We start from the raw sequence: 111377 nt of genomic DNA on the forward strand, positions 1-111377 counted from the left end.
TGTGAAGTGTGGTTGCTGTCTGTAGAGTGACAGTAAAAGTTGTGCTCGTATTTTGCTCCTCCAGCCCCATTCCCTCGGCTTATGAGGGAAAACAAGGCTTGTCTGGCTGTCAGGATTGCAAACTCGGGCTGACATCTGAAAACTGAGCTGTGCTTTCCTAGCATCATCATCCACCCCCAGCCCTGGAATTTGTACTTCACTCCTAACTTTGTTGATGCTGAAGGCAAAATTATCCACCATCATGACAATGACACCCGTTGTTGTCAAGGAAATGCCTTCAGCACAAGGCACTATTCTCAGCTTTCTCAAAAGTTATCCTTTGTATTCTCATCTTTCATGCTTTTCCTCAGCCCAGGGATGATTTTCTTCCCTTGTGAAAATGTAGCTAAATACTGACCAGCTATTAGTGAGATATTTTGGCTCTCTGGATGAGGCAGTTTCACTAGATAAAGCTTTTTTTTTTTTTTTTTTTTAGCTACTGGACAGTTTATAAATAACTTCTTTTAAACACTCTCAGAATCCTACTCATCTAGTCTTTTGCAGTGATATTGATTCCACTGGTTTTATAGAAAGTTGCCTTTCTGAATCTCTGGAAATCCATATGGGGCCACACAAAGTGTGGGACAGTTCTTGAATTTTATTAATTGTTAAATTTGGGGAGTTTTTTCTACAGAAAATCTTTCAAGGAGCCAAATCCTGAGAATTTTTCTTGCCCATCAGGAGTAATGGGAGGTAAGTCTCAGGAAAAGGCCATTGGAACATTGTTTCATAAAGGGAAGAGAAGATGATTGATTTCCACTCTTGCTTTGAGCAACAGTAAACAGGTCATTCTGTGAGCAGTAGAAATGGTAAAATAATGTTCCTATAGATTTTTACATTTTCACATTACTAGATATTTTCAGTCTTCTGACCCTGCTTCTGTCCTCAAATCCTCCATCCTCTCCATGGCCCAAACACCTCCCACTCCTGTGCTGTGGTCCTTCCTACAGCCCTCTGTTCCATCCTGGAAGCATCTCTCTTTCCCTCTTCCTGGTCCTCCCCAACAAAGCTGCTGTACCCTGCATCTGCATCCATATCTGCTCAGTTCTGAATAGACAAGAGGCAGAATTGCCTGGAAATAAGTGTATCCTGACTGGAGTCATCAGGCAGCTCAAGCTGTCTCTCTGCTGCACTGTCATTTTTCCCTAAAACCACACGAGCACAAGTCTTCTCCTATGATGAATGTGGTTTGTATTTGCTAGTTGGTAAAAAAATTGGTTTAGGGGAGGTGTTAGGGGCAGTTTGATTAGATTGATCATTTTCTTCCTGAGAAAAGGTCCAAAAGCCACTAATGAGTTTTCTTTGTGTCCTAAACCTACAAAGATGGTGAATGGTCCAGCAGGGAAGCCATGTGAGAAACAGCTGAGGTCACTTGGCTTATTCAGCCTGGAGGAGACTGAGGGGAGGCCTCATCACAGTCTGCAGCTTCCTCACCAGAAGGACAGGGCAGGCACTGATCTCTGCCCTCTGGTGCCCAGTGACAGGACCTGAAGGAACAGCGCGAGGCTGAGTCAGGGTTAAGTGGCATATTAGGAAAAGGTGTCTCATCTTCTGGGTTGGGCACTGAACAGGCTCCCCAGGGCAGTGGTCACAGCGACAGCCTGACAGAGCTCAAGAAGCCTTTGGATATTGCTCTCAGAGACCTGGTGTGACTCTTGGGGCTGTCCTGTGCAAGGACCAGGAGCTGGACTTTGATGATCCTCCTGACTCCCTTCCAAGTCAGGATATTCTATAATTCTATGAAACTGGACCTGAAAAGTTTCCCTCATTCCAGAAATCAGTTTATGTTAGGAACATAATTCCCACGAATCCCTTCACTTTCCACAGCAAAAAAAAAAAAAAAAAAAAAAAGAGTCACAGACTTCCATTATCAGCTCATGTAGGACTTGTAATTACTCATGTTGATTACAAGACATGGACGAGGCACATTAAACTTAAAAATAAGTAGAAATTTCCCCCTCATTTTTTTTCTCTCTATTAAGTTTAGAGTAAGTTTGAGTAATATAACCTCAATTCTCATCAGCTGGATGCTGACATCCTCACTGAGACACACTCCCACTAACCTAAGTGTGCACCTGAAGAGGAATTAGGGAGAAGCTGGCTGTGAAAGCTTAGTTCTATTTTAATACCTGGGAAGTATTATAATGACATGACTATGTAGGCAGATCAGATAAATATTGACTTGTGGTTGACAAAGAGATCTTTTAAAATACCCACTGAGTGCTGGCCCCAGACATGCACTTTCATTCCTGCTTTCCACTGTGTCCCTGGATGAGATCCTATCCACTGGCATCAGTGGCAAGGCTCCCAGCTGCACCAGCAGGTAATTTTACTCTTCAAATTACCATGTTATGCATTTTTGTACATGCTGACATATAGGTGGACAAAATAAGAATGAAATAGTTTTGAAGACTCTTTCTGCAACACAATGCAAATAACCATGAAAGGACTATGATCTGAATGCATCCAGCTTTGCTGAAGTCAGTCTACGTAGAAGGAATTAAGCAATATAAATGCAATTTTTAATTAAAATTCCATGCCTGTGGATTTTTCACATATCCAAGTAACAGGAAAAAGAAGATAAATGTTTCCCAGATACTGATGAGTGCACCTAGTAAATTTTACAGCTGTTAAAAAACAAACCCAAGGGTAAACAATAAATAATATCCCCAAGTAAGAGAGTACAAACACATAACCTGCACAGGCTGCCTCCCTCCTCAGTCCCTGTGAGCTTGTTCTGCTGACAGCGGAGCCCTGTCATCATGGCCAGGGCTGAGTGTGTGCACACCCCAGCAGTGGGGAAAGCACCTGATGTGTGATGTCACCTGGAGGTTGGGCAAACCTCCACTGATAGAAGATTGGGTTTGAAGAAGATAAAAGAAAATGAATCACACAAAGAATTAGATGAGATCCATGAAGTCTGCCCTGGCTTGTGGATGAGGTTGATGAAGACCTGTCCCTGGCATTCCTCACAGAGGCCATGTGGCCCATGGCTGTGGGCTGGCCTGGCCCCAGCTCAGGTTGAGTGATGAGATGACTTTGCCATCTCGAGAGCAGTGGCACTCATGGGGCCTGGTGAGCATCTCCTACAGGCAGCCCAAACAGTGGCACAGGGACACACTGACTTGCTAAAAAGTGAAGGAATGTGGCTTTGGTTTCCAAGTGCTCTGGGAAAAAAAAAAAGCCATGATTCAATCTTGCATAATTTGGGGTATTTGAGAATGAAAAAAAAGCAACACACTTTAAACGAGTCTGTGTTGAGCAAATTATGATTGTGCAATCCTTGTACAAAATATATTTCTGGGAATAGAAATGGGCTGTTCTAAAAAGAAAAAAAAATGCATTGATGGAACTAAGGTTCTGAGTGTTTCAAAAGTAGGAATCAGCAGGGATCACCTGTGGCAAGCTTTGCAGCCCCAGAACTTGAGGGGCATCTTCCAAGTGATAGCTCCTTTTCTTCTGTAGGAAACTCCATAGTTGTATCTAAGGGAGAAGATATTTAGAGATGTATCCTTACAGGTGTATGTGTACACGTATACAATGTAGATGTGCCAAGAAAAAGAAAGGAAAAGAAATAAAAGCTGGTTCGAAAACCAGACAAAATGAAACCAAGGACAGCTCAGGGTGTATTTTTCACCCATGAGATGAATTGATGGAAGATGAGCCCATGTAGCCTGGTATCCAAGCCTAAGTGTTTTTCCCAAAAGATCTTGGTGTGATTCAGAGCATTCTATCTTTACATTAAGAAGATAGCGGGAAAAATACCATGGCAGGAAAAACACCAAAGAAAAGGAACACGCTAAATGTGATGTCCTCGCTGGGGGGGACGGCGGGGTTGGGAGCCGGGAAGGGAAAGCGCTAGGGCCGGCCGGCAAGGGGCGCTCCGGGGCGGGGCAGAGCACCTGTGCGGGAGGGACGGGGCATCACACCTGTGCGGGAGGGACGGGGCATCACACCTGTGCGGGAGGGACGGGACATCACACCTGTGCGGGAGGGACGGGACATCACACCTGTGCGGGAGGGACGGGACATCACACCTGTGCGGGACATCTCACCTGTGCGGGAGGGGCGGGGCGGGGCATCGCACCTGTGCGGGCGGGGCGGGACGGGGCGGGGCGGGCGCACCTGCCCGCGGCCCCGCGGCCGGCGGGGCGCGCTGGGGCCGAGCTGCGCGGAGGCTGGCGGCAGCATGGCCCGCCTGCTGGGCACCCTGCGCAGCTCCCAGCCCGTGGCGCGCTTCCAGCGCTCCTGCGGGCTCTTCCCCGCCGGCGAGGAGGGCGGCGGCGGCGGCGACCCCGCGGAGGGGCCCCGGGAGCGCGGCGCCTGCAATGGAGCGGCCGGCGCCGGCCGCGCTCCCCACGGCGGGGTGCGGAGCAGCCACGGCCCGCAGGTGAGTGCGGCGGGGGGGCCCGGCTGTGACTCAGCAGAGCCGCCCCCGGCACTGCGCGCAGGAACGCCCCGGGAGGGTCCCCCCGCATCCCTCCGCCTGCCCGGGCCGGGAGGAGGGAAAGAGGGTTCGGGCTGAGAGCGGGGAGCGCTGCGCGCTGCCGCAGCCCGGCTGCATCCCGGCCCCGCCGGGGAGGCGTCTTGGGCTTCTCCGCGCTCTCCCATCGCTAACGCCCCCGGGATGGGGCGGTCGGTGCGAGCGGGAGTTGCCTGCAGAAGGGCCTGGGGGACACCGCAGCCTCGGCCTGGGATGCGGTGGGAAGGAGCGGCTCTGTTCCCCGCGGGTCTCTCCGTGCGGGGCGCACCTGCCGCGGTGCTGCGGCGTGCCCGACCCCTGCCCTCCGCATGGCGTGTGACTGTGCCCGCAGCCGGGCCCCGCTGCCCGCTCTGGGCTCCGAGAGGCTCAGCCCTGCTGACTGCAGCCCAGGGGCCCATGCAGACGGGCTCGGCTCTCCGCGCTTCCCGCTGGCCAGGCAGGTCGCGGCGTTTCCCGGCACGGTCTGTAATTCCCCCGTGTATTAGAAGGGAACAGGGAAGGAAGGGTATGATGCAACCCATGTGTACAGGTCGGGCGACCTGCTTTTTCTCGTAGTGTAATGACTTGAATTCATTAGCAGATCGCTTTGTGGTGCCTTTTGGAAAGCAGGTGCGATAATGGGCTTCCAAACGATGGGCTTCCAAACTCTACCTGCAACATCAACGTGGACCAGCCATGAATGTCACAACTCTACCACTCCTTTCATGCTATTTTACTCTTCTCTCTTCCACATCCAGTGCTCAGATTCCCATTTCAAGCATCTAAAATTCTTCCTTAGCTGCTGCTTCTTGACTCTTTCTCAATTAAATATAGTTCTGTCTGTTCACTTCTGAACTACAGTAAGCTCTATTTTGGGTAAACTATGCAGATAATTCACTAAAAGATTTATTGTCACTGCTTTCTTTTGAACAGTGACGTAGTTCACGTAGCAGTGTTGATACTAAAATTCTGTCCAAGTTAACGCTCCGTGAATGTAGCTGCTCACCTTGAGCAATCATTTTGTGTTTCATGAAGTAAGGCACAATTAACTTTATGTGAAGGGTGAATGTGTTTTAGGTAAGACTCCATGAAACTTGGAGATAGAAGCAGAAGGGTTTGTTTCCACAGAATTATGACACTCACTTCTGAAACATGAAGGTTGGGCTCAAACACCCCCAAAATTGAGATGGGAGTAATAGATTGAACAGTGAAGTGTTAGATTTATAAAGACAGCCTCTCTCTGTTCCTTTTAATGGAAACTGGAAATTAAAAGTCCATTTTTACAAGGACGGTCTTCTGCAACCTGACAAGAAACGTGAAAACTGTATTTGGATTTCTCTTAGGCTAAGGCTCTCAGACCCCCTGCTTTGCTGCTACATGACCTGGGGTTACCCTGATGTATGTGCAAATAAGCAGGTTTAGGAGTCTCATTTACATAGCAAATTCTTTGGCCATGAATTCTCTACGGATAGTGGCACTTTCTTGCTGCTAGCTGCAGGTGTTTGCAGAAAAGTGCTGAAGTGCTGTGCCTGCATCTCCTCCCTGGAGCCTTGTGTGGCTCTGTGCTCATCCATCCCTCCCTGGGAGTTTCAAAGCTCTTGTCGTCAGGACAGTTGATTTCTAAAAGGTAGTATGTTTCACACTGCTTTTTCTTTACTGTCACAACTGTCTTAAAGGCTCTCAGGTTCTCCTGTGTAAATTCTTGGACAACCACTAGATTATACCTGTAAAAACAGAGCGCATTGCGTGCAGCGAGGAAGATGTGAATGGCTTACTAGATAGTGGGACTGCCACAGCTACATGTCTCCAGGACATCCCCCTTTCTTCAGTGCCAGCTCTCCGGCCCTTACATCTGACGTGGGCTGGATCCTGTGACAGGGCGGCCCAGCTGGAGAGACTCTGGGGAGAGGGAGCTGAGGGCAGGTAGCTGCAGGCATTTTGGGAAGGGATGGACACGCCTGATAGGGGAAGATGCCATACTGCATGGAGAGGAGAGAGGATGTCTCAAATGGGTAAAAAGACAGAACAGCTCTTCCCCTGGAAGAAGGAGGCTTTTAATTATTGGATATATTTGTGTCAGGAGTGCTGCTTGCAATTCAACATCATCTTCATTTACCCATAAGCTGGAGTTTAAATGTGTGTTTAAAACAAAGCCACAAGGCCTGACTACAGTGGCCAGCAGCAGCATGAGTGGCTGTGTGTCTAAATCTTTGTAAATCAATCCTGCCTGCCCCACAGGAGTTGCCATGAGGTGAGACAAGGAATGAAATGCTTAGACATGACTGCTGTGGGTGCATGTGTTTCTTAAATATTGAATTAGTTACCTAGCCCATGTTCTTGATGTTCCTTGGTTAGCAGATCATTTAGAATCACTTTTTAGTACCGCAAATGGAAACTCTGGTGCCTGTGGATGATGCAGAATGGTGCTAGTCCAACACACTAACTGGGTTTAGATCCTGGCTTGGACTACACACTGAATACGTGGGCTTTTAGTGGAGAAACTGGGTTTATTACTAGAGAAGACAAGAGAACGCCTTGTAATTATCCTGTCTCTGGCTAATACTAATTTCTTTTCTGTACTGCTTTCTATTATTAGTTTGTTTCACAAGGAATTTATTTCTGGAACAGCTAAAAGGTATCTTTTCCTGAGGCTTTGTAGGAAACCCTCAAGCCATGTTCTTAAAAACACCAACTTACTACCTGAAGTTGGTGTTCTGTGAGGGGCCAAAAAAAGGCTACATCTGTTTAAAAAGTGGAGCTTTGTTTATCTCTAATCTGGTGGACTTTTGCTCCTGAAATTGATAGCCTGAATGAAAGAGTACAAAGGAGAAAAACAACCTTCTAGTCAAAGTTCTTTGTAGAGATTTGTTTGTCTTTCTCCCCTCTTCCTTTCCCAGATGCTTTATCATCTCGAGATCTGTCTTCCTGCCTTTGAGAGAGTACAGTTCATGTTTACACTGTAGTTATTCCTTAACTGTCAGAACTGCTCCCAACTGGCACAATGTTTACAAACTGCCTGATGATGTTTAGTGATTGTATGGTTCTTGCTCATGCCGTAGGTGAGGAGGATAATAACCAGAGTAACAGCCAGGTGATGGTAACAGAAACAGAGAAGGTAGGTACAAACTGCACGTGCATCTCAGATGTATTACAGACCCCAAAAATGTGGTCAATTACTTGAAAGATATAGGTGAAAATACTGGTTTTGATTTGATGGGATGGCTGGTCACTTGAAGCATGCTTGCTCTAGAGCCCTGAGTCAAGGTCTCTCTTCTGTGGTGGTCCCTTGCAATAGATTTTTGAGTCAGCCTCAGAGTCTTGCTTTTTCTTTTAAAATTGCTTTGCAGGCTTACTTTGTTTCATGTTGTTTCTCTTTCCCTGCAGCAGTAAGTTGGCGGTAGCTGAGGTAGGTTCAGCAGGAGAGGCTAGCCCGCGAAAAAGCCCACAAGCGCTGCGAGAAGAGGCAGCAAGGCATTTCTGCCTCAAGTGCTAACACTTTGTCCCCCTAGAGAATACAGCTGAACTTTTGGAAGCTCCTCAGTCTGGAGCTGCAGCTGGGGAAACGTGAGATCCAGTGTCTTGTTTCAATGGGCTGAGCACAGGGCTCACATTCCCCAGCACTGCTCCCGTGCTCTGGTGCTCCGTGTTTGGATCTCCCCACCTGCTGTGGCTGCCCTGGGAGCTTGACCATCCTGCACGTGTCCAGGTCTTGGTTTGAGGTTTAAGCAGCCAGGAAGGGATAGTGTTAATCTAGATGAATGAGATGGTTTCATCGGAGGGTTTTGGCCAGCCCTGAGTGACAGTCCTTTGGAAGATGACAGCAGAGTCACATCCAAGATTCAGGTAGCGTGTGGCAGCCCTGTGAGGATCTGTTAGCACTGGGTTTGCCTCTCCTCAGGGAGCAGCCTTGCATCCCCTCTGCAGAACAGGCTGCAGAGACAGGTGTGTGCTGTTTGTTACCATCTCATCTTCAGGATCTTTCTGCAGAAACACCTGGAGCTAAGAGAATTTTGTGAAGCTTTGCTGATTGCAATAGATACCCTGTGTGGTGCCTGCTGCTGGGAGCGGGTGCAGGCACAGGGGCACATGAGGGGCTGTGCTGGCAGCCTGGGTCCTTACACCGATGATGATGATGATGATGATGATGATGTGCTTCATGACTCAGTGCTTCCTGGCTCGAAGCCTGACTCATCTTTTTGGAGGCCACTGGACCTCATAATGAGGAGCTGTCAGGATCCTAGGATTAATTCCAGTGCTTGGAGGTGAGCCACTTACTGCTTTATAATTCTGCTGAGTGTCTTGGGCCATTAGCTCAGATATCAACCAGAATAATAAAAGTTAATCTGCTGTCATTTTTCTTGTTTGGGTCTCTGGAGAACAGGAGTAGATTTAACAGACAAGAAGCCAGAGAAAATGTGTTCTGGAAAACTCCTTTGGACAGCCAGTTCTTTCAATTTATCTTGTTTTTATGCTCTGCAGGGAATGTGTATGGGTCATCTGGGCAGTGGAAGGTGACTAATGACTGCTATGGCAAGTAAATCTGAGGTCTAGAGGGTACAGGTAGTGTTGTCTAAACCAGGAAATTTTTATTTAAAATGTATGTTCATTTTCCTGCATTAAAGGGTTTCTTATCAGTCCAGTTTGGATTAGCACCTGCAACTTACTTTCCCGAGGTAAACTTCTATTGGTCTAGATGTAGAGGACTGTGAATGCTTTAATATGGAGCTAAATTGCTGATTTATTTATTTAATTACTAAATATTGGAATATTTATTACTAGATATAAAAAAATAAGAAATACGTTTAATCCTTCGGTTTGAAGACAGCTGGCAGTTGCAAACCACTGTTAATGGGGTTCCCTGAGCCTGTGGGTTCTGGCACACAGGAAGTGGTCACTATCACCCTAGGCCAGGTCATTTTTATCCCCTCTGCAGCTTGTTCCACTGGATGAAATTATAACTGCTTACTTAAGTCAACCAGTTTGAGGTGTATTCCATTTAGTGTTCCCCACTGCCATTTCTCTTTGCAAAGTGAGAGTGTTGGCCTACTTAATTTTACGGGAGGAGTCAATGTCAGACACCTCAGCTGTGCCACAAGAGAAAAGCCTGGATGTTTGCAGTGGGAAAGGGCCCAGAGGCATTAGCAGTGAGGAACATGTTCCCTGACAAATACACAGCCCACCCACCAGGATCTGTGGCATGAAGCAAAGAGCAGAGCAAGCAAAAGACTGAAAGCAAGCTTTAGGGAGAAGGGAGTCCTTACAGAAGGACAGCTGACACCCATGTCACCTGCAGGTGTGAGGTGCCAGGGTGAATTTGAACTGGCATGGACTGAAGTATTAAAGCTTGCAGGCACCTGCCAAAAAGTGCCACCAGGGCTGTGCCAAGCACTGCTGGCTGAGGCAGTGCCAAGGGGGCTGTAGCCACAGAGGGGCTCATTCAGTGGAGTAGGAGATCCAGGCCTTGGAGCAGCACTCGGCAACATCAGGTTACATGTTGGTCTCCTTGAGTGTTTCTCCATCGGAAACAGAGCTGACATCGGCATGGCCTGCACTAATTGCAACTAATAATGAGGCAGCAAGTGAATTAAGAAGATCTTATCTGCAGCTCTCCTCCCAGGGGTGGGCTGGCTGCTGAGGTGTCCTCCCATGTGCCTCGCCACAGCCACAGTTTGAACACATCCCTCCCTCCTTAGATCTGTGCCTTTTGGGAGCACATGGACAAGGCACATGGCACAATGGCACAATTTAGCACATGGCACCTGTGTATTTGTGATGGTACTTAACCCAAAGCTCTACCTCAGGAAACTGCTCTTTGACTTGAATCCTGGAACTGTCTGCTGGCAAAGAAGTCACTTCACCCTGTGCTGGTGCCTGATTGTAAGAGATTAAAGCAAATAGTTCAGTTGTCTGAAAACAGTATGGTGTTACTCTGTGTTCCAGAAGCCCTGCTGCTCTGAGCCTCTCAGAACAGACCTCTGCCATGGAACTAATCTTTGTGCAAAATTAGCTTACTGGATTCATGATGCTGCTGTGTAGAAATAAGTGATTAAACTATGGTGTCAAAGTTCCAGGCTATAGTTAATTTCTAAAATAAAATCTTAACGTGAGAACAAGCTTTTTGCTCTGAAAAGAAATGTAGCAGTGAAGTACTGGTTCTCCGTGGTCGTTGGCCATTCCTGCAAGCCTCTGTTGGGTTGGATTAGGTTAGATTAAGTTAAGCTTCTCTTGAGGATCTCCTCAAACCTGGTGTGCTGGAGCAAAAGTGTGTGAGAGTCTTCCCATTCCTCCTCCTCAGTATCTCTGCAGAACACCTTGGGTATCCAGCAGCCACGCAGGCCCTAGTAACCCTGACTCATTTGGTTTTGGCAGCAAGTCAAAACTAAGAGATGGTGGTGCTTGAAGGGAGATGGGTGGGGGTGTGGGCAGGGTGACCATCTAATGCTGAGCTGCTGGAAAACTGCTGTCTTGTGGCGCATCCTTCTACCCATAAACAGCTTTAGTAATACTGTACCTTAGGAAATATGAAGTACAGTAAGTGTCAGAGGAATCTGATATCTGTTTTGAAGCTGGAATCCCCATCTTCCTGAGCTGCCTATAATTTCCTTTCTCTGTTTCTTAACTTGCCTTTTCCTCCCTCTGTCCACAGACACTGATGCTACCTAATCCTTAAAATACCTTCCTCAGACATTTCCAGGTGCAGGCTCAGTGTTGCACCCCACAAAATTGCAGTCTAATTCTCGTAAATTAAAATGCAATTAAATAAACCTGTTCTTCCACTGTAAAATGGGGAGGAAGGAAGCCTTTTCCTTCTGCCCTTCCCTCACCTGCCTCTCTTGCCCTCTTGTTGTCGTATTGCACAAATTGGCCAGTTCTTCCTGGAATGTGGGAGGATGCTGAAGTGCATGAGAGGCTTACCCACCACATCTGTCAGGGCAGCTGAAACAGCCATGTCCAACCTGCCCAACCTTTGCCTGGCAAGGCAGGGTTCAGGGAATGAAGGAGGTGAGCTCATCAAGGAGGAGAAGTGCACAGCCCTATTTATGCTGGTGTTGTGCAGCTTTCTTGGCAGAAAAATGCTGCCAACACACATCAGTGATTCATAACAAAAGTGTCAGAACTGGGCTTCTGGGGAGTTACTCCAGCAGCTGGAATGACCATGAGAGGAACAGTTTTCTGTATAGAGCAGGCAAGGAAATAAATGCACAGGTGTTACCTTCCATATTGGAAAGGTGCTTTCAGGTGTGTGCTCAAAACCCTGAAAATCATGGTGGAAGGTAGACCTATTGGAGTTCCTCAAAATTAAACTGCAAGAAAAGGGGTGAAACATAACTGATCCCATGACATCACTGTGTGGAGGAAGGTCAGACCATCTTGCCTTTTTAATAGCAACAAGCAAAAGCTTCAAAGTATATGAGCTGGTAGTTTTGAGGTGTGACTAGATGATCTTTAAAGGTCCCCTTCCAGCCCAAACTATTCTATGATTCTCTGAATTGTGGATGTCAGCTCTCCGGGCGTCTGCTAAGAAGGGAATATAGGAAGTGAAATGGCCTGAGAGTTTGAGTGCCACAATGGACATCTTTTGATGGAAAGTGATGAGAGTCTTCAGAACAGGTTCCGTGACCATGTGGAAATCACTAGATGGAAACGTAGGTGTGAGAGGCATGATGCCTGTGAGAAGGATTCAGAAGAAGGTGCAGTTAAGCTGGAGGATGAGAACAGAAGTCAAATAGTCTTGTCAAGCTGAAGGTATGGTTGAAAATTGACTTCAATAGGTGCAGATACTTATTGAAGAAGCAGGTGTAGCCTCAACTGTAGAATGGAACTATATATGTGGTAGACATTTCATGGAGAAAAAAAAGTTGTTTGAAATCACAGGTTTGACGTGGTTCAATGGTGACAAACCTCTGAAAGCTGCCCACAAAATGAATGACATAGTGCAGGACTGTTCCTTCACCATTGCTGAAGTGTCCCATCTGATCTTTGGGCTCTGTAATTCAAGAGAGGCATGTTAGAGCTGTGTCTGGAAAATGCTCAGTACCCCCTGTAAGAATTACTGGGTGATTAGGGAGTGGAAGAGAGGACAGTTATGTCATTTTTGAATGCTTATTGCAACCTTCTCCTGTGTCAGCCTTCACAGGAAGGAAACAATTTGTTCCTTGTCTGCAGTAGATAAGAAAATAGCCATAGGTTTCAATGTCAGCAAGAAAGTTTCAGGCTAAGTGGCAGGAGAGCAAAGCACTTGGAGATTGCCTGGAGCAAGCAGTGGAGTTTCCACCTTTGGTTTGGTAAGGACAGGTTAGACAGACTTCCACCAGGGTGGTGGGAGTGTAAGCCATCCATCCTTGGTGGACAAGCTGGACCAGCCTTGGTTTAGGCTGTCTGTCAGGAAATGTGAGGCTGTCCTTTCCAGTGACTGCAGGCTTGGTCTTTCACAAGTAATCTCAGCCTCCTCCCCTTTCTATCTGAAAGAGACTTACTTTGGTTTCTTTAAGACAGCTTTTTTTTAAGAAAGACAACATAATCAATTTTTCCTTCCTTGATTCTTCCTATTAATTGCCTAAAAAATGCTCTGTCAACTCTAGTCTTCTGTTATTCCACTTTATATTTAAATGGCTTGGCCGATTCTGTTACTTCTGTGTGTGTCCCTCCAGCACAAGGAAGGAGGCTAATCATGTTACTTCTAGAGCAAGGTACAGAAATAAAACCTGTAATTCAGTCTATTTCCCAACTACTAACCAGAGTGGAAGGGAAAGAATACAAAGATTAAAAAATGAAATATTCACACATAAACTGAAGTGTCTTAACTGTGTTCTGGACCCATTCCAGCTTCAGTGTGCTGGGTGTGTGTTGATGTGCAGATATGTGTATCTCTCAGCTGACCATCCTTTACAGGCTGAAGGGGAGACTTTGGCTGAACACATACTGATGTAAGATGTGGTGACTGGATGAGCATTGTGCCCAGGCTGACAGCACTGGTGGGAGACCTTTCCCATTGTCTGTCTGGGTGGTCTCAGCCTTTGGTCTGGCAAAGCACATCCCCTTTCAGCCTGACTGCTTCCAGCCATCCCTGCTTCTGTTGGCTGTGCAGCTTTTCTATTGTACCTTGCTGAGACTTTTATCTAATGGCCTTTTGGAATGAGCTAAAAAAATGCTGAAATACTACCAGGATTCTGCCTGATTTTTAGGCTCCCCACTGGCTCTTTACCTGAGACCACTCAGAGTGCCGTGACTCTGGCTAGAAGCTTGAGCATTGTTAGGTCTCATGCAAGGGTTGTCTTGTCTCTGCATCAGCTGATGGTTCCAGGCCACATCCCTGCTCATTAGGCCAGCAGTGCCTGCTGCTGTCTCTGCCTGCACAACATCTGGGAGCTGGATGTGTCCTCTGTGTGCTGGTCAACAAGGACCTGGTGCCAACAGCAGAACCGGACAAAATTTTATGACATTTAAGGAAGATTTTCTTGTGACTTCTGTTTGTCTCTATCTCCACGCTTCTGAGGTTTTGGATGGCTCTAGGTTTCCCCCCAACAACGCTCTGTAAACCTGGACAGCTATTGAAAACTGGCTGCCTCGTGTTCTACAGAGGCTAAAAAAATTATTACTTGTTTTAAATCACTTAAACAGAGCGGGAAGCTGCATACATGTATGAGCTTGGTCAGGTGTATTTTTGATGCCTTGGGGCTCCCTGTGTGTAGTTTGTGGGCTCCACGTGCTGTTGTCCTGCCCCTGCTGTCTCCTGACAGCTCTGCAATTCCTTCCATGGCTCTGTATTGCTCCTGCACCCTACCATGGGTGCTGTGCACACAGCGAGGGGCTCATGGCCACACCAGGATCTCCCTCTGGGCACAGCCCCTGCTCCCTGGCCACCCCATTCCTTCCTCTGGGAGCAACGGGTTGCAGTGTTGGTGCTCCCAGGTCAGGTGAATGCATAGGTGCTGGGGAGTTAATGGCTGTCTTTGGCTGCTTGTTGGATCTTCAGGAAACTCAGTGTGTTTGATGTGCAGCTGTGCAGCCGGATAGAAGAAGCCTTTGATAAACATGGGGTTTGCTTTTTCTTATTTTTCCAAATCTAATTACCAGTCTCTAATCTTTTTGTTGTTGTTGTGACTTGATAAGCTCCTTTTTTAACTTGGTACAGTTAAGAAACCTAAAGTGATGTAAAACTGCTTATGGAGAGTACCCCAGTACAGAAGGCTTTCCCCCACTGGTTTTACTGTAAACTGTACAGCCCTGTGGGGGTGAATTGTCTGATTTATATTGTCTTGGTGTACAGCAACATCTAGACTGGAATTTTTTTTTTTCTTTTGTGCCTGATTTTTCATGGCTTCTCTAAATTTAGAGCCCTTTTTTATTTTACTGCATTAAAAAACCTTAAAGTAAAAAGTATGTAATGTGTTAATTAGGGACTTTGGGAGGGAAACTCCTAATCTTTTGCAAGGCAATGCTGTTGGAAGGGGAGCAAAGGGACTTTAAGAACTTCAATTAAACATGTACATCTTCTGAAAGATCCAAAGTAATTGAGAGCTGAGAACAGAGTGTTGGTTAATGGGATCTCTGGGTCAGACTCTGAGCCTTAGAAGTCTGATGCTGCACAGCTTGTCTCTAGAGACAGGGCAGGAAAAGCTGGGGCCTGTTTTGCTCTCTGACAAGAGATCTTCCAGAGGAATTGCAAGGAGTAGTATCTTTGCACAACTACTTTTTTTTTTTTTCTTTTTCCGCCTAAAAATACATTTTTAATCTATTATGTTAGCGGCTCAGCTGCTGTTCCTTTGCTTCAGCTTTGAAGGCTAAATACTACATATATACATCCTTTCTAAAATGACGGATTCCTCCTATGCTGTGTCATTGTGTGCTATTGTAACCCCAGAGCCACCAGGGTGTTGGTTTGCCCTGCAGGAACATTTTGGGGATGCTCCCATGCTCCAGGGAGGTTGGGTGGGTGCTGTGGCAGCACCTGGCATGGGTCACCCACCCCTGTGCAGAGACTGCAAGTGTGGGATGACCTGCAATAGCCATTTTCTGTTCATTTATGGAGACTCATACATCCATTAGAGTTTCTTGTAGTCTGAGCACTTGAGGTTTTTCAAAATAGATATTCTACAGTTGATGGGAAGGGTCATTTTTGTGAAATTACCTGTCTTCTGTGTCTTTGCATGTTGAGGCTTATTACATCATTGCTTCTGAAATGCTCTAAAAATTCTGACTTTATCTACAGCCTTAATTGCTGCCCATTAAAACCTCTCTGATCCAGACTGAATAGCAATGGAGATGGATGGAAGGGCTGATTTGCTGAAAGGGCTTCAGGCATTGTGGAAGGCATCAGGTCACTGCAGTGCATTAAGAATAACCAAGTCTAAAGATAGGAGTTATTTAAAATTAGAGATTGAATAAATTTCTGGGAATGTTAGAAGATGTTAACACAAATAATGGATTTTTCTGCACTGGGGCTAGAATGAGAATAAAAAGGGAAAACACTTCACAAAGCACTGCACTCTTTGCTTTCTGCAGAAATAGCGGGTGTAGGTAGTAAATGTGAGCTAACTGCAGTCTGAAGGTGCATGGAGGAGGCTTGCTGTACTTACAGTGCCTTGGGGTCACAATAAGTGCAAACATCACTTTACTGCCATGCACTACCAAGCATCAAGAGGAGTGATTCTGTGGCACTCTGTGTGCCTGACATGTGGCTGCTAGCATCATGTCACAGACAGGCTCTGTTTGTCCCCTGCCACACATTGGCTCTGCACTACTGCTGGTGTAGAGTAAAAAAAATAAAGGTGACAAAACCCCAACCAAATGTGTGTGTGTGATTTCTGATAGAAAAGGAATGGGAGAAAAAACAAAAGAAAAAAGGGTTTTAAGAATCATGTGGAAGGACTTGGACTTGTGTTCAGCCTGGGAATATTTTTTAACTCCTCATTTCTTTTAGAACCTGACAAACCATACTTTTCCCCACAAAACACTTACTGGAATTAGAGAGTTTTATCCCTCATCCCATGAGGCTGCAAGTATAAAAGCATTACCTTAGGGAGGTGTCTGATCCTCTCTGAGCTAAAGCACACAAGAACATAATTCCCAATACCTTGGAGATTAATGCTTAAGTGAGGAGTCGGTGGTGCCAGTAGAGGGCTTTCTGTGGGGCCGTGTTAAGTGTCACCAGATGCAGTTTCAGGAGCTCAGACAGAAGCATTGGAGTTGCTAATTGCACTGGGGGTGTTTTCTAAGTGGCAGATGAGACAGTCAGACTGATTGCTCTGTCATGCAGCCAGCCACAGCACAGAGCTGTTGTCCTAGAGGGATGCCAGTAACTCATCTGTGACCGATAGACGGGGGACCACTCCACTGACTCTGGCATTTCAAAAAATGTTGACTCATCTTTTCTGTTTATCGGTGCAAAAACCAATTCAAGTTGTGGGGTTTTTTATAACAGTTGAATGGATGCAAGTTCTTTCCATCTTGCTTTTGTCATCTCCGTGCAGTTTGCCTCATCTCTGCATTAAAAGCAGATGAAGAGACTGAAACTTCTAATGGTTTTTGCAATGAGTCACAGTGCATGTCAAGACTCCTTAGACAATTTTTGTTTTCTCACTAGCACGCAGGATGAGAGTTTCTCTTTAGTAAACTAGTTACACAGCCGGCTCCAAGCATAACAGTTTTTCTTAACTGGAGAGTTTTGCCAAACTTAGACACACTTAGTGATGATCCCTTCTCAGTTCTCATCTTTAGGAAGTTCTTTCATCTTGTATTTACATAATCTCTCTCTCTCTCTCTCTCTCTCTCTCTCTCTCTCTCTCTCTCTCTCTCTCTCTCTCTCTCATTATTTCCTGAAGTGACAGGTGTACCTACAAAATGTGATTCACCTGCCCATTGCTCCTGCAAACAGAGTGAGACTTCTTAGTGGTGTCCTAGTCTCAAGTGGCAGCAGCAGCAGCAACAAACCTTTTCTAGACACATTGAACAAGTGGCCAAAGTCATGGCCTAAACAATGTGTGCTGTTGTGTGGCTTCCCAGCTCTGGGGGGGCTGCGTGTCACCTTTTGGAACAGGGAAAACAAGCATGTTAGGTAGGGCCCATCTAATGGAATCATCTGGCTGCCAAATCCAGGGACTGAATGAAATTTCATGCTAAATAAAATGAATAAAAAAGTGCTAAAATCACTGTTTGCAATGTATCTACTGGTAATGCTTAAAAAGACAACCACATGGTTGTTACTTAGAAATGGAGTGCAAATCTGATGGTGACAGGTGCAGCTCTTTTCTCTGCCCACTCAGAGCCTTGTGTTCCCCTGGATCTGTGGGTGCAGCTGTGATTACTGAGCCCAGTCCCACGTAGGAGCTGAATTTTCCAGCTGTGGCACCTCTGTGTGGGGTGATCCCAAGAGAACCTGCGACCAGGAGCTTGGGGCTGGAGGCACATGGAGATCTCAGTGTTGAGGGCTGCTGTCAGTGGCACCTGGCAGCAAATTTCAGGGACTACAAATTTTAAATGAAGTAGTTCAGCAATTGCAGTTTAAGTTTTTCAGCTGAAAATGCATTTCCAGTGAAAGGAGTGGTGGCTCTCTCTACTGATGTAGAAATTTCAAACTTAGCTCGTCAATACCTTTAATAGAATACACCTGATTACCCTGGAGGAAAGGCTGGTCCCATCTCCTGAAAGTCTTTGTCCATGTGACTGCTACCTTAGTCTGAATAGATTTCTGCTCTGCAGGAAACGTAGCTGTGCTATCACTACAATCTTAATTCTAGTATAAAAATTGAACTTCATTTCTTGACACTTTTTATAACAAACTGTTTGGTTTAAGGACTGGGAACTGTAGGACTTATAATATTTTAAGTGTTTGTTTTATTTTCTACTTCACTAAAATGATAAAATTCTCTCATTTTCAGGGTTGCACACAGAAGTATATTGTGAAGAACTACTTCTACTACTACTTGTTCAAGTTTTCAGCTGCTTTGGGTGAAGAGATTTTTTATATCACTTTCCTTCCATTTACCTACTGGAATATAGATCACTCTGTGTCTAGAAGAATGATAATTGTTTGGTCTGTAAGTATTTCTGGGATTAATTTAAACTTTATTTCTGTATCCATAGTAAATGAATATTTAAGAACAAGAACAACCCTTCAAAGAAACAAAATCCCTTCAAACAAAAGAAGCACCAACACTACTCATGTGTAGCTTGTGTTTAGGAAGTAAAGGCATTGCAATACTGAGAGAGGAGGCGAGAGGCATCATCTGACTCAGGGTTTCTTCATCTCTGCCACATCTCGGACTGACTTTTTTTCAGCACAATCACTGACTGAGCTGCTTTTGATACAGTTTGCACAGAGCAGTTGGGAAAACACTTCCTTCCCAACCCATCATAGTATTTCAGGGATGATTTTCCATCACTTTAGGAAATCTTTCTCTTATTCTCATTTCTTCTGTGCAATTTCATGTAGTTCTGGCTTGGTTGAAATTACTATAAACCTGATAATAAGGGGAATATGCAAGCTGCAGAGGAATAAGCAGGGTGTTTCTGCAGTCACATGAGGGGGAAAGATCAGATTGTCTGTTGAAGGCTAAGACTTGAAAGCATTGATTTTTATTAATATGAGAGTATTCAGAAATTAAGTGACTTCAGCATTGTTTCAGTGTGTGTTTGGGGTATCCAGAATAATGTATTTCCATTGTAGCTCTGAAAAAACAGGAGATAACCAGGCACTTTAGGTCAGGAATGGCTGTTTTGTCTCTGCCATTGCTCATCTTGGTATTGATCAGATATTTCTGCCCAAATAAAACCATTTTAGAACAGAGAAGGGAGGTAGGGAGCACCTCTGCCAGGTGGTAGAGCCTGGAGGTTTAGTTATCAGTCTACACTGATTTAAGAAACTGAAGCTTGGTAAAAACTTTAATATGATATCCAAGTTTATTTCTGTACAATGAAGCTTCTCCGTGATCTAGTCAATTCTGGTTTATAATATTTTGTCTTTTGACCAAATAATACAATAAGAAATAATAAAACCAACTTGAATTGGGTCATACACTTGAAATACACCTGGTCTTGGACAGAAGACATCAGTTGCTCTGTGCCAGTAACCTTAGTCAATACATTTTATAAAGAGAACATGAAAAATAACTTGCAGATGAAACTTAGAAGTAGGTGGACACAGTATAACTAGAGCTGGGTTTTGGCCAGGAGTACACCTACAGCTTCTGGAAATGTGCCACAGAAGATGAAAATTGGTAGTCATTGCCTTCTGGGTTTGCATACTGCTCAAAAAACCGAGCCTTTGGAGTTCTTTACATGCATTTCTGTAGACTTGCCTTGCGTTTGCCTTGAAAGGAAATCATCTGAGTATTGGCCAGATCTCGTCTGACTTAATTAGAATGTTCAAGCATCTGATATTATGATAATTAATATTATTTTTCACTTACTGAGTTGTGGAGTTGCACTTTATACTGAAAAGGGGGAACTTTTAAATACATGAGCTTGTAACAATCTTAATTTTTAAAACGTTAATTATATGTAATTGTGAAATGGCTAAAAATGTCTGGGCAGGCCATGTTGTGGCAATGTGTGTGTTAATGCTGTGGCATGCTCAGCTGGGAGGGTCTCTTGCTGGTGAGCAGGGACTGGCACTCCTGGTGCTGGTGTTGGTCTGTCTAACAGAGTCACAAAAGCACAGAATGGCTTGGGTGGAAGGGACCTTAAAAACCCCCCACTTACATGCCCCCTGCTGTGGGCAGGGACAGCTTCCACCAGACCAGGTTGCTCCAAGCCCTGTCCAGCCTGACCACATGCCATGGTCAAGATGTGACATTTGGCTTATCTGCCTTGGAAACACCAAGGTGTTAGTGGGACAGAGCTGTGCTTTTAACTACATTGGAGAGTTTTGGTGATGGAGTTTTTCAGAAATGCTTCTGAATGTGTGATGATGATGTGTGGCTGAGAAGAGCTGTGTTAGATGACGGTAAAAATCCAGGCAGCCTGATAGTCTCTGCCAACAGCTGTGAGTGGAGGGCTGGGAAGAGCATGAAGGGATAATTGCAGGACCCAGGCACATTCTGCAGAAGGCTCTTATCCATCTGGGCGAGGGAACTGGTACCAAAGGGAGAGCCCTAAGGGAAAGGCAGGAAGAGTTCCCCTTTAAAGAGGGTGCTCAGGATGAGGAGAGGTTGTTAGTGAAGCTCTTCAGCACGGAGAGAGTGGACCAGCAATGACTTTTTCAAGAGCCTGGGGCAAAACACAGGGATATGTTGGGAACAGGGTTGGCAGGGATGTTGGTGACACAGAGGGTGACACCACTGGCCACGAGGAGTGGCTCTGGAGAAGTAGAAGTGGTGCTGAGGGTGGTACTTCTTGTGCTGTTTCCCACTTAAACCTGAAAGTTTCTGCTGCAAGTTGGAAATGACAATGTTGGTGTCCCAGGATGAATCAGGTGAGTTTCTTCCCTTAAAAATTAAAGCAGCATTAATGCTGTTTACAAAGACTTCCTGCCATCTTATCTGTAATAGTTTATGCGGAGCCAGTCACCCCCATTTGAGAAAGATAATTTCAAATTGGAGCAGGGCCAGGCATGATTAAAGAACAGACTATTTTCTGAGCAGAGACTGAAAGCTTAGATAAATCCCTAGCAAAATGAAGTTGGAGAGAGAATGGGGCTGGCTGCAAAAACCATGGGAAGGAAGGAGCTTCTTAAAATAAAACTACAGTCACAAGAAGAAACATGCATAAGGCAGTCATAAATAATTTCAGTTGAAGCCAAAGGTTGTGAAATAGCTCTAGAAGGGTGAAGGGCAGAAAGAAAAATTATAGAGAGTTTATTTCAGCAGCAGTAGAGGAGTGGACTTGGAACCCTGGAATGTCTTTCCCAGACCTGGGTCCCCAGAGCCAGCTGCTTGTCCTTTTCTGTTCAGGTGGATGGCTGTGGGAAATGCTGACTGGTTTTGCATCCAGATGCTTTGGCAGCTTAAAGCAGCCCATTGTGCTTCCATGGGGCCTTGCCTCTGAGGATTCAGAGTATGTATGCAGGCTTTACCTTTACCTTTGTGCACAGATGGAGAAAATAACTGTATGAAACCTCTGAGCAGGGTGCTGAGTCAGTAATGAAGGTACCCTGGTGTCTTTGCTTCTCTTCTCCAGCAACTTGAAGTAAACACTCTTGAAATTGCACAGGCAAGGCTTTGATGCCTGTGACTCTTGCAATCTCAGCCAGGAAGTGCAGAGATGAAAAATAGCTTCACACAGTCCCCAAAAGTACTTTAAATTTACTGCACATCTCAGCTCGAGAGGTGAGAGCTCACTTTGTTTCTGTTTGTTTGGTTTTTGCCTTTTGCACTGCTTCAGGTTCGAAATCTTTATTTTGGTGCAGAATTTCAAAGGCAGAGACCTGGAAAAAAGTATTTACTGTTTCAGTTTGCTATTCAGTTTCAGTTTGCTGTGTCTGAAAAATCTCTTCTGTTTTTTTTGGTGGTTTTTTGGGGTTGGTTTTTTTTTTTTTGGTTGATTTTTTTTGGTTGTTTTTTTTTTTTTTTATTTTCCTCAGGCCACACCTCTTTATAGGCTATAAACTTTAATTTATGCAATGTACATAAGAGCTGACCAGCGCAAACTTTGTTGGGGCAGGTGTGGAAGCTTTTGGCATGTGGCAGTGATAAGCTGCTGACTCAGGGGTAGGTGGCACCTCTGAAGGAAGGCAGAGTTTGGTTGTCTGGTGATGCCAGGCTGTGTGTGCCCTTCGGGGCTCCCTGAGCAGCACTGGGTGGGGACATCTTCAGCAAGCCTGGGTGTGAATCCATAGCAGTTTAGTTTTCCATCTTGCTTTTCAGAGGAACAGTTTTCTAAAGGCTGTCAGCACTTAGTTGCTCAGCAATGATGAGCTATGAACCCCCTCTCAGGGTAACCAAGAGTTTCCTCATGAGCAAGAGTTTACCTGCAGTTGTGATGCCACTGATATTGCTGTGCGGTGATTAAAAACACACTTGGAAGCAAACTTTGGGCTTAACAATTCTTATGTGCTTGTTAGTTTTAGTGCCTTTGCAACACTTCAGCGAAACAAGCCTGGAACTGCTGACAAACACAGTCACTTGAAAGCCAAGCTCTTTAAAGCACCAAATGTTGCACTGCACAAGAACATGTAAAACTGTATTCAGGCACATAAGTAACTACATGTCAGAATACAAAAATAAATGGTGTGTGCAAGTTGATAAAGTGTTGATTGAAAGGGAATTTTGAAAGAGCTGGTAGCTGTACTCCACCCTTGAAGAAAAAGTGCCAGTAAGGCTTTCACAACTGAGACAGGCTGTGAATCATGTAAGGTGAAGTTTAAATTGGAAACCTTTTGTATTTCAATAGAACTTCCAGGTGTAAGAGTCTGCCAGTTTTAGATGACAAACCAGATCAATGAGACAGGACTTTTCCCTGCTACCTGGAGGTTGGACCCAAATTTCCTTCTCTATGCCCATCATAAGATAATCAACTACCTTATAGATTTTGTCTAAAGGCTTCTTTTAAAGATGGTGTGAATGTGTTAGGGTGTTGGCTGGTTGGGCTTCTGGAGGCTCGAGTTTCTACTAATCTTGTTGCGGTTTTGTGTTTCTGAAGCCTGAATTGAGATAAAGTCCTCCTTCCTTTTACATGTATACACACACACACACACACACACACACACACACACACATAAACTTTTTTAGGAAGCTGCCCATGCTGTGTCTTCCCTGTCCCCCTGCCTCCTGCTGCCCTTTGTTGTGATGTGAATGCTGTGTTGCATGTGGTGGGCTGGAGACCTGCTCGTTGGATTTGCTGCTGCCATGGTGGCTGGGACAGCACAAGGGTTTGAGCATCCCAGCAGCTGAATGTGACCTTGAATGTCACACTGACCCTGGCCAAACCCTTGGTAAGCCTGAAAAGTTCCTGTGCAGCCAGAACAAGGTTGATGTATCTTCTGAGGAACAATACCCATGCTGGAAATGGCAGGTCCTGGAGCTCTAGGAGAGCCAGCTACCCCCTCCCACAAGATGTGTGTGCCCCAGGAGGATCCCATCCCTGCTGCTGGTGTTGGCACATGGGGAGCAGCCCGGTGCTTGAGGAGGGCATGGGGAGCAGGACACAATCTGAGGGTGGCTCAGGGCCCCAGGCTGGCAGTGTCTGGGGCTCCTCTGCTCTGCAGGGCTTCCTCCACCTGGGCTGCTGCCAGGGCAAGAGGCCAAGAGTGCTGCTCAGTGACTTTCAAGGTGTGCTTTTCTGAAGCCAAGCCTTAGCTCTTGGCATTGACTTGGGGGCAGGAGGAGTACCTCCACAAGAACATGCTCTTCCCTGCCCTGTTCCTCTTTCACTCTGAACCAAGTGATGTTCCAGGGACACAGTCACAGCTGGTATCTGCTGCAGTGTTTATCTGGTCACTTACCTGGGGGATGCTGAGAACAGATCAGTGCAGGCTGGGTGCTTGGTTTAATTTCCGTATGGTAAATCAAAGTCACACCTGCCTCAGCAACCACATACAGTCTTCACTTCTGCTTGACTAATCTGCAAATGTTTATTAATAGTGCATCCTTCTTTTTTTTTCTTCAATGTGTTTGGTTACTCCTATCAGTGCACAGTGCTTGTGAAGGAAACACAAAGTAACATCATTTTCAAACTGTGAATTTCTTTTCTGGGAAGATGACATATACTACTGCAGGCCAGAGTTTCTAGAGCCAGGTTATAGAGTTTCTATTTTCGAGCTAAACCAGCAGATTCGATGTCAGGCTGCCACACTGAGTCTCAGGGAAGAAGCTGCCAATGCTATTTGATCGTGTGTCTTCTCTAGAATTTTGTCTTGTCCTTTTAATAGATCAATAATGAAGATTAGGACAGCTGCAAAATCAGAAGTTGAAAACAAATATGATCTGGTTCTCCTTTGTTAGCTGAAATATTACAGAATACCAAAAGAATTGCTCCTCCTGACCTTCATAGGGCAGTGGGAGGGTCAGGTGTGTCTATCCTGTGCAGAGGTGGTAGCAAGGCAGGGATGAAGGAGGATGTCCTCACACAGCACACCTGCAGCACTGAGCATGTTTCCTCAGTCCTTCCAGGCTCAGGGTCTGGGCAGCTGCCACAGGAATGTTCCACAAGGGAAACTGCACTCTGTGGCTGTGTTGCCATGCCTCTGCGCAGGGAACTGGCTTAGTTGTGTCTGTCTGCTCCGCGTGGTGGTAAATCTGCTCCCAGAGCTCTTGCTTCCTGTCATGGGAGTGATGCATGTGAGGAGTGAGGGGAAACCACTGCAAATGTCATTCAACACCTGCAGGTGAAAAAAGCCTCCTCTTAGATGCTTGACTTACACACCAGAGGTATGGGAATGTCAGGGAAACAGGTCACTTCATGGCATACAGATGCTCAGAAGGAGAGGAGCAGCCTCTCACCCCAGAGGGACCTCCTGCAGATGTTGGAACAAATGAATTGGTATCCACACCTGTGTGGATGCTAATGCCTCAAATTTGGTTCTGTAGTTGTTCACTAAAGCAAGATCTGTTAAAATACAAAGACAGATTTGTTCTTGTTTATCCTAATGCAAAGGCTCAGGTGAAGAAGTATTTTTGGAGATAGACCATATATATGACTCAGAGCAAATTTAGAGGAAGCTCTCAGAAAAAGATTACAGAGGCTGTCTTGCTGCTATAGCAACTGCCAATTGCCTTTGTGTAGTAAATTGTAATGCTGTTCACCCAAAGTGGCAATAAAGCCTTGCCTTTCCTTCACCTGGAGCCCTGAATTACTGTAAAGGGTCCTTCCTGTCTATTGCCCTCAGCACAGGCCAGCCAAGCTGTAGTGGTGGCACCAGAGTTTGAGGAAAGTCTTGCGTTTAAGTTGCTTACAATTTTTTGGTTGTTTTATTTGTTTGTTTTGGTTTTGGTTGTTTGTTTGTTTTTGTTTTTTGTTTTCTTGTTGCTTACATTTGTGCCAAGGATTTAACCTGGAAGAGTTCATTTTCATTGCATTGGGAAAACATGGATGTGCATGAGACAAGGGCAGGGGTGGGCACTGCTGGATGGGTCCCACTAGTGCTGCTCCTGCCCTGTTCTGTGCCACAGGGAGGGCACCCCACTGCCCAGGGCAGGCAGGTCTGGCAGGAGCACTCTTTGCTTTACCGTGCTGTGAGCAAAGAGCCTGGGCAGTGCCCTGCCCCTGCAGCTCCAGCTGCTGTGTGCAGTTCATGGGGTGCAGGTGACACTGAGGTGACACAGGTGACGCAGCACCTGTGCAGGGTGGCCTTTAGCAATGTGCACCTGCTGTCATTGTCTCAGGAAGCCTGCCAGTTCAGCTGCTGGGGGGTGTTCTACCCCACCCACAACTGCTGTTTCTGCCACATAATCCAGGACAGTATGTGTAAAGCCATGTGCACGGTACTCAGATAAGATAAAGGCAAAGGCATGGTCCTTCAGAGATCAGTCTGAGCATATTCTGGAGTCCTCTGCATGTTTGATGAAGGTCATCTCACCTCTCCTTACCGTCTATGCCATGTGTTTCTAAGAAGTAGAAGGGTCAGAATTTAATCTGGGATGCCAGGAAGGGGATGGTGTGAGGATGCCTGGTATTTCCACTTAACCATCCCACCTCCAGCATTCAGTCTGTTTTTCACCATCACAGGAGTCCTAGCATAGCCTTCATTTTTGAGATGACTCATTTCCTTTTCTGCAATGTTCTTACGTTCTAGTGCTAATAATACTTCCACAAGTGGAAGTCATTATTATAGAGGACTGCTGATAAACTGGCTCATCCTACCTTGCCTCTCAGATGTTATCACAAATGGCAGCCTCAATGTTTTATGTTCTACCCGAGAGAGTAATTTTTCTTTCAACCCTGGAATTTAATTAACTTCCAAACATGTGCCCGCATCCATTTGGAAACTGATGGCATTAACTAAATAAGCCCACACAGCAGGTTTTTAAAAGATGTTTGTTCCTTGAGCCTTTGTTTACTGTGAATAGTCTGGGGCAGGGTATTCACTGTCTTCCCTGTAGGAGCAGCCAGGTGTGTCCCACCTGCTGCTGATAATAAGGCAAAAACGTGATTCACGTGATGAGGGATAAAGGCTGCAAAGGCACTAGCAGGCACTTTTCCAGGCCCTGGTGCTGGCTGTAAGTCTAGCACTCTCTGGCCTGTGCTTTACTGTAGAGAGAAGGATGAAGGAATGTAACTGGATTTACCTGGTCCTGACTTGTGAATCCTGAATCCTGCCATCTTTCTTTTAAGGTGAAACCATTTTTTAAATGGCTGGTGGGAGAGGGAGGAATGCAATGTGCCTGGTGACAAATGTGGCAGTGGGTGATTGTGTTGCTGTTCCAGCATATGGCCAACACCAGTAGCAAGGGAAGGATGTTATTTTCAGCCCCCTCCTTTGGTGGTGGAAGCATGAGAAGCAGAAGAGCAAGCTGTCTCACACAGCAACTGAGCTTTCATAGTAGACACCAGTTAACCTGACTTTTGTATTAAAAAAAAAAGGTTTGCTTGACTTTGTTTTAAACAGCCTCCTCTTCCTATGTGTGGCCACATTTTCTAAAGGGAGGAGGGCTAGAACAGAAAGCAAATACACCCTACAGGGACAGTCTGGTTAACTTTTTTCAGATGTCCTCACTGTGGATGCTGAGAGCCTGCTGCCTTTGGGAAGAGGGTGCTGAGGAGCCAAGGATGCCCTGGGCATGGCTGGATGGGCAGCACCTCCCAGGGATACTGTACAGCATTGCCCCTTGCCTCTGCTTCCCTTGCTGACCTGAGGATGTGACATTTCCCCTAAAAGCACTGTGTTGCTGTGCTCGGGAGCAAATAAATGCAGCCCTTGCTTAAACTTCTGATGCCCCAAGCAGGGAATAAAAGCCTTTTACTGGGGAGTTAGGCAGGAGAACTGATACCTCCTGTCACTTGTCCAGTTTTGCCCCTGCTGCCTCTGCGAGGACGTCGAGGCTGTCATTTAATAACCACAGGGGTGGTGCATCCCAGCAGGGCTCCTGCAGCACCGGCTGCCGTGGGTGGAGTGGGAGCTGCTGGGAGAGGGGAGCTGGTGCTGGACACGGCTGGGCAAGGCACTGATTCACAGGTGGGGGTGGAAAAATTTCTCTTCTGGCTGTTTTCTTTAGAGGAGAGGGGTTGTAAGGGAGAGGAAAGAAACTTAAACTTCCCTGGCACGGGGTGGGAGCCAGCTGCCTGTCTCACACTGTCCTGTATTGCTGAATCTCATCAGCCAACCCTCCTTTTGGTCCCACTTCTGCTCAGGTTACCACACAGTGCAGCAAAACCGCCACTTCCTTCTCTGGCTGAGCTAATGGAAACCCCTTTAATAATTCAGGATAAATTCTCCACTTGGAGGGGTGGATTCTGCTGGAAAAAGCACAGAAATACAGGTGGTTCTTGGGTGGGCTGCATGGAGATTGCCTGTGCTGACTGACAGCCCTGTGGCCTTTCCTGTCCCCAGATAGTGATGTACATAGGCCAGGTCTCCAAGGACATCCTGAAGTGGCCTCGGCCCCTGTCACCACCTGTCGTGAAGCTGGAGATGAGGACGAATGCAGAGTATGGGATGCCATCCACCCACGCCATGGCAGCTACAGCCATCTCCTTCTCCTTTTTCATTGCAACCATGAACCTGTACAAGGTAAGGGTACAAAAAGAAAACAGAAGAAGAAGAAGAAAATACATTTAAAAAGCCAGTGTCTGCTTCCAGCAAGCCACATAAGCTTGCAAATCCAAAGATGTTGCTACTTCCAGAGGAGTTCTGTATTTATTTTCACAGATGTGTATTCTTCCCTGTGCTTACCTGTAGCTGGTCAATAATAGACACAAAAAGAAATTTAGTGGAAATATCCTTTTTTTTTGCATGAATTCCTCTCAGAGCTGCTGGCAGGCTGCACTGCCCTAGTGTGGTTTGGTGGGTTCACTGTGTTTTTGCATGTGGGGTGATCATAGAAGGAAGGTGCCTGGCTGCCAGCATTTTGTGCTCACCCCATACCCACCAAGTCAGTGCTGCACATCGCAACATGCTGGCTCCCAGGGAAAACAAAGGAACTCTGTGTCACATTGTGTATAAAAGGAAAAGCATCCTTGGAAATCCCCTGGCTCTAACCTGTTAGACTAACAGCACACAACATGATTGGAAAGCCTGCTTGTCAGAGCAACTTCACTGCACTGGAGCTGTGGGCTGCTTGGGGAAGTCTCATCATTTTTCCTCATCATCTTCCTAAAAGGTTTATTTCCTGGAAACTCATTTCTCCATGATGATTATTTTCATTCCATTTAATGAATCCAAGCCTGTGTTTCCTGTACTCTAGCAATAATAACTTCCTGGCTGCATTGTATTTAAGAATGTTTCTCAGCCCTCTCAGGGGATAAACCCATGTAACCAAGAGGGCTCCTGCTCCCGGTGTGGTAACTGGCCAGACCAGCTTGACTGTGGGATGGGGAGCCATAAGAGGGAATATTTGTCAGACCTGCCAATAAGACCTGGTCAGCATCACCTCCTCCTCAATCCACAAGTGACCAGTAGGACACGCAGCTCTTCACAGGCTCTCTTGTGCTTCTTGGAAACTGCCATGAAACAATAAAGCTGCTGTCAAATAATTAAATGGTTTAATTGCCTCTATTAGGACGGAAAAAATCTCCCAGTACATTATGCTGCTATCTTCTCAAGATGCCCTAATCATCAGTTACTGATCTGGACTAGCTCCCAGGCTGCCTGCTGAGGGAGGAGTCAAGTGGGTGTAAATGCTCCAAAGGCTTAGAGAAATGAGGAAAAATAGTGTTTTATGAACTGGGAGTGACATCTGCAGCTGGGTTTGAGCTCTGTATTCAGGGGGCTGGAGTATGCCAGGGGAAAGGGTCAGAAGAGAGCTGTTATGCTTAGAATTTCCACAGAAGCATTTTTGTGCTGACCTGCGGCCACCCTGGTCAGTTGTCAGCCTCTGGCAGAAGATGGAGACTTTGTGTCAAACTGTATGAATTAATTGCATTTATTTATATTTTGAGTTGGTTTATTTTTTAGAGGAAAATCTCCCTTAAGGATTGAAAGAAGCCCAGCAGCCCACTCAGTTTCAGGGTTTGAATGACTGGATTAAGGGCTAATATGTTAAGTTTATTCTTTACCAAATGTGGGTTTTCAATTTTTAAATGTTGATTTATTTAAATACTTTCCATGTTTTTAGGCTATTCAGAGAGGGTATTAAGCAAAAAACAGCTTCATAAGAAGATAATTAAACCTGCAAGTGTCACGGGGAGGAGTGGTCCTTACTGCTCTAATAGCTGGATTGTGGTTTCAGCCCAGACATTGATTCTCCCCACTCAGCCCACTGCTCGAGGACTATTGATCACACTTCTGGTCAGACTCGGCAGCTGTCACAATCCCCTTGGCCGAGCTGAGACTGCAGTGCTACCTCAGGCATGGCTTGTACAACATGCTGTGCCTTTTTCCTTAGGCTCTTTAACACTAACATGGTTTCTGCAGTTAGATATTGTAGGGAACAATTCTGCAAATACCATCTCTTTCCCAGAGCTCTCCACAGCGAGACCAGATCTCCCAGAAGTAGGCAGCACAGGTAAAGAAATGACCTTCTAGCAGGGTTGTGTGTCGATGGAGGAGGGACCTTGCCTCAGGTCACAGTAATCTCTTGGGGGAAGAACAGCTCTTCCCAGCACAAGATCCTTATGTCAGTCCAGCTGCTTGGTTTAATGGGTGTATTTAATTTTTTTTTTCTCCTTTTCACAGTATCCATCCGAGCTTGGCCTGGCGGCAGCGTTTGTGTTTTCGACGCTGGTGTGTCTGAGCAGGCTCTACACAGGGATGCACACAGTGCTGGTAAGGATGTGCCTCCAGCTCTGCTTTCCTGCAGCAGGTCCCATCTCCCACTCTTCCAGGGGTGTACGACCTGCCTTGGCCGTGCCACCACGGGACTGGATGAGTTGCGCCGCGGAATGTGGGGCCGTGCGTTCAGAGGAGCTGTGAGGAAACCCTGGGGCCATTGCTGTTTGAGTCCTCAGGCAGCGACTTATGGCACGGGGAGGGGAGGCCGCGGGGCTGGGAGCCGGGGGAGCTCAGGGTGGCATCTCAATTGGGGTTCCCCCTCTGGAAATTTTAATTGCCAGGAATGCGCTTGGGCAACTGACGCGGCTCCTTGGCGGAGCGCTTTGTTGCAATAGTCTCAGTGTTTTCGGCGAGGAGGACCCGGGGCTGGTTCGGCCGGGGAGTGCCGGGCAGGAATTGCAGCTCCGTGAGTCACCACGGGAAGCGTGGCATGGCAGCTGCCCTTGAGGGCCCGGCCGACAGCAGCGTACAGGCACAGGGCACTCTAGAACGACAGCTTTCCTGTTTTCAGCTGGAAGGAAGTAAATTCTTGAGGGCCTGAGATGCGCAAATGTTATGTCTGAAAATAATGATGAAATATTTGTGACTTTATACGACAGACTTGCTGGGCACAGTCGCTTAGAGACGTCAGTGCTGCTTTAGGAACAAATTTCAGCGTGCCTGTGATGGTTGGTTCTCTCCTGACAAGAGGAAACTTTATTGATCTGTTAGGTATGGTGGTCAGAGGGGTGGTCCAGCTTCCCAAATACGGCTGAGAACTTCTGGCTATTTCCTCACTGGAGTTTGATATGCGTTGTTGGTTGCATATGCATAAGTAATTGAATCTTTTTTACCGAGTAATAATTACGTTTGCAATGAGACCTGATGACTGTAAGAAAAGGAGCCCTCATGAGATTAAGGTTAGCTATAAAATATAGCTTGAACTTCCCTTTCAGGCCCAGTGGATCAAAACAATATCTTCCATCGAAGCTGCAGGCACCCTTTCTCGGCTACTGACCTTAAGTCAATCAGTAAAAATTCTTTGCATACTTCCCTTGCTGACCCATCATAATGAAAGACCCCTCTAAATTTAGATGGATTTTCGGGTAAAGAAGAAAAAGCCCTTTGTGCTTTTGACATGATAGAAAAGGGCTGTAAAATAAAGTTTTTTAAAAAGCTGCTTAGCTGAAGTGTGAGCAATGCTGCCTTTCAAAAGGGCAAATGTACTTGGCTGGGGTCTTTATCCTGTGTGTGCCGTGGTGGGGATGGAGCTGGGGAAAGGCCCAGCTCCATCATGCAACCCGTGCCTCTGCAGCAGCTTGTCACCCACAATGACTGGCTCTGCTGTCCCACCTGCAGGGATGGTTCTTTGGGGAAGAAGTGCAGTTCAGAGCTGTTTCTGACCCCGGGTGGGACAGCTCCTGCCCTGAGCTGTGATGTTACAGGGCTGAGGCACATCAGCTGGAAGAGCCTCTGGGTTTTTAACTGAGGCCTTAATAGAAGGGATGTAATAATGTATTAAGTGGTCATTGCATTTTAGTAAAGCAAAGGAATGGGTAACAAATATCCATGGACTTGGTGTAAGTGAATTTTTCCTGTTTGAGGAACCAAACAGGTTTGATTTTTTCCTGTTTGAGGAGGAGTGACAAGGGCAATTGCATTGTGTTTTCCTGCAGCTCCAGCGCAGGATCTCCCTTCTGAGAGAATTGCATCTTCTTGCAGAGCTGTAGAATCAGCTCTACAAATCTCTTTGTATTTCAGCACTGCTGGCCTTGCTTTTGAATGAGGAGTAGCATCAGAAAGCACAGTGATGTCATTAGAAGAGACATTACCAATAAAGACCTCCTGGAGAGGCACTCAGCTGGTATGGGAGCTATCTGCACCCTTCCAGCTGTACCAGAATGAATACTGTGCTCAGGGAAAAGGGAACAAACACCCATGGCCTGGGCTGTTAGCAGGAGAGCATCACCCAGTCAAGGGAATGGGGTGGCAGCAATGCACTGGCACTGCTGACAGGTAATTTAGTTACAACCACCCATCTCCACCACCTCAACATCAGAGTGTCCTGTGTGTGTGGAAAAACAGGAGAAATGCAGGGTCCTTTCTTGTGGATCTTAAATGATGGAGTCTGAGGACCTGGTAAAGAGGGGATCTGGAGTTACCTGGAAAAGGCAAAGTAAAAAAAAATAAAAAATAAAAAAATTGGACACATTTTGAAGACATGAATCTGTAAGTTTTTAGGGGTTATTTTTGAGAAGCAAAAAGCAATTGGAGATTATATGACTGGTAATTGTATTTGTTTGCCTTTTTCCTCCAGAGAGTTGTATTTTAGAAAATATTACTTTGGTTTCCATCTTAAAACACTGGCCCAATATTTGGTCCCTGCCTCAATGCAGCAAACAAGTTTTCCTGTCTCACATCTGCTGAAGCCATTCATTCCCTCCAGAGCCACAGCTGATGTGGTGAGAACTTCTCTGGCACTGCAACTGCCCTGAGTTACAGGCAATAATGTCCTGTGCTGACCAGCATGGTCACTTTTGATAACCAAAAAACCCTGAATGGTTTTTCCTCCCTGAGATAAGCCCATTTAGTGTTGGTGCATTTATTTCTGATTACACCTCCCATGGTGGGAGGTGTTCTGAAGCTCCCACCCTTTGCTGGGCCGTATTTCAGGTTTTTTTCATACTACCATTAATCCTGAAATTATCTTAAATATTTTAAAACTGATAAACACTCAACATATTCTCAGTACTTTACACATTGTGTAGTACAGTCCTTAGGAGTGGAGTTCAGGAGCGTGAGTAGTGTCTCACAATAAACGGAAATGTAAGGGAACTCAGGCAGTAAGTGACCGTGTACCTGACAGAATAGGAGAAGTGTTCTTTTTGCTTGATTGGCGATATCAGGGAAGCAGATCTTTGGCGCTGTGTGGGAGCAGGGCTGAGCTGCATGGCAGTGGAGGGGCATTACAGGAGGTAGCTGGAGCCTGGGGAGGACTTGTCTGTGCCCAGGGAGCTGGAGCATCCCAGCAAGGCAACCGGAGGTTTTAGATTTTGCAGGTAGTACTGCACCTTGAGCAAAATCCGTGCCTGCCCTTATTTAAAAATTCCTTTATAATTGCGGGCTTGGCGAGAGACTAATCTGTTTACACAGGCAGACAGACAAGAATGTGCTTCCTGGGCGTGCTAAGAGCGGCTCCACCCCCGGGGAAAACTCCGGTCCTGCTCCGGGGCCACAGCAGGGAGAGCCCGCAAAGCAGTTGTTCTCGCAGAAATCGGAGCCGTCCCTCCTCTTGCCATCTTCTCCTTGGTTTCACAGGCAAGGGGGGAATCATTAATTCTGCGCTGCTAAATGTAAGTGGTGGTCTGGATCTTGCCCACCTCCTCTGGGTGTTCAAAAAATCAAACCTGCCCATGCACACCAGGACTGAAGGGAGCCACCACAGATAGCCACGGCATGTCCTGAGCTCTCCAGCAGCTTCCAGGGAGGAGTTGCCAAAATGAGAAGCCCAGATATTTGTGGATAGGGGAGAGCAGAATAAATCATTGGCCTCTTATAAATACATACATACATATATATATACATACATACATATATATATATACTTATGAATTGTATACATGTACTACTGTACTGATACATTATAAACCGCACAAAATTAACAAGTATAGGGTAATGATGAAATAAGCACTACTTTTTAGAAATGCACGTTTTATTTTATTTATGAGCAGTGCAAAAAGTATGTTCTCCCCTCCCCCAGCCCCATGGGTTGCTTTGTGCCCCCAGTTTGGAGACCACAGGTACAATGCCACTGGTCAGGGGCAGAGCTGATTGTCTGGGTCCTGCTTGAAACTTCCAAGAGCCACATTACTGTACTGGGGCTGAATGGGAGGATAACAAAATGCAGAAAACTTTAATCAGGTTTGTAAATAGGGACTGTTTGCAACCAAATTGGAAACTGCTAGAGTCAGCTGGGTAAATCTGAGCAAAACTTTTGTGAGGAAATGTTCATGTTTGGTTACATTTCTTTAATTGGAATAGAAAAGCATGTGAACAGCTTTTCAGTTTTGCTCCTTGATCACCTGTAGAGGGGTATTGAGGACTTTTTCTTCTAACATTAGGTGGACAATATCTGTGTGAGAAATGGATGTACAGAGTGGGGATGGGATTTCTGAGCATCCTCCAGCTCTTCTGTGTTGAGGTAGTTGCTTAGTGTTGGGCCAAAACATGCTTTGTGTGTAAAGGTATCATCTAAGAATTGACATCAAAACATGAATTACTGTGAATTAAAGGTATGTAATAGCATGGTATTTTACATACTGGACATCTGTGACCAAATTTCTGTGTTTCCATGGCAAGCCTCATGTTTTGGATAAGGGAATAAATGGAAATTTGTATTAGGAATATGCAGAATGGCTGTAGGAGTTGTTTAAAACCAAATGTGCTGTGAATCTAATGGAAGTTGTAAACAGCTGAAATTCAGCCATAAGGAGTAATGCATTTACCAGAATGTCATTAAATATTTCTGTTGTGAAAAAGTCCCCTCATTCCTGCCTAACTCCAAGTGAAGCTCACATAAATAATTTTCAGACTGTGACCAAGCATGGCAGTAGTCAGCTGTCATGACTCGTGAAAAAGATACAATCTTAGGACATTTCTGTCTGTGACTAATTTTAGCTCTTGCAGAGCATTTTGTGGCTGTGGTAACACTGCAGCCTCTATGTGACACTGGAGGGGCAGCACAGGGAAACTTGTTTTATTGCTTTTTACCTGGCTGCTCTCATACAGATGGCTTTTGTTAGGAGCTGCTTCCTTTCTCAGCTTTGTGGCTGACAACAATCAAATTCTGAAAACACCTTATTTGCATCTGTTAATAAATTAGGGTTTAACTATATGCTTGCTTCAGGCACTGTACTGAAAGCCAGATTTCAGGGACTTGGGCAACAAATTTCTCCTTGCTGTATCCCTGCCCGCAGGTGCCTCCCTCCCACTGCTGGCGGAAACCATGGCACACAGCCACTACGTCCCACAGCTCTGCATTTTCCATCCCTGGAGCTTGTGTTTCTGGGATGGGAGCCTGTCTGACAAAGGACAGCATCTCCCCCTTTATGCAAAGCAAACAAGGGATGATCACACTGATGTGATGAAATTGCTTGTGGGATTATGGGAGGGAAAGGCTTGTGTGAAGGCAGCTCACTGCAATGTCGTCCCTGACATGGAGTTGTGCATGTGCCTTTTCCAAGGTCATAGGTGGAGAATGCCCTCAAAACATGAGAGCAGGTGAGAAGGAGAATGTGTGTCCACAGACACATGCATATGCATAAGCTAAGGTTGGGTTCGTAGGTTGTCATGTTTTGTTTAGCACAGGCTTCAGGTTGTCCCTGCACGTGGATAATGGCATCACTGGATTCAGGGTATTCCTCCAATGCTGGGCTCCACCAATATAGATGCTGGTCTTTTATCATCACCCAAGTACCTGGTTTACCTTCCAGGTCTCACAAAGCCTTTTAAATGTGATTTCTTTACAGGATGTGATCGGAGGTGCACTGATTTCAGCTGTGTTGCTTGTGCTCTTGTATCCTGCGTGGGACACAATAGATCACTTGCTGTTAACCAGCCCCTTCTGCCCACTGTTTTCCATAGTTGTGCCTCTTGTCTTGTGTTACAACTACCCCAAACTAGACTATTACAGCCCTACCAGGGGAGACACCACTACGATCTTAGGAGCAGCTGCTGGAGCATCTGTGGGATTTTGGTTAAACAACCAGTACGCTGCTTCAGCCTACACCGGCGAAAGCATTCAGCCTGGATTTCCTCTGACCGCCAGCACAATGGTGTTTGTGCTGGCCAGGTTCTTCGTGGGGATCTTGGTTGTCCTGCTGACACGCTGGTTCATGAAGAGTGTGGTCCTCGGCGTGCTGGGCTATCGGTACAAGTTCCCCATCCGTGACCTGGAAGCTCGGAGACGCCTGGAAGTTGAGGTGCCCTATAAGTTTGTGACCTACTCCTCCGTTGGCTTCACGGCCACCGTGATTGTGCCGCTGCTGCACGAGCTGCTGGGACTGCTGTAGCACAGCTCCTCCTCACCGAGCCACCACAGCTTCAGAGACCTGGTAATCTAGGCTGGTGACTTGACCAAAAAATGTTTTGTGCCTTTCTGCACTGGTGTGATGGGTCTGGCCCTGGCTGCAGGCCAGGTGCTCACCAAAGCTGCTCTACCACTCCCCTCTCTCCAGGGAGAGAAAATATAACCAGAGGATCATGGCTCGAGACAGGGGCAGGGAGAGATCACTCAGCAGTTTTACTGTCACAGGCAAAACAGACTCGACTTGGGGAAATAATTTATTTTATTATAAACTAATCAGAGTAGGATAATAAGAAATAAAACCAAACATTACAACCACCTTCCACCTACCCCTCCCTTCTTTCTAGGCTCAACTTCTCTCCTGAAGTCTCTACCTCCTCCTATCCACCATCACAGGGGAATGGGAATGGAGGTTACAGTCAGTTCATCACATGCTGCTGCTCCTTCCTCCTCAGGGGTAGGACCCCTCATACTCCTCCCCTGCTCCAGCATGAGGTCCCTCCCACAGAAGACAGCTCATCAGAAATTTCCCCAATGTGAATTTTTCCATGGGCTGCACTTCTTCATCTGGCATGGGTCCCCTGAGGGATCAAAAGTCATCCCAGGAGCCTGTTTCAGTGTGGTCTTCAAACCCTTCTTAGGGCATCACGCTGCTCCAGAGTGGGGTCCTCCATTCATTGCAGGTGGATCTCTCCTCCCCTTGGACCTCCATGGGCTGCAGGGGCACAGCTGCCTCACCATGGGCTGCACAATGGGCTGCAGGGGAGTCTCTGCTCTGGCACCAGAGCACCTCTTCCTCTTCCTTCTGTGATCATGATGTCTGCAGAGTTGTTTCTCTCCCATATCTTCACTCCTCTCTCTGCCTGCAGTTGTGCAGGTTTTTCCTCCCTTCTCAATTCTGTTATCCCAGAGGTGCTGCTACTGTCACTGATGGGCTCAGCCTTGACCAGCAGTGGATCTGTCTGGAGGCCAGCTGGCATTGGTCGTATTGGACACAGGGGGAGCTTCTGGCACCTTCTGAGAGAAGTCACCCTTATAAGCCACCCCCCACCACTACCATGCCCTTGCCACACAAACACAAAGCAACTGGCCTGAAATATCTGACTTGGAGGAGTCATGGGAATGGCTGTGCACAGATAACTTTGAGTTAGATATCACTGACCCCACTGTGTCCCAGAATTAGACACCCCTCGCCCAGGCAACTAAATATGACAAGCACACAGCCAAAATCCCTGCCAGAGCAGTAGCAATGGCTGTTTTGGTGTGGGGTTGGGGTTGCTGGGGAGCAGAGCTGTGCCTCTGGCTGTGGGGCTGTTCCTGAAGAAGTAGAGCAAGCCAAGGCAGGGCTCACGTTTGGGGCATCAGGGAAAAAGTGGCTGGCAGGGTGGGGGGAGAGGTGACCAGGCAAGAACGAAGTGCCATCATGGGGCAGAGCTCATAGTGTCTTCTGATGGCACTGCCAGACCAGGCTAGTTCTGTGTGGATGGTTTTTACTCATTATTACAGTCTAAAAAAAAAAACAAATCCAAAATTTAAAAGAGAAGGAAAAGCTAACACAAAATGTTTAATGTGATTTGCAACAAATTTACCTTGGATATTAATAAGAAAGCCTCCACCAAAAGATCCTTTGCTTGAAAACAACTGAGCAGAGTTATTGTCACAGCACTGAGGCTTGAGTTCAAACTGTTTAACTCTGAATTAGTTCCTCTGGCTAGGGGAAAGGAAAAAGTCCTTCCTGTCATGTAGGGGTGACAAGTAGAGTTCATAAACTGCATTGTGGAAGAGTAGTGACTCTGGTGACTACAGTGTGTGACAATGATAAGATGCCATCATTTTCTGCTGCTGCACAACATCACAGTTGGTCTTCCATGCATCCTGCAACACTGTGTGTTCACTTGTAGAATAGCAGGGAGGCGTGTCCATAGGAAGGCCATCCCCGTAACTCAGGCTGCTTATTTAAAACAATGTATTTCAGCTGTTGGACCAATGAGCTGTTGAGAAATACAGCACTGAACATGGTCTGCTTGGCTAGGAAAATGTACTGTGCTACTGCTGCAGAGCTTCAAGCCTGGCCCCTGTGCCTTGCCTGGCACAATGTACAGTGAGGGCCAGGCTTCTAACTGTGTCCACTTGTCTTCCTGGCTGTGAGAAAAATGAACCTGAAGAATGTAAAGGAGGTGCTTTGCCATCCATTGGCTGCCTGGAAAAAACATAATCAATTCCAAAACTGTAGCTGGGAGTTCTGTCTGAGGAGTGCAAGGCATGAACATCAAAGAGCTGTGCCACTCTAAACTCAGGTTGCCAATCTCCAGAAGAAAAGCAGGCAGAAATTTCAACCATTTTTAGATTTTCTCAGGCTGTGGATATACTGTTTTATATCAGGTTGTGTGGACTTTACACGTGCATGCAAAGAGCTCCAGCGAGCCTTTCAGCAGGGCACATGGCCACTCACACCTGCCCCTGGGTGAGTGCTGGCCCACGGGCCACCACAGCCATGGGCTTCCATCCTCAGCCCCTCTCCCTCCCATACAACACAGCAGCACTGCCATCAGGTTTAAAATACCTTTAAACCCCTTGTGTTAAGAGTGCTGCATGACACACTGGTGCAGTGCACAACTGGAGCCCTGCAGAGGGGCCACACCACAAAATTGGGAAAAACCTTGGCAGCAAGATGAGCATCTGAGCTGGGGATTGGAATTACTCCCAAGAAAGGCACAGTTTGACAGGGACACTCATGAAGCTTTATGTGTAAAATTTCTGTTCTGATTCACAGCTATTTTATGCTATGAAGATTTTATAAATTATATATAAATGCTGCACAGGTATTTTTATAGTATTCACCTGCATGTAATTCATGCAATAAAGGCAAACTTTATTTGGTTCAAATTTTAAAATAAACCTATTTTGCAGAGTTTGGTGTCTGTCTGTTTATTTTGCAGCCTCTATTGATACTTGTAAATGACTGATGTAAAGGCAATGAGTCCCAGCTAAAAGAGCTTCTGAAGTGCAAGCACCCACCTCTCTTCCCAAGCTGTCCTGCTCCTTGTTTCCTGCTCAGTCTAGCTCCATGCTTTGGCTCCTCCAGAAGGATCCTGCTTTTTAAAAAACATTTTAAAAAGAAATTACTGGTCTACTAATGACTATTTGTTACAACATTTGCAAATGTAAATGAGTGAGTTGCATGTAATTAGTGCTGGGAGACTTTTGGGCACTGGAATCTCCTTCATCTGCAATATCTACTTCTAATAGATGAAACAGTTAACTGGAAGCCAGTTTAACAGTCCATGAACTGCAGAATATTTTGCATTAGTTGAGTAGCCTGACAAGGATTTGTGGTCAAAGAGTGTGTTTGAAACCAGATGGGGCCTCATCCTCCTCTCAGCACCACATCCTCCCTGGAAGTGGTGTCTCTCCAAGTGCCCACGGCTGATCAGGATAAGCCCAATTGTTGCAGCATCCCTGGGCCAGCTGGGTTAGGCAGGGCTTTCAGCTGGGCTCTGTGCTGAGGCTGTGCTCCTGGGATGCTCAGGGGACCAGAGCCACTCCTGCAGGGCCAGGCTTGGAGAGGCAAGTCTTCTGACAAGGTGAGACACATCACCTTTTCTGTATTTCACTAACCTGAAGCACCAGCTTCTCCTTGCAAATCCATGTCTTTGCAGTCTGGAAATGCTCCCCACCTCTTCATCCCTGCAGTGCAGATGCCTCTGCATTTCCAGGGCAGTGGTAGAGAATGAGGTTTTGTGGTGGGTTTGCTGGCCATGTCCTTTACTTTGTAAGACAAAGGCACCAGCTGAATCCTCTCGAGTAGGCACACTTGTGTTTTAGAGTAAAACACTGCTTTTGATGTGAATGGAGTGGGAGGTAACTTCCAGAGTATCACAGCCTGGGTTGTGTTCTCAGTACTGTCTGTGCTGGTCCAGCGCTACAGCTCCATCCTGTGCCTGCCTACAGCTGGAGGGGTGATGCGAGACAATCCAAGTTGCCTCTGTTATGCTGTCAAGAGGGATGTAGCAGGCACCTCACCCATAGCTCAGTCCACTCTGTTCTGCCTGGAGGCTGCCTTCTCCTCACCTGCTTACTTGGCAAATCACTTTCTGGGCACATGGTGCTGACGCAGGCTTCCTCCTGTCTGGGGCAGCTCTGTGTGCTGGTGCCCCAGTGCAGAACCAGCTACTCTGTCAGAAGTCAGGTGGATATTGCACCTTTTGGCAGGGATTAAGAACCAAAGCAGCAAGCACTGAATTCCCCTGCTTTAATTTTCCAGCAGTAACTTTGTCATGACCCCCATCTCCTAATCCATCCAAGTTCCTGTGCAGAATCACAAGCAAGCTCATGACTTGCTTTTCTGGATGTAGTTGATGTAATTCAGGGAACAGAAGAAAACAGTCTCAGTTTCAGTTTTGCCCATGCTCAACTGTGCTACAAGGAGAAGTTAGAAAACACAGGCACCTCTCTGAACAGGGTGGAAGTGCAGCCGGGCAGTGGGTGGGGTGGGACAGTCCCATTTGCTGAGCCATGAGGAGAGCGAGCCCCTCACTTTCTGCCTGCTCCTGTCAGAGCTTCCCTGCACTCTCACTGTCTTCCTGCCTACCCACTGTCCCACGGCCACCCTGCTGTCACCTGCTGCCACCCCGCCCTGGCACAGGCAGGGTTTCAAGGTCGCTGGGCGGTCAGAGGTGTCGCGTGTGCCCGGCCATGATCCCCCGGCAGCCTCCTGGCAGCGATTGAGCCCAGCCTGTTCCATGCTCACCTGCCAAGCCTAGGCTGATTTAAATTTCAAGGGAGCACAGTGCCAGCCTGGAGATGGAAACAGTCCCGGGCGTCACCTTTACATAAACACCCTTGTGCAATAGCAAGGCAATGCCTGCAGGCAGCGGGGCCTGTGCTGGGAGCTGCAGCCAGCCTGTCTCAGGTTCTGCTCTTTGGAAAATCACCACCAAAGCACAGCAAGGACAAACCCAGAGCTCAGAGCTCGTGTCCAGCAGAATGGAACCCAGCAATCGCCCAGACAGCACACTAAACCAGCTCTGAGCTCTCTGTCACCAGCTCTTCAGCCTTTTCTGCTTCTGTTCAGATCTCCAGCAATGACCCTGTACCCACAGGGAACAGAAGCAGGCCAAAAGTAATCCATAATTGAGGAGCAGTAGTTAAAAATCCCACTTACAGGTCTTGCTTAAAAAGAAAACCCAAGTTCAAAATATGTTAGAAAACTGCTCAGAAGTCCCCACCAAAGGTTTCCTTTGCCAGAGCCCAAGGCTACCGCAGAGGGTAAAAGCAAATTTCAGTGTTCACAGTGGCTGGCTCCAGCACGAAGCTGTGTAATAACTACCTCGAGTACTGCACCCAGCTATGAACAGGCTGTAAATACCAGATAATTGCTTTGGAGCTATGAAAGACAAAGCCTCGCAATAAATACACCAGACTTATATGAAGTGTCCCACTCATCGGGAATCACAGTTAATCCTGAGCACAGCACTACAGCAGAGCTTGAATTTCATTGCAAGGCTGTTGGCACCACAGTGAACTGGAAGGGTCAGGGACTCTGAAGAGGCTTTTTAACCTTTCTCTCGATTCTCATCCCCTACTTTTAGCAAGTAATGGTACTTACCTGGGACAAAGCTTTTGAAGCAGTTAGCTGCCAATGCATGAGCAAAACGGTATGAAAAAGAAGTGATCCCTAAAAGCCTCATAACACATGCCACTGCAGCTCAAGCCCTTAGTCCCAGCTTAATCTAGTCTTTACACTCAAAGGACAGCTAAATTCACAGGAGAATTGGGACACCCAAAGAGTCAGAAAATCTCGCGTAGAGAAATATATTTAGTGCACGCAAATATGTCTCCACTCTGCTGCAATGCAAATCTGCCTTATTGTCGTCCTAATCCCCGTGCATGACACACCAATAAACAAGGGGGGGGTTAATACTTTCCATCTGCGTTACAGATTGCTTCCCACACTGCGAGCCTGCCTGCTTACAGTTGTGTAGGCATCGTGGAGAGAGAGATCCTGCAAACGCCAAGCTGCCTGTTCCCCTGGGAGCTTTAAAATGTGAGCTGCAGTTTTCTCACTCTCCGTGGGCACTGGAGTCAGTCGTGCAATGTATGGCAAGAGCTATATTCTCATTTCACGTCTGTCATGCAGAGATAATTAAAATCCACACTTCCATCTGAGGGGAACCGTAGGGTTTCCAGATGGGTAACTGTAGTGCATATTTCATACTGGATTATCACTTGCACCTAAAAGCCTTGCCTGTTGCCTTCCCACCTGTTGAGATTATTGATGGGGCTGCCATTGAAAAGCCCTCGTGGGCCCAGTGATAGGGGTCTGTGCAGCTTGTAAAACCACAAGCTTACCTCACCACTGTACATCTCTCTGCTCAGTGGGGCAGTCATTGTGACACCCTTCTCCAGCAACTCCCAGATGTCCACTCTTGGACAGGCCCCTGCCGGCTCTCACAGCAGAAAGGAGCCACATCGGCCAAACACAAAATACTGGCTGTTGTCAGCCTGCAGCATTAGCAATGGTTATAATATTGCAAAGGAGGCACAGCCAGCTTCACAAGCCTGCCAGTCAAGAGCTGCTTCAGTGTACTGAGCTGACCACCCACTTGGTGACATTCCTGCAGATAGGAAGGATTGGGCATCACTATGCTGCATGGAGCTTCTCAGTTTCAGAGAGCAGAGGCACAATGCAGCAAGCTGTGACACAACTGCTGCCAGAAAGCCACATAGAAGGAAAAGTCTGACCCATGAGAGGTTCTCATGTACTGGCAGGGGTAGAACTGCCAGGAAAGTAACCCTGCCCAAAAGCTGCGTGGTCCTGGTGCACAGCTGGGGTCCAGAAAGCCCTGGTGGGGTTGGGAGTGCAGCAGGCCCACGCTCACTCCTGCAGACAAACATGCCAGCTTCAGGCAGACAAAGCCTTTGATAGTTTTCTGCTACTCATGCAAAACACCACTGGCATATGCTCTTAAATGCACTTCCCCATTTGGTTTGGAGCTTCAAAACCGCCAGGCTGACATCAACAATGAAAAAAATTTAATTCCACCCCCTCCCCTTTCTGAATTTAGAATGATAAAGGACCAAGAGTTACGTCTGGAGCAGAGAAGCAGATATTACACACATCTTGCTTACAAAATAGCTCTGGTTTTCATGAAACAAGTTTATTTTCCTCCCCCAGCCATTGATGAGCACATGACAACCGTATAGAATAAAAGCTCAACTCCTTAGTTCTGCTCACATTCACTCAACATTTGCTCTAATCAATTATCTTATTTCATGCAGTAAGAAAAGAATGAGATTCCTGTTATGCAGCCATAATCAGTTACAGTATGAAGCTGTGTCTGTGGAACATTTCTGATTTTGAAAACTAATCATGTGCTCTGCCATTACATTTCTCTTGTAAAACACTGGGCTTTGACCCAACTTGTTTCTTCCCCCCGCCTTTTGAAAACATCGAGGGCACAGCCTAGTCCGAGAGCCCGCATTCCTCCCCTGCAGAAGCCAGCCAGATTGCAAAGAACACATTTACTCAGGGAGACAGGATCTGTTTCTCTGGTTTATTGGAACATAAAAGCATAAGCGCATGTCCCCTGGGAGGCAGACAAAAGAGGAGAGGGTGCTGCATGTGACAGTGGGCAGCTGCCGGAGGATAAAAGTCACGTCTTCACACGAAGGGCTCAATATTGATCTCTAGGACAGAGCAAGGCATGGTGAGCTCAAACTTGGTGATAACATCAGGGTGTACCACTCCAAGTTTCCCAACGCTTTGACCTTTGGCAAAGACCTCAGCACAGCGACCAGGAAAGAAAGCAGTGCCTGTAAAGAAAGTGAGAGAAAAATCAATATTTCTTTGGGCCAGAGGAGTCAATAGGCATTTAACATGCAGAACAAAGCTCTCAGTATTAAACGGTTCTCTGTGCTGAGATGCTCAGAAGGGGCTCTCACATTCTTGCATTAAGAGCTGTCATGATTGATAGAGAACAAGAAAATACTGAGTTAAAAATAAAATGTAAAGCCCAAAGCGTGGGCATTTTTCACACACCAATTGTTTTGACTAAGTTCCTCCTGCAATAGAAATTAGCACTGTTGAGTCAGAGGGCTACTGAAATGAAGAACTTTTGCAGCCTTTAGGCTATTTAACATCTAAATGTCTCCCACCTTAGTCTGTTTAAAGAAATAAAGCTTGCTGTCATCTAAAGGGTAAGTAGGCATGTCACTCTTGATTGCCTGTCACATAATTAAAAACAACCTGCATTCTTCATCTGGAGAAGAACTTTTTAAGCAGTTTCCTATACGCCATAAAACTGTGAAACAATGAACACTCAAAGAAAGCCAAAGATCATCTTCCTCTTACCTCAAACCAAGTCCCAACTTTTCAATGATACAAGGAAGCTTTTTCCTAAAAAAGTTGTTAAATTTGCCATGAAGAACTTGGAACAGCTGTGCAGACTTTTTCATGGAAAGACTTTCCTACCAGGAAACTTCGCAGTGTGTGGTGGCTCTACCAGCACTATGTTCAAACTTGTCTATTGCAACTAAACTTGCATTTTTTGGCCTCTGTCCTGAGCTGAGTGACATTTTTATCTGATAGCCCTTCTAAAGACCAACCCAAACCAGACCAGCCACTTGCTCCTTCTGAAAGCATCTCTTTCCAAAGGAGTGTGTGGAAGCAAGTCACAGAGTGTGGGACATCCCATGAGCAGGGCTGCAGGCAATGCTGTGACATCAAAGAGGAAAAGGGGAGAGGATGAAACAATGCCACTGAATCCTACAGATTCTGAATCCTCAGAAAACTCCTACACCCTGTTTTTAATGCTGCTGCCTTCAGTATCCTCTGCAAAAGGATCACAGGAACTTCCCAATAGCAACTTACTCTCTGGTTGCACCAAATGCTGCTTAAGGCTCAGGATCAGCCCAGGACATTTCACTGTGTGCACAAGGAGCTACTTAAAAAGGCAATAATGTCCAAATGAACCTCAAACCTCAGGAACATTTTCATGATACTCTGATCACTAGTGGTCGAGCCCAGAGATATTAGCTCCCCAGTGGAAATAATTCATTTAAGAAGTGTCTCCTGTGAGGCTTGTAGTTGTAACTTGCAGCTACAAGAACAGCAATTAGGCCTTTTTCTAGCCTGAGTTGCTGCAAGTGCAAATTAACTTCAGTGTCCACTTCAATTTTGGCTACCTTGTGAAATCTGACCACAGTAGTAAATGACCACAGTAACATTGCTTGAAGGCTGCTTTAAAAATATTCAGAAGCAGAATCTTTTAAATTATCCAGTTCCAGTCTTAGCTACAAGCACAAACCAACTACTTACACTGGATGTACAACAGTGAAATTACCTCACCCTGGATGCTACTGGCACATGACTCCAGTCAAAGAGACACTTGCCACTGCCAAGCTGCACTATTCAAAACAAGATGAAACAAATTTAGAAAAGGGTCAAATGTCACACATACAGATCACTCTGCAGACTGTGGGTGAAAACATAACCTAAAAATAAAGTTGCCTTTTACTTAGTGGTAAAGGCTTTCCTATTTGTAAATAAAGCTGGTATTGTACCAGAGATGGGAGCAGCACAAAGAGACTTTCTTTTAGACACTTGACTGTAAGCTTGAACTGGTATAAGAGCAAGAACCAAGCAGAAGTTCATAATGTTGGCATGGTACCCCACTATAAGTCCATAGGAAAAAGAGAGCTTTGATAACAGGGTCAGTTAAAAAGTTGTGAGTCTGACTTGTCTGTTCTTCTGAGCTTCCTTCTGTGTAGTCTTGGGAAAGTTATTTTATCTTTTTGCACATGTAGACCCAGCTATGTCATGAGACTTAACTGTTTTTAAACTTGTTGTAGATATCTGATGGGGTCTAAAATAATACTTTACTCAGTCAATCTAACAAGGCCAGTTTCCCAGCTCTGTGCCACTTCCCATTGTGTGAAACAATGCTGTTTTCATACACAACAAATGCTCTGCTATCCACCACCAGTTGTTGGTCTCCTAGTCCCAGTGGGTTCTGAATATGCTGCTCCAGGCTATGGGTCAGACAGTGAACAGATTTTTCCATCTCATGCAGCAACTGATGCTGGACCATGATGTTAATTTTCTTCACATTTCCTTGCAGCCAAGAGGGAAATATATAATTAATACCAAGGGGGAACATTTAGGTGCTCAAAGTGCAGGAAACAAGACCTTCCAACAACGTCTCAGTTTCTAGTTCAGCTGACCCTGAAATGCTGGCTGCTTCACAGGGCAGTCCCCAGTGTGCCCATGCTCTGCAGACATGGCAGTTGCAGGGCACAATTCTGTGGCTGGAAAAGATCAGACAATAAGCAAATAAAAATGAAAGAACCTGTTAAGAACCTCAGAGCCCCCATCTGTCCACCCAACACATGGCTCCTGCACCAAAGAAACATGAGCTGAGAAACAGGTTTACAGAGAGTTTATGAACTCTGGTTAATAATGGAACTATTATTATGGTAATTGGCTGCACTACAGAATGCTTGAAAGTATATTCCTGCCTGCCAAAAGGGCCTCCAGACTGCATCCCACAGGGGGGATCTAAAGCCTTCCTCATCTTAGGGACTCTTCCTTTGACCACACAGGTGGTAAGGGAAGGAGATTGGCTCATGCATTGGACTGGATGATATTGCTCCATGTGCCTCTGCCATGGAACCAGAATTTGGAGCAAATGTAAATTCCAGCTTAAAAAAATTCAGACAGGGAATTAAGAAGGGAAAAAAAACGACCTTGGAAGAAACATGAAAAACCTGAGCAGAAAGGGGGGAAAGAGAAACAAGCATTTGCAGCTGGGGGAGAGCTTTGACTGAGGGACCAAACACAAGCACAAAAAGAGACCTGAGCTAGAGGAACCTGCTGTGCTGGGGCAGGACATGGGCTGCAGGAGGACCTGAGAAACCCACGGAGCAGGGCAGCAAACCAGGAGGGTCGTCAAAATAGCCAGGAAAAAAGGTAAGGACTCTTTTCATCCTAATTTGTGTGTTTCTGGTATTTTCAAGTACATAGCAATGGTGGATAGGGTTTCTAGCTTGTGTTATGGACTGGGCAGTGTTAAATGACTTCAACTCTTGAAGGGAAGTAAAAGCTTCAGAATGAGGGTCAAGGCTGTATGAAAGACTTGTGCTGAAGCTACTTGCACACATGGGAAATCAGCAAAAAGCACACACGCTGTTACCCTGTTTGTGTAAGTCACGCCAGAAGCTGAAGTCCAGCGCTCTTAAGCTTTACTAAAGCATTGATACCAAAAAAAAGTCTTTCCAGAATGACTAGCAGCTGGGACCTGCAGCTTTTGAGCAGGGGCTCACCATAGTCTGTCCTGCCTGTCTGTGCAGCATCATCCAAGAATAGCATGGCTGTGAAGAGCATGGTCTTCCAAAGAAACTGTCCCTAATCAGAGAGGCACAAAAGCACACCTGGAGGCCCTACTCTGAGCAGGTGTGTTAGGAAGGGATTGTGTTTGCTGCTGGTGCAATTATCCTGAAAGGCTGCTCTTGTAGGTCTAACTGGTTGGTTGTACCATCAATGACACATTGGGAGTCAAAATTAATTTAAAAACTGTAGTTTACTGTACTTTCTGTTTTAAGGATAACAGATTTATCTATCCCTTTTGACATAGTAAATCCTTTCTGCACTGCACACCTATAAACTCCATAAACTTCACCTTGAAATCTAGTCAGAGATTGTATTGTCCTTGCTGATAGAGACCCAGACAATGCCAGAGGAAGCCCGAAGGTCTGGCGGTGGAAATCCACCTCTTAATATGTCAGGTGTGTAAGTGGTAGTTAGGAGAAGGGGTGGGGTGAAATCGGATACGCGTTCCTAAAGCAGGGATGCCAAAGCCAGCCCTGCCTTATGCTGACACACTACACGCAAGGGAGAGACAAAAGCTGCTTCTCGTGGCTGCAAGTAAGAATTTAATTTCTAATGTTCAGTGATGTAGAAGTAATACCTCTAATTAAGGCTTCTGTAGCATGTCCTCAAAATCCGTAATTGCCTTTCTGTATTCAGGCAACAGGGCCACTTTGATTGCTTTGGGGTAATTCTTTGGCCAATAATCCAACAGAGCATGTAGTCTTTAGCACATTTTCTGGCTAATTGACCCTCAAAGAGCTCTGAGTTCCCTGCACTCTTTGTTGTCAAACACCTTGCACAGTTTCTTTTCTCCACCTTACTCTCTTTTCCTTTCAAAAAGAAATAGATTAAAGTTGTATTATAGGCCAGCAGTTGCACTAAGCCCTCAAACCCACTTGTTTGTTCCTGTAATTTGAAGGAACACTGGAAGCTGAGGCTTAAGAAGGTAACGGAGCAGAGCTTATCTGACCCCGGTAGCCTTTCATCTTAATTCTCCTGCCTTTAGTAACTCCAGCTGCCCTTTCACTACCTCATCCCCACTCACCTGGGGAAGTATTTTGCCTGTGCTACACTGGATGGAATTTTGTTTTGTGAGGTTAGATGTTGCTTTTAGGATCAAGTTCTTCACGCTTTTGACCGATTCCTTCTTTTGGAAGAAAATGCACATCAAATGGAGAGTCAGGAGGCACTATCAGCCCAGGCAGTGTGTTAAAAGGCAGCCCCCTCTTTCTACCCATATACACAGCACAGAAAGGCTCCCAGAACCTTCTACAAACCAACAGCAACCTCAAAATAAGATCTTGTCATGGAAGGATTTGCCTTCAGCTAATTCCTAAAATCACAGACATCTCAATTCTTGCATGATTTTTGGAACGTACTGAGAGACCAGTTGTTCTCATAATTTGCACATTGTCAGCAGTTCTTCTCCCTTATATTCTCAAGCCCATAAAAAACATACTTTGGGATCAGTGGGATATTTGTCAACTTGAGTCTTTAGATTTGTAAATCCTGACTAAAGCTGTGCCAGAACAACTGCCATTTCCCCAGATCACACCTAACTGTAGTGTCAGGACATTCAAATTAGTACAATTAAATTTAAGGCATGTGCCTTAATTACCCCTCTCTAGAAAATAATCAACACTTGACAAAAATCACAGAATCAGTGTCTCTGTGATGTGAATGAATATGTCCTTGTTTAAAGGGCATCTTTCATTCTGATCTCTTCCTCTGTTTTTCCAAAAGCCTCCTCATACAGGGCATAGCAGAAGAGGGTAAAATGACAATCAATTATTTACCTGGACCGCTACATTGGATATCCAAAAATAGAGTTGAGTATTAGAGTCCTTGTGCACAATAAGGCTGGGAACATGGAGAATCATCCACGGATTTGCAGTGGTCAGTCAGTAAATCATCTTCTCCTATTACAACTAAGTCAATGGCTGAGTTTCTATAAATTTGTATTTCAGGGAGGGTGTGAGGAAAACTAACTCTTCTATCTCATAAGAACTCTCATATACAACCCTATAAGCTGGATTTGTTTTTCATTCTTGCTGTTAAAGCAGGAGCTTTAACAGAGGTTGTTTGGTGTTGCTGGATGTCAGAAAATGGTTCAAGAATGCAGTAGGTTTGAGGCAACTCTTTATTCACCTGTGTTATCCTCAGGATTACAGCAGCCTCAGACACTTAAAATTATCTGGGTAAAAGTACTGTTTTCCTGCCTTTCCTAATGGAAGGTAATACTTGGGTTGATGCTGAGGCTAAGGAATGCAGATATTTTGGATCACTGATCTGGATTATAGCATTTCTCTTAGTGCTGGGGGTCTTCTTATTAAATACTGCATGCAGATAAAGAAAAATTAAGTAGGAAGCCTAGAAAGAAATCTATCAAATTCCATGTATTTCTCTAGAAATCAGTATTTGTGTATAAAGCTCAAAAATTTGCCTTTGTGGGGCAGTTGTGAGAAACAGCAACTCTCCACTGGAGTTTAGTTGCTTTGCAGAGTTACCATTACACAGCTAATCCTTACTATTAGGCTGGTTTATCTGATTTATCCAGATTTATCTGAAATGTTATACTTTGTCTTAAAAGTCACAAACCTAAGCTGATATTATGTCACAGCTATTTGGTCTATAAAACTAAGGAATTCCTAATCCCAAATAAAGCTCACTCTTTTTTTAAAGAAGTCTTGCTATTTCACTTGAGTTAGAGAACACAAAGCTTTGAATATCAAAAAAAACTTCATTTATTTGTGTTCCATGGGTGTTTTTATCACTCTTTGGATATCTAAAGGAATGATTCATCCTTGCAAACAACAGAATCTGTCAGAAACTAGGGAACAATAAACCATATGCTTTCTGGCAGGGGGTGTAACATACTCTGTGTGCGCACAGGGAGGGAGCAGGTTTAGCTTGTTAGGCTCTGCTTTCATACAGGACTAGAGAATAACAAGAACCAGCACTAAGCCAGGCTGCAAGTCTACTTTAGTGTGTCACATTTGGTTTGCATGTTGTTTAATCATTCATGTCCTAGACCAAGCTGCCCTCCTGTCCCAGGGACTTGACTGAGGTAACCAGGAGCCATCTGATGTTCTGCTTTCACAGCTCCCCCATTTCATGCCTTTCAGTGAACCACTGGACAAACTGGCATGGAATAATCCATCATTAAACAATGAGTCTCAGCAGTCACTGGGACTGTTTATCACTTAGTTTTAGCAACCAAGGCTTATGTTGCAAAGTGCTTATGTTGCCCCAGTGGCTCCAGCAGGAACAGAAATGCCTGAGCTGAGTGTGAGCTCAGCATTACCTGTGTATCTGCTCCTTTCTAACGCATGCACCACAAGCAAAGATAAAGTCAGTTCCTCCACCATGAGCAACAGATATATTTGGAGCCTGCATTCACACTGATCTAAACATCTGAGCCAATACCTTGCAGATTCATGTTTAAAATGTTATTGCAGAAATAAAAAGAGAAAAAAAAAAGTAAGATTAAATTTGAAGCACCACCCCCTGCCTTCATATCAAAGTTGAAAAATCACACTGGCCTGGAGAACTGCTAAACTATAAAATATAAAATTGATATGCTCACATTTGGAGGCATTAATATCAACATGGCAGTGAAAATGAAAGGAGATGCATGTTCAGTTTGCCTCTAGCCACAGCAGGCTGAGCAGATGAGAATGGAGTTGAAGGATGGAGCTGTGGGGATGGGAAAATGTAGCATTTCTTCAGAGAAACCAGAACTGCCCCTGCCTCTCAGTGCTTAGATCATTGCCCCTGCACCCTGAGAAAGGAGCTGTGCTATTGCTGCTATTTCTGCTACTGCCTTGGATTAATCATTTATAAAGAAGGCTTTGCAATATTGGAAATATAGTGGATGCTTAAGAAATAATTTTCTATTTAAAAATGTAAAAAGTTAGAAATTACCTAGATCTATAATTATACAATGCAAAGCTGTGCCAGATATTTAAAATTCTTGATGGAAGGAAGATTTTTATCTGTTAAAACTTGTTATGATTTGTGATTGAAAAAAATAGTTGCCTTTAGGGGGCAAAACCAAAGGACTTAAACTCCGAGGAGGTCTCTCCAGTAAAGGAACAGCAGGAGAGTTGTCAGGGAGAAGACATTGACATCCTGAGCGCAAGGAACACAAATGCCAGTGATTTAGATGGTTCTGGTTGGCAAAAACTGATAGCAAATGAAATCCTTTAACTGTCAGGAGAAATGCTACGACTCCTTGGAGCATGCCAAACCTGTCAGAATAAAAAGCAATGGGAAGAAAAATATTGTAATCTTTAATAGTTAATCCAAAAAGAGGCACCAGAAGACAGTTTGACACTAGAAGATAGCTTGTGTCTCTTTTCAAATTGACTTGACACCTTTCCTCACAGTGTTTTTGCAGTTGCCATAGACTTTTATTTCCCCCTCCCACTACAGGACACATACTTCTAAATGAGTGAATTAAAAGGAGTTTCTCTTCTAAAATAATCTTCTGGATTTGAGAAACTAATACTTTCTTTGTTCTCTAATTGAATTTCTTTTATTTCATATGTGGGGGAAAAAAAGTATGTCAAACATAATTTGGTGATGAAAGTTTAAAAGACAAAGAAGTCTAAGCCTGTCAAACCTTTTATTATCCTATGCTGGGCTAAAATAATGTACTTTAACTCACACACCTTTTTGGGGTTAAGGGTTGATACTTGAAGGATGTTGAGAAGGAACATTAAAGAAGTTTCAGAGAAGAGGTGAAATGACCAAAGGAATGGAAAAAGCCCTTCTCAAACTCACTTCTGAGAGCCTCTTTTTCATACTAAAAATCCACAGTATAACACAAAGCTAATCAAATGAGACCTATTTCTAAAATCAGACTCTGGGTTTTGCCACAAATCCTGTGCTGCTTGGCCTACCTGCATCACATCTAACAGCAAGACACCTCTGAGGGGTCCAGTGGCAGAGTTGAGCTGCCAAACTTTGATAAACCAGGTTTATCTGGACATACTCCAAATACTGCAGACTCCCATTTTGCTACATCAATAATATAGGCAACTCTCCTGTTTCATTTCTTTCCTGGGTACCTTCTTGGGTATTAATGCAGTTAAAATCAAATTTGAGGCACTAACACCAGAGTGGGAAGATACCTGATAGAACAGAAATAAGCTTGGCCCAAATTTATAGGGATTTAGTTCCTATAAATCTGAAGACCTGTATTACAGAAAGGAGAGACCAGAGATAATAGACAATTAAAGGGATATGAAGCAAGCAGCCACACTCACTTTATTAGTTAATTTAATGCAGTTTTGAGTTGTTAAAACTGTCTTTCGTCATGTAACTGAGGTTCCTTGATGCTGCAGAAAAATCAGTTCAAGAGAAAAGGATGAGGAATTAATTAGATCTCAAAGTAGTGGACAACACTGTAAAAGCAACAAGAGCTACTGACAAACATTGAAGTTTGCAAGAGATTTATAATTAAGCCATTTTAATGATCGGTGCTGGCACTTCTGAAACCTCTTGGAGAATTAGGGTAATACATTTAAAAGTACTGAAATTAGTCAGGTTTTAAAAAACCCACCTGTTCTTACCTCTCACTATTAATTCATTAAGCTGTGTGGGAGGAAGAGAGGGGACTAAACACAGAAACAGGAGTAGAATATCTTCAAGAACAATTTATTTGATAAATGAGTACTAGCAGTTTCACAATAAAAAAGAGGAACGTTTTTGGCCAAAACCCTATCCATATTTAGTGCTGAAGTGACTGTGGTCAAAAACCAGAAAGTTCCTTAGAGACAAAAAGGAGAGAAATTATTTACACCTCAGAAAATGTGATTAATAACAGTGGCTGAAATTCATCAAGGAACTGAAAAAATTAGGAAAGATTAATTACTGGCTGCTGTAAAGACAACCTTTAAAAAAGACTTAATGTTGGAAACAAATTGTAGGTAGAGTACTTTCACTTACTAACAAGACTGGTGAAAGAGACAGAGGTGCACTAAGTTTTTAATAAATATTTCTTTTCATCTGGGGTGGGGGGAGGTATTGTTGAGGAGAGTAAGGTGTTGTCCAGTCCACTGAGAAAATGAAGAAGATGTCTGGTTCCATCTACCAGAATTAGGATGTTTCTAAAACACCAGGAGTCTCAGGCATCAGAACTGTGGTGCAATTCTCAGAGCAAATATCCTGCCTGCTCCTGTTAACTTGGAGTTACAATACTGGGAATTCAGCAGTACTAGACAAATGTTAATGTGGTGCCAGCATTCCAAGGTGGATGATCTCAGTTGAATCTCGGTGATAAAAAAAATTGTGGGGAATTGGCAAAAGTGAAATTAACAGGAGTGGAATACAGTGAATTACCAGCTGATGTGTTTTATTAAGAATGGATGTTTTCAAACAAATGTGATTATCTACCAAACTTGTAATTCGAAAGACTATGCAATGGCACCTATAAGAATGCCAGTTAAGTGGACTAAGAATTGTCTGATACCTCCCAATGTCAGAAATGATATCTGGAGGCCTGGTAAAATTGGCACATTTCCTTTAGTTATCTATGAGTAAATAGACTATTATTGACATTTGTGACCAATGCAGTGGCTGCCAAGACAGGCAGCTGAAAGGCCAGGATTGCCATTAAGAGCAATCAAGCTACAATTTCTTAAAATAAGGCAGGTATTAATAATGCCAAGCTCAATATCAGCAGTAAACATCTGCATATAGTTCAGTCTCCCAATTTATGCTGATCACTAGAGAGAGATGCTGCAGTTCAACTCCACACCTCTAACTTGGAATTAGTCCCAGATTTCCCTCCTCTTGTCTTGTGAATTGAGGTTCACGGTCTAAATCTTCTTTTAAAGTTGTTTATTGTGTGATTATTACTATAAAAGCCAATGTTTATTGATATTCTTAGTTATGGAGATAACTATTACACCTCTAATTTCACAGCTGTACCTTACTAAATGGGAAGCTATTACTATGATTTACTGTGGAATTAAAATTTTCTACACTTTACCACACCTTTCATTTAATTAAATAAGGGCAGTAAAAAGAAGGGAGTGCGACTTCTTCTGGTTTTGTTTTGGTTTTTTGTTTGTTTTGGTTTGGGTTTTTTGGTTTGTTTTTTTTTTTTTTTTGCAAGATCACTGTCAGTTACTGAATGAAACAAGAGTTACTATGCATTTATTATGTACACATTCACATTAAACACAAACAGGCTGACTTCCCAGCTTTGCTAAGCTGACCATTACCTTAAAAGAATGAATGGCATGAACATTTAGTTAAAAAAGATTAAATTAACACATTCAAGAGTTAGCTGAAATCCCCGAGAATCAATACTGCAGAAAAAGGAAGCTCATGTCACAAGCTGATTCTTTTTAGGGGTTGCTTGTTTTCATGAGATTACTATTTTAATTTTGTCATGGAGGACAGTGGGGCAGACAGGGGAGCATTAGCCATGCATAGATTCTCTGTAACCTTTTCTGTGAACCTGTCGAGTTGTTTCCTTTTGATAAAACAGGGATATTACCTTCCCTTTTCAAACAGTTTGTGCTCAGTTAAATTCCATGTGCAGAGTATGGCAACTCCTGAAAGGTGATGCAAAACCAGGGGTTTCTTCCTTAAATAAGGGACTCTTAAATGTTACATTAGGAGTGAAGATAATTACACCTTCCACTTCACACCACTCCTTTGAAGACTGTGATATATAATCCACTGTCAGGATTTCCTAAGCCCTTCTTTATTCTTTTCACCCTAAGTAAGGCTTTACTAGGGACCCAAACCCCATGATTAACATCACCTCCTGTGGTTGTTGTCATGATTTCTGGAAGAAAATTGTCATCCCAGATTGTCATGCAAAAGCACAAGATCACTAAAATATTGCAGAAAACATACCCATTCCTGATTGAAACTTGAAATTATAAATATCTTCCAATATAATAATAATAATGCCTCTAGTTTTCAGTTCAAGGGAACTGAAACCAATGAAAGCAAACTAAAAATTAAATAATTTTATGAAATTACATGAAAACATTTAATTAAATTTGTTGTCTCTTTCCACCTCTATTTTTAGATTTTAAAAATTATTTGTTCACATTCTAATCATACATGTCCATACTGATATTTACATTTTATTAATGATATGGAATGGTTAAGTCTCAAAAATTTTATGCTTTTTTTTATTATGGAGCACGAAGAAGTTTGAGGGTTGATCACATCTTTTCCATCTATATTTGATTATGGATGCCTGTGCCATAAAACAAAAAGAAAAACCAGAATGCTTTTCTAGGCCAGGATTCACTGTCAAAAAGTAAATTCTGTGCATTTTAAAGCAGTGGGGAGCATTTCAGACTTCTGTCTGTAAAATTTTACTTTTGTATGTTCAGTGGTAATGAGAAAACAAAAAGGTTCCATTAGTAACTTTTAAGAAAGTGGAAAGCATTGAGTGTCAAATGTATGTTGAAATCCTCAAATTCAGTCACTCAAAAGCCTCCCTTCCTTAAGGCTGCTCTAAACAGCTCTTCTCCATTTATTACCTAGCTCAGATTACACCAAAGCACAGTGCAAAGGCCAGGGGAACATCACAATTTCACCCATATTTTCTAACATCTGTACTTTTTTCCCAGGTGTTGCTAGAGGGGCAAAACTACTCTGACCTTAAGGTCAAATCACAGGGCACTTAGGTGTTGGCAGAACAGCAGGAGCTCAAATAACCATCATTTGCACATATGGACCAAGCAGGACGACAGCACAGGCATTTCATTTGCCAGGGGGAAGCTGGAAAAGTGTCTGGAATAGGTGCCCAACACATCTCTATCTATTCTCTGCTGCTCATTTAAAGCTAGATTTTATTCCCTGTATTGTTTTTCAATCATCAGTGGAACTATTTTAATCAGTTACACAAGGAGTAAAACCAAAACTAGTAAAACTGGCCTAAACCCTACCTTTACACTGTGTTGCTTACTGGTCTCACTCAAGCTTTGTTTAAGATTATGGACAGAGACAGTACCTCTAAATCTCTGTAAATCACAGCCCCAAGATAAACCCATTTCTCGCTGTACAAATCTGTAATTTGGCACAGGCAATAAAACAGCTTCGTGTAGATGTCTCTAAAAATCTGTGCCATGTGTAATGTCCTGATTTCAAACCTCTGAAGTAACTGGCACTGTTCTTATGAATTATTTCAGTATCCTCAGGTCTCTTTAAGATGTTACAGGGTATCTTTGTTTCACTGAGCAGTTACCTTACGCCATCATCTGCTGCCATCTCTCTCACACGCTTAATTGACAAATTGTGAAGCAACTTAAAAAAACCCCAAAATAACAAACAAATAGCAAACCAACCACTAAAAAAACAAACAAACAAACAAAAAAACCCCCCAAAAAACCAAAACAAAACAAAATTCGCCAAGTTACTCTGACTTCCAACCATCTCTGCAGAGAAGGTTTCAAGCTAAGTTGGTGCAGTGACACTGCATGTGCTATGGCACCAGAGTATCAGCCATCTGCATTGATAGCAAGGTTAAATTCCAATGTCAAGACAACTGCAAGGAATCCCTGTGCCATCCCAGGAGAGTTTCTGAATCACTGGTGAAACAGAAAGTAGATTTTTTTTTTTCTATAACCAAAAGCCACAAACTGCCTGTAATATATTGCACATGACAAGGCATAATCCACCCTCTGCACTAAATGTGTCGTGGAGTAATGTCATGGGAATGCAGGGATTTTGAGTGAGCATTGTAAATCTCACAGCATCAGGAATACTGAGCAGCACTAATATCTAGAAATAACTTCTTCCCTGTGTTAGGATTATTTTTCAGGCCTTTTTCTAGTTTCTTGAAATCATCTGTCATGTTACAACACAAAATATAAACCATTTGCAAATATTTTCCAGTACGAAAGTAAATTCTTGATATGTCTATTCAAAAACCAGCTACAGAAGAGTTTTGAGGAGGAATAAAACATTTCAGTTTGACTTCAATGGCAGCTGAGTACCCAACTCCCAGAGGCTCTTCCTAACTCCCCGCTACCACACCCCCATTCCAAACAAGAGGCTTTGCTATTACATGTTCTCTGCTTGATAGAATTAGAACCAAAAGTATAACTGTATTAAACATTCTTCTGGTCAACCTGGGAATCCTATTAACAATATTCTAACAAACCCATTGAGAGTCTGCCTAAATAATACTGAGCAAAATAGCACTTTCTCAAAACAAGCAGGGAAAAAAAGCATCAGTATGTCTGACACAAGTGTGCACTGAAGTGCCACGAGACTACTCAGCTCAAATGTTCTGTTGGGCATGTTGGCAGCACCCTGCACAACAGGGAGACACCTAACAGATTTTCATTAAAGTTCTATGAACTGGAGAGTTAGGTCAGGCTGCCAGGGACCCTGTGTCACTGCCACTGTTCCAGGAAGTGCAGAATGGTGGCACTTCTTCAAGCTGAGTCAGTTTGAGTCACTGTCTCACATCTCTGAACATCACTGCATGACATGTAGGTACAATCATAGCTGCCATCCCTGTGGCCGTGCTTTTCTATCCTGTATTTTCTACACTGTTATTTTAGGCAGCAGAATAGATGAGTTGCTGGTGCTGCTCTCTTCCATCAACCTGTACTCTTGCAATGAAGGAATCAGGTCAGCCTACTTGCTTTCTCTCTTACATGCACAGGCACATACACAGAGGAGATTCTGCACTTAAGGATGTTATTTTTAATTCATGTGCAGCTCAGCCTGTATGGAGAAGGAAGAGGGCTGTTATACAACTATCTAAGCAGCAGGGTCAGCCTCAAAGACAGCAGCTCTTTGAATGAAAGATATATAAAGCATATATCTTCACATGAATGTATAAATAAAAGGTACCTATAAAAAAAGGCTACAGATAAAGCTAGAAACCAAAAGATAAGGTGTAAGAAGTTGTCTTTTCCAGGCCCTGTTAGCCAAGGAGAACACAGTGGGTGTCTGGCATACTCATCAGCTCAGTGAATTCCTATGTACCCTTGCCATCAGCAGATTAAATCATCATGAACAGTCCATGAAGCTTAGGGCATATGCTATAAGTTCCATTAAAAAGCTGCGAACTCACAAACTACATTAAGCTACTCAGGACAGCTCACAGAAAGAGAGAAATCCCATTTTACAATCAGTGAATGCAGACAATGCCTTTTCATTATCATTCCATCATGCTGCAGTATGACACATATAACAATATTAGTCCTTAGTCTCTACTGCTGAGAACAACCAAAAATTCTCACATTGTAGGGGAACATTTAAGCTCCAGAACAACCTCTGCTGTACACTGTAGCTCTTTCTTCCTTACCTTCAGCTGCCTTGATGGTGTAGCCATTCTCTTCATTAGGTGGTACTTCCAGGACCTGCATGACCCTGTCCAGCAAACCATGGATGATCTCAAAGCCTGGGCTTTTGTTGTAATAAATTGCACATAGATGTCTGTAGTTTCTTGCCCCTACATCTGCAGAGGAAAGAAGCAATTATGTTACCTGGGAAATTTTATCACACTTCTAACTAACCTTGCCTTTTGCATCACTTTTCTTCTGCTGCCCCGTGAGGCACTTGTGGCTGAAAGGAGAAATAAATACGTAAAATGGCTTCTCTGACAGACCTGTCATGTAGCCTGAAGAAATAAGGGAATTGCTTTAACCCACTGGGCTCTCACAGTCAGAAATGTACAGAAAGATTTAAAGTATCCTATGCCTTGAGCAGGAGAGAGGGTTGTTAGATACAAGTATCTTTTATGCAGTGACAGGTACCAAGCATAAAGCTAAGCGTTAAAGAAATTTAAAATAGGCAAGCCAAAATGCAAATACCCAGTGGGCACGGAGAAGATTGTGATGCTGGTGGGAAAGCTAAATATTTATAGAACTCGGCTGTAGAACAACTACCAACAAAAAACAACCAGCCCCAACCTGAAATGAGTGTAATAATGTTAGCATGGTGATCTGTGAAAAGATCTTAATTCACAGAGGTTCCCAAATCACAACAGATGCTTTCTGGGATCATCTTGGCCATCCCTGCAACCGAGTGATTATGAAAAATGTGCTACACTGCACAAACCCAAGACAGTGACATAAGTATCTCCCACTCTGGACAATTCCTTAAGTCAACCCCCTGCCTTATGCCTTCTGACATTATTGATTTCAGCAAAATATGTTTCCCTTTTTTTAAAATTTTCAGAATGAGTATGTAATACCATGTTGTTGTATTTGTACCTTGGGGCTACCCCACCACAGTGCACACTGTCTAAGACTAGTGTGGCTTTTGAGGCTTTACTCAACGTGAGTTTCAGCATTTTGATCAAGACAACAGGAACCAAGCTCAAAGAAATAAGAAAAGGAATGGGTTTTTCAGGCAGCATAGGGTTAAGCAGTAAAACTTCTTCACCACAGGATTTTGTGGATGCCAGGAGTTTGCACAGCTCTGAGGAGGCAGATGGAGTCCATAGCTGATAAATCCACTGCTTCTTATTACAAAGAACCACATTTATTCTGGGAAGTCCCTGAGCTACTCCTGGCCATAAAGCAGGGGAGCCCTCTGGCAATATCATCCACTTTTACCCCAGAAGCTCTCCTGCTTCTGCCCTGACAAGCACTTTTAGCTGGAGTAACAGTCAGAACATTAATATCTCCCACATGAGAAATTATTGCTCCAACTAAACATTTAGCGATAAAAAAAATCTGTCAGGAACTAAACAGGAAAGCATTAATCAAGTGACCAGAAATACACAGTTTAAAACAGTAAAACACAGGAGCAGAGCCTACACACAAGATGAAAGCTCAGACTTCTTGAGACAAAAGTCATTCAAAACTTCTAGGGCAGCTACTTGGTACCACAGCTGCAAGTTCTCTCATCAGTCACTGAAAGCTGAACTTACTGTGGCAGTGAGTCTGCAATTTGTCACTCAACATTTTTTTCCTGTCATTATAATAATGTGTTAAATAATGCTAGAGAATCCAATCCTGAAGTTAAAATGGCAACAGAGGAAAGTAAAGGCTACAGGGAAAATGTCAATAAATGCAGCATCTGTTTTTGGGTCTGAGCACTCTGGCTGCTCTGTGTATCACATGTGTCTCTGCTTCCCAGCTCTACTAAGATACCAACAAGTAGGGCAGTCATAGATGGTCAACAATTTATTTTCATGTTATACTGAGCAACAGGATAGAAAAAAATGATCTTCCCTAAGACAGCATGCTATTTGGGCTAGAGGTTCAGTAGAATGGTTTCTTTTTTTTTTTTTTTTTTTTAATCAGTCATTATGGTAGCAGATTTTGTGACAACTATCTGAATTTTAATTTCATTGTGATTAAGATAGTCAGTGGTGCCTTCAAACCAGAGCTCTGAACTAAAGCATCATAAATAAATACATACAATGTTTTTTATACCTCATGTTTTCAATTTTAGGAATCTTTGGTAAAGGAAAGGTTGGTTTTTTTTGGTTTTTTTTTTTTTTTTTTCCCAAGTGTTATAAAACTTACTCCTTTACAGAGTTCTATCACAACAGAGGAAGTTCATTCACTACAAGCGATAGGAAGGAAAAAAGATATTGGGAATTGTAGGCAAAAGCTGGCAGATGTTAGAAATGCTTCAGTTCTTTATAAGTCACTTAGGAGCTCTCATGTCATGCCATGAAACATTTCTATTTTTCAAGTGAGCTTGCCAAGTATGTCAATCCAAATTATACATAAATATATATATGTGTGTGTATTTCTGAGACTTCAAAGCACTTCCTGGGGATGCTGCTGAAAAACAATCCAAAGGATGGGCAGCTGTTGAGGGATATGTGAGCCGAAAGAGTGCAGAGGAAGATAAAGCAACCTTGTACACTGTTCCCCTCCAAATTAGAGCTGCTTCAGGAAAATTACCTGGTGATCTGAAAAGGGACACCTGCTCATGCAAACATGTCTTTTAGCCTCCCAAACTATTTTCTGCAGATAACCAACAGTTTCAGACAGTTGGAAATATGCTTGGAAAGGTGGCAGCAGCTGTATTCACAGATGATGTAAATTGTGCTGAATGTGTACTACCATAAGCTTGCCAGATTCTCCAAGATCACTAGTCAGAGGTGGTTTTCTAATGGATTAATTTCTTTTGTTGTGGTGAGAGAAAGGGTATTCTCTCTTAGGCCTGGTGGTAAAGGTGCTGATTTATACTCTAAACTAGTGTAATTACCCAACAGAAGTGATTACCTAGTGCCCCAAACTACCCTCACAAATGCTATGCAACGTATGCAAAATCAGCACCTTTCCTTCTGCCCTGAGAAAAAACATTTTTGCTCAGGTTTGGTTCCATTTAGTTATATTAAATCTGCCACACATTTTGCTAATTTAATACATCAAAACTTTCTGTCAGATGAGTCTGAAGAGAAACATGTTCAGTTCACCTTGGTAAGCACAAGTTCTGTGTCAGAAGGTACTTTATTAAAACCCAGCGTGTTTAAAAGAGCTAGGTTCATTCACACATGGATGACTGCAAGATACCATTTCAAATACAGTTAATGTCAGTACTCTTTTGACCCATACTTTTGAAATTATTAATTGGAAATTCTGCATGCCAAAATCATGAAATAATAAAATTAAATTAAGTCAGTCTGATGACATAAGCCTTGTGCAGGAAATCTCATTCCATATGTGAGAGGACAACCCCACATTTTTCAATGTTTGGAGTTGCCTTTCTCCATTCCCCCCCCCTCCAAATTGTTTATTAGGCAAGTTTAATTTTGGAAGTCAATCTGAGGAAGACAGTAGTGTTTCTAAACACAATATTAAAACCCATTTCAGATACTGTTCACAGTCTGTAAGGGCTCAGTTCATGACAGGGCTGCACAAGAGCATACAGCACGAAGCTGCTGCCTCAGAAGTCTTTGTCTGTTGCAATGATTCCCATCAAAATTAAGCACACCACAAAATCATTCTTTATAAAACTGTTAAGCAGCCATCCACATAAATGAAAGCTTTCAAGAGCTGCACTTGACAAACACGAAATAAACGTATCAATTTAACTCACAAGTTTTATAATGCCAGAGTAAATGTGCTCCTTAGTCCAAGATAAACAGCCCCACTCTTGGTTCTGAAGAATGCTGAAGCTATTCTGCCATCTGTCCCACGTTTTGTGCATTCTAGCTAACTGCAGGCCCAACAAGGAATGAGCTGCACCACCAAAGTGTCTGTATTTAATAAAAAAGAGCCTACATGGTTTGCTAAAACTGCTTGTTTTGCTTGGCAAGGCTCTTTTTTCCTTCAAAAGAAAAAAAGGTAATCTACCAATTAAATTCATCACCAAAGCAATTTACTTGCCATTTTGTTTAGGCCTTATATAAACCTTTGTTTTGCAGATCCCAGATACTTTAAACACAACCACTAAAATTTGAAACCAGATAATGAAACAACAGAGCCATTGCTACCACTGAATTTCAAGTAATGTCAGCCTTTTTACTGAGGCAAAACTCCATTCAGCTCCTCCCAAAAGCTGCAGCTTGGGAACTCTTTTCTCTCAACATACCGTAGAGAAAGACACGAATCAGTAAAATTGAGGCAAATTTTTAACATTCAAAAATCTGTTTTTACAAGTCATTTTATTGTGATCTATTTTTCCAGATAAGGATAATTTGAAATTTTGATCATATACAGTGAAATCAGCAAAAAGAGGCCCCAAAACACAGGAAGGATTTCACTGAAGCTTTTGGAAAGTGAACAAGCTGCTTTGCCTGTTTTGTGTGCAACAACTAAGGCTACAAAACAATTCCAAGGCAGCCACGTTTTCTTAGCATAGCTGGATGAAGTGGGAAGGATAATATTTTTATTAATGAGAGGACATTTTATACTGTGGAGCTTTTTATTTATGGATACGGTTTTTTACACAGACTTGCTCCATTCTCTACCCTGTATCTCTGCTACCAATCTCATTCTTCATATCAGTTATCAGCTTCCCAGAAAATAATTTGGGAGAACAAATACAAGCAATCCCGTTTGAAGACAACAGAAAAGGGATTCATGTAGAGACACACTGACCCCAAAATCTTCCTCTGAATAACTGCTCTCTGGGATAGAATCTGCCTTTAAATACAACCTGCTCTTCCCAGGCTTGAGACACTCTGCTGTCCAGCGGGCACAGCCTTGTACATCACTGGGACTGCAGTGCTCTAAACAGGCTCTAGAGCAGGAACAGCAGCATGCTTTTGGTATTTCTGCTTTCCAGGGTTTGTGCCACTTGCAAACACTACCGGCAGGTAGTTTCTCTCATGAGGTACATCCCTGATAATGTCAATTACATTCCTGATAAGAATACAAAGGAGCACTAGATTAAGAGCAAGAAAATTAGGCACATCAATGCAAGCAATTTAGAGCAGATTATTTTTTGGTGCAAAATTGTATTTTTTTTTGCTTGCAGTCTTTAAGTATCTGCAGCAGATTTTAAGGAATATTCAGGTGCCTAAAAATAGTTGCAATGTATCTCCGTGCACTTTTGAGAGAGCACCTAAAAAGTTTTCTAAAAAATGAACAATGTTTCCAGCCACTCCAAAATCCAGCCTGTAAACCAAGCTCTTAAATTCTGTGCACATTAAATGTGCACATCTTAAATCTGTGCACATTAATACAAAACCCCACTGTAGTATGGAATGACTATTATTATGGAAATGCCTACTTTAAAGGAAATACAGATATACCTACTAATACCATTTCGTATGTGAATGTATTTCCATTATCAAAGATTCTGAGGAACCTTCTCCTCTTACCTGTATTAGGATCTTTTACTACAATGTCAGAAATCTCAAAGAGTTTGAGAGGCAAGGGCATCTTTCTGTTGGAAGCAATAGTTTTCAGCAGCCCAGGAAGGAGGGTTGTACGTGCCACCTGCAGGACAAACAGAGATGCTGCAAGTCAAATCCCTTCCAAAATATCTTGTTTTGTTTTGTTTTGTTTTGTCCATTTGTAACAAGAATTTAAAAGCAGTCAAGTATAAATACTGCACTTATCTCTTATGTTTAAGCAACTTTGATTTAGAATTACTAAACCTTGAAATGTACATTCTCTCCATGTTCTATACACTGCATTTTCTCAAAGAGTTTATATGTGAACTTAAGAACTGGTACTATTTCACAGGTGGCTGAGTTGCAGCGCAGGGTAGAATAATAATATAGGAAGTGAAAAATTCCCATAAATTTACTATCACTTATACAAAAGGCAAATTCTAAGTGCAGTTTTGGAAATATCAAGTGTTATCTAATATGTTATCTTTATACTGCAGGAAAATGCTATGTAATATTCAGTCATGGACACCTGAAATCTATAGAAAATGTGTTCAAAAAACCAAGAGATAATCACACCTGTGAATGTACCTGTAAGAACAGTAACATTTCCTGTGTTCTCCATTCAGAGACTTCCTTTGAATTGCACCTTATTTTATTTGTAAAACTAGAAGAGTCTGATTCAGTGAAGCTAATGTAAGAGGGGTGGCAATGACCGTCTGCTCCTTGACTGGAGCTTAAAAGTCACCATGTACTCAGCCACAGTTACTCCTCATGGAGTAACCATGCTTGGTCATGCAGCATTTCTGTCTGTTTGTCCTCCTTTTCTTAACCAAGGAGGAGTTCCAGCTGCACACTCAGTGTAAGATGGACCCTGGCATCATCCTGCCCTTCCTTTGCTGGCAGAGGACAAGGGATGGGGAGAGTCATCTTCAGAATCTCATCCCAGCTGCCATCTAAAGCTGAAAGTTTATAGTGCATCACAAAGGGCAATCTTTCTCAGTTTTCAGGGAGGCCTACAGATTTTAAAAGATTGAAGTTATTTTTGCTACAAGGAATTTTCCATCCAATAATAACCCTGCTTAGCAGCACTGCTACTGCAAAGGCCTACAGTCTTGAAAGAACAGGAGTCTGAAATTGTATCTGGCTAGAGGGGCTGTCATGTTTTCTCTTTTTGTTCACACTTTATTGTTTGTTGGGAGCACATTCTATGTTGCTCACTGTAATCACTATGCTAAATGACAGAAATGAACAGGTGGTAATGGTCTAAACAGGTTCCAACAGTGTCTTGCATGACTGCTTATTTGTGGTACCAAATAAAAGGTGTGCAAAATTTCTGTTCTTGAATCTCAGAGCAGCAGAAGACTCATCAATATTAGAGATAAGATCTAGTAAGGTATTTCAGAAACTCAGAGAAATCAGATGTACTGAAGGTCTTAAGGAAAAAATAAACTACAAGTCACAAAATATTAATACCTAACAGACTCCTAAAACTTTTCAAAACCTTTCTAAAGTGAGTTTACCTTTGTATTTCTTAGGCTAGAAAGAAAAAAAATGGGGCCTCTAAATTTACATTCTTTGTAAACTAAAGCATCTTAAAAAAACCAGGAACACTCTCAAAAAGAAGTATAAAACCTATAGGTACACTTTGGTATTTTCAGAATTGTTGAGAATACCATACTTGAGCTCTCAGTTTCTGCTCTAGTCAAGATCAAATGATCTAAAAAGGAGTACTAAAATACTTCAAGAGCATCACAGAATTTAAAAAAAAAAAAAAAAAAAGCACAAACAAAACCCAAAACAAGAATAATGATGATCAGTATTTAAAAAAACACCAACCCAAATGTTTCCTATCCAAAGCTCAGGAAGTTTAGAGATTGCCAAGTCTAATAGTTCCTTCTATGTTGAATAGGTTTTCTAGATGAGGGAGCTGATCAACCATCTGGGATCTTCTGCAATAAGACTGCTCAGTTTTGCCACATTCTGCCACACAGAGCATGGTACTTTGCTTTCTTGAAAAGCTGATAGTATTTCACACCGGAAGAGAGATTTCTCAGTGGACTAACAGAAGATGACACATTCAGCACATAAATATATGCAAGCTCTTTAATGCAGGAAATGTAGCTTATAGTTTATCAATTTTTTTTCCTGTAGGTTCCTTTCTCTCCTTTTTAAATGGAGAATCCATGACAATATTGCTTTCCAAGTGTAAATGATCTCACCTGAAATTCTGTCGTTTTGGGGTTAGCTATGCGCACGGCGTTTGTTGCAGAGATATCCATGCCAAGTTTATCTGCAATATCTTCCTGAGAACACTGAAAATGAGACAAAAACCTATCAAGGTCAAGTACTTAAAATAGACAGTAAGCCAGTGATGAAATCTGGTATCAAGAATGAACAATGGAATTGTAGCACTGCCCCATAATATATCCTCTCACACATAACACTCATAATACAAATTAAGCCCTAGTCTTTAGACTAAGTAGGCAAACTGGTTGACTTAAAAATGTTAATTACTAAATAAAATAAGGCAGTGTTTAAAAAAAAAAAAAAAAGGCAAGCGTTTATTTAGGCTTCTGCCATGGATTGTTGTCATTTATTTTAAAAACAGGCTCAGATTCTGCACCCTGACTTGCAGTGGGTGAAGTATTTTATTCTGAAAATAGCACTTGCAGAAGGACTGGTATCTATTCTTTTACACAAAGTACAACAATCCCCTGAGGGGCACTTACACAAAGTACAGTACTGTCTATGAAAAACAGTTCATATGGCCAAGCCTTCAATTTTTAGAGCTGCATAAGATTCTTGTAATTTATTCAATTTTTGGGGTTGAAAAAGTATTTTTCAATATTTTTAAATCCTGTATTCTACAGGTGTATTTTTAAGCTGGTCAGTAAAACAATATGCATTCGCTTTATCAGGCTCAGCCAATGTCTGTGCACATACTGCAATAAATGCTGCTTTTAAGATCCACACTTCAGATTTCCAAAATTTATAGCTTTATTAGAGTAATCAAGAAACCAGTAGCAGACTAGGCATGTAATTGAGGATTTGCTTGTGTACTGCAGTCTCCCAGAAATGTTCCCTTTGCACTGGCAGCACTCACAAAGTGTGTTGATAGACCAACTGTGAGAAAAATGAGCAGATGATACCATCTGAAAAAGTGGATTATCGAATAATCATTAAAAAAATCCCAAATAACACAAGGAATGCTGAACGTAGGAGGAGAAAACTGTGGTAAACAGTTTTCAGATGTGTATCTAAACTACAGCATGTTACTGTGATTTAAATAAATGCATTCTGGCTAAACTGGAGCTCCTCACAGAAGGCAACATTATTGTGCACAAGTGTAATTTGGGGCTCTAACCAAGAAAGAGATTGAGTGCACAAATTCATAAGCACTGTTTGTCATATAACACTGGGGTACAGAATGTTGTAGCATAAATTATATCAAAGTTATCAAAGTCATAAGCCTCACACTGGTGTTTGAATAAAGTGTTGGGGACACAGCAGACTGTGAATTTCATCCTGCCACAGCAGAAATACAAATATGAAATGTGATACCATGACACACTGCATGACCTTCAAAAGTTCTGCTGTTGCAGTTCATAAAGGTTCTCAGTAGTAGCAATGTAGTGTAGTAATGTAGTAATGTAATATATTACATGTTCCAGATATATTACCTATTCAGTGCTGAAAAAAACCGAACCATGTGTTCAAAGAACCAAGCAAGAGTGCAGCACTCAAAAATGAATAGTGAATTAGGAAATATTAGTTTTGGATAACAATATTAATAATAAAGAAAAACTTTAAATAAAGACATAAATAAGAATTAAGAAAAACTTTAAAAGCTTGACTATATTTACTGTTTCCTCAACATCGTAGTAACCACAGGTCTGAATACCTCTGCCAGATATTAGCACTGCAGGAGGCAATACTACTTACTGTTCTGGTTACTTAAATGAGTTAATACCAAGTATTAAAACTGGAATATATTTTTCAAAATGAGACCAAATTTTGCTTTTGAAGCTCCATGAAATCTGAAGGTGTTAAAATTTTATTCAGTCCATTCAAATTACCAAATCTGGTTGCAATACCTGAACTTTTCAACTACCAGAAGTGTTTTAGGAGCCTGAAATGCTGCATCTTAAAATATTTGAGTAAATTAGTAAAAAACAATCTGTGAGCAGCAGATCACACTCTCTCTTAAGAGGTTGGGTACTTTCAAGGATTTATACCTCTGGCCATCTAGTAAGTTTTATGTTCAGGAAGAAGTTGAGAAACTCCACAGACATTTTAACAGAGTATGTGATGGTACCTCCCCATATGCTAAAATGTGCACAAGTTGGATATTTAGGCAAAGGCTTTGAGCAGATCTTGCAACAAAAAGGATTTTTTAAAATGTACAATATATTTTCAAAACGTGCCTATGCCAGCCGCCATCTATGGACAGTTACCATATACTTTTGGAGGGCATGGGAGTGTATTTAACTTTTTTGTTTTTAATAGTAGGTCAGGTTCTCTGATCCAGTTCACAACTAAAGGGTATGAGCAAGTGGCCATGACAAAGATGTTGTTTCCTACTGTACATTCTATTTTAGCACAACAATCCTGCTGTATAATTTCCACAGTACAAATTATGGCATCAGTTAATACCAGAGTGGCACTTGCTGCTGCAGAGTCCTAATTCTTGGTCAAAGACTACTAGCATGGCTGTACCAAGTAATACCTAAAACCAGGTGTATTTTATATTTTTTAAAATATAAAATATTCTATATTTTTATCTGTATTTGTTATCTATATACCATATATCTATTTTTTATCTATATTCAAAACACTACCTGTGGTGAAATTTACAAAGGATGTCTCCTTAGTGTCTGTGTATTGTAACTTTTTTATGGGTATTTCTAAAATAAGCTCTTTGCAGACCAAATTGTCTAGTACAAGGAATGGTAGGCAAGTGACAATACTAAAGAAAAATATAGAAACAGGTAAGTCTCAATACACTGTAGGAATACCCACCAGAAAGTACTAAATTTTCATGTTGGTTTTCCAGATTATTGAATTATGATGAATTTTATATCTGGTGACCAAAGTCTTGAGAGAGATTTGCTGTCTTACAATTTCATCCTATCAAGTTAAACTAAAACCAGTCCTTCAGCAGCTATTTCCCTCTCCATACTTAGAACTACATACCACATTAACAGTGACTCATTTAATTTCTCTGACCTACAAACTCACCAAATATTATCCTGTGATTCCAAAGCTCTAGTAAACAATCAGCTGCCAAAACAGTACTGGCTAATACTGGTACATTTATACAACAACATATTCTCAGACCACCCTCTGCAGCTTTGATTGCATTACTATTTGAACATGCAATTAAGAAAAATATGAAATCAGTGTAATATACCAGGGCAAAAGTGAGTGCTTCAGTGAATCCAGCAGCTGCCATGTCCAGTCTCAGAAGTTCTGCGAGCTTATTGAGGGGGAGCTAAAATGAAACAAAACAGTTTTCAGCTTCCCTCTAAAAGCATTTTGCTATTCTTTCCCAAGGTGATTCTGCCTGTTACACGGTGGTGAATTCACTAGGGAGGGACTACGCTTGTGTGCTTAAAATTTTTGAAAGCATTAGCCAGCTGCCTTTAGGCTTGCCTAAGGAAATGAATCTCCCAATTAGAGATTTAATACAGGCTCCCTACTTAAACCCTGCCTTTTTTCAAGTACCAGCAACCACTCGTCTTAGACTTATTCAAATCAGTGGGGCATCTGTTTTGTATCCTATCCATGGTAAATACTTCTCAAGGCAAAGCATGTCAAAATATTTAATTCCTAGGTTCTGTTTTCCCCAAAGCCCTTCTGGCATGCAGCAGTCATTTACTGACAACAGAGCATTCATTTGAAGGGGCAATCTTACTTGATTAGCTATGGTGTACGTTTTCGGAATCACCATCTGAATGTTGTTATAACCATAAGCTATTGCTGCATCTTCTACGATATCACAGGCATGGATAATGTCTGCTCTGGTGGGAGGGATTTCAACCTCTATGTGGTTCCCATTCCCTGTGACGTGTGACTTCAAACACATCCTAGTCAGCAGCTTTGCCAGGCTTGATGGAGTTTCACTGAAACAAAACAAGAGAGTGGTAATTCATGGATTTTGCACTATATTGACTCGCTTTGTAAAGTAATCACTGCTTTTCTGCATTGCCTCATATCCTGAAGAATCTGCAAGTGCTTTATAGACTGTACACAGACCTAGCATACAAACAGAACCAGCTCAGATTCTCACTCATGAGATGGTCATTTTCCTTTACTTCATAACAGTTGTGTGAAGCCATAAAGAATCATTCACTTTCCCTGAAAGCAGGGGACTCTGTTACAGAGTCAATCTAATTACCCAAGATAACCCCTGAATTTTTGATAAATTTAAAAAAAAAAAATCACGTAGTCAAAACATTTTTAAAACAATGCAGTAATCCGTGTCTACTATGTTTTCATTTGCAGTAACACACCTGATTCCAACTTTCTTATTAATGTATTCAGGTTTCACCTTCTCTGTTCGATAAGCCAGCTCCTAAAAAGAATGACAAAGATTTTAAGCATACACAGTGCCTGCCATTTCTACCTAAGAGGATTCAATCTCAGTAATCTAGCTCCTAATTGCCATTCTAAGATGACACCCACAGAAGACAAATGGGGAATATTAGGCTATATTTAGCATTCTAAAGTTAACAGGATTGTTGAAAATATACTCCAGTATGTGATGCAAAAGCTGTTCTTGATTAAGCTGGCAGGGTGAACGCAGCATGAAATCCCCGTTATTGAAACTTCCGATAATTTCTGATAAATGCAACTAACAGGGTCCCTGAAAGTTTCTGGTGAGCAGTTCATCCTAAGTCAAAGCCCTAAAGCACAGAATGGTCATGCATGAGATCTCATGGTCTTGTACAGATCAAATGACTTTTAGGAGGAAAAGGAAGGAAAATTTTCTATTTCATTATTGGCACACAAATACCTACCAGTATTTTACTTAGCAAGTGTGCAGCATATTTAAGACAGTTATTTTGAATGCATTTATGTATTTCGTGTGTTTCTAAACTTCTTGATATACAAATCCTTAAAAACCATAGCATCTGAAACTTGGGGATTTTTTTTCTCTGTTTTATCTAGGGAAGCTGCTTTGGTTACTGCAGAGATTTTTATTTTGTTGGATATCTTTTCAGGATTCTTCATCTTCCTTCTGGTGATTAAAAATGACATTGTGAAAAGAAAAAGCTAAAATGACTCTAGAAAACTTCTCAGCAAAAATAAGTTTCTTTCCCACTAAACAGTTTGTACTCCCTTGGTAAATCTGATTTTATGAACTCAACCAGATCTGTCTTCAGTTACTTTCAGGAAACAGGAGGAATTGCTTTCTTTATACTTATTAAGAGAATAAAAATGTAAGACTCCATTACTGCAAAGAGGTCTGTCTGGGGCTCTGAACTGAGCTTGTAGTCAACATTCTGCCTTTTAGACCTTTACACAGTTGGTGTCTGTAAAGTGAAAAACTGAAAAATGCAGCGTTACAAGGTTATTTTAACTGAAGGGCATTAAAGCTTCCAGATCTGATAAGTACATTATGCTGAGGCTGATTTCACTTGTCCATAGGCTTAAGGCTGAAGGACCTCTTTCTGCATTCATTTCTCCTGATTGGAATATGTAGGTTTTAGAAGTTTTAGACACAGATTATGACCTTTGATTGCAATCTTTACTTGTTCCTGAAAAAGTTCCTATCACAGGCACTCTAAACCATAATAGTGTATTTTTAACCTCATCATAATTCAGTGGAGCTTCAGAATGACTTTCCTAGACAAGGAGAAGCTGGAGTTGGAGTTATTTTTCGTGGGGTTAGAGGAGGTTCTGACTCACTAATACAGAGAAAGTGCCAAGCTGCGTTTTTCACACTACACACCTCAGAAGCAGCACATGCTGCTGCAGGAAAAGAAAACAATGTCCCTCTCAGCAGACTTTGTGTAAGTAAAGCCCTCTCTCCTAAGGACAGAAATATCCCAATGCTGTGCTCACCGGATAGATGTGGGTCTTCCCATTGGGACAAACCACTTCCACTGCTTCAACACTGAGAGAGACAGAAAAATGTAAGTAAAACTGTTAAAACACACGGCCCAGATATAATGTCCCTCTGCCTGGGGATTTATACTCACGTGAATGGTTTCTCACAATATTCACTGAACATCGTGACTATAATATCAAGAACAATTTTTGCCTACAAAACAAACATAATAATCACATTGAAATCTGTCATCTACTTGTGCTGAAGCAGAAAAAAATACCTTAACAAAAACCAGGGAAAATATCTCATACCTTCTTCATTCTATTCTAATTTCCTAGCAGTCTAGAATACTAGATTGAATTTTAAAAAACATTTTCCTTCTGATGCAGACACTTGTGCAAAAGCGTCAAAGTCTTTGGTTTTCAAGGTTCTGAAGCCTTTGTCTGTCTTTTCTAAACTCTGTTCTTTAGAAACACAGGATTTTTAAGACCATTTGGAGCTGGGTCTTTCTAACCTTCTGTCTAATTAGTCATTTTACTGAAGTCCAAGTGAGAATGGAGAGGCTGACTGCATTGTTTAGCAATACGTTTTCAAATAACCTCATTTGCAAATCTTTTTTGTTTTACAGTTAATATTTTAAGAGATCAGTATAATGGAATATAATAATGAGATTCAAATTAATTTATCAATCCACAAAGCATTTTTTTTGATGCCTGACAGTGTTAATTTCCTTCATGTAAACAGAACAACACTATTTATTTTTAATATCAAGACAAGCAATAGCAAGAAGCAGTTATTTATTAGTTTGCTTAGAAGCCACTCCCCAACATGCAAATTTATTTGTGTTGTTAATATACTGTTTTGTAGTAGGGTAAGTTAAAAGCTGTTTTGGTCTTAAGCATCAAGTTACACACTTTAGGGAAACTATCAATGAATGCACAACCTATTCAAGAACAGGCAATTGTAACTCCTCAGCTTTCATGCTTCAGCTTTGAGTTACAGAATTTGCATATGGAAATACTTGAATTTAGCAATTATTTGCACGGCATCCCTGCTTGATAAAGATAACTAAGTAGAAAAATTCTTGTCTTTCTTCCCTCAGCCCAAATTTTCAGTCGGAGACAAAATGAATCTTTACAAAGAGTATTCTGCCAAAACAGGAAGTCTTAGTAAATTTTACTCTTTTCTAAGCTTTTCAGATTTAGAAAAAGTGCTCAAAAAGAACAAACAGTCTCTAATTTACTTGAATTATTTTCTCATACAAGCTGAACACTTAGTGTCAACATAAAGATACAGTAAAATCAAAATTCAGTGAAAACACAATGTTATTTATAGGGCAAGCCTGAAACTGTTTCCAGGGAATTCCCCAGTCCTACAACTTTTGCATTGGAAGGCTGACTCCATATAGTAAATGCCTTGTTGTTGTAGGTCTTTGTATTGGAGTTCTATTATCCAAAGGGAAAACAATTATATTAAAGCATATCAAAAGCAGGAAAGATTAATTTACCTTTGTAATATCTGTGCCTGTACATTCAATAAACACATTTCTGGTATTTAGGCTTATTTTTGTATGATCTCCTAAAACATGTGAAAACAAAAACATGTTAAGAAATATTAATTTTATTGCAATAGCACTGACTCATTTTGTGTCAGAAAGATTATTGTCATCTTCCACAGCTTAAAAAAGCCACTATCTACTGCATCAACATTCACAGCTCTTGGCAGAATAGCAACTCTTTTTATTTTTGAATTTATGAATCAAATAAAAGGAAAAAGGCAGATCAGACACACTGATTGGGTTATGCTTTTCACTGCAAGACACAGGGATCTGTAGGTATCCTGCCACTCAGCTGGAAAAGCCAGCTAACAGAACAGTGGCCATCTGCTGTTAGCAAAGGGCTCTGCACTGACACAGCATCCCATCTTCCCTGGCTTTAGTCTCCCATTCACATCACATGTGTGATACATGCCACTTCCTTGGGCAGGAACTAATGAAATGTTTTTTAAAAATAGAATAAAACTACCAATAGTCATTCTGTGGTCTCCTGACACTGTCTGCTGATACCCTGTGGGTTGCTCTACAGTCGTGATTTAGGTCCTAGCATGGGTCCCTTCTAGGTGTGAATTTGCTTTGTCTATACTGGGAGTTATGATGTGTGCACTGAAGCACATCCCTGTTGAACTCAAAAATTTTCTTGCCTGGAAGAAGCACTTGAAGTGTCTCCTTTGAAAACTGTATGTGAAGGCCCCCAGTAGCTGGTTCCCTACAAAAGTGGGGTCTGTTAGTAAGCCACAAGCAACCTGGAGCAGCCCTGCAGAGATCTCATTCTGCCTGTTAGGTACAGATGGGCAGTGCACACCTGCAGTGAACTCCATAGGTGGGAACCATGCAGGAATGGGCACACACAGTCCTAGAACCGTGTGGGATCATGCCAAATCCAGCCTCTTTGTCCTTCCTGCCTTTCCTTGCACCATTCATTAATGCAGATGCACCCCATCAGAGCCAAAGAAAGCACTTGGATATACATGGGCATTCCTGCTTTGTTTGACCCTGACTTAGCTTCTCTGTTTTCATTTCCTATCTGAGAAATTAGGTCACAGCCAGACTGGAGGTTAGGTGCACCAGAGATCTTAGGACTGAGGGACCCTGTACTCCCTTACAGCTGTGCTGTATCTCTCTGCAGATGGAATGTACTCAGCACCTCTGGACTTGCTTCAAAGCAAATAAAAGCCTTCACTTCAGTGCTTCTAGATAATCCAAACAACCAATACTGATGTTTACACTGCATTATCTGTTTAGAAAGCACCTCTGACCTGGGAGCCTCTCTTAGATACTGTTCTCTAAAGCAGAGGCAGGTGCTAAGTTTAGCTCAACCTTTTTAATTGATAAAATATAAACAATATGCAGTGCTTATACATGGAACACCTCCAAGCTGGAATGAGTCTAACACAGAAGAATCAAGCACAGTGGTTGACACCATCCTCAGTTTAGAACAGTTACTGTTAGCAGTCCCTGCCAGAGAGTTTGAGCTGCCTTTAAAGAAGATTTGGGTTAGCTGGATAACGTCTATTAGGAAGCATACATCCAAAGAGATTATCACTGCCAATTTATTGGTCAGGGAAATTTACTGATTCCTGACCTATATTTCAGTATATAGGTATACTGAATTATCTTTCTTTAAGTAGTAATTCTTGCCATGCCATTAAATGGCTTCAGTAAACCTGCTTCTCAAAAATCACCCGTGGTTTCTTTTGCATTCAGAGGAAACCCATGTTCAGAAACAGTTCAAAAAAAGTCTAGAACAATTTATTCTTTTTAAGCAATTAAAGTCTCCTGAAATCACTTAGTGTGATAGCAGTAGGAACTATAAAGACTAGTTCCCATTGCTGGGAAGTTCCCTGCTGTGACCTCAGAAAACAGTACAAAGTTGCAGTTACCAGTTACTGTTACCAGTTTACAAAATAATTTCTTGAGGGCTTCTTTTAGCTAAACAAAATGCTTTCCTAACAAAAGTTTCTGTCACAAGGAACTTCATAGAGCTGGAGAAGATCATGAGAAGCTCAATGCAGAGTTTGCTGTAGGACTTTTACACCCTTCTGATGAAGATGAGAAAAAGGAACACTAGCAGCCTAGGGAGGGAGGGAAAAGTCTGACTACCTTTAAACTGAAAGGAGGAAAGAAGACTTTATGAAACTGCAAGTGAAACAATTTTAAGAAAACATAACAATCCCTATGACACATCAGTGTTTCTGTCAGACACTAATTCACACAAAAACCAGCAGTAACAGTACAAAGCAGTCACAAATAATCTTACCATTGATGATTGGTGGCATGGACAGAACAACCCCATTGCTGTCATAAATGACAGGGTAACGTGGCTTGTTTTCAATCAGGTGCAAATAGTGCCGAAGGTGGCTGTCAGTCTGCAGAAACAAAGCACAGCCTGAGCTTCACTTCAGCTCACAGGTAAAATTCCAGAGCACCACAATCCTGTGGTGAGTAATTAAGGGGAAATTTGAAGGTGGGAAGGATTGGGTTAGTGTTAGGTACTCTACTAGCAAAGGGTGTTTACTCCCAGCAGCAGGAAGAGTTTGAAATGAGAGAACTGGATTTTTGGTTTTCTTCAGAAGGGCTGAAGATTATTTAAGGATTCTCTCAAACATGTGCAGGCCATGCTGTCCAAATGATACCCTTGTTTACCACAGCAGACAAACACTGCCAAATATCCTTAGTCTATAGGAACTCTTCTTAGAAGTGATAAAAAATTAGCACTGCAATACTTTTAGTTATGAATTGCTGGATACTCAGACATTTATACCTAAATTTGATTCAGAATTTACATTTTTTCTAATGACATAAGTATGTGCTGTACCAAAAACCTAATTTCCTTTTAGTCTCTTTGTTTCTGAGCTCTCTTACTCTTCAGTCAGAGATACTTGAGGAATTGTCTCTATGGCCAGTATGTGTGTTCCAGCAGGCTGTACACTGTAATGACAGTGATAAATAGCATTGTTTTCAAATGCTGACACTGGAACTGACCCACATCAACATTGTAAAATCAGACTTGACAGGCTCTCTTCTGAGCATTTGCCTGGTTTTATCAGGATGCTGAGCCAGGAGCAGTGCCAGATTTAACTTGAGCCTTTTACACAGCTATTCTTGCCTAATATGCAGTTGAGTAAATAATCCAACATCTTCCCCAAGTAAACTGGCCAAATGAAAGTAACATTAAAAAATCTGGTAATATATACCTGAAATTTTTCCTACCCTTGTACACCAAATATTTATAAGCAAATAAATACACAAGCCTTTTACAGTATTATGAAGAGCATCATGAAAAGCAATCTTTATGTTGATAAATCAGAAGTTTTCTACCAAACCCATTCTGAGGGTTGCTCTTAACCCCAAAATACCTTTGTATTGAAGGTATTGAAAGATACATTGAAAAATACTAATGCATCTTTCACAGACAATAAAAACAAAAAATGACCATGCATTGCTCATGATAAGCAAAATATGGAATGATCACTGGCTGTTAAGCTACAGAAGATAACTGTGTTTTATTTGGAAGAACAACTTTTAATAACAAGGATATGAGAGATATTTAGCCTTGGAAATTTATCTTCCACATCTAGTGTAACGAGTGTGAAAAATTCCACTTACCCTATACAGATCCATAATTTGTGGGGCTGTGTACTCCTGGGATTGATTCAAGGGCTTAAATTTAATTTCAGAAGGTGCTTTGGCTGTAAAAGTAAATGGACCCGTGATGGTGTCCAAATCATGGGTACCTATTGCTACTAATGCTCTTTTCCTAGAAATAAAGAAGGCAAAATATTGTTTTTATTAGTAATATTTGTAGTTTCTTAGGATATGATGATGCTCTATACTTAAATGCGTTCACAAAGCTTACTGAAAAAGCAGAAGGATAATTTTGAGAAGCCTAGAAATTATTTGATGAATAATATTTTAATAAATATTACTATAAATAACACAACTGTCAAGGCAAATCCAATGGGAATGTTGCTAAACACTTCTCTCTCAACTGCTGAATGAACTGTAACAGCTATTTATGTTGAACAGTATTGGCAGCAGACAAGGACAGGCAAGGAAATGAGAAGGATCAGGAGAGCTCCTACAGAAGATTTTCACTGGCATAACCGTAACGCCCCTCTGCAACAGGGATGTGCAGCCTTAACACGTGATAAAATCATACACACAGACACTAGACACTAGTTTAAACTGAAGCACTAACCTGCAAATATTTTGGTGCAGTTTCTCCTGGAGGTCGATGAAGCTGTCATAGCGCTCCTTGGTAAACGTGATGTTTCGGAGGACGGCAGCTACGGCGTGAGGCCGGATCTGGACAGTCTGCAATTTCCAACAGCACCATGCAGATTGCAAGTGAGCATCTGAAACTCTGATTTCAGCTGCATCTGAAACTTTGATCTGATCTGCTACTAGGTTCACCCAAAACAATCTGTCTATTGTTCCTCCCCCTCCTCATTCCTAAGAATAGATCACAAGGAATAGAGATATTTAAATTTCTTTAGCTCTTGTTTTGCAAATGAGATTTCCAGTCTCACTGCTCTTACAAAATGGTACTGATATGGATCTTGCTGCTTCAGCAACTCTCAATACATATAAAAAAGGTGCAGTAAACACTTTTACCTGTTCAGTGATAATCAGCCTCTGACCTTCACCCTCAGCTGGTATTATCTTTTCGAACCTAGGGATATTTATCCTGAAACAAAACCAGAAGTAAGTCTGTAGCTGAAATGCAGGAAACTCTACAAATGTAGCAGCAATTATAAGTAGCAAACTTTCCTGGTAACATTTCTTGGCATGTAATTAGCGAACTGTGCAGAACTTGGTTTTTATGGGATGGTAAACAGACTACTGAACTAGAAAGGAAGAACTCAGCAAGATAAAGTTGTTGCAGAAAAGGGAAATAAATTATTTGTTTTGGTATTTATTACAAAGGATCACAAGGAAGTTTCTCTGCAGGGGTTCTTTAAAGAGGGTAAGTCTCAAATGGAACAGCAATTGAAAACTTTCTAAAACAGAGAGAAAACCCAGTAACATTCTAGTCCAGTCTTTTTAAATTATGCAATACATCCTTTCCAGAGGAACACCTGATGAATCTGATCTACACACATAATCATACTCAAAATCGAAGCAAGTCGGAAGTTCTGTTTACTATTTTTATTTGTTGAAATATGGGACCAGAAATGGACCCATATTTCAACAAACAACACAGAAATCTCACAGAAATCTGCCTTACCTTTCCTTAAAGACCTGCAGTCCTCGGACCAACCCCTCCAGGCAAAGCAGATCATAGCGATTGGCAGGAACATCGATTTTATAGAGAACGACATCAGACGCACCCTTTGCCTTATCTTCACCTTTTTCTTTACTTATAATGTCCTTCTCAGATGTCTGAAATTAAGCAAAAACGCAGTTTTAACCTGATATATCTTAACATTGACAGCAGTGATATGATAGGAGAAACTGTATTAATTAGAAGTTTAACACTGTAATCTGCATTTATACAGCAAATGGACACACCAAATACAAGAAACGACATAAAACCTCAAATTCAGAAAACCTCCAGAAAGTACTGCAGTATGCCATCTTGGAGTCTCTTGCTTCCAAAGCAGTAACTTTTGTAAGTCTGAGGGGTTTTTTCCAGATTCAAAACATTCAAAAATACAGTCCGTTACAACACTGTACCAGGGGATATGCTGGAAACAAAAGCAATGCTGTCAATACGCTACATCTACTCAAAAAGCAACAAATAAAAACATTACTTACAATTTCATCCAGCTCCAAACCAAACTCAAAGCAAAGCTCATCAAATTCTTCATCCGCTGTGAAGGAAGAGGGTAAATTTTGGTTAATAAGCAGACCTCAGACCTAATTTTTGTGTGTGAGTTTGGAATATTTTCAAACAAGATAACAAATGCTATTTTGGAAAAAAAAAAGGTGAAAGTAATTTCAATAATTTTCCTTATATTTGCATCTGAGTAGCAGCTTCTTTAATACATATTTGACTTATTGACATGATATTCTGACAGTCAATAGGGAGGGCTTCTGATCTTTGGAGCTCAGCTCCTCGGCCAAGTCTGTCAGAGCCACTCTGGCCTGAACAGACAATGAAGGGAATAACAGGGCAGCTTCTGCCAAGTGCTCCTATTCTGACCAGTCAGGTTGTTCTACAGAGGTTGCATCAACTGCGTTGTAACACGTGAGTTACACAGCCCTGATCTGACAGTGCAGATCTGCACCGGGCTGTCTGAGGAGCCTCAGCTCCCGTCTGGTCTAAACCACCGCGGGTCCTGAATGCTCCTTCAGCCGAGCCGTTCTTAAATCTGCTTCCTGGGCCAGGAAGGACTGAATAGACCCACGCCATGCACTGCTCGCTTTGCCTGCTCCCCCCTCTTCTCTTCTCCTTCTTCGTTTAACCAGATCCTAAAACAGACAGGGAAACTCCAACGAGACACCGCCGTGTGGAGACGCGTGGTTGCAATTTCCCGAGAGATCTGTGCTAAAGCAGTGTGTGTCGGGGCAATGGGCTGGAGGGGCCAGGGATAACACCCGGCTGTGCCTCCCGTGCCGTGCGCTGGCAGGAGCAGGCGGCCGGGGAGCCAGCGGCGCTCTGAAGCCTGGGCTTCCCCGGGAGTCCCAGTGCAGCCCCGGGACAAGGGACACGGAGGGCGCAGAGGGCGCGGCCGGCGGCACCGTGCGCGCTCAGTCAGGCTTCGCCCCGGCCGGGGCGGGCAGCGGCGCAGGGGCCGCGGCCATGGCAGCCCGGCGGGCGCGGTGCGGACACGTCCCGCAGCACGGCGGGGACGGCGGGCACTCACTGTAACTCCTGCCCAGCGCCCGGAACAGCAGCTCCCGCTTCACGCTGACGGTCGGCATGGCGGCCCGGGCCCGCGCTGCGCCTGCGCCGCGCTCCCGCCAGGCCCCGCCGCGCTGCCCGCCGCGCTGCCCGCGGCCCGCCCTCAGACCCCGGCCCGCGCCCGTCGCCCTCCGCGCTCCCCGGGCCGTGACAGCGCGCCCGGGCGGCCGCGGGGCTGCTCCGATCCCGTCCTGCGCCTGCGGAGGGGGCGGGCGGCGCGCCGAGCCCCGGCAGCGCGGCGGGCAGCTACGGCGGTGACATCAGCCCGCGCTGGGAGCCCGCGCTGGGCGGGACGGCCGGCCCGTGTGGGACCGCTGGTCCCGGCGGTGCCGCTCGCCCTGTCCCCGCGTGGGGACCGCAAATCCCAGCCCGTCCATGTCCCAGCGGGGGATGGTGAATGCCGGCGCTGCCGCCGTCCCCGTGGAGGAGGGGGGGGTCAGCTGGGGCAACGCTGTGCAAGTTTCGGGGGGTGGCTTCTTTTTCACTCCTAAGTTTTATTTTGACGATCCCTGTCACGAACACCCCGGGCGAAGCGCCGCGGGCGGGAGGAGGCTGTGCGCGTGCTAGTTTAATTAAAAACGAAACGCTTTGACGCCAAACACTGCGGGAACTCTTAAGTTCTGGGTCAGCTCCATAAGCTCTTTAATGGTAAGAGCCTTAAGCACGGCCTGGAGTGGCGGATCTCTGGCCGCTCCGAGGGGAAAAGCCCGCCCGGGCAGCGCCGGTGCTGGCTGTGCGGACGCCCCTGGATCCGCGGGCGCGGGGCTCGCTCCGACACGGCCGCGGTGCCTCCGCCCGGTGCCGCTCATGCGGAGCCTGAGCAGGCGCGGCGCTCCGGGCGAGGGGAGCCGCGCCGGCCGCCGGTGGGAGGAGGGGGTGTAGCAGCCGCCGCCCCCGCAGCCGCGCCCGGGCTCTGCCCGCTCCTGCTCCGGGATCAGGTTTCCCGCGGCCGCGGCGAGCGGCACCGCCTCCCCATCCCCGCCTGTCGGACCCGAGGCCGTGGGCAGCGCCGGCGGCGGGAGGGGCGCGTCCTGCACGGCCGGGGCCGCGGCAGAGCGGCGCGCAGCGGGCAGGTGCGGCGGCTGGAGCCGGAGCCGGCAGGTCCGTGCCTCCCGCGCTGCTCTCCGTCAGCATGAAGGTCGAGTTTGCCCCCATCAATATCCCCCTAAAGAGGAGGATCCAGACAGTCGCCGTGCTGCAGTGGATCTTCTCCTTCCTTCTGCTGGGTAAACAGCCTTCCTCCTCCCTGCGCCTGCCCCAGAGGGAAAAGGGCGAGAAGCGGCTTTTTCCGTGACCAGCGTTACCCGTGGGCATCGCTCGGTGCCAGCCCCTGGCTCCACGTGGGTGCAGAAGCGGCCGGGGGCGAGCAGCTGCCCGGCGATCCCCGGGCGGGCGAGAGCATCTCACTTCTTTCTTCCCTGAAAGCTTGGGATGGCTTTTCCTCTTTTTTGGGGGGTCTATTTCTTTCTATGGGTTCTTCAAATATGATCCTAAAAGGCTAGTGTCTGTGGCTCTTCATTGAGACGCCCAGTAACTCTCACAGCAACTATTTTATTGAACATGAGCATAAAGTCTGGTAGATGACTAATACTGTTTTCACTCCTAATTTCATTAAATAACTTTATATGCTCTAGTTCAATAAAATTCTCATTTAACAAGGTAATGAGTATTAACGGGCATTGTCAGTGACTTGTCTCAAATGCAGACACTTTTGTAAATATATGAAAAATATTCTTACTGGCTTAAAGAAAATGTTGCTAATTCTACTTGGTAATCTTTTCCCGCTGATTGTTCCTCTATAATTGATGTTCCTAACATCTTAATAGACACCTATCACTAAACACCTATTCACAGCAGCAAATTGTATTCACATGGGCAGGTATGTCGAATTTGATGAAATGAATCACTTGATAAGGTAAGAGAAGCCTTAACTCTATAAGACTAAAACTGTGGATTGTATAAATTGGGAAGTGGTTATTGAATAGTCTGTTCTGAGGTACAGAGCCACCTGTGTATTACTGGAAATGCTGGAACACTTCATGATTGTCTATATTCTAGGATTTACAAAGAGAAAAGGAGTGTGCACATATCTTCCTTGTGTATCTTGCAAATATATTATCCTTCAGATGGTCTGATGTCTTTCAGAGTTTTTTTTTTAGGTCGTTAGCCCACACATGAAAGATTTGGGGGAAATAGGGACGGTATGAAGCATCTTCACATGTTATTCAGCAGATGTTCTGTTACCTCTAAATTATATGTAGCTAAGCGATAAACAGTTTATGTTTGTGGCTGCATTGTAAGTAGTCTGTACTTTTAATTTTCTGTTATTGAATTAGGTCTTGGCATGAGCCATTATTTCAGTCTCATAATGCAGTGAAAGTTCAGGGGCAGTGGAAGAAAACTTTTTTTTCCCCTAATATAGCAGTGCTGCTGCAGAAAACCACATCTTCCTGTGCTTGCTAGAAGTGATCAGGATGCAGAAAATCCCCTCTCTCTACTCTAGTGGGCAAAGAAGGGAGCTGTCATCTGCAGCTGGCACTGCCTGGGAATGTCAAGGAAACTCAACTCGGAAATCGTCTTACGGCTGGTTTTGTTGAGTATAGTGAGTTCCTGTGATCATGAAAAAATGGATTTGCAAGAATGCTTGAATAAAAATTTGATTCTAATAATAATTATCTGCTTGTGCACCATGGGGATGTTTATCTTTAGAGCTGACTGAGGTGACCTTGTCATTTCGTAGGCGGACGCTTTCAGTGATAGGGCAACCAGTGATCTGGCCAGAAAGTTTCACTTAGCTGCAGGAAAATTCAGGTGTATGAATCCTAAATCACTTAAAGCACTGAGAAATGGGCTGGTTTCTGATGTTCTGGGCTGCCCCAATGCCTGGATTTTTCAGTCTTTTTTTTCTTTCCTTTTTTTTTTTTTCTCTTTTTTTTCTAAACAGACATTGTTTGTAAGCTTTGGATTCCATAGTTACACTTTCAAATCAGGGAGGGGATGCCTCAGGACAAGTGAAATACTGTATGGGTTCATTACAGAATAGGCTGGGGGTTTAGGTGTTCTTTAGGGTTTGTGTGTGACTGGAACTAGTTTATGCCAAGCACGATCTTGATTGTCTGTCTTGTGTTACATATCTGCAAGTGAAAACTTGAACAGATAATGCCCTGACAACTAATGATTCATGATAGAGATAGAGGGATTCTGTTTTGAGCAGTGAATAAATGGGATACTGGCTTAACTGCTTAAAGCTGTCCATCTAGGTATGTTGTAATGTGCCACAGATTAGTGAAATGAACTATAGGACTAACAGATGAAGCAAAATAACTCTTAAAATTAGTGCCTTGAATGGCAAAATCTGTATTGGTCAATGATGTGCTTCAAATCTGGAGAGTGACGTGTAAAAGTGATTTTGCACACTGAGTAAGCTGTAAGGGGAATCTGAGCCTATTACAACTTTGAATTCACAATGTGACTTGGATAGAAGACTCTTGGTTTTATCTTCCTGGCTGAAAAACGTAAAAAGCCTTTGCTCTCCAGGCTTGCTTTTTGTAATGCTACATGGATTTCTGACACTGTGGAACTGATGTCTGAAAATACCCTCTTACTTGTGTGACTCACTAGCTGGCCTGAAATACAGACATGCAATAGTTGTTGAAGCCTAAGTCTCATCCCCACTGTAGAAAAAGCGAATCGGTCTAGAAATACTGAAAAAATAGCAGCAGCAGCCTGGTACAAGCAAAGTTCTGCTTCTTCATACAGGGTACCAGCTTGGGCTGGATCAGCATTACAGATCCATTGCTTCTGCTCTGTGGCGTAGGCAGAGTAAACATGCCTCTGTCTCAAAAAAGCTCTACAGATGTGCACAGAATTTCATTATATACAAAAAGAACCTCTTTAAAATTCTGGCTGTAAGTTCCTGTGCTTCCTTGTTCTGTGCTGCAAGCTGCCAAAGTTCACCCTCAAAGGGAAAAGACAAGTTTTCATTTTAACAGTGATTTGCCTGTTCATTATCCAAGACCATGACCCCAGAAGCAAAATAAGTTCTGCAATACTGGTATGTGTATGTAAGAGTTTCTGGATTAGATGAGAGAAATGCCCATTAACAGATTCCCACCGTGTGTTGGCTGAAAATGCCGTGTGACTTTCTATCTTATGTTCTCCAAGTGCAGCAGACCAGAAAAGTTTGGGTATAAGTTCCATGAAAGAGAAAAGTCTTTTAATTGGGCTTCTGTCTTTTGAAAAGCAAGCGTTACCTGTCTTGAGTCCAGAAAACTAAAGCTGTTAAAACTGAAAACAGGCAAATGCTAAAATCTTGGTATTTCTCACTGTGTTAAGGATAAATCCAAAACAGCTTCAGGCTGAAGAATAATGTCAAGCCATTAGTGTTATACTGCAGAAACAGCAAATACATGAAGTTTTGCAATGTTGTAGTATCTGCTTTATATAAAAGGGCAAACCAGACCATTTTTAGAGATGGTAGTTTTATGCCTGTAATTACAGTTATTAGAGATTTGTTCCCTTGGCTGGAGGCTGACAGTCCTGGGTGAGGTCTGTCCCTGTTCTGAGCTCGTGCAACACCCACACCATGTCTGCCTGTGGTGCTGTGTGCTCTCTGTGTGCTGTCTGCTCTTGATTGCTCTGTGCCATTGTCCAACCCAACCCCAGGCAGAAAGTCACCTGGAGAAATAAAATCTCCAAGCCCGTAAGTGCTGCAGGACTGACAAAGCAAAGAGGTTACATAACCCCCATTTTTGTATCATAGGTTCATTGTGCGTGTGCACTGAAGAAATTGTCACTGTCAATGAATGCAATGGATGTGCCTGGTGCTTGCAAGAAATCCATGTTTTTAAGCTTGGAAATATTTTTCTGATGTACTTTGAATTAATTTTGCTGTATTTACCAGTATGTCTGACATCCTGCTGTTGGGATCAGGTGTAGGTTTCCTGTTTCTCACACAGCATACAGCAGTTGGACATTTATCCTTGGCGTGTGTGAGCTGTGTGCCTCAGAACTGCACATCTGTCAATGAGTTTCAGTTTGTATCAGGAGGTGAGTAGCACCCAGGCAGAAGGTAGATCAAAGGGTTCATTTAAAGGCAGAACCATTAAAACAAAGAAAAAATCAGTCAGATTTGGTTGAAGTGGTGCTTTCCCAGTGCTTTTCCCTTTTGTTTTCCTTTCCCTCTAATGTACACAATTGACAGCGTTTTTGAAGAAAGTAAAGCTAGAAGGTGAGTTGGTGAACTATGTGCTCCTGCCAACTCCTGTGCCCCTGATGTGAAAATGGACAATGGAGTTTGGCTATGTACAAAATCAAATGCAAAACTGAGCAACTTGGAGTGGTGGTGTCTTGGGCCAGACAATGAGAGAGGGAAATGAGCGTTTAACCCTCCAGCGGAGATACCAGGGCTTTTCTCTGAGGAAAGGTGATGGTAGGGAAGAATGGTGCATCTTCTAAGGCCCTCTTTTGGGGCCCAGCAGTGTCCCTGGTCTCCTCACTGGGGATTTAGGAAGTGACTGTTGTGCAGGCACCCCTGTATTTGTTGGCAAAACCCTTAATAATGCAAAATTAGTATATGATATGAGGTATACTTTAATATATGCACAAAGCCACAAAATAATATGATGAAGACATTGGTATATATTAAACTACGTCCTGTTCTCTAGTGATTAAACTTCTGTGCATGTAGGATGAAGCAGTCTGTTAATTGAACTTGCTGGAGACAGTTCTGAGTTGCAGATCTGGCTTCTCCAAAAGAATAGAAGTGATGAAACATTTGCCACAGAGTGAGAGATTGCTGCTGGAATACTAAGTGATTTCTGTATTGAGAAAGAAGGTGCCAGTGTAATGTGCTAAAGCAAATATTAACCTTTTCTGCAAACATGGCATGATGGTTCGTTATCTGGTGCTGATTTAATTCATCAGCTATAGCTGGATAACTAATATGGTTTTGTTCTTCCTCAAAGTCTTTTTTAAAAAAAACCTCTTTTGATGCTTTAAGAAAACTCAGCTAAGCTCCATGAGCCTTTCCTAGCACACCGGCTGGTATTGCTACTTGGTTTTGACATTCTCATCTACCCATGAAGTTAATAAACTGGCCTATGGGTAGGGACTGAAGTGTGATCACAGAGAATAAATAACAGGCTACTTACTGACTAGTATTTCTAGGAATGCTGCCTCTGTTACCTACATCTTAGGGAGGCAATTTAGCCACGTGTCTCTGTATATTTGTTTGCATCTCTCAAAAATAATAAGAAAAAATAACTCTGTTGTGTCAGGCCAGAAACCCTAGCTTGACAACTTCTGTGTGAACATAAGTGATAGTGAATGCCTAAAGAGAAAGAAAAGAAATGGGAAATATGTAGACTAAACTTGGCAATTAGTAACTTGGGGATTTATGGTATCCAGGTCACTCTACCTCCAAGTCAGTTGTGTGTAATGCTCTGTATCTCTAGTTTATCACTATTTGCCAGTGGAAGGTCTTAGAAACTTGCAACCAAATTTCAGCATAAACAGGCCTCTAAAGCTTGGCATCTGAGGGTTTCTGTTTGCTATCACAGCACTGTTGAAATACAACTTCCTTTGTAGGAATGCTCAGCTATCTTTGTGGCTCCCAGCTGGAACCAATAACCTGATAAAGGCCCTCACAGGAGATTGATCCATACCCAAAAAATTCTGGCTGCCCAACCACCTCAGTTCTGGACATGGCTACCAAAGTCCTGGGGGTGCCAACACTTTTGCAATGCAGTTAGTTTAAACCAACTCCCAGCGTTTTCTTTGCTGGGGATTCCTTATCTGCCATGGATAAAAAGTGTCAGCAGGTTCCTGTGTTACTTGTGGAAAGCACTGACAGAATTGCACAGAGTAATGGGCTTTAAACAGGACAGTACCAACATTATGTCTCCTTTTTTTCTTTCTTTTTTTTTTTTTTTTAATGAGGCTTTCTGTGTAAAAGCTGCAGAGCAATATTCTGCAGAGGCATTAACTTGTTTACTATTGCCTTGGCAGGCTGCCTATTCTCAGGTGTTGCCTATTGTCTCAGGTCTTACTTTGTTGGGAATACTGGAGTCCATTTGCTGTAGTTGTTCCTTCATTTGAATTTCTGCCATTTTCTTCATGATACATACATATATATATATAATTTAGAGAATATTTTCAGATATTAAGGCTGAATAATTTTATTTCCTGCATGAAAGTATCCCATAAGTGGGGAAAATAATTTATTTTAATGCCAAAATCAACTAATCAGTGGTAGCTTGAGGGAAAATAGAGAGGAGCAAATGTTCATTAGGGATGAAAGCATCACAGTACACTCCTTCTGTGTTCCCTCCAAAGTTCTGTTTCCAATCCAGCTCAGAGACATTGTTACTCTGAAAACTAAGGATGAGAAAAGCACTGTTGTAGATACATCTACATGGTTGTTAAAGAATGTAATTTTTTTTTTCCCCCCTGTGTGCACAGATGTAAGAAATGAGCTTTTCCCCTTGCTGTGTGTACATACACAAAGCCCAGGGGAGGGCAATACTAAGAATCACTGCTCCACCTGTGTATTTGCTAGGATGCCAGGGGGATAAGGATGGTTTTTTTACTGTGTCCTTGGTGGGATGAGGTTCAAATTGCTGAACTCTGAACATCTTCAGCTCATTTAAGACAGAGCAGCATAATGTGTTTAGAGAAAGCTTTGCTAATTGTATGTCGGACATAGCAGGAACTGGCTGAGTTCAGACCTATCCTGAGGTTTTGGAGTGACCTTCTTTACATGGTTTTTGGAACACTGCAGAGAGCCTGTGGTGCTGTTGGGGTGAGAGCAGCAGCCCTGGCACCAGGCACACAACTGCACTGCCCAGGCATGCTGTCCATGACTGCCCTGAGCATAATGGGAGCCTTCTCCTCTAGGCACACTCTTGCTTTTGGTGGCTTTCACAACAGATATTAATGAAACATTTTTGATGCCTTAGAAACTCCAAATGCATTTGAAGCTTCCAATTTCCAGATTTAACCTATGCTGTTTTCCTGCTTCCTATCTCTGGTATTTAACTGTTTTATAAATTTGATGCCCCCAGTTGCAAACTCAGAGCCAGATTAATGACTGAAGGGTCAGGTGTACAAACATCATTGGACAGGATGGCTGCCAGTGCTGGTAGCTAACACAGCTAACACGTGGTTTTCATCCATTTGTTGCAAAATATGAGTATCCACGTGTTGTAAATGGGAAATGGAGGAGAAGTGACACACCAACATTGATTCACAAACCCAATGTTCAGAGTTCTGTGGCAGTGATTTGTCTTTTAATCTACATTTCCTCCTGCCCCCTCACCCACCCCCAAAATCCAATATATCACAGAGATACTTTTCAAAGCTCTAATTCAGATTCAACTAAAAATTACACTTAGAATGTACACTGGAACTACATCCAAGGACACAATGATGCAGTAGAGTGACAAGTCCCAAGTTATTCACCTTTCACCTGGAATTTGTTTATGAATTTAGTTAAAATGATTGCTATTTATTTACTCACTGTCTTGTCTGAAGGAGAAAACATCAGGTTTGTGTTTATAGGCTCGTTGGGTTTGAGTCATCCTAAGGGGAGCTCATCATCTTGCAGGCTGCTAATTCATTGAAATAATGAGGAGGTATGGTAAAAGGAATTTGCCTCACATGTCTCATTGGGAATGCACTAATCATCTTTGTCCTACAAGATGCTGAGCTCCCCTTGGGAAGTGCTAACAGCATACCTATCTCCCCATACCTTGCATGCACTCAGGAAGGTGTCCTAGCTAAAGCAAAGCAGGAGCTTGTTGATCTGGTGTGTGTTTGTCTGCACAGGATTGAGCACTGCTATCTGGGCCTTCTCATGCTGCTGTAATTAGCTCTCACAGCAAACATGCTGGGCTGCAAAGCACTTTTCAGCTTTTTGGCAAACCGATAGTAAAAAACCATGTGATTCTGTGTTTAAAAAGCCATGTGATCGATTCTGTGTTAAGTCGAAAGTGCTTCTGAAAGGAAGGGTAGGAAATATACTTACTAATTATTGCATAACAAATTAATTTATTTATGGCAGCTAGAAAAAAAAACTTCTCATACTTGTTTGAACTTAAACCAAGAACCTTGGCATCCTGTCCAAATTAGCATTCCTAGAAATTTCTATAGTTTCAGGATCTCTTCTTCAAGGAACAAGTAATGACTTTTCCTCAATAGATTTCTGTGCCCTGTTTTGGAGTGATGCTAGAGTAGGATTCCCTGTGAAATTGGGTGTCATGTTTCACCCATGTTACTTGTCCTGCATTAATGATGTTCCTTAGAACTTGTTTCAGTTCTTGTGAGTTTTTCGCATTGACTTTGGGGGTCTGTGGGCCTCAGTCAGCTCTGGTGTTTTTCCAGAGCTTTTACTCAAGTGCTTTTCTGTGCAAGGCTGGGGCTGTTGGCTTGAGGAGGAAGCAGTGAGCTTCTGTACAGAAGAATGGAGTATCCTTGAAAATGAGAGGTTTTGTCCTGCTCCTGTTTTTGTTTATGGTAATTTCTTTCTCACTCCTCAGAGCAAATACAATTCCTTATATTTCTGCTCATATTCCTGCTGGAAATGTGAATGTTCATCCCCCTCTAGACAAGATATCCAATTCCATTCTGAAGGCAGAGTCAAACTAGGCACAGGAATAAGTTGGTTGAAGTTCAGAAAAAGTAAATATTCAGGTTGGAGGACGTACAAGTCTGCCTGTAGACCAAGTTGAGATCTCAGCTCGAAACCTGCATAGTCTAGGGAATGTGCTGACTTTTCAACACCCAAATAGTATCTCTCTGTAATGAAGGTGACCTGAACTAGGATGAGTGGGTTTCACTCTTTGTTTGTCTGCTTATTCTAAAATTTTCAGTTCTGGTGATATTTGACATTGTGTGAGCCAAATTATTGCCTGAAGTATTTCTGTTGTTTCTTTTTAAATCTGCTCTATTCAGCGGTGTATTTAGCTCAGTATGTTTCACTGGTGTAACTTCTAGGACTTCACTGGATATTGCCCTCATGAAAGCCAGTCAATTGTGAGACATAAAGTACTGCTTCTGCATTGTAAAATATCTCTGGAAAACGCTGGGTTCCTGCAACTCTGCCCACTGAGTCTTCCCGTGAGAACTAGGCCCTGTTTTGTTTGTCATTGTATAAATTTATGATGTTAAAGCCCTGGCTCCCTAGCAACCTGGACTTCAGCATCTGATCCATGAGCCTGGTGGGGTTTGTTCAGGAGGTGGCAGAGCGAGCAGGTTGCTGGAGGAGTATCACAGGGCAGAGAGCAGCAGCTCCTACTCCTCAGACATCTCAGACCAGGGCTGCTCAACACCCTGCATGACTAAAATTCTGCAAGTTCTGCAAAGATAAAGTTTCCATAGGATTTCCCTGAGTAATTATTTCAAGGTTGATCCCCAAGTAACATATCTTTAACCAACAACTTTTTCTTGCTCTTGAACTGTGTATAATACAATGCTCATGTATCACTATTGTGGCAGGATGTTACAATGCTTACAGAATTGGGTTTGAAAGTATCAGCACTTATCTGCTGTTGTGTTCCCATGGCAACACTGAACTTTCCCTTTGGCTGACACATGTAGTGGCTGAAATGGGACCTCTTCATGTTTTGCTCTTGTCTAGTGCATCTCCTTGGCCAGTGACAGCACTTTTGGCTGGGAGTAGAACTACCACCCCCATATTATAGGTAGAGAAGCTGAGAAAGAGAACACAAAATGATTGCCTGACATCCCTGTAACTAGAAAAGAGATATTGCTATGGCTCCCTTTCCCTTCTTTCCTTCCCCAGCTTTCCTTTCTTCTCACTGCCTGAAGCATTTCATTCTTGTTAGCTCTTGCTGTCTCCTTTTATTTTGCCTTAAGCAAACCAGATGCTCTCTACCAAAGATCCAGTTGTGCAGTAGAGGGAAAAATATTAGACTGAGGTGATACACCCTTGTGATGTTTTATCCTTACTGTGGCAACACAGTGTGGAATCAGCTGAGTTCAATTTGTGTGCATTTTGAGTAAATCTGTAAAAACATGTCAGGGCTGGGCATTCAGGGTCTTAAAAGGACACAGACGTGATTAATGCTTGCTATGCTTTCATTTTTTGTCTCTTGTAGCAGAGTTTTGCTGTGGATTCTTCGTGATCCTGATCCTGGGCAACTTCTGGTTCCTTGCTGTTCTGTACCTGCTGTGGCTCTACCTGGACTGGGGAACACCGTGTGCTGGGGGCAGACGGTCCCAGTGGGTCAGAAGCTGGACTGTCTGGAAGTACTTCAGGGAATATTTTCCCATTCATGTGAGTAAAAAGGTTTCTCACAAACTGCTTGCATAGCCATAAGCATGGGCAAACATCTAGGACTCATCTTTGCTAAAATTCTAATACTCATTCCAGGGTGAACTTAACTTGTTTTTAAAAAAAGAAGTTAAAATGAGTAATCTGAGATTTAGTGACAAAAGGGGACAGGGCCTGGTTTTCTAGTTGGATTGTTGGGTGACAAGATTACACTAAAGCACAGTAAATGCTAGAAAAAAAATACAGGAAATGGCATCCTGACACATCTGTTTAAGCTTTGTATATCTGTAAAGCAGGACAGTAGTTGAAAGTGCTCAGAAGGAAATCCATTGTCATTGCTTCTATGTCCTGTCAATGTGCAATCTCCATAGCTGTTGTTTTTGAGGTAAATATTATAATGCCCACCACTGACTCTATTTTTCAGCTTATAAAAACTTCAGAACTGAACCCAAATCACAACTACTTACTTGGCTTTCACCCTCATGGAGTCCTGGTAGCTGGAGCCTTCGGAAACTTTTGCACCGAATCTCCTTTCAAAAATTTATTTCCTGGGCTTACTCCATATCTTCATATCATGCCCATCTGGTTTGGCTGTCCCTTCTTCAGAGAATACGTAATGAGTGCTGGTAGGTAAAAGCAGAATGTCTCAGCTGTTGCTCCATATTTTAGTTTCTGTTACAAATGTAGAGTCTATTCCTCTACTTATATATGGTAAGTTATTTCAGAAGGATCAGTGTTGGTGCTAAATTTAACCTCTATTTTATGATGAACTGTTGTGGCATAATATTTGGAAGGTTTTATTAACAGTTTTGTAAACCATGTCACTGAGTTGTTTTTTCTTTCTGAAAAGAAATTGCTGATTTTCCTTTGAATTATCAGACAGCAGTCCTGAGTACCCATTATATACAAGAAGAGAAGGGCATAATAATTTGTAATTTTATTTAGTCATTATCAGGCACTTGTAAAACAAATTCAGGCTAATCTCTTACCTAAAGGGCTTAGTCTTGCATGTTACAAATATCTTTATACTCAGAACTTAATCACCTGCTTCTGATTTAAGTCCCATGTTACAAATGTGTGTAATTTTAATTGAGATGTAAACTCTAAAGAGAGGGACCCTTTTTCTCTGTTCTGAGAAGCATTTGTCGTAGAGGGGTGATATTCATGACTGGCACTACAGTAATTAAAGATAAAAATAACAAGCAGTCAAGTTAGAGGAACAGAAAAATGAGAAGAATGAAATAAGGACTAATGCTCCCCCCCAGTGGTTTAATACAGGAGTTATTTTACTTAAATTCACTCAACTACAGCATTTGAGCAAGTTCTGATGCACAAGGCTAAGTTTGGGAGACAGAGATCTAACTTTCTTAATGACTGCAACACAGACACTTGCAATCTCAGATAAGCTGTTCCACTACTCCTTTCACAGGAACCTGCCTAGGATGTTGCCCAGATTAGTATCAGAATGACTATTTATGTATACTTCAACATATCAGAGAATGCCTTTCCATGCAAATGTAATTTCTGAGTGTGTTCTTTGAGGCTTGCTAAGTGAGACATTGGCAGTGATAGAACATTGCAATTTCAAACACTGTCTTTTAATCATTGACTGAGAGTCAGATTTACATGGTTTTGGCATCTTGAGCCATGGGAACAAATATTTACCTGCAGAATGAGAAATAACTGCAGTAAAGGGCAGACTAAAGAATAGGGCAGCATTGCAGGTCAGTTTTCACAGGTATGCCACTGATAAATGAGAGGAGACCTTTGGTGTAATACAGGTCACCAGTCAGATCATAAAACACTTGCAAAATCTTTCATGTCCTGAGGCTCCTAGCACAGTGTTTCATTTCCCAGTCTTTTCCTGCTGTCTCTGAAAGGTGCAGTTGTTGCCTCTGGCAGTGCAGCTGCGGCACTCCTGGACTGTGGTGTGAGCACCAGCAGTGCCCTGTGTGCAGGCTGACAGCTCAGCTTCAGCAGGAGACACGTTTGTCCTGGGGAAAGGCAGCAGCTTCTGCTTTTCTTTCCAGGGAAAATGCATGCTGACATGAATGGGCATCACTTGAATTGTTTGTGAGTCTCAGGCCAGCTGCATTTTCAGAGTAACAGTGACTGTGAAGGCATATGTGGCAAATAGATGTAGCTTTTTACTGTGGTCTGGACTTGCTCCAGTTGCAGGCTATTCCTCTTGGTTGCCAGCTCTCAAGAGTAGATCACAGCCATCTTCCCTCTCTTGCAAAATTTTTATAATCCACATTGTAATGTCCCTGTTAGAAAAAAGACCAGGCAGGGAGCAGGACATCCAAAAGTGCATTTTGGTACTGACTCTGTAAAACCAACAACGTAAACTGGACTTCATCTCTAAATTGTCACTTAGATTCTATGAATTCAACACAGTGTTAATTTAACATGGGCCCTGGGTAAATGGAAGCACTATAAGCCTTTGAAATAAAACTTAGGGCAAGAAGGAATCTTTGAAAGCTTAGGTGCATATCTGTTGGAAAAGGGATTTTTCAAAGGACCAAATCTGGAGCAAGACCTAAGGAGATGATAAAGTCTTGTACAGTAGTGTGCCTCTGATTGGAAGTATCTGGATCAGCAGGAGTACCAGAAAAGCTTCATATAATCTGCCTTTGTTTTAGCCTATGTATTGATGAGTGCCTGGGCCTGGGTACTAGAGAATGAGCTGATGCAGTTACTAGGAATGGTAGAAGTGAGTCTTTTCTGCTTCTAATGCTGTCATGCCATTGCCTTGGAGCTGCTACTTTATAGCTTTGAAAAGAATGCAGGGGTCTGCTTGGCACTGTAGCTCCATGTTTGAGTTAACAAGTCCTCTGTACATTCTGTTAACCCCTCTGTGCCTGTGCTGTGTGCACCTGCTGTACAGCTTTAGCTGCTGCCTCTCAGCAGTATCTGCTGCCATTCACCTCCTCTGTTCTTGGGCAAAGAGTCTCTCTGAGGGGGAGTTAAGTTCCCAGAAGAGCACACCCTGAAGAACTCAAAACTCTTGCAATAGGCAACAGCATTTAAATCATCAGTGTGAAATCAAAGCATGTGCCCAAAACCAGATCTATTGCAGGGTGAGGAGGTTGAACCCAAACCTTTGAAATCTGTTCTGTGCTGTTATAATTTTGAAATATCATTTATATATTTAAAAATATTTTTAAATTCCACTATACTTGTACATGAAGATCCAGTGGTCACTCTTAAAATGTTTCCTCCTGAAGGAATGGTTTCTGCATCCAAGGAAAGTGTCTCACATGTGCTGAGCAACAAAGGAGGTGGCCATGCATCTGTCATTGTGATTGGAGGAGCAGAGGAATCTCTGAATGCTCATCCTGGAAGTCTGACCTTGAACATCCTCAAGAGGAAGGGCTTTATTAAAATGGCCCTGAAACATGGGTAGGTCTTCCATAAAGCATGCTTTGAATGCAGATTGATTCTTAAATATAGTTCATATTATATAAAATCAGAGAATTTTAAAGAGTCTAGGTGTCTAAGAATGTGCAGATATCTGGCACAGGAGCCAGTCTGTCCACCTAGATCCAATCTGGGAGTGTTGAAAACTCCCTTTGACTTTCATAATTTGTAACAGTAGGTGTTATTAGCATATCTTGGTTTATTTCAGTTGTTTCTTGCACTAGCAAAGAGTAAGAATTATGAAACAATATTTATAAATCTTGGCTGTTTTTACTGAATAGGGTAAATGTTCTGCTTTCTGTTCTGTAAATTGTAGATACATTAAGGTTGAATTTTCTTATAATTTTAAGCAAACAAGCAAACAAAATGGATAGCCAGACCCAGTTTTATTAAACCACTGAAAATTATGATCTAGGAAGATTTGTTTTCACTATTATTCTAAAGACTTTTTTTTGAACATTACCATTTGCAAAAATAAATTCCTGGGAATTTTTTGGTGAAAATCTCAAGAAAACTAGATAACTTTTTACTGTCAAGCAGCCATCAGTGTGTAATTAAACAGAGATGATATCAATATCTTTTGAGTGATTTACACAGTATAAGATACTGTGTTTGTTTTGGTCTGGTCTAGATGGTTTGTGTATTAGAAATATTGAAACCAATGATTTGTTCCAGCTACCCTTTCTGAACAGCTCCCAGGATTATACATTGACATGTGAAGCAATGAGAAAAAAAATACTAGGCTTGAGAAATCTTTAAGAGCTTATTAGGCTATTATCTGGAGAAAAGGTGGTCTCTGAGAAGAGGAGCTCTCTGCTTTTACCCAGAGTGCAAAAAACTAGAAACTGTTCTAGAAACTGTTCTGTGTTAAAATTCCAAGGGTGTTTCTTATACATATCACTAGGATTCTCATAAAGAATTTGTTTGCTAATAGAATTTAACATTATAATTTGTTCCCAGAAAAAAATCTGTGTGTATTTGAATTAGGAGTTTACTGCCTAAATGAGTCTTTACTCAATTTTTGCTCAACTGTTGATTAATTCAGTGGGATCCTCAACACTCACTAGCTTTTATTTGTTTTAACCATAAAGAATTAGAAGAATATTTAGGTACTTTTTTTTTTCTGAGTATGTTGATAAATGTCTGGTCTATCATATCACAAGGGTTGGTGGTGGTTATCTCTCATCTAAATTGATTTGGATTGAGAAATCAGATACACCTGTGCCTCTCATAACCTTGATTTCAAAAGTATCTCCAACACATAACAGCAAGAGTGGGACACTTACAAAACACAGGAATGACCCCTTTAGCCCTTCACTTACTTAGATTCCAGTGATGGTCCTTGTCTTTCTAAAAGGGTCCTGGCTGTCCAGAGCCCTCCTCTGGATGGCAGTTCTATCTCTGCCTGAGTGGCTGAGGGCTACACCTCACATGGTCACCGTAACCAGCAGGTTCCAGGTCATTCCTACAAACACCAGCACAAAAAGCTGCTCCTGTGTGAAGCCTGGGAGTTCTGGCTTCTCCTCTGTCCAGCAGGGCTGTGGGACAGTGTGTGTCTAACAGAGCTCCTGCCCAAAGACTCAGCATCCAGTAATTGCTTCTGGTTCTGATGTCTTGTTTTTAACAATTAACAAAATGGGAAGAAAATTGCTGGCCCAAGTGGGAATGACAGGGCAAGGGAGGCTTGTGGGACACAGATGAGAAGACCCATCTGCCACCAGTGCCTGTACATATTCCTGGTGCTCAGCAGCAGCAAATACCAACACAGGAGGGAAGGGGAAATGCAGAGGGTTGTGCTCTCTGGCCCTGGCTCCTGTGCTGCCAGCACAGAGATGTGTTCCTCAGCTAGGAGCTTGTCAAATGTGGCCTGGATATGTCAGCAAAAGTCCTCTGCGCTCCTGCAAAAGACATTTTGGTCCAAGGTAGTACAAATATCTGGTATGAAGTGAAGAAATCCTAAAGACACAAAACAAATGATGAATCAGATAACTTATCTTTAATTTCACAATCATAAGTTACTTATTTGTCTGTCTCAGCCTCCTACATAGCATCTTGCAAAAGCCTTCACTAGATTAAAACAAATCCCACAGTGTCAGGGCACCACAGCTATTGCACCACAAGATGTTCCTGTTTGTCTTTGTGTTGGAGTAAAAAGTGGAGTGTTTACACAGCCACAGTAAGCACCAGGCATTATGATATTTCTTTTACAGGTGGCAGGGTGAAAAATCCACTGGAGAAAGAAACTTTGAGCAGACACTAGTCAGAGTAGTATGTGGGAATGGTAGTCTGAGTTCTCAGGCTAAAGAAGCTGTTGAAGCAGTTGTTTTTTACTGTACAGGTGGATTTTAACTGTCCACAGTGCTTCCCAGCCAGCTCTGTCCTCAGTGCATCCTCCTCAGGCATTCACAGCTCTGCAGAAATTCATTCTGACAACGTCCTAGCAATACTGCTATTTTACAGGAAGGTTTTTCTCAAAGGTAGTGGGGACAGAATAGAGCTGAAATACAGAAACCAAGATTTAAGTAAAGAAAATAAAACATCCCTGAATCCTTCAGAGACTACTTAGGATTACCCTGTGTTTTTTTCTTCCAACTCTGTAGAATAGTTAATGAAACTAAGCATTAATCAAAAACTATAGTGCAGCCAAGATTTTAAATAGGATGGTGGGTTTACCTGGTGGAGACAACTGCATTGATTCTATCCACTCAAGTAGCTTGTCCAGGAGCTAGTAAGTGCCTTTCCTCCCAGGCCAATTCATGAAGAACTGAATGAGAATTCATTAGTTTGTGCAAGTGCCAAAGTGGGTTCATGTAATTTCTGTGGGTAAGAAGTGACCTCCTGTAATAATGGATTAAGGCTACTGTTTTTGAAGAAGTTCAGAGGCAGCAGGGTTTCACTGGGAATTGGACAGCAGAGGAGGAATTTGGCATTGCACTCGTGTCTTTGAGGGTGTCTGGTTTTTATCATGGTTTTTGTGCTGTAATCAAGGGCACACATTACTCCGGTCAAAAGACAAGGGAAAGCCAAGATCTGGATTTGATGCCACCCAGCTGGGAGCATTAAAAGGTTAGCAATGAGGCTTCTTTGCTTGCCAAGGGAAAAAATGTAATGGAACAAGGGTGGACTTGCTGAAATAGTGGTGGATAAAGGCATACTTAGGATATATGCAATTACTCATTTTCATAATTCCAAACAGTCACAAATTGCAATAGGTATCAACCAACTAAATACTGCCAAAAGCAAGTTGCTAGTTGTGTGCCAAATACTTTTTTTTTTTTTAAACACCAACCAGCCAAGGCATCCAAAAAGCTGCTGCACATGAGAAGAGTTGAATGCCTGTTGCTGATGAAATCCAAAGCTGCTGAAACTCTCTGTGCTGGTTATTGTGAAACTGTTTCCATGCTGCTGATGTGAACTGCAGTGCAAGTGCAGGCTGATGTAGAATTCTCAGTGTCCTCTTTGTTTTACAGGGCTCATCTGGTCCCAGTGTTTTCCTTTGGTGAAAATGAACTATTCAAGCAAGTTGCAAACCCCAAAGGTTCATGGCTTAGAAATGTACAGGAGAAGTTGCAAAAGATAATGGGCTTTGCTTTACCACTTTTTCATGCTAGAGGAGTATTCCAGTACAGTTTTGGCTTAATACCTTACAGGCAACCTATTCATACTGTTGGTAAGTTCCCTGCACCTTTTCTAATGTGTTTGCAGATGTTTAGAAATTCATCAGTGTGCTGTTAATATCTGTAAATTTATAAATCTCTTCTAACAGAATTGATTACTGTGCATCTAAAACAAGAGGTTTACTGTCCTTCCCAGTTAAAGGGGGCAGTTCTTTTCTTCCTTTCCCCCTTCTGTCCCAGGTCAATCTCTTCATTCTCAGTTATCCATAGGCTTCTCTGCTTGGCGATCCATAAAGAAATCCAAGAGTTGTTCAGTTTTTACGAGAGGGCTGCCACAGCCCTGCAGCTGTTGCTGTGAGTTCTGCATGCTGCAGTTGTTCTGTGAGAAGCCCAGAACCTTAATTTCTTAGCTCTGCAGAGAAGAAGTTGGATGTTCCATCTCATGCACAGCCACCCCAGCAGAGCTCTGGAGCAGGGCTACTGGAAGGAGCTTGCGTGGCCCTGACCTGGTGCTCATCAGGACAGATGGAGAGATGCAGGAGGAAAGGGAGAGGACACAAAGGCAATAGCTGTCTGTCTGTAAATTTTTTGATAAATCGTTTTTAGCCAGATTCTGACATGAGTGAATTAAAGAAAATTGAGCTTTTCTGGTGTTCCACAAGGGACTTTGAAGGTGGCCCTCCCTTTATATGGGATTGACTTGATTATAGTATGAAACAAATAAAAATGTTTAAGACAAAAGCACAGCTCTTTTATGTTAAATTTCAAGCAGATCTGTGTTTCCTCAGGTCATGCAGTAGAATATTTTGAAAATATTTCATTTTTAAGCATTGTATAGAGGCAGGCTAAAAATGTCACTTATTTTTAAGCAAAAAAGTTATCAAAGCTTTGGAATGAGATGTATTGGATGAGATCTATAGTCTGCATTTTTTTTTCCTTTGGGCTGATGACACAAGTGCTGTTCTGAAGCTTAAAATGTCTTATTCATTGAGGTATTTCTTCATCATGACAAAAGCACAGGAGTGCTACAAATCATCAAGACCAGAGTCTTGCAACAGAAGTAAGATCTAACAAGGCCTTTTGCCTTCTTGTCTCTTTCCTCATGTTTGGGAACTATACAATGTCCCTGTGTCCTTGGAAGTGTGTGGGGTGTTCTTGGTATGGCTCAACATGGCTTTGAAAGCATTGGCTCAGCTCCTGAGAGCTGCAGGGGCACAGTGAGCTCACCTGAGGTGATGAGCTGTGCTGCCAACATGGCCAGGTATGGGTGATTTCAGACCTGGTTCAGAAGCCATGGATCCAAGAGCCATCCTGCCAAAATCTGTGAAGTTCGAGTGTTTTGGGCTTGATGAGTGAAGTACTTTTGTTTTCCTTTACTTTTTTTTTTTATTACTGCTTTTCAGAAATAGAAACAACTCTAAAGTATCAAATTAAGCAAGTTCCTTAAAGCTGCACATAATATTAGAGAGATGAGTGTAGTTTTCAATCCCAGAAAAAATATTCACTCTTGGGAGAAGAGACTGTTGCAGAAGGTCTTGGGGGCAGTTTGCCGTTTCCAGTCATGCCTCTGGAAATACTCTATTGTATGTATATTGATTTCACACCCCTCTAAGGTATTGCTCAATCCAGGGCTAGGTTCCCACCCCAGCCATGTAAAGTCTGAGTTTCAGCACCACATCAGGGTCTGAGAGCTGGTGGTAGCTGGAGCTGCAGCAGGAAAATGCAGGCTCAGCTCTTTGTGGTTCTGGCTGGGCTTCCCCTTTAGTCATCACCATCCAATCTGGAGTGGCAACATCTGCTAAAAGGATCTTTCAGGTGCCTTTGAAAAATCATAAGGGTGCTTTTAGCTCTCTATTTTTCTAGACTTGCTCTGTAATGCCAGTGGGATCTGTTAAGGTCTTGGTGCTTCCAATGCAAGAACAGCTGTCAAAATCTGGTGATTGAACAACATAGGAAAGACTGAGATCATGGGAAGCTTCTCTTAGCAATCCACTTTTTGGCCATAGGTTTTTATGGAAGAGAAGACTGCCCTCTGGATTTCCATGGAGTGACCAGCAGATAGCAGGCTTTTGCACAGTGCCTGGAGAACATTTTGGTTCCAGTGACATTTATGGCCAATGGATGGTCCAGTGACATTTATGGGCAATGGATGGTTCAGAGACCCCTCACAGGGTTTAGGGGATTTTACGTGGTACCCCTCCTTAGGCTGAGGTCACGAACAACATTTCTGATGCTGTGATACCCATTTTGAATAAATTGGATTACAAATATTTCCTTCAGTTCCATTCATGTGACTGTGTGGTTGAGGGCACCACTGTCCTCTTAAGCAAGTCCCTCACACTGAGTAGTTCTGCTGTTCAGATCAGAGCAGTAGACGGTGAGAAAGTTTTTTAAATACTGTGTTGAACTTCTAGGTGCACATAACACATAGGATTGTATCTTGAAGTGTAAACTGCTCCTTCAAGTTAGAGTTTATCACTCTTCTAATCCGCTCTTTTGCTGCCAAACTGAAATGTTGGAGTGGGGTTTAATTTATTTTACCTGAACTTGAGCAAAAGGAAGTGAAAAACAGAGAGACTCAGGACTCAGGCTTGTGAAAGGCAGGATAAGGCCCCAAGGTAAGAAGATTGTGCTGTGATTCTGCCATCTGGCTGGGAAATGTGATGAAGCTCTTACAGAAGGTACAGCAATTCTGCTTAAAAAGAGATTTCAATCACGCTAATGCTGTTGTGTTTGATTTACAGTGGGAAGCCCCATCCCTGTGAAACAGAACTTGAACCCCACCACTGAAGAGATTGATCAGCTACATGCATTGTATCTACAGAAACTAAAGAAATTATTTGAAGAACACAAAAGCAATTATGGCATCCCTGCACATAAATCTCTCATCTTTGAGTAGCAAATTACAATTTGTAATTCCAAATTTCATGCAAAGAAACAGTGTCTGCTGAAAGCTGTCTTTCTTGCAATCCATATTTAGCAATCTGTAATTATCCTTATGTAAGGAATACTTTTAAGAAGGGATTATTAGATGATTTATTGATTTTTATCTTATTCTGGGGCAGTGGGGGGAGGGATCTTTGGGATGTAAGCCTCGAATTTTGAGTTGTCCTTTTAGGTTCATGTGTGTCAGAAATGCGAGTCAGAGATTCCATGCAGATGTTCTTATCTCCATGGTACCTACCCACAGCTTGAGCATAGGAAATTGTCCAAGCATGAGATCAGTAGCAGAAGTATAAACCCAAGAGGTCTGATTAGAAGTTTAAAGATTTACCAGCATTTATCAAACATGACATCAGGTTGTTCTCTGAATGTCAAAAACCCCTGCTGCTCTTCCACAGGAATGAAAGTGTATGTTTTCAGCAGATGGCTACTGTAAACCACTTACAGGAGAATTCAAGAATAAATAGGAGCTTTCAGCCCTGAATAGGATATTGGCAAAAATGGTTTGTCCAAGTCATGGAGCAGAGCAAACCTTCTGTTTGGAGAACAGTGTGTTGAGATTTTTGTGTGCATGTGTGTGCTGGGTGGTGGGAAGCACTGAATGATGTGACTTTTCTGGACAATCTGTGTTTTGCATCATAAGTTTGGAAGCAGCTTTGGTAGTTTCAGCCACAGAAGAGATGGCAGGCACAGGAAGGAGAAGTGAGGGAATCATGTCAACTCTTGATTCTGTGCAAATTAAAAATGATCCTATGTCAAGCACTTACACAGAAGGAAAGGGAGCCCAATTTATTCAGTCAATTCTGAAAGTAATACCAAGTGTACTTGATAATGCCTTTTTTTTTGCCCCACTGACAGATCTGGGGTTAATGTGTTAAGCTGATGCTGCAGGGTGACACAGCTGCAGTGCCAAGGCAGTGTGAGCACAGCTCTAGGGTGCAGCAGGTTAAGATGCATTGTAAATAAACCAGATGCCTGAATTTGAGTAAAGGTTTATCCTAAATCCTGAAGTGGATCTTCAGAAAAGAAAAGAAAGAAATCTTAGCCAAAATCTTTTTCAATGAAAATGCCTAGGTCTTGGAGATTATTGTGTTTGGAAAGAACTGTAATATACTGATGAATTTTTACACGATAAATTCTTGTATTTGTACATGCTTTATGTCTGCCTGCAGACTTTGCAGTTCTGATGTTTGTTCTGCTTTAAGCAGTTTTGGTGCTTGAATATTACATCAGTTAGGTGCCCTGACAAGTCATGCATGGGCTCGTCAGGCACCCTGGGCATCTTCAGTAGGCTCTGTTGAGCAGTGAGGTGCTCCAGGAATGGCAGCACTGGACATGTTGGGTATTCAACAGGCTGGAGGCTCTTAGAAGAAACACAGCTGGGACTTTGAGAACAAGGTAGAACTCTGGAAGGAAAATATCTTAGCAATTTGAAGGTGCTTAGAGAAAAGAGTGGAAATGGTGTGAACTCTGACTCAACCAACACCCTGAAGCCAAACAAATATTTGCCAGACAGAGCAGATGTTCGTGCCCCAAAAAGCCCTCCAGCAACAAGATGGTTTCCTTAAGAGGGCTCTTCCTTCCTGTGCCTCTTTGTCATCCGGATGTAAACAACACTGAGTCGTGCTCTCATTTTCTCTACAATGACACCATCTTTCTGGGAACCAGGGCTGGAATTTGCAGTGCCTGAAGAAGCCCCTCTTCCCTGACAGACTGTTGTCAGTGTGCCCACAATTCATCTCTATCTGAACTTCCTTGGTGCTATGTGTGCTTGCCCTTGCCTCCCACACCTTTGCTGATCACTGGTGATAACTGTGGTATAGGCAGCTTGCTTCCTCACTTTCTGCCCACCTTCCCCTGGGTGTGATCTCTGGTCTCCCTGCATGGAAAATACTGAGTGGTGGCTTATCATTCAGCAAAAATGCAGTTCAGGTGCAGGGTTTGAGAAGGGGAAGCACTGTGGCTATGCGTGTTTGACACCAGCTTAAGATCAGGACTGTTTCAGCTCTGGAAAGGGCATGTTTCTAGGGAGGTCAGACATGGCAGGTTTGTTACCTGGGAAGAGATCTCAGGGTCCTGAGGACTGTACAAAGTGATGATCCATGAGCAGTTGCTTTTTCTTAGCCAGCTATGTGAAATTTCCTTTGGATTTGACTCTTTATTGCCTGCCCTGATGAGTAGTGAGGGTTATTCATGAAAGAAGAATTTGGAGTCTATGTCAGACTGTTCTCTCCTAGGTCATCTGCTCTAATGAGATATTTCCTCTCATTCTCAGTCTGTTCTTTTTCCATTACTTTAATGATATAGAAGATCAGGCTATAAAATTAAAAATATTAGTATTGTCTTGAGGATGGAAAGTAACAAATTTTTTTGTTGATTTAAATTAATCAAAACTTCTAGGAAATATGTGGATATTGATTTTTGGACAATATCTGGTCCAAAGGGTACCCTTACAGGCTTTCCTCTGAATTCCATGAGGAAATTATCTGTGGGCTCTCTGTACCATCCGTAACTGGTTCAGGTAGAACAAGTAGGGATTGTGTTGCTATGGCTACTGATATTGTCATTGCTTTGTAACAATGGAGATGGTAAAAGAAACCCCAAAACCTAAAAATCCAACAAAAAATAACGAACCAACAAAATCTCCAAACAATGAAAATATTTATTGTTGCTCAGTTACCACTGCATATTGTTTATGATGGTCCTTCCAAAGTATCTTTTATTAACCAATTGTCTACGACTATTTTAAAATATAACTTCTGTCTCTAAACGTGATAGACAGGGTGTCATGTAAAATATTTACCTCTGTGTTAGTGTGTGGATCTGTAAAGCAGCCCTGCAATCCTGAGCCTAAAGGCCAGAGCCCTGGCAGCCATAGACCCGTTTTGGCTACCACAGGCACCAATCCCAGCAGTGCTGCAGGCACGAGGAAGCTGCCCACGTTTGCTAGAGCAAGAGTCTCCAGCTGCAATTCATGCTGGACAAAGCAAGAGCAAAGAGCTGGTCGGAATGGTGACATACCCTGCCCCAGCTGCAACTGGAAGAACTGGGCAGCACTCAGATTCCTGGTGGGATGCCACACTGCCTGGGGCCTGCTTTGTGGGGTGTTTCTCTTTGTGCCTTTTAATGCCACAGGTAATCCCAGGGAAGCCAGCCAACCATCAACAGGAGAAGTTCTGCCTCTAAACCGTGCAAACACTGCCTCCCTGACACGCTCAGGATGAAGAACCTGCCTGTTCCCTTGTGTGTGAGCGCCTCTGTGCCAAATTCTGCTGACACAAAGTCAATCCTCGAGGATTTTCACTTTATGAACTATACAGCATAGTTTACACTTGGTAACTTTTTATGGTACCTGTAAAATAGGAATGTCAGTTGTTTTAATGATAGCTGTGGCAAGGAGGGGTGAGATAATAAAGGTTTGTACCAAAGTGGGCTTGTGCTGACTGGAATTCAGATACTGCAATTCGCTGCTGTTGGGTGAGGATCCTGCCTGAACTCGAGGGATCATGTTAGCCTGGCCTGTCAGGTTGTGCTCATATTATGCTGAGAACTCTGGATGGATCTGCAGTCTCGTGAGGAGAACCTGAAGTCAGGTTCCTGACGATGTTCCAAAGGGTCTGAGGAAGAAGTGACCCACAGCAGGGAAAGGCTGCAGCAACCCTCAATCAGTGCCAAGGGGGCACAGCAGGGATGCTGGAGCATGGGAGGGTGGGCAATCTTTTGAGGAACTGGTGAAATAACAGCTTTTGGAGTTTAATTCAACTTCAGTTTGAAGAAAGGTTTGGATTTTAAGTGTAAGTTGCATGAAGGAGTCCAAATCTTAGCAATAGTACCCCAGAGAGAACAAACCCTGCAGAGGCTCTGCTTCACTCTAGGAACTGGGGACCTAAACAGCTGCTTCGAGTAAAGTAAATGGGTTACATTTTTTTGTTGGAAAGAGGAAAACCACCCAACTGACAACAGTGATGTATTTAATGGGATTTGGTTGTTTGTTTCTTTTTTTAAGTACTGCAGCTTAATGCAGCAGTAACAGCTGCAGTGACAAGTATCAATTCTAAAGACTGGCAAAGACTAATTGTATTTCGTTACCAGCTTAATACTTTTTTATGCAATGATGCCACCTTGCATCTCAGAAGAGTATAAAGAGGAAAAATGGGTTAAAAGTGGCCTTGGATTGTTTTGAAGTAGCCCCATTATGTGTGCATTGTGCACATGTGTAAATTGGAGGTGCGTCATAGTTCATCAATGGATCAACATCACATCCTGGTTTTGCTGAAATACAGAAAAAGAAGCAAGTTATACCTGTAAAGCAAGAAATTATGAAAAACTAGGAATGGAGAGGAACTGGATATTCATGCTTCCCAAGGTGCTGCAGCAACACTCATCCTCAACTACATTGCTTGTGATAGGTAAGTAATGTTACCTCCTCAGCCAGGTAGTGGATTCTGAAGGCAGTTGGGTGGCCTGAGGGATGTAGATGGTGTTTCAGCTGAGGTTTCTCAGGTTGGTATCAATTTCATGTCAGCTGGACTGCTTGAGCAGTTCCTGCAGTACAGATCCCAGAATCCACTTGTATTTTCCCAGTTTAACAAACAGAATAGAGCTGCAGAAGAGGATGAGGAGAGGGAAGAACAAACAAACAAACAAACAAAAAACCCCAAAAAAACAGAAAATAGATTTGCTTAATGTAGTCATCTGCTGAGAAGTATATCCACTTAAAAAAGTAACTAAGAACCATAGGTGAGGAACCACATCCTTCATGGTTGCTTTTTATACCCTACATAAATAGCACAAGCCTGGGAAAAGCATTTTCTATTCAAAGAGGAAGAGACTTCCTTAAAGCATTCTAGGACCAAGAAACACTTGTTGTCCAATTTGGTGGACATCTAGCCTGGATCCTTTTCCATCTTGGACAGTAATTGCAATTAGAACCATTGGCCAGTTGAGACCTGTTTGTCCAATTTATTATCAGTTAAATTTCCTACTGGCACAAGTGGAGCCCCATTGCTTTTGGAACAGCTATGATGAAATTTAAGGAACAGTCCAAGAGCCTGTCACATTGTGAGCTTTTCTTGGCTGAATCAACAGTAGGCACACCTTTCCCTTCTGTAATCAGCAAGCAATATTTAAGCCTAGGGAATAGATGTGTTACCTGGAAATCTGGCATTCTCCCTGTTTACAGAACAGAGACTGTCCCCTAGAGAGGCGAATTACAGTGTTTTCCAAGGGAAATTGTTTAGGACTAAGTCTTACACATAATAATGTGGATATGTATGAGCTTGAAAATACACTGAGGTCCACGTTAAAACAGAAGCCAGGTGCTTGATTTATTGCTAAAATTCATGCTAATTCTCATTTCAGTGGTGCTTCCGGTAAGCGACGCAGCACTGGCTTAAAAAGTTTCAAATTTTAGGGGACGCTGGGTTGCACGGGGCGCACAGGCGGAGATGCGCGGGGCGGGGCTGCGCGGAGCGGGGCGGGGCTGCGCGGGGCGGGGCGGGGCTGCGCGGGGCGGGGCGGGGCTGCGCGGGGCGGGGCGGGGCTGCGCGGGGCGGGGCTGCGCGGGGCGGGGCTGCGCGGAGCGGGGCGGGGCTGCGCGGGGCGGGGCGGGGCTGCGCGGGGCGGGGCGGGGCGGAGCGCACGGGCGGAGCGGCGCAGGGAGCTCGGTGGCCGCTAGGTGGCGAGGTCGCGCCGCGGCCCCGCTGAGGGCAGGGCTGGGGAGCCGGGCCGGGACTCGGGGAGATGAGGCTGAGAACGGCCCGTCCTCGGCTCCAGGGCACGGAGAGGGTGCGATGCTCCTGAACTTGCCTCCATGCGTGTCAGGATTTAGGCATGCTAACGCGGAGGCACGAAGTCGTGCCCTACAGTGCGAGGCTTCAGAGCGCTGCCCTGTTTCCCCCGTCCCCGAGCAGGAACGGGAGGCGGGCGGGAGGAGAGGGCACAGCGCAGGGAGGTGAGCTCGTCCTCCCTTGCTCAGGCTGTGGAACAAACGCAGGCTCTGCCTCACGTTCCTGTTTGTGTGGAACAAACGCAGGCTCTGCCTCACGTTCCTGTTTGTGTGGAACAAACGCAGGCTCTGCCTCACGTTCCTGTTTGTGTGGAACAAACGCAGGCTCTTCCTCACGGCTGCCCGTGTTCTGTGCTCTCGGCGTGTTCGTGCTCTGTGCCGAGGAAGGTGCTGCTGCTCGAATGCCTTTGTTCGCTGCCTGTTCTCCTTCTGATTCTGCGTCTCACCTGAAAAAAAATCTGTCTACGTACGTAAACAGAATTGTAGTCTGACATTTGAATTCCTGAGGCTGGGAGGAGGAAGGGAAGCACAGAAAAAGTAACACAACCGTTGCTGCTCTGGAAACTATTGAAATATGTAACTGTTTTTTGATCTTCAGCAAAAAGAAAAAAAAAATCTGTGAAAGAAATGTTTAAGATTTTAATCTCTCTTTTGATTGCAAAATCTATTTTTTCAGAATACAAATGACTTAGATTTCTAATGTAAACAAAGGATTGATGTGATTTAGATTTGATTATATTCTTTTAAAAGTAATGATTAAATTTTACTGCATCTGTAAGTCATGTGGAATAAAAAGGGCTTTTAAAAATGTGGAAGTTTAGTGTCCCGTGTCCTGACTCTCAGCCAGTGGCAGACCACCTTATCACATATTCTGCCATTATTACTTCCATCAGTCAAAGTTTTATCAGCCATAAACCAGAAAGAGAAAAGTCTGCAATTTGACCATAAAACCTGCTGAGGTGGAAAATATTTGCTTAACTGTCATATAATCCGTGGGTTGAGAGAATGGATGTTATTACTGTAGCTGGGTTACCAGTGGTGTCATGTGAAATGCTGTACTCCTGGCTACCTCTTACAAATCAAGACAACCCGTATTATTTCACTCTTTAGACTAGGAAAAGCTGAAATCCTGAAATACAACATGCCATTAATTTTTAGGATGAGCCATCTGAACACAGTGTATTTGCACTCTTTTGGCAAATGAGCAGGCCCTGTGTAAACACACCTTGCTGCCAAAGGGCATTTCACCTGAGTAATGGCTGTAAATGAATCCTGTTAGATTGGAGTTGAGAGAAGTGGGAGTTCCCAGGAAGGCCTCCCTCCATCTTTCCACCTTCTCCTGCCTGGAAGGACTATAGGCCTTTCCACCTGGATGGTTTTCTGTGACCTCTTGGTGCACATTTTGAAGGAAATATGTGTTCGGATTTTTTGTTTGATGAGTAAGTAGGGTCTAGTGGCTTGAGTTCACCATCCCTCATGTCTTGATGTAAGGATGTCTTTTGTGCATCTGTCCTCTGGAACTTAAATTTTTTCCTCACAAGGTGCAGAAGTGGGGCATGGGGTCAAAACTGACAATTTCCTCTTGAAAAGAGGGGGGTGATACCCTTTTTAAACTTGCCTGGTTTTCATATCTAGCTTTTGTGCCTAATTCCTCCATCCTGACAGCAGCTGGGGAACAGCAGAAGAGGTTTCTGTTCCCAGCACTGGTCAGCATCTCCTCACCCTTGGTGAGAGTGCTTTCCCTGTGGAAGAGCCAGCCCTGTTACAACTGCTCTCCCAACAGTAGCTGACAGCACTAATCTGCATTATATGGGATGAAACAGGCACAGTAATTAACTTGCATAAGCGCTTTAGCAACTTTTGGCCTTTGAATTGCAGCCTGTCCTGTATATATGGTGTAGAGCCTCCATAGGCTGGGCACAGCACAGTGGAAGGTTGGAGACAAGCAAAGAAAGATGAAATTTCAGCTGGAAACAGCAGGAGAAAGGAAGCACAGAGGGTCACAATGAAATAGCTGTTGTCATTTTTTCAGGAGTCAAGGTGTGTTGAACATCACACAGGTGTTGAAAAGGCAGGATGGGCACTGGTATCCACAGCTCTCTCTGAATCCACACAACTATGGAAGAAATGTCTCTATTTCTAGTCCTGTGTTGTGTTATTCCTATATAAGAAGTGAAACTGTACCTAGGAATTTATTCCTTCAGTTTTATAGTTTTTACTCATCAGGAATCATGCCTTAAACTAATTCTTACTCCTATGCTTGGGAGATTCAGTTCAAATGTGCAACCCTAAGCTGAACCAAAATGTAGATATGTCCATAATCTCCACTGTCCTTGAGTATTGGATTCTGGTCAGTGACTAAATGTCTGTAGATTTTAAGGCGTCCATCCCAAGAAGTGCTATAGAAATAAGTCCAAAGCAGTGTGTCTTTTCTTTTCACTCTTAAACATATTTGATGCAGCCAATTCAGATCTGCTTTGAATCAGAGGAACAGCAGGGAAGGCTGAGATGCACTGGCCTGTAGCAATTTCTCTTTCTTTGAAAACATATGGTGCCAGGGGAAAGGTCTCAAAGTCAGCAGGAAAACTGGAGAAGATTTTGCTTTCCCCCACTACAGTGTGTTATCCTGGGTCTCATGTGTGAAGCTTGTTTTACTTTTACATGAGATTAAAATGAGCAGTCACCAGCAGGTCAGCTGAAATTTCTACACCTTGAGGAAAAAGGGTTGATCCAGTCCGACTCAAAGACCATGTGGGTTTCTTGTTTGTTTGACTTGCAGACTCAGGGTCCTCCTGCAGACCTCACAGAAATGTGTTCTCAAGACCTTTTTGCCTTTCTGGGTGTGTTGTCTTCTGGCATTTCAGAGCAAAGCACTGCAAATTTTCTCACCACCCAGACAGTCCCACAGCAGTGCAGATGCCTTAGGGAACTATTGAGAAATGTGCACTGCTGAAGTAAACAGAGCCCTTAGGTATGATGGACCTCAGAGCAGTGTCACAAACCCTGCAGGCATGAAGCACATCAGAGAGGCATTGAGGCTTGTAAACCTGTTGTGACCTTGGGAGAAGTTACTTCCAATGAATAAACAGCTCCAGAGGGTTCCTCTTACAGGTGCTGATGGTGCAACAATTTGCCTGAAGCATGTGAAAGCAAATACAAAAGGGAAAAGTGTCCTCAATCCTTTTGACCAGCTAACAGTAGGTCTGGCCCGGTCTAAACATGGTCTAGAAGGTTGGCAAACAGGGAACAGGTTGACAAAGGACTAAGCATTTGGTAATAAACAAATCCCAGTTCATTGCCTTGGGACTGGGAGCTGGCCCTCATTCTCTGTGCCTGGGTTAAATTCTACAGCACCGCATGATTACCGCTTCCCAGGT

General features: G+C 43.2%; 3 protein-coding genes across 9 annotated transcripts; 2 read left to right on the plus strand and 1 right to left on the minus strand.

Annotated features, from left to right (window-relative positions):
• The first annotated feature begins 4228 nt into the window (after positions 1–4228).
• On the plus strand, positions 4229–39244 carry SGPP2 (sphingosine-1-phosphate phosphatase 2). 6 transcript variants are annotated; one of them, XM_066193153.1, is made up of 5 exons: positions 4229–4429; positions 18382–18540; positions 27927–28106; positions 30210–30299; positions 35813–39244. In XM_066193153.1, the coding sequence occupies exons 1-5, from the start codon at positions 4229–4231 to the stop codon at positions 36353–36355; spliced, it is 1173 nt and encodes a 390-aa protein (XP_066049250.1). In that variant the 3' UTR covers positions 36356–39244. The 6 variants fall into 6 exon arrangements, with proteins under 6 accessions (XP_066049250.1, XP_066049254.1, XP_066049253.1 ...); XM_066193157.1 differs by lacking the exon at positions 4229–4429 and adding an exon at positions 18126–18162; XM_066193156.1 differs by lacking the exon at positions 4229–4429 and adding an exon at positions 18159–18239.
• A 4662-nt stretch (positions 39245–43906) lies between these two features.
• Positions 43907–80971, minus strand: FARSB (phenylalanyl-tRNA synthetase subunit beta). Its single transcript, XM_066193160.1, has 17 exons — positions 80902–80971; positions 79850–79905; positions 79320–79474; positions 78707–78779; positions 78291–78406; positions 77699–77849; positions 76350–76458; positions 74042–74112; positions 72686–72747; positions 72549–72600; positions 70994–71055; positions 70396–70603; positions 69892–69972; positions 66701–66793; positions 64467–64584; positions 59037–59189; positions 43907–44184 (listed from the first exon to the last, which is right to left on the minus strand). The coding sequence occupies exons 1-17, from the start codon at positions 80957–80959 to the stop codon at positions 44033–44035; spliced, it is 1770 nt and encodes a 589-aa protein (XP_066049257.1). The 5' UTR covers positions 80960–80971; the 3' UTR covers positions 43907–44032.
• Positions 80972–81935: 964 nt separating this feature from the next.
• On the plus strand, positions 81936–105640 carry MOGAT1 (monoacylglycerol O-acyltransferase 1). Of its 2 annotated transcripts, none has more exons than XM_066193161.1 (6): positions 81936–82165; positions 92057–92235; positions 92657–92858; positions 95460–95634; positions 99123–99322; positions 102014–105640. In XM_066193161.1, the coding sequence occupies exons 1-6, from the start codon at positions 82072–82074 to the stop codon at positions 102166–102168; spliced, it is 1005 nt and encodes a 334-aa protein (XP_066049258.1). In that variant the 5' UTR covers positions 81936–82071; the 3' UTR covers positions 102169–105640. The 2 variants fall into 2 exon arrangements, with proteins under 2 accessions (XP_066049258.1, XP_066049259.1); XM_066193162.1 differs by lacking the exon at positions 102014–105640 and adding an exon at positions 101276–101399.
• Positions 105641–111377: the final 5737 nt, after the last annotated feature.

Source organism: Chamaea fasciata, unplaced genomic scaffold (genome assembly GCF_029207755.1).
Source record: "Chamaea fasciata isolate MVZ Bird 193981 ecotype frontalis unplaced genomic scaffold, bChaFas1.0.hap1 SCAF_11, whole genome shotgun sequence".
In the NCBI taxonomy this organism is placed as follows: domain Eukaryota; kingdom Metazoa; phylum Chordata; class Aves; order Passeriformes; family Sylviidae; genus Chamaea; species Chamaea fasciata.

Excerpts from the sequence above, each read along its gene's own strand:
- SGPP2 (XM_066193153.1), top strand. The coding sequence starts at position 4,229 with ATGGCCCGCCTGCTGGGCACCCTGCGCAGCTCCCAGCCCGTGGCGCGC. Across the intron at positions 28,107-30,209 it reads CAACCATGAACCTGTACAAG|TATCCATCCGAGCTTGGCCT; the intron begins GTAAGGGTACAA and ends TCCTTTTCACAG. Across the intron at positions 30,300-35,812 it reads CAGGGATGCACACAGTGCTG|GATGTGATCGGAGGTGCACT; the intron begins GTAAGGATGTGC and ends ATTTCTTTACAG.
- FARSB (XM_066193160.1), bottom strand. The coding sequence starts at position 80,959 with ATGCCGACCGTCAGCGTGAAGCGGGAGCTGCTGTTCCGGGCGCTGGGC. Across the intron at positions 74,113-76,349 it reads CATGCCACCAATCATCAATG|GAGATCATACAAAAATAAGC; the intron begins GTAAGATTATTT and ends CACATGTTTTAG. Across the intron at positions 72,601-72,685 it reads TATTGTGAGAAACCATTCAC|TGTTGAAGCAGTGGAAGTGG; the intron begins GTGAGTATAAAT and ends TGTCTCTCTCAG.
- MOGAT1 (XM_066193161.1), top strand. The coding sequence starts at position 82,072 with ATGAAGGTCGAGTTTGCCCCCATCAATATCCCCCTAAAGAGGAGGATC. Across the intron at positions 92,859-95,459 it reads AGAATACGTAATGAGTGCTG|GAATGGTTTCTGCATCCAAG; the intron begins GTAGGTAAAAGC and ends TTCCTCCTGAAG. Across the intron at positions 99,323-102,013 it reads GCAACCTATTCATACTGTTG|TGGGAAGCCCCATCCCTGTG; the intron begins GTAAGTTCCCTG and ends TTTGATTTACAG.